The sequence below is a fragment of the Perognathus longimembris genome, chromosome 6, assembly GCF_023159225.1.
Source record: "Perognathus longimembris pacificus isolate PPM17 chromosome 6, ASM2315922v1, whole genome shotgun sequence".
Lineage (NCBI taxonomy): Eukaryota > Metazoa > Chordata > Mammalia > Rodentia > Heteromyidae > Perognathus > Perognathus longimembris.
In genome coordinates, this window is record NC_063166.1 from 63868173 (window position 1) to 63990068 (window position 121896).

Consider the following 121896-nt stretch of genomic DNA (forward strand, 5'->3'; position numbering starts at 1 on the left):
GGTACCTCATCCATTATGCCCCACTACCGCCCAGGTAAGCAAACTGAGTTCAAGGTTGTATGATCATTTAGAAGCAGAGTAGAACATGGTCTACTCGTGAGACCCTGGGAAAAGCAGTGTTGGCATCACATCCTTCAATTCCCCTTTGCTGGAACTCCATTTACTTGAACTCCAGAAGGAGTTCAAGGTCTCATGACAATTTAGATGCACAGAAAGATAATGTCTGCCCTTGGGAGCCTGTATTTTGAGACAGGAAGTCACTGTGGTTCAGAACAGAGGCTCTGAGCCAGTCTAGGTGTCAAATCTTCCTATTTTGCACTTGCTGACTTGTTGGATTTGGGCAATTCATGACCTCTTTCAAGACTTCTATTAAGTCTCTGGTTTGTGAAATGGAGACAGAAATTACACACACACACACACACACACACACACACACACACACACACACTAGTTTGGAGAATTAAATGAAAGAACATGTGGAGAGGCTTTATTTTTACCACTTGGTACAAATTTAGAGACTGATAAATACTAGCTATGATGATTACTACTGTAAGAGTCCTTTGGTTGTAAGGCTCACCATTGGTACCTAAGAGTTTCTCAGAGCATGAGGAAACATATTGCTTTCCTCTAAGCTGCAGATGTACATGTCCAACTGCCTATGAGCCTCTTAGACATCCCAAGCTTATTTCATCCAAAACAAAGTTCTTGATTTCCTTCCCTCCACTTCATCTGTCCCTTAGTTTTCCTCTTAATTCACCTGTAATTACTTTGTAGCCAAATCTTTCCCCTCCACATCCAGAATTTGCTAAAGTATAGTCATCTCCATGTCTAAAATCTGGATTTAGTCTCTTCTTTCCATCTGCACAGTCAATATTCTGTCCAAGTGGTTATTATCTTTGAATAGACATCTCCACCATAGCATCCTGACATGTGTCTTTCCTTTGACCTTTGTTGTTATCTAATCCATCTTCTAAACTCCTAAATCAGAGCATGTGCTTTCTCTGTTTCAATTCAGTCCCGCTGTTACAAAAACTGGGAATTCTTGGGCTGGGAATGTGGCTTAGCAGGAAAGTGCTTGCCTAGCATGCATGAAGCTCTGGGTTCAATTCCTCAGCACCACATAAAACAGAAAAAGTGGGAAGCAGTGCTGTGGCTCAAGTGGTAGAGTGATAGCCTTGAGCAAAAAGAAGCCAGGTACTGGGCTCAAGCCTTGAGTCCCAAGCCCCAGGACTGGCAAAAAAAAAAAAAAAAAAAAAGAGCTGGGAATTCTTTCACTAAAACTAACACAAAATTCTTACTTTCCTGGCACACACATTCTGGTTTGGTTTGGTTTTCTAGTTACAGCATTTGCTATGGACTGGCTTGTGTACCCTCCCCTCCTAGGTAGAATCTCTAACTCCTGGTGTGACTTGTTTAGGAGACAAGTCTTTTAAGAGATGATTCTGTTTAAATGAGGTCATCAGAGTAGAGCACTAATCAAACTGGTGTCCTTCTAAGAGGAAGTTACATCAGAGATCTTTGTCACATGAAGATGTGGAGAGGAGGTTACTGTCTACAAAGCAGAAAGAGAGCCCTCACCAGATCCAACCCCACGGTACCCCAGTTTTAGACTTTCAGCCTCTACCATGATGAGAAAGGAAGTTTCAGTACTTGATGTCACCTAGTCTACTATTTTGTTATGTCACCCTCGGTTGACTAACCACAGCCCTAACTGTACTGTGTAACTATGCGCCTGTTTTTGTTGTTGTTCCCCTTACTAACCTTTACCCTTTACCCATTACACTAGTAGCTCAAAAAATAAAAAATAGATCTGTGTTTACCTTTGAAACATGTGCTTGGTGTTAAGTGTGGTACCTTGCATGTGGCAAGTACCCATCCAATCATGTCAGATGAATAAACTGCATTAAATATGCACAGAACATTCTAAGTAGAGTAATCAAATGTCCTGGCTTGCCTGGGACAATACTAGTTTATATGTAGTTACTAGTTTATACTTAGTGTTCTCATGCGATAATTTTTTTTGTTTTGTTTTAGTCAGCAGTGGAGCTTGAACTCAGGGCCTGAGCGCTGTCCCCAAGCCTCATTGTACTCAAGGCTAGCGCTCTATCACTTGAGCCACAGTGCCACTTCTGCTTTTGTTGTTGTTGTTGTTTTGGGTTTTAGTTTAGTTTTTTTTTTTGAGTGGTTAATTGGAGATAAGAGTCTCATGGGGACTTTTCTGCCCAGGCTGGCTTTGAATCGTGATCCTCAGACCTCAGCCTCCTGAATAGCTAGGGTTACTGGCATGAGCCATCAACGCCCATTGTGTAATTACTTTTTTAAGAGAAGGAGCATTGGTTTTTGGCTCACCAGTGTAATTATTAATAAGCAACCCATTGTTACTCTTAAAAGTATCTGGTTTGGATTAAATGGTCATTTATTCAGATATTTGTTGCTTATTTACATATTCCAAACCTATAACACACAACTTGATTTCAGAAATACAAAAATCCTGAATAAAGTATCTGTCTTGAAAGAAAAAGAGAGAGAGATCACCAGAGCAACTGCCTCTTTTCTAACTCTGTGTCACCATTAGACTAATCTCTTCTTATCCCCTCTCCTTACTCTGTAGCCACTTTTTTTTTTTTAATTTTTGGTTAGTGTGTGTATGTGTGTGTGTGTGTGTGTGTTTTACATTCATCTTTCCATTGATGGACATGTAGTCAACTTTACCTCTTGGTGAACCTAAGGTCTCAGAAGTCAGCTTGCCAATTCTGAAAATCCCCACGCTACATCCCTACCTGTTTACAAAAACCTGTTAAGTTTCTATTTCCCCAATGCTGTCCTGTTTCCCCAGTGTGATGTACAAATTCCTCCCCCCCCCCCAATTGCAACAGTCTCATTACACTCCTTCTCAGAACCAGACTCTCCCCACAATTCCTGTAGCCCACATTACACCTCCTCCTCAGAACTATTCCCCCAAATTCCTGCAGTCCAAGTAATGTGACCCAGGTGACCGCCCATGTGACCCATGTGACTGCCCTATAAAATTTTGTTTAAATTTCACATCTGTTCACTGCTGCCGCCTCCAATCCTGCTTGGAGCAGCCCGGCAGGTCTGACCCCAATAAAGCCTTGAGCCCATGTTAGTTGCTAGCCTCTAATTTCTTACAGTGAAGTCCTGTGAATGATGATGCAGAACCTAGGATGCAGACACCTCTTTAACATACCAGGTCATCTCCTTTAACACACCAGGTCATCTCCTTTGGATATTTTAAACTCACAATTTATTTTATTTTATTTTTTTATTTTTGCCAGTCCTGGGCCTTGGACTCAGGGCCTGAGCACTGTCCCTGGCTTCTTTTTGCTCAAAGCTAGCACTCTGCCACTTAAGCCATAGCCACTTCTGGCCGTTTTCTATATATGTAGTGCTGGGGAATTGAACCCAGGGCTTCATGGATAGGAGGCAATGACTCTTGCCACTAGGCCATATTCCCAGTCCCTAAACTCATACTTTTTTAAATATCTTTCCTAACACTACCCAAAGAAAGGGCCTAAAAGCTGTGAACACTCCCCAACCCCCAATGACATTTAGCATATCTAGGTAGTAACCAGACTCTGCTTTCCAAATACCATTCTGCACTGAAAAAACCCAGAGCTCCTGGAAGAAATAGCTGCTTCCAGGAACAGAGTAAACCTAGAGCTTCTTGTTCCAGGAAGCAAGGAAGCTTCCAGATTGAACTGGGTCATGCTGAAAGGATATACCACCCAGCATAAGGGGCCCCATGGGCTAAAGCTGAGGTACTCTGAATATTAAAAAGAAAACATCAATGTTTATAACCAATTATGTATAACAGACTGAGTGCTACAGTATGCTAAATTATGTACTATATAACCATAAAGACATAATGATGTTCCCAAACCACCACTTCTATAATTGCCAACGTGATCATTGGTTCAGCTCAGGACCACAGAAAGAGGAGAAAACTAGGTAGAAGGTTAGCATGACTTGGAAATTTATTTATTAGGTGTTACAGGTGTTGAATTCAGGGCTTTACCCTTGCCTGGCAGGTGCTCTAGCACTTCATTTGTCCTGTCAGTGGCAAATTTGCAAGTTGCCAAACTAAAATCCCACAAAGAGGAAATGTGTTTTTCACCCAAGAGATCACCAGCTTCTCCATCTGATTTGAGATGGTGAACCTACCTGACAGAGTGTTCTCCTGTGCAGAATTCAATAATGTACAAGCTTTAAACATAATTTCCAGCTTACAAAAATCTCAAGGAGAAGAAGAGCAAAAAAAAAATCCTGTATCACAAGGAAACAGATTAATTCAGTTTGCAGGACAATCAACCAGCAATGACAAGGACATTAGAAAAGTTTAAGCCATCAGGGAGAAAGAAGCAAATAGATATTCTAGATCAAAAGAGATTAAAAGCCAGGTTTGGTGGCTCATCCCCTTAGTCCCAGCACTTGGGAGGCAGAGGCAAGAGAATGTCAAGTTTGAGGCCAGCTTGGGCTTAAAAATAAAAAGTGTATATTTTAATATACATACATACATACATACATACATACATACATACATACATACATACATACATATAAAATAAAGATGTAAGCCAGGTACTAGTGGCTCGTGCCTATAATCCTACTCAACAGGCTGAGATACAGATCACAGTTCAAAGCCATAATAGGAAAAAGAAAAAAAAAGTCTGTGAGACACTCCCTCTCAAATAACCAACAAAATAGCAGGGCTGGAGACATGGCTCAGGTGCTAGAGTACCAGCCACACAGGTATGAGACCCTGAGTTCAAATCCTAGTACTTACAAGGAAAGAAAAAAGGAAGGAAAGGGAAGGGAAAGATGGAGATGGAAGGAAGGGAGGGGAGGGAGGGAGGGAGAGTAAAGAAAACTGTAAATGTTAGTAATTTTGAATCTGGGCAGGAGGCATTTTGCACAGGATTCAGGCATTCTGCTTTTCTTATGGTAGAAAAATTGTCCGCCCAGGTCTGGGGAAGCCAAAACTTTCCTGCGTGGATGAGGTGAGCCAAAGCTGATCTTCAAGGGCTAGGTATGGGGTATTGGTGATTATTCTTACCATCTCCTTTTCTGTTGCTACACACACACACACACACACACACACACACACACACTTCATGTTCCTTGTGAAAGTTTCCAAAATATAGATGAAGCAGGACGTAAATGCCAATCTTCTGCCATCACAGTTCCAGGGAAACAATGCCTGCTACAAAGGTGTCACTGTGTTTATATCTGGGGCTTTTGGAGTTGTCATACAATTAGATCTCCCTGCAACCTCACAGGCTCTAGGGTATGTTTGGGGCCATAGTTACCCAGATCTTGCTGTTCTTGCAGAACCCCAGAGCTTGGAGGTACTAATGCCTGGTGCTGGCTAGATCTCAGGCAGGTTATTCCCCTGTTCTGGCCAATGCTATCTCTGAGCTCCCAAAAGTTTCCAGATAGACAGTAGTTGTGAGGCCTGGGAATGAGGGAGGGACCAGCCTCTGCTGGGGAGCCTTGGTGATTATGCCTCTGTAATAGAGCTCAAGTCACCAGGCCACACATACACAAGATCAGCTCTGCAGCAAATCCCCACTCATGAAAACACATCTCCAAGTGCATGGGAGCAAACAGCTCTGTGCAAACACATCTCTATACATACACACCTATTACATACATATGCACATACAACTCAACACTCAACAGATGCAGGCACACACACAAAGATACATGGACACACAACACACAGAGAAACAATTACCACTCATTCATTTACCTTCTTCCTCCCATAAGGAAAATGATTGGTGTCTTGCCTTCCTTCCTTTCTTTTTCTCTTTCTTTCTTTTTTTCTTTCTTTCTTCCTTTCTTTCTTTCTTTCTTTTGGTGTTGTTGGTGGTGGTGGTGATCATGGGGCTTGAACTCAGGGGCCTTGGGCACTGTCCCTGAACTTTGCAAAGCTCAAAATGAGCACTCGACCACTTGAGCCACAGTGCCACTTCCAGGTTTCTGGTGGTTAATTAGAGATAAAAAGTCTCACAGACTTTCCTACCCAAGCTGGCTTTGAACCTCAGTCCTCAGATCTCAGCCTCCTGAGTAGCTAGGATTACAGGCATGAGCCACAGGCCCCCCAGCTTCTTTTTTCTTTACTTTATTCTGTTTCTTTCTCCTCCTCTTCCTCCCTTTCCTTCTCCTCCTCCTTTTCTTCCTCCTTCTCATTCACCTCCTCTTCCTCCTCCTCTTCTTGTTCTTCAGTGGTGGTAGTGCTACTGGGGTTTGTACTCAGAGCCTTGCACTTGCTAGGCAAGCAGTCTACCACTTGAGTACTTCCTCCTCTATTCTTTTTGCTTCCGCTGTTTTTCAGATCGAATTTCATGCTTTTTCCCAGGCCAACTTTGGACCACAACCCTCCTCTCTATCCTTCCTTCATAAGTGAGATTACAGGAACATATCACCGTTCTTGGCTTATTTGTTGAGATGAGTTCTTGGGACACTGTACTTGGCGCTTCCTTTTTTTCTGTTGAGGACAAAAGAAGGCAAGACTTTTTCTTTTCCTTTTCCTTTCTCCCCTCTTGGAAGAAAAGATGTGTTGACAGTTTTATTATTATTATTATTATTATTATTATTATTATTATTATTATTATTATTTTCTAGGTTCACTGAGATGTAGCTCTGTGAGGTCTTGACAAAGAGGAAGAGCTGAAAGAAATGACTCAAACACAGCTGGAGGTCAACAGGGCTAGTGACCCAAAGCCTCCAACTTTCTAACCAGCCTGCAGAGAAAGATGCACATGCAGACATTTGCCAGGCGGGCATGCAAGCCTCAAAGCCAGCATGAATTTTATACAGTCAAACAAGTGTCTTTTATGCTTTGTCCTGGGGTTGTGGAGTTGAGTGAAGAAGACATTTTGTCTTAGTGTCCTTGAGCTCTCTGAGTAGCTCAGGGTTCTTCACTGGGTCAAGGAAAGTAGCTGACAAACTGAAACCCAATCAGGCTGAGGGCCGAGGCTGCAGGCACAGCCAGCCTGAGCAGATGTTTAGGGCCTCACGCTGAGTTTTAACACTCCCCCTCCTCCATCACCACGTGGAAATTCTTCTGGATTTTTTTTTAACAAGAAATCCTGCATTGCCAAGGCTCTGTAATCAGGAAGAAGAAGGCCCTAACTGCAATAAAATAACTTTTCCCAACACAGTCACTGGAGGAGAGCAATGTTTAAGCCCTGAAGTGTCATGCAGAGGAAGACAGCATGGTATCTGTCGTTGAGCTTGAAGTGGGAGGGAGCTCGTACACCACAGAGCTAGCCCAGTGCCTCCTGCTGGCAGGCAGGTCCTGCTCCTTGAAGCTCATGAAGCAACCCACAGAAGGCACCACAAGAAAGAGGGGAGTCCTGATAGGAATTCTGGAAGTCCTATGCCCCTTGTCTACTCTCCTAGGGCAATTTAGGGCCTCTGGTTTTACAGCCTTAGGTGCTGTGTCACCCCCAAGCCTCTGTCCTTGAACAGTCAAGACTCCCAGAGCCTAGGAAGAACCAGCGGCCTTCTCAAAAGTTAGGGAGAGGGCTGGGGATATAGCCTAGTGGCAAGAGTGCCTGCCTCGGATACACGAGGCCCTAGGTTCGATTCCCCAGCACCACATATACAGAAAAAACTGCCAGAAGCGGCGCTGTGGCTCACGTGGCAGAGTGCTAGTCTTGAGCGGGAAGAAGCCAGGGACAGTGCTCAGGCCCTGAGTCCAAGGCCCAGGACTGGCCAAAAAAAAAAAAAAAAAGTCAGGGAGAGTTGTCAGTCCCAGCTACCAAGTGTCTTCTTACTTGTCCTGCATCAGGAATCTTAGGTATCTGAAAAAGAGGTGGGCAAAGGTCAGCCTGGGGCCCCTGAAAGCAGAGGTCAGGAGTGGGAGAGCAGGGTCATCATTTGAACCAGGCTCCTTGGATATCCCAGGTCTGTCTGTATCTACTGTCCAGTATTCCTGGAATGGCCCCTCCTTGTGAAAAGATGGGTCACAGAGGTAGCAAGTTCTGGATCACCCCAACAGCACGATCTGGGGGCTTATTCTGTCCCAACAAGGCCTTTCCTACACCCTGAAGCAAGCACTAGCATCCCTCATCCCTGGCTGTACAGAAAGTGTCAGAGCAGAACCAAGGCCCAGGAGAGCGCCACATGGCCACACAGCAGGAAGTCACATTGTTAGAGGGCAGATGGGTGCAAACAGCCTCACTTACATCCATAGGGAAGGGTGCCTGGACCTGGGCCTTGTGTGTGCGTGTGTGTGTGTGTGTGTGTGTGTGTGTGTGTGTGTATTAGTACTAGCCCTTGAACTCAGGGCCTGACTGCTATTCCTTAGCTCTTTCATTCAAGGCTGGTGCTTTACCTTTTGGGCTACAGCTCTACTTCCAGCCTTTTGCTGGTTAATTAGAGGTAAGGGTCTCTCAGATTTGTCTTCCCTGGCTGGCTTCTAACCTTATTCTTCAGATCTCAGCCTCTCAAATATCTAGGGATGCAAATGTGAGCCACTGGCACCTGGATAGTTGCATGGTTTTGGCAGATATACCATAAACTCTTCACATCTTTGAAGAACAGGAGATTATTGTCAACCCAGGAAAGATTTTTTTCTCCCCTGACATAATTAATTCTTGTCACTTTTTTATTAATTGTAGAAATTCCTGGGGTTCATTACATTCTTATACGTGTGTACTATGTGCTCCTATCATATTCGCCCTCTATACTTCCCAGGGTTCAGCCTCATCCTACTTTTGTGTCTTTTTCTTTTTTAAATCTAGATTCCGGCTGGGGATATGACCTAGTGGCAAGAGAGCTTGCCTCGTATACATGAGGCCCTGGGTTCAATTCCCCAGCACCACATATACAGAAAACGGCCAGAAGTGACGCTGTGGCTCAAGTGGCAGAGTGCTAGCCTTGAACAGAGACAGTGCTCAGGCCCTGAGTTCAAGGCCCAGGACTGGCCAAAAAAAAAAAAAAATCGAGAGATAAAGGATAAAAAGACAAAACCACTTGGTGTAAATCAACTGAACAACTCTCATGGGGGGAAAGGAAAGGGGGAGGGGGGGAAATGAGGGAGGAGGTAACAAATTGTACAAGAAATGTACCCACTGCCTTACGTATGAAACTGTAACCCCTCTGTACATCACTCTGACAATAAATAAGTAATTATTTTTAAAAAAAATCTAGATTCCTCGTATGAGAGAAAGCAAACCATACTTGTCTTTCTGAGTCCAGTTCATTTTGCTTAATGAGATGATCTCCAGTTCCATCCATTTCCTACACACGACAGACTTTTGAGCTTATTTATGACTGTATAATACTCCCGGAAATCTCTTTATACATAAGGTCTTTAGATCTCTTTAATAACCCTTGAGAAAAACCTTAGTTTCTTCCACTTCATGGATGAAGAACCGAGGTTCAAAATGATGTGCCTTGCCCAAGTCATACCCAGATGGTGTGATTTCAGCCGAATTGAAATTTCAACCCAGGTTAGTCTGATTCCAGGAAAGTGGAGGAAAAAAGAATTAGTAAGATTTAACTGGCAAGGGTTACCGCCCTGCAAATGAAAGAACTGACATGCCATAGGAAGCCTCTGGAGAAGTCTGAGGCAGTAGCAAATTCTGGGGTTGAGGATTTCAAGCTAGGTGGACACAGGTGTAGGGGACTGAGAGGTAAGAAGGCAAGCCGAAAAGCAATTCTGAGTGCTTACCACCAGCCTGTGGCGGCTTTGCCATCCCGTGCTGCCCCCAAGTGGTCATTCATCAGAATTGATTTCTTTCTTTCTTTCTTTTTTTTTTTTTTTTTTTTTTTTTTGCCAGTCCTGGGCCTTGAACTCAGGGCCTGAGCACTGTCCCTGGCTTCCTTTTGCTCAAGGCTAGCACTCTACCACTTGAGCCACAGCGCCACTTCTGGCTTTTTATTTTTCCTATATATGTGGTGCTGGGGAATCGAACCCAGGGCTTCATGTATACGAGGCAAGCTCTCTTGCCACTAGGCCATATTCCCAGCCCAGAATTGATTTCTTGACTAAGGATCTATTTGGAGCTCTTTGCTTCAGCTGTGATCAAACTTGAGTTGGGGATAAGAATCACCAGCAGGGCTTTCTAACACAGAAATGCTGTGTCTCCGTGAGTCTGGTGGGCCTGAGAATTTCCTTTCCTAACCTGATCCTTGGTGAGCACATTTTGAGAACCACAGGCTGAGTTGTTCAAGGTGCCTGCAGGAAGAATTGGAAGGTTTGGCTGGCTACAGCGTCTCCTGTCCTCAGGAGCTACCAGAGAATACATTTCTGTTATTATGCAGCACACTCCCCCATTTTGGGGTAACTGGCTATCACAGCCTTGATATATGAATACAGGTGATGCTGCCAATCTGTCTCACATAAGGCAAAATTCTGTGTTCTCTCATGATTATTTCCCTAATGGCTGATGGTGTTGGGAACCGAGCAGTTTTATGTGTATTTATTTCTTACTTATAAGTCTTCTTGGCTAAAGATTAGTTCAATTTTCTCCATTTTTGTTGAGTTGCTGGTTTCCTTATTATTGAGTTTTAAGTTTAAAATCCTCGTTCAGTTACATGATATGAAAATATTCTCCAGGTTGTGGCTTAAGTTTTCATTCTCTTTACAAGGACTTTCAAAGAATAGAAATTATTAATTTTGATGAATCCCAAATTATCAAATTTTTGACTGTGCTCTGGTTGACCTTTTTCCCTGAGAAATCTTTGCCTGACACAGGTCCTAAATACTCTCACCTATTTTATAGTTTTAGGCTTAAATTTGGGTCTGTGATACCTTTAAGGGTTTTGTTTGTGGGGCTTGAACTCTGAACCTTGGAACTGTTCCTGAGCTCTTTTGCTCAATGGTAGCATTCTGCCACTTTGAGCCACAGCTCCACTTTCAGTTTTTGAGTGGCTAATTGGAGGTAAGAGTCTCATGGGGACTTTTCTGCCCCGACTGACTTCAAATCTCGATCCTCAGATCTCAAACTCCTGAGTAGCTAGGATTACAGGTGTGAGCCACCAGCATCTGGCTGAGGTTTTTTTACTATTATTATTTGGCCTTAACTATGGATCAAATTGTATTCTTTAAGTGTGGATATCTAGTTGTTCATAAATGTCAAGAAAGCCACCTTTTTCTATGAATTGCCTTTGCATATTTGTTAAAAGTCAATTAGCCATATATACATAGGTATATTTCTGAGCCCTTCTGTGCTCCATTGTTTTGATGCATGGGGGAGAAGGGACAGCTTGGTGGTAGTGGTGGTGGTAGTGGTAATGGTATTTGAACTCAGGTCCTTAAGCTTGCTAAGCAGATAAGCACTCTACCATTTGAGCCACTCTGCTAGCCCCTTTTTGTGCTGGTTATCTTTTATAGGGTCTCATTTGATAGCCAGGTTGACCTGGACTGTGATCCTCTTATTTGTACTTCCCTTTGTAACTTGTTTGACAGGCACTCACCATTACACCCAGCCATTGGTTGAAATGGACTCTCATGAGCTTTTATGCCAGAGGTGGCTTCAAACCGCAATCCCTCTGACCTCTGCCTCCTAAGTAGCTAGGTAACAAGCCACCACACAGGACTCTGTTTTTCTGCATTGATGTCAGTCTCCCACTGTCTTTTTTTTTTTTTTTTTTTTTGCCAGTCCTGGGGCTTGGATTCGGGCCTGAGTACTGTCCCTGGCTTCTTTTTGCTCAAGGCTAGCACTCTGCCACTTGAGCTACAGCGCCACTTCTGGCCATTTTCTGTATATGTGGTGCTGGGGAATTGAACCCAGGGCTTCAGGTATACGAGGCAAGCACTCTTTGCCACTAGGCCATATCCCCAGCCCCTCCCACTGTCTTAATACCAATTTCTAAGTCTTAAAGGCAAGAAGTATAAATTAATCTTTGTTCTTTTTATGAAGTAGTTTCAGCTCTTCCAAGTCTGGCTCATTTCTATGAGTTTATGAGTTTTAGCATTGGCATGTAAATTTCTATAAAAAATATTTGCTAGAATTAGACACTTTGAGAGAAATGATACATTAACACTACTGATCCTTCTGACCTATGAACATGATGTCACTCTCTTTTTATTTAGGTCTTGGTAATTTTCAGTGTTTTTCACATCTTTTGTCAGATTTTTGGCTTTTAGACGTTCATATTTCTGATACTGCCATAAATGGTGTTGCTTTTGTTCCATTTAATTTCCTGCTTTTAGTGCCAGTGTATAGAAATAAAATTTGTTTTTTTTTCAATCAATCTTGTGTGTTAAAACCTTACTAAACCCACATCTTAATTCTTTTATGCTTGTGACCTCAAATTTAAAAATGCAAAGACAGTATAGTCTAAAGCCACACGTACCCTGTCTAAAGCCAAGGTTTCCTAAGATAGAAACCACATATTCCCCATTAAAACCACTAAGCCCTTGCTTAGAAGAACAACCTTCAACTTTGCCTGCTAAAAATGATCATTCTAATACGACCTCCCATTCTCTCTCTCCCTCTCTCCCCCTCTCCCCTCTCTCCCTCTCTCCCTCCCTCCCTCCCCTCTCCCCCTCTCCCTCCCTCCCCCTCCCTCCCTCCCCCTCCCTCCCTCCCTCTCTCTCTCTCTCTCTCCCTGTCTCTCTCTCTCTGCCAGTCCTGGGCCTGAGCACTGTCCCTGGCTTCTTTTTGCTCAAGGCTAGCACTCTGCCACTTGAGCCACAGTGCCACTTCTGGCGGTTTCCTATATATGTGGTGCTGAGGAATTGAACCCAGAGCTTCATGCATATGAGGCAAGCATTGCCACTAGGCCATATTCCCAGCCCCACCTCCCAGCTTCTCTATACTGAGAGAGAAAAACTATTTAGAAATCACCAGCTTGCAGCATGTCCACGAGGGGGCAGAGGAGAGTCGGTGACTCTGAGGTGATCCTTCATCTGACTCCTAAACACCCACAGGAAGTGGAAAACAGAGCTGAGATGAGGGTTTGGGGTGGCAGTGCTTGGAGCTGAGAGAAAGTGGGGCCCACTGCCCCCTCTGCTCTATCTATTCAGAGGGCATCTTAAGACCTCTGGCACCTCACTGCTAGGCATCGACTAGAGGCTACAAGTGGGTGCACATCCTAACCTGCAAAGAGGCCCCCACTAGAAAAGGGTATTTCTTTGGAAAAGACAAGGATGGACACTGAACTATAAAAAGGACCTGGGTGTCATCAGGCCTTTGTCTGGAGTATTGCTGCCCTCTGGGTCTCTGTCCTGCTCTTTCCTGGGTGAGAACAGATGCCTTTCCTTGTGCAGACTCAGGCCCTAGAGTAGGCGGTCCCAGTGAACATGGTGTCTGCGCAGCTCCTACAACAGGGGTCCTCTGGCCCACTCCTAACCAGGTCCAGGAGAATCCTTTTCTTCCTCTCCGATTTTTGCCAACTACCAAGGCTTTTGGTTGGTGAGTGGCTTTGGGGTTGTTGTTTTTTTTTCCTGAAACAAGATCTCACTATATAACCCAAGTAAAAGAAATCGTCTAAAGTTGTCTTAAAAATGTGACCCAACTATATATTTTATAAAACTCACTTCAAATATAACAATGCAGGTGACTTGAAAGTACAAGGATGGGTAGGTTTTGTTCCACAGTCACAAATCGAAAGAAAGCAGGAGTGGTTTTACTACTACCAGATCAACAGACTTCAGAGCAAAGGAAATTATTGAGGACATCATGTAATAATTAAATTATCTGTCCAAGGAACAAAGCAATGGAGCTTCAAAGACTATGAAGCAAAAGTTATCAAGTTGAAAGAAGACTAAAGACTGCACTAATTGGACACTTCTAGGTCCCTCTGTCAACAAGAGAACAATCTAGACAGAAAGTCAACAAGGAAATGGGAATTGACAAGGCCGTCAAACAACAGGATCCAATTGACATTTCTGGAGCACTTTACCCAACAACAACAGAATCTGAATTCTTCTTTCCAAGCACCCCAGGAATATGTGCTAAAATAGATTATATGTACCAGAAAAGAAATTTCAATAAACTTAAAAAGAATACTATGTATTCTCTAACTGTTATGGAACCAGTGACAAAAAAAAAAAAAAAAAAAAAAAAAAAACAAGACAGGAAAACCTCCAAGTGCCTGGAAGTTAAACAACACACTTCAAACTAATCCATGAGTCAAAGAAGAGTGCCAAGATTTAAAAAAAAAAAAAAAAAGAAGTTTTTTAAAGATAGAATGAGGAAGCGGCACTGTAGCTCAAGTCGTAGAGCACTAGCCTTGAGCTAAAGAGTTCAGGGACAGGGCCCAGGTCAGGAGTTCAAGACCCACAACCGACAAAAAAAAAAGAGAGAGAAAAAAAGAATGAACTAACTGGGTGCTGGTGGCTTACACCTATAATCCTAGCTACTCAGGAGGCTGAGATCTGAGGATCATGGTTCAAGGCCAGCCCGGGCAGGAAAGTCCATGAGACTCTTACCTCCAATAAACTACTAAAAAGAAAAAAAAGAAGAAAAGAAAAGAAAAAAGCTGGAACTGGCACTGTGTCTCAAGTGGCAGTGCGCACAAAGAGGCTCAGGGACAGAGCGCAGGTCCTGAGTTCAAGCCCCACTACAGGTAAAAAAAAATTTTTTTAAAGAATGAACTAGATGAAAACAAAACTCAAAGAACCAAATGTATAGAACATTCTTAAAACAGTGCTAAGAGGAAGTTTGTAGTACTAGATCTTTACATTAGAAAAAAGGAAAAATGGGACAGGAAAACTGGGAGAAAGCAAAGGAAGGAGTGATGTTGTCCAAAAAAAAAAAGGAATGTACTCATTACCTGATTTATGAAATGGTAACCCCTCTGTACAACACCTTAAAATAACAATAAAATTATATTTTTAAAGAAGAGGAAAATTTCCAATCAATCATGTAGGCTTCCATCTCAAGAAAGAAGAGTCAAATTTTAAAGTAAACTCATACCTAGAAGACATCAGGAAATCACAAAGAGCAGAGCAGAAATCAGGCAACATTGCTACAGCCTTGCTAACATTAAAGGGGACACAAGAGACTCCTCCAAAGTCTATCCACATAAGTTTAACAACTAAGACATGATGAATAAATTCCTCAAAACCCACAAGCTGCTACAATTTATTCAGAATGTGGTGAGTAATATGAGAAGCCTTTTAACTATTAAGAATTAAATCTGTAATTGTAAAACTCCCCCAAAAGGAAATCTCTATTCCTCACAATTTCACTGGAGGGTTCTACCAGATGTTTAAAGGATTAACAGCAAGTCTACACAAATCTAAAAAAACAAAAACAAACAAACAAACAAAAAACAAAAAAAAAACAGATGTGAAGGAAATGTTCCCCGATTCATTTTATATAACAAGACAAAGGCAGTACAAGAAAAAAAAACTATAGATACAATAGCCTTCATGAATATAAATGAAAATACTCTAAACAAATACTAACAATATTAACCAACAGAATTCAGATATATACATATCCCCAGTCACACAGACATATATACTGCTGTGTAGCAGCGATTCAATGACAGCCCACATAAACAATGGGGATCCTATAAGATTACATTGCTTAGTGACACTGTGGCTATGTTTGTATACGCACACATTATGATGTTTGCACCATCATAATATTGCCTAACAACAGAACATGTTCCTGTTATTAAGTAACATGTGACTCTGTGAGCGCATGCGCGCACACACACACACACACACACACACACACACACAGTGAGTGTATCTCAGGTATAAAAGACTAGTTTAATATTCAAAATCAGTCAAAGTAACCCCTCATAACAAAAGGGTAGAGGAGAAAAATCATATGAATCTGTGCAGAAAAGGATCTTGATCTTAAAACCTCAAATCCATTTGTAATAATTTTTTTCAGAAAAGCTCAAAAAAATCAGAAACTGAGGGCAACTGCCTCAACTTGATAAAGACGCATTTGTGAAAAATCTACAGATATTTAAAGATATAAGCCAATAAATTAATAATTTTACTTTCATTCCCCCTCACTCCCCCTCCCCCAGCCATGGCCTGAAAGCAGCAAAGGTTTATTTCTTGCCTGTGTTCCAAAGGCATCACAGGTCAGCTGGGGACCGGAGGTGAGAGAATGTGGTTTCTCTACTTTGTGGCTTCCACATTCCAAGATCCAGCTGAAGGTAGCTCCAGCTGTAACGAATGAGCTCAGTTCCATTTCCTTCTTTCTGATCTGTATGTTTTTATTTCCTTCTCGTACCTTCTTTTGCTGGCTTTGATCTTCCAGGGCTATGTTAAATGGCAATGGTGGAAAGGGACAAGTTTGCTGTGTCCCTGGTCTTAGCAGGAAAGCACTGTTTTGAAGGAGACTTGGGAATTAACACCTGTATGTTCCAGGTGAAAGATTTAGGAGTTAATATGTGATTTTTCCCTAGGCTTTTCCTGCCTTAGCAAGCTCCACTTCTGGTTTGTGGGGAGCTTAATTGGACTTAATTGGACTTAAGAGTCTCATGAACTTTCCTGGCCTGGTTGGCTTCAAACTGTGATCCTCAGACCTCAACCTCCTGAGTAGCTAGAATTGTAGGCGTGAGCCACCAGCACCTGACTAGAAAGGGGTCATTTTTTTCAACTGGAGAAATTCAATATCCAGAGGCAAAAATATGAACCTAGACCTAAACCTCATATCTTCCACAAAAAAGTAACCCAAAATAGATCACAGATTTAAGCGCAAAACATATAATACGTTTAGAATAAAACAGAGGTGAAAACAGTTACTACTTAAAGCTTGATTAAGGGTTTATGGTAGAGCTGGGCGTCAGAGGCCTATGCCTATAATCCTAGCTACTCAGGAGGCTAAGATCTGAGAATCAAGATTCCAAGCCAGCAGAGACAGAAAAGCCTGAAAGCCCATTAACCAAAAGCTGAGCTAGAGGCATAGCTCATGACAGAACACCAGCAAGCAAGCTGGTTCAATCTCCAGCACTGCAAAATATACTATTAATAATAATGATTATCTCATTAGGAGAATAAACAGAGACATTTTGTCAAAGAGGACATACAATGATAAGTCTTTAGGGAGATGCAAATTAAAATTATAAAGAGAAATCCCTACACACCCATTAGAACAGCTAAGATGGAAAGTAATAGCCATACTAAATAGCCTAGGTTTGTGGAGAAACTGAACTCCTTGTACTTAGCTAACAGAAAGGTAAAGTGTTAAAGCCACTCAGGAACACAATTTGGTGGTTTCCTTAAAAACCAAATTACATTTACCATAAAATTCAGCAATTGCACTCCTGGGCATTTATCCCAAATAAATCAAGAGTTATACCTACCCAGAAACCTGTCCACAGTTGTTTATGGCAGCTTTATTTATACTAGCAAACAGATAAAAATTGCCAAACTGACCTAGAATAAATGGATGGCTGAACAAATTATGGTGTTTGTATACAGGCCATGTACTGTTACTTAAAACACTACTGTGGGCAGCTCTTAAAGGCCTGGTCCTAAGTGAAGGAAAAGCATAAGAGAAATTTAGGTACTGTATGCTCCCATTTGTACAGCATTTTCAGAATATGAATGAATTAATAAATAAAAACAAATACATAAAATAGAGATAGAAAGCATGTTAGTGATTCCCAGGGACTAGGGATGGTAAGAAGTGAGGTGTGATTCATGTATCTCCACAGAGATGGTGGTTATACAAATTTACACAAGTGATAACATAGCACCACATTGCATTAGTGTCACTTTTCCATATAGCAACTATAAGAAACAACCACTGAAGAAACCATTGAAAGGTGGATTTCTCTATATTACCTTTGCAACTCTGACGCTCTCTCTCTCTTTTTTTTTTTTAAACTCAGGGCCTTGGCTCTATTGCTGAGCTCTTGTATTGCTGAGCTCTTTCACTCAAGACTAGTGTTCTAACACTTTGAGCCACAGCTCCACTTCTGGTTTTCTGGTGGTTAATTGAAGATAAAGAGTTTCATGGACTTTTCTTCCCAGCCCGAACCACTATTCTTAGATCTCAGCCTCTTGAGTAACTAGTATTACAGGCATGAGCCACCAGCATCCAGCCTCAAATAAATTTTTAAATAAAAAGCTTTTTTTTGTAATAAATAAACTGAGCCTAGGGAAATCATATAGTAAGTCCTAAATCTTTCACCTGGAAGACATAGGTGTTAATTACCAAGTCCCCTTGAAAACAGTGCTTTTTTGCTTATGCTATATAATCTGCTCATGCCTATAATCTTAGCTACTACAGATCCATTCAAAGCCAGCACAGGCAGTAAAATCTATGAGACCCTATCTCCAATTAACCACCAAAAACCTCCAGACATGGAGCTGTGGCTAGAGTGGTAGAGCATTAGCCTTAAGTGAAAAAACCTCAGACTCAGTGCCCACGCCCTGAGTTCAAGCTCCATGCCCCACCCCACTCCCACACACAATCAGTATGTGAAGCTGAGCATGGTGGTTTGCACCTGGAACCCCAGTACTCAGTAAATAGGTGCAGGTGGATGAAGAAAAGTCTGAGCTACATCATGAAGCCCTGTCTCACAAACAACAACAAATCACCAGATGAAAACTTCACACTGGTGGGAGTGTGGGTTAGATGGGCTGGACTGGCAGTTGTAGAATGGAAAAGGAGTGTGTTCATGTTTCAGTATGTGGGAAAGGGAAAAGAGAAAGCAGCACTGTTCCTCTGTGGCTTGCAGACACTCCTTTCCAGTAGCAGGAAGTGCTATGCAAGTAGCAAAAACCTGGAAGCTGAAGGCTCCAGGAGGGGCAGGACTGTTCACACTGGGGCTCCTAGCCCCCAGGAGGTGCCCCTACCCACCACGGGTGTTCTCTCCAGTTAGGACACAGCTAGTCTTTCAGGCTCCTGACACACCGGAAACTGATTTGTGCCAGTCCTTGACAAGTTTCTACACCAGCTTCTCCCTTGACCAATAAGGAGCTAAGGATCAGAGAGACAGCAACTTATCCATTGTCACCCAGCTAGATTACCAAGTCAGAGTGAGAACATGAAAAAACCCTGACATCCTAGTGAAGACTGGGAAGCATTGGGGGATAGAGGGGTGAAAGGAGACAGGTTCAGGGCCACTAGAATAGTCAAGATGTCAGACCAGGACTGAGGACACAAAACATGAGAACAGAAAACTTGGAGACCAGCTGCATGGGGAGCCAGAGGATGGGGCTTTGGGGCTGACTTTGCCCTTTGGGTTTATGGAGTAGTTTGATGGTGCTGCCTTTTGGCTGTGATGTGGGTGGGGGAGGGGAGCACGGGTGAGAACTGGATTTTGAAGATGTCTGAGATCCACATCAGGCCTGCCCAGCTTCATGTCTCTGGAGGCATCTAGAAGACTTGTTGACAATACCCCAAACTTTCTGACTTTGGAGCTCTCTAGACAGAGCTCTGCATGGGGGCATTGGAATAACCTTTGGACCAGGCAAGCCCAAGAATGTTGAATTCCACCCAGAATACAATGAATAACTGAGTACAAGAGGTCAGTGAAGACAAAGGAGGAATGGCTTACAAAACTCCAAACAGATGATCAAGTCAGAAAGAGGTAGTCACCTATGGAGGATGGGGGAGAGTACAGGGAGGGGGGAAGCCACACCATCCCTGCTGTCACATTAATGGATTATAGACTGAAAACAGACCACCAAGAGTATCTTCTAATACATACACAATCCATGCAGTATTTGGCACCCAGGTCAAACTGGCGACTCTCTGCAGCCTCTTACCTCCCCAGCCAGATGGCACCCCTCACCCCAGGTCCTCTTTTACAGAAATTCTAGCGCTTTCATTCTCCTTTTCACTTTCCACAGGGAACCATGATTCAGGCTGAGCAAACTGGCCTGAAAACTCTCTAGTTCATCCAAGTCCGCAGTCCCGGGGTCCCAAGTCTGCATTTGCAGATTCATTTGCATGCAATTTGCATTGCTCGGCAAACTCTAGCTTCCCCTTTACAGGGATAATCCGTCTCTTTATCCCCATTCTCAAGAACTGTTGGCTTTGGTGATGAAAAATCAGAGAGGCTCTTTAGTTTCTGTATTCACTCAAAACCCACTTATTGAGGGGGCCAAAATCCATTTTTAGAGGCCAGGCTACCTTGAAAGCTATGGCTTGCCTCCTGTCTCCATCATCTAGCACATACCAAGTAGAGATGAAGAGGGGATACTGCCTTATACACACCCTGAAGGCCTCCCAAAATTCAAGCTGTGCTGTGGGATGAAGAGACAAGATTGGGATCAATTGATGGGTGACCCAGCCAAGGACCTAGATCCCAGGGGGAATTGCTCAGCAATCAAAACTCCTAACCCACTCAATTAGCATATGGCAGATAATAATATAAATGGAGGGTGACCTGGAAGTCAAGAGAGGTCTTTTTTTCTTTTCTTTTTTTTTTTTTTTTTTTTTGCCAGTCCTGGGCCTTGGACTAGGCCTTTGGACTCAGGGCCTGAGCACTGTCCCTGGCTTCTTTTTGCTCATGGCTACTTGAGCCACAGTGCCACTTCTGGCCATTTTCTATATATGTGGTGCTAGGGAATCAAACCCAGGGCTTCATGTATACGAGGCAAGCACTCTTGCCACTAGGCTATATTCCCTGCCCCTCAAGAGAGGTCTTGAAGAACAATTTGTCCCCAGTTTCGTGACACAGAGACAACAGATCACACACTCCCTGCCCCACCAGGGAGACTTGAGACATACCCTTATGTTCACCAAAGTGCTTCTACATCCACTTAATCTTGACATGTAGCTAAGAGGCTGACCTGAGGGTCCTGGGGATTCAGAGTATATAAAAATGAGGATCAGGCCAGACACCAGTGGCTCATCACACCTGTGATCACAATTTCCAGCCAGCCAAGGCAGAAAAGTTTCCATGAGACTCTTATTTCCAATTAGCCACCAGAAAACCAGAAATAGAGCTGTGACCCAAAGTGATAGAACATTATCCTGAGCACAAAAGCTCAGAGACAGTGCCCAGACCCTGAGTTCAAGCCCCACAACCATGGGGGGGGAAAAAGAGGACTAGGTAGCTTCTTCTTTGGAGATCTTATTGTCAGATGAGTCTGAATCGCCTGCACCAGACTACACTGCCCACTGTGCCTGGCACCTGGGTCAAGGTCATGTTCACTCTATGGGCCTGGCTCCTCTACCTAGGCTCTCCCTGAACACTATAGTCTTCATCTACCCTTGCTGCTGATGTTACAGCCCCACTGGGACCAAAACCTCTGGATAGATCCCCAGGGATACTCAGGACTAATGCACCAGAACAGCCATGTTCCAGAAGTGAGGATGGCCTGAACAGGACAGAAGAGGCATGGATGCTGTGGTCACCAGCCTTCAGTATGGTCCCTTTGATCATCTTGTTCTAGTATGAAGGACCTGGTATAGTCCCCTTCAACACTGGGTACAGCTGACCTATGTAATCAGTAGTACTATAGACAGGTCAAGGTGGGGCTGCCAAGTCTGGACCACAGAAGCCTTTGCTTCTGTGCTGCCCTCTCAGATCACTTGCTCTGGGGAAGCCAGCCGCCATGTCATACAAGCCTGGAGCAGCCCTGTGGGGAGATCCACAGGAGGAAGAGTGGAACCCACCCCTGGCCAGCATTACTTTTCCCTGAGTGAGTGAGCTGTCAAAAAAAATGGAGCTCCATCATGCCTTCTTGTGGACCAATAGCTCTGGCTGCAACTTTGTGAAAGACCTCAGCCACACACAAAAACTGTGATGATAAGAAAGTTCCTTGTCCCAGGCACTGGTGGCTCACGCCTGTAATCCTACTCAGGAGACTGAGATCTGAGGATCGCAGTTCAAACCATCCTGGGCAGGAAAGTCTGTGAGACTTTTGTCTCCAATTAACCACCAGAAAACTGGAAGGAGTGCTATGGCTCAAATGGTAGAACACTAGCCTTGAGCTGAAGAGCTCAGGATAGCACCCAGGCCCAGAGTTCAACTCCTGTAACTGACAAAGAAAAAAAAGAGAGAGAGAGAGAAGGAAGGAAGGAAAGAAGGAAGGAAGGAAGGAAGGAAGGAAGGAAGGAAGGAAGGAAGGAAGGAAGGAAGGAAGGAAGGAAGGAAGAAAACAAGTTAGTTCCTTGTTGTTTTAAGCTACTAAAACTGGGGGCGGGATAATCTACAGTGGTAGATAACCAACCTGTCAGGATTTCCTTTCCTTGGGGTAAACACCTAGCTGTCAATAGCTTAGTCAAATGATAAGTATATTTAACTTTATTACAAAAACTGCCAGTTTTCTGAGGAGGTTGTGACCTTGTCAACTTCTACCTATGCCATATGCCAGTGCCAGTTGCTTTTTTCTAAGACTCATCTCATCAATGACAAATACCTATAGGACCTATACCTTACCTATAGGACATTGGGTACAAGGTACAAGACCTAGCTGCACCAAACTATTATTCTCTCCTGCCTGACTCCACCTTCTTCATTATTTATTGATTATTAACTTACTTCTTAGTTGTATTTACTTATTCATTCAGTCATTATTTGTATTGATATGTTTATAATTCTAGTGTACTATAGAGGTGAACCACTAGAATTACAGAGGTGCACTACTATGCTCAGCTTCCCCTTCTTTTTTTAATTTTTCAAAAATTGGTATACAGGGGGGAGGGGGGTATGAGAGACAAGGTAACAAACAGTACAAGAAATGTATCCAATGCCTAACATATGAAACTGTAACCTCTCTGTACATCAGTTTGATAATAAAAATTTGGAAAAAAACCCAAAAATTGGTGTACAGTAATTGTACAAAGAAGTTTATTTTATATAAACTATATACTATTATATAATCTTATATGCTATATTATAATATACACTATATACTATGCTATATATACACTACATATACTCTAGCATAAATATAGTATATTTATAATATAGTATATTTATATTTTATAAATATAGCATATTTATATTTACAGTATAAATATATTATATTTATATATAATACATGTATTATATAAAATGTATTTTATATGGTATAAATATATTATATTTATACTATACTATGTAGTATAGTATATATACTGTGCTTTCATCAAATTTACTATTAATCTTTTACTCTTCCTTAGCATCCTTTCTCTTTTTTTTCATTATTCATTATTCTATCTTCATGCATGCATATAAAATACTTTGGTCATGTTCTCTCTTTCTCTCTCTCTCTCTCTCTCTCACACACACACACACATTCAGTGGGCTATGGCCTCAACAGTGGTGAGGCTGTGACCCTCCCACAGGTCAGGGTGTTTCCTCCTAAATAATCATATATATGGCCTCAAAAGTCATCATGCACTTCAGGGCCGACGAAGTTCTTTCTCTAACCTTCTTTCTCAGAGCTCCTCCAGGCACCACGAACCTGTGTTCATGAGAAAGCTCGTATTAACTGAAAAATATACATTTTGTGGGCTTTTGCCCCCTCTCTGCAGAGGGCAGGTCCTCCAGGATTCTGTCCCAGTTACTTCCAGAAGTTTCTAATGTGTTTCATATGAGTTTATAAGCCACTAGGGGTCAGCACCTCACAATGGCCCCTGCCAATGTCTCCTGACACCTGCTTATGGTCCTGAATTTGCAACCCCCAGACCACAGTAGGTCTATGTTTCCTACCAGATGAGGAAAGACCCTTGCAGTATATTCTGTGGGTGTCCTACCCTGATTCTCACCCCTGGGTTAGGGCCCCTCTACTAGCTACAGTAATGGCTGCCTCCGAGACTTGCCCTTGGCTGATGGGTGATCCCCTAAAATTGACTGACACATGGAGACAGCTCATACCCCAGAGCTCCCAGGAGCCCCAGCTGATGTTAGAGCCCCAGCTCTAACCACATCCCTGAAGAGCATCGTGCCCCAACCTGGCCTGCTCCAAATTCCCTCTTTCTAAGAGTACTCCCTTGGTAAGTCATTGTTCCAGAATCCACATTTCAGCCTCTTACTCTTGGGAAGAAATCACCTTTCCTCCTGGTTTTGTGCCCAGACCCTTGCCTCAGCCCCAAAAGTGTGTCGCAAAGACCCCTATGAAATCAGCCCCTGCTTCTGCCTATAACTACTTCCCACAAACCTCAGGGGCAGTTGCGGAACCAAGTGAAAGTCTGTATACCCAACCATCCTTCTCCACTCCACTCCTTCTCATAGCCATCATCTCTCCCCAAGAAGCCCACCTACTAGCCACCCCATGAGCCTTCTCCCCCATGAGAAACTGTCTCCCTGGCCCTGGAATCCCCACCAGGTATAGTGCATTCACAGAAATCCAGTACCCACAGCAACTTTTCCATTTTTGTCTTCTTTCTTTCTTTCTTTCTTCCTTTCTTCCTTTCCTTCTTTCATCCTTTCTTCCTTTCTTTCATCAGTTGTGAGGCTTGAATTTAGGGCCTGGGCACTATCCCTAAGCTCTTCTGCTCAAAGCTAGTGATCTGCCACTTTGAGCCACAGCTCCACTTCCAGTTTTCTGGTCATCAATTGGCCATAACAGTCTCACAGACTTTCCTGCCTGGGCTAGCTTCAAACCACAGTCCTCAGATCTCAGCCCCCTGAGTAGCCAAGTTACAGGAATGAGCCATCAGCATTCATCTCAACTCTTCCATTTTTCTATTGAAGAACCCAGAAGCAATTTACTTAAGATCTAATGATGTTTCAGCTCATTTGCAAGAGGCCTTTGCAAAACATGTTATTTTGTAATTACTTCTTTTATTCTTCTGCTTAAAGGGAGATCCCAAATTCTATCAACTCAGACTTCACAAAACCTACCTCTGTACTTGGAGAAACTAAGGCTCTGAATAGTGAGGCCATTTGCCCGGGATAATAGCCTGATGACCAATAGAAGCACTGGACCAGAGATTATTACCTTCCCAATTATTTTCCTGACCTCTAAATCTAGAAAACCCCAAGGGCCCACAGAAGCAATCTCCAGGATCCAATCCTTGGTTTTCCTCCACCCCCAACACATAGCCTTCCTAGTTGCCAGCTATCAGTCCCTCCCTCTATTCTGACACATTATTGTGCCAGAGTTATATTTAAATAAATACAAGGTGTCTCTATAGATATAGGGTGTCAATATAGATATCACAGAGCATTATTAGTACCTGAAATCACCTCACTCTACCCATGTCTTCATCAGCCAAGGTGGTTAGGTTCAGAGGGTATCTGGGAATACTGTAGAAATTGGATTGTGTATCAGTTAGCTTTTGATGTGAGCAGGGAGTGAGCAGGGGTTGGAACCTTTAACCCTTGGTGTCCGCCCTTGAGCACCAAGGTTCTGCTAGGCCAGTCAGGCCCAGATTCTGGTCATGCCCACCCCCAACTGGGTTTCCAAACATCCCTGAACAGGGAGGGACACCCCAGAAGGATTTGGGAGTATGTCCCCTCCTTGAGCATCCCTGAGACCTATGCTGTCTTCTGCCATTCATCTCAGAACTCAAGGGAGACTGGAGAAAGCTGTATTTCCACTGTCCCCTGCAGGGATCCAATGGGCTCTGAGAATTGCTGACAGTCTTATTCCCCTGTGTGTCCCTGAAATGTAGTTGGCACAATGGCTGAGACATACTGAGCCCAGCTTAAGTGATCCCGGAGTAAACAAATGGCTGAGTGGTTGGCCCTTGCCTGATACAGAACAAGCAAAGCCTTTTGTGCTAAGGCCTGGAATATCTGATTCCAGCTACACAAAGCATCTAAGGATATAAAGCCAGGCAAGGAGCAGGTAGCTCAGACCTGCCTTATCCCCCTCCCTTCACACATCCTCCAGTCTGCCTCTGCCCTGCTGTCTCTGCTCAGCATTTACTAGTTGACAGCAGCTGACCAGTTGACTGCCTCCTAGCTCCCAGGCTTACCTGCTCTCTGCTTACCTTCATGTCCAGGCTTCATGGCCTTGCTACCTGCTGGACTGATCACTGCAACAAGTGGGAGGCAATCAGGAACGAGAGAGACAGAGACAGAGACAGAGAGCAGGGGCAGGTAGGGATGGAGTCGGCTTATGAGACACCAAGGACAGGACTTCTCATGCCAGAAGAGCCCCCATCCCCTGGAGCAGACTAAAACATAATAGAAGACCCTAGATGTATAGGCCCCAACCTCTAGCTCCACATTTGTTACAAACCTGTCATATGACTTGGGGCTGGTAGTTTCCCCCCCATGTTGAATGGCGATAAAAGCATCTGGAATGGATTCCATAGGAGCCTCGCCCATCTCCATCTCCATCTCCATCGCCATATGACTAACTTTAAGGAGCTCTAGCTGCCTTCCAGCTTCATGGTCACACCTGAGAACCTTCTTTCCTGAGCTGCAGAAAGCTATGAGGCAGGTTCAAAGTGCAGGGAGAGGAGGGGATTAACAACCCTTGGGAGAGTCCTTTATCTATAGCTCTCTTGTCCTTTGGGCAGGGTAACCAGGGGGTATTTGAATCCCTCATGCTTCAGCTTCCCACAATGGTAATCAGTTTGGCAATATACCATGTATGGACTTCGCCCCTCCCCGGTCTCATGGAACTACTTGGACCAAGGCTTCATCTTAGAATCTGATTCTAGGAGAGTTCCAATGAAGACACCATTCCAGCCCTATCTGTGACATACTTGGTTTGGGAAACAAATGATGGCAGAGGCTACTGGCAGGTGTCTGTGCCCAGGGTTGGGTGAGAGCCTTGCTAGCTCTCATTTTTCCCCTGGCCCCAAATCCTACAGGATAGGAGATACTCAGTCCCCTCCTTCTAGAATGAACAGTGAGTGAGTCACCAATAGCTGGGAAGTCTAAATTCTCACCCAAGGTGTTGCAACCTGCTTCTCCACCAACTCTGTCTGAAGAGGAGGTGGTGGTGGACAGTGGGGCACCAAAGGGAAGGTCATTGTCCAGAATGACCAGATTTCCTTTTATTTCCTTCTACTTCCTGAACCAAGGGAAAGCAGAAGTCCCAAGCTAATCAAGGGACTATTCAGGGTGTTGGTTTGAATATCCTTCCAGACCCTGCTAGTACAGAAACTATTGCATGTCTGTCCATACTGCATTTCTCTTCTCCCCACCCAACTGTCACTCGTTGTATCCTCATCATTTCCACATCTCCAGCCTGAAGTCTTCTCTGTCTCCTCTCAGCATCTTATCCACTCTAATCCACCTTTATAACAGAGATCCTTCCGGCTGAGTGCATACATTTTGTGGTAGAGCACCTGCCTAGTATGTCCAAGGCCCTGTGTTCTATCTCAAACACCACATTAAAGCTAGGTGTAACACACCCATAGTCACTGCTACTAGGGAGAGTGAAGCAGGAGTATCATCTGGGTTTAGGAATTCAAGACTAACCTGGGCAACATAGTAAAAAAAAAAAAAATCTCAAATAAATGAAGTGGATTTTTCAAAGAGTAGTTTGACAAACTACACCTCATGGGCCAACTGCTGCTGCCCATGGCCTGTTTTTTGTGTGGCCTATGAGCCACACAATGGATCTTATATTTTATTTTATTTTATCTTGCCAGTCCTGGGGATTGGTCTCAGGGCCTGAGCACTATCCTTGGCTTCTTTTTGCTCAAGGCTAGCACTCTACCACTTGAGCTACTTCTGGCCTTTTCTGTTTTTGTGGTACTGAGGAATCAAACCCAGGGCTTCATGCATGCAAGGCAAGCACTCTACCGCTAAACCATATTCCCAGCCTTTACATTTTATTTTTTAAGCAAAGCAGAAAGGACAGAGATTCTTGCCAACCCCTGTTCTGAAACATAAATTTACCCTGCTTAGAGAATAGCCTCCCTGCCAGACTCACCCCACTATGCTCAAACCTACATACCCCAAGTCTGTGTCCAAGACACCCACCCTTCCACCTTCATATGCCTGGTCTACTGCCTATACTTCAGATCTCACTCTAGGTGTCCCTTCATGCTTAGCTTCCCTTACTCAGCCTCATCTGGTAGAAGCTGGCCCCTACAGGCTTTTGAATCAACTAGAGAAAAACTGCCTTGACCACCAGGTAGGAGATAGAAAGACAGGAAGAAGGGAGATTAATATTTCTTCCCAGGGTCATTGGCTGCAGTTGAGTCTTGCTCCAAGTCCCCGGTAGGTATACCCACCATGGTTCTAACTTCCTGACCTTCCTCTTCCTCCTAACATCTGGACTGTCTTTGGCTGACTTTCATTACTTCCATTCCTATGTAATTCCCACCCACCCCCCCCCTTTTTTTTTTAATGAGATAGGGTCTTGATAGGTAGCCCAGGCTAGCCTTGAATTCAAGATTCTCCTGTGCCCGGTGCTGGTGGCTCACACTTAAAATCCTAAGCACTCAGGAGGAAGGAAAATAGAGGGGGGGGGGGTCCTTCTTTTTCCAGGTCCCTGACAGTTACACCACCACACTCAGAAATTCACTGCATTTAATAACTTCTGTTTCAACTCTAGTTTCTGGTAGACCTCTCACTAATAAACCATCTTCTAATTCTTTGTTAACCGCCCAGCTCAGTCCCCTGCTAACTTACCTTCCCTCATCCCTTTAGCACCTGTGTGGATGCCAATGTTGTTCAAGACCGTGGATGTCTGCTAAATGAAACTCTATTGGAACACAGACACATCCATTTATTTATATATTATCTTGGGCTAGTTCCAGTTTTCGTTTTCTTTTCTTTTCTTTTTTTCTTCTGTGGTGCTAGGGCTCAAACACAGGGCCTCATTCATTCTAGGCAAGCACTCTCAGCCTTTTGGCTGAATAGCTGTACTAGAGATCCACTTGTGGCCCACTGAGCCTAGAGTATTCACTATCTGGTCCTTCACAGAAAATGCTTGCAATCTTTGCTCTAGGTCAGCCCTTGGGTTCCCAATGTAGTCTCAACTTCACCTGAAAGCTTGGAAGATGCTCCATCTCCTGCCCGACCCAAACCCACTGATTCAGAATCTGCAACAAAACAAGGTCGCAGTGACTAAAATTTGTTCAGGCTAAAATTTGAGCGTGCAGTCTCGGGAATCACTCCCTTATCACAGGGCTCATCCTGCTTGTCAATCATCATCGACTAATGAGTGGTTGGGCTTCCTTGCTAGAGGAAAGCTCAAGAGTTATTAGCATGTTGTTGTCTGTGGGGTTCCCAGCATCTGGTGAGCTGACTGGTCCAGAGAAGATATTGTAAGGATTTTTTGTAACAATAAACTGTTGAAAGTGGAGCTGTAGCTCAAGTGGCAAGTTGCTAACTTAAGCAAAACAAGCTCACAACAGCACCTAGGCCCTGAATTCAAGTCACAGGACTGGCACAGAAACAAAACAAACTGTTGATAAGAGCCACAGAGGTTCAATAAGAGCACCTACTATATTTTTAACCTATCAGGTTGACAGAGATAAAGAAACATTGTGTCTGCCCAGCGCTAGTGGCTCACCCCTATAATCCTTGCTACTTAGGAGGCTGATATCTGAGAATCTCAGTTCAAAGCCAGCCATGCCCAGGCAAGAAAGTCCATGAGGCTCTTATCTCCAATTAATCACTAAAAACTGGGGGTGGCACTATGGCCCAAAGTGATAGAGTGCTAGTCTTGAGCAAAAGAGCTCAGGGACAGTGCCCAAGCCCTGAGTTCAAGACCCATAGCTGGAATAAAGAACTTTTTAAATGAGCACAGGGTGTTAGGAGTAAGAGAGAAAGCTCTATCACAATGTTAACTCTCTGCCAAAGTCAATTTGACAGTATTCATTACAAATGTGTGTATCCTTTGACCCTGTGTTTCCACATGTAAGCTTTCATTTTCCTGATGAAATCATGCCTTGGGAAGCATGGGCTGCTAAGGTATTTATTGTACAAGAGTAAAGGATTATATACAGTTATGCCTTATAATGAAACTGAAACTTTGGAAAAGAAAGTATAGCCAGAAGCTGGTGTGGTGACAAATGGCTATAATCCCTGCACAGAAAATGGATGCAGGAGAATCACAAATTCAAAAGAGGAGGAGAGGGGAGAGGGGAGCAGAGGAAAGGGGAGGGGAGAGGAGAGGATTACTTGGGCCCAAGAGTTTGGGACCCACCTGGGTTATACAGCAAGGCCTAGCATAAAAATAAAATAAAATATAAAAGAAAGAAAGATCTAGAATGATGTCCATGAACATGTTGTTAAAAAAAAGATGATTATCAAATAGCATTTATCAGATAATCAAGAACAAGGCAAGGAAAAAGGAAGGAAACCACATATATATGGCATGTACATAAAGCCTCCCAACCAGCCTGCCATAAGAAGGGTTTCCAGGTTACTGGCAACAAAATTTCCATCTTGTTCACTTTCTATCCTTGATTACTTTGGAGGTTTTGTTTTGTTTCTGGTTACAGGTTTCTTCAACACAATAAAATCCCCTCCCACATTAATGAGGTTGCTAACCACATCCATGGACAAATCTTCCTCTAAGCTAGAATTTTGGGGGTTGCCCCCCACCCCCCCCCCCCTAGCCCTAGCCTCAGCCCCAGCTTTCAGCACCAGGAAGAAGCTCACCCTCTGTAGCCATCTCTGTTGGCTTCCTCTTGGAGTCTTGCAGGTTCTCTCCAGACCTCTGTTCCCAAGGCTGCCAGTCCCAGAATATATGCTGGTTGTGTGGCAGGTGTGATCCCAGGGTGAAGATGGATGTATTCATAGAGAGATATTGAACACCATTGTTGATAAAGTCCCTGCAGAAATGACTTTAGGTGGAATGGGGCATGGCTCAAGTGTAGAGCACCTACCTAGAAAGCACAGGTCCTGAGTTCAGAGAGACAGGAGAGAGAGAGAGAGAGAGAGAGAGAGAGAGAGAGAGAGAGAGAGAGAGAGAGACTGCTTAATAGGCAGAGATCAGGAGAATCATGGCTCAAAGCCAGCCAGGACAAAAAAAGTTAGCCAGTCAGATCTTATCTTAAATAAGTCAGGCACAGTGGTTCACATCTATAATCTCAGATACAAGGGACTTCTAAGAATCAGGTGGCTCAAGAATCAGGTGGGCAAGGCAGATGCAATACCTCTTCCACAAACAGAACTAAATAAAAGAGCTGGAGACACAGCTCAAGTGATGGAGCATCTGTCCAGTAGCAATCTCAAGGTTCTGAGTTTAAACCTCAATACTGAAATTAAAAAAAGGAAAGAAAGAAGAAGGAAGGAAGAAAGGAAGAAAGGAAGGAAGGAAGGAAGGAAAAGGAAAAGGAAGAAGGAAAGAAAGAAAGGAAATGGTAATCTAGTTCTCAGTTCTCTGGGGGCATCAACATGGTAGTGGCTGCTGGATGTAAGGCCAAGGCTAGAAAAGAGGGAAAGTACAGTGCAGGCTGTCATTCCTGTCACTAGTTGAACTAAAAGCAAACAAAACAACCAAGTAGGGTGAAATCCATGGAAAAACACAAGAAACATATATAAATGTACAGGCAATTTTAAATGTATTTTACACTGTGGCATGGAGACTTTCTACTCCAGTTCTGGCTGACACTACATAGAAATCATCTGAAAGCTTGGTAGAAATACAGCATCCCAGGCCCTACAGATAGAATCAGAATCTGCATTTTTAACAAGAGCCCTAGGAAAGCTGAGCAAGCAGGACAGCCTGTGACAGGCTGGCCCCTACCTCAGAGAAATGCCCTCAGCAGCCCCACCTGGTTTCCATGGTCTGTAGCTAATAAAACAACTGCCTTTCCCCCCTAACTGGGGCTCCATCCCCGTGAGACACCAGGGCCCAGGCTGTTCCCATTAGGGGAGGCTTTCAGCAGCTCCTCCCAGACCCAGGCTGGCCCCCTGCCCAGTGCCCTGGCGGGTCCCCAGCCAAGGAGAGACAGCTCACTTCCTCCTCCCAGAGCCATGGGGACTACTCAGAACGGAAACTTTTGAGAGTTCTGCACTCAACCAGATGTAAACTATTTCTAACATGAATAAAGATATATCTGTCTGGCTCAGATTTATTTAGTGCTAGTATTTATTTATTCATCCACCCAGGGCCTCTGGGTACCTGGTACATGGACCTAGGGGTGGAAGAGAAGTCAGGGGAGGAGCGGGGCCCCATCAGGGAAAGAGGAGGGAAGCAAGGCCAGGAGCATGGCTGCTGCCTCTACATCCTTGAGTCCCCTGGAAATGCTCCAGGCCACATCTGGAGACCACATCTGGAACCCGTGCTGCTGCTGGACTTTTCAGAGCAGCAAGGAGGAGGAGGAAGGGAGAAGGAAAGAGCTGTGCTGATGTTGGACCAGACCACCCAGGCAGGAGCTTGTAGTTAGAGAACTAAACAGAGAAATATCCCCCACTACACTCCCCCCACCCAAACTCCCAGCTCTTTGACCCCAATGTCTGAAAGGACAAAAGCAGCCAGCCCCAGCCCAATACCCATTCTGCTGCCATCCTGAGCTTTGTCTACCCCAAGCTGGAAGGACTCTGTTCAAGCCAACCACTCTTCTAGATCTTTCCACTCCCCTCTGCTGCCTGACATCAACCCTCCTCTAAACAGAGCTCTGAGGCCTCTTCCTCCTAAGTTTCTCCTCTATGTAGTTAATGTTTCTTAAGTTAAAACAAAACCAAACCATAAAACCATGAATGAATGTACACCCCTGAGAACTAACTGCCAAGGTGCTGCCTTTGTCACAGCCACCCTCAGAACCTCCTCCTTTGGTGCCTAACACCCTCAAGGTTAGAATTCCTGCTGTTGCTCAACAGGGGAAATGGCTGCATAAGATCTCTCAGCCTGTAGTAGCAGAGGTCTCAGGGCTCAGAGGCTCACTGAGCTGCCATCTGCCTCAGGCCCTCCCTGTTCAGGGCTCCCAATTACCCAGGCCATCAGACAGGTCTTTCTCCCAACAGCTACCTCCTGACATTCCTAACCCCTGGGAATGGCCCACCAGGCCTGTTTCCTCCACACCCCCTTAACTGTCCCCTACTCTAGGTCCACCCTCTCCCAATCACTACTGAGCTTGATTACAGGCTCTGGGGACTTCCAGGATCTTGGTCTCTTCTATCTCATTTCTACTAACTGCCTTCAAACCTAGATTAACTTCAAAAGTTATTCCCCTTCCTATATTCACAACCTTTGCTGTGTGACTTTGTATCTCCTCTTATAGGAATAGTCTACTTCCCTCCCCATCCTGGCCCACCCCCGTGGATTGCTTTGGCTAATTAAATATGTCAGAAGTGATGATGTGCCAAATCTGAACCTAGGCTTCAAGACGCCATCTGCATTTCTGCTTCACTTGGAAATCTATCCAACCACCCTGTGAATGAGCCCTGAATAGCCTTCTGGAGGATGGGAAACCACACAGCCTTGGGGAAAGCCAGGCTGGCATCAAGTCCTAGCCACCTTTAGCATAAGCCAACTTGGTTACCTATCTTGTACTGTCTCTCCTTCCTGTTTCACACCCCCTCCATCTGTCTCTCATACTCCCTGGAATCATAGTCCCAATAAACTATCCACCTTCTCATCAGCCTTCATCTTTGGTTCTGCTTGTGGAGATCCAAAAGTCAGAGAAGTTAATTCACTTGTTTAAGATCACACAGGTTGTTTCCAGACTGAAACCAACAGAAATGGTGAAAACTTACACCTATTGTCACATGATTGGAAAAGAAGAAAAAAGGATTCGTGGTTTTGATCTGTATGATCAAACCACAAACATATTCAATATTGTTTGATCAATAACTAAGGGCTCGTCCAATAATGTTCTGAGGACCTGAACGCAGAGGATATGAACATGTTAAGCAAATTATACTTAATTTTTAATGATCCAAGTTATGATAGAATACATTTTCCTTATCAAAATGTAAACAGAAGCCAGGCATTGGTGCTCATATCCATCATCCTAGCTACTTAATGAGGTTGAGAGTGAAGGATCATAGGTCAAAGCCAGCAAGGGCAGGAAAGTTCATGAGACTCTTATTTCTAAAGAAACACCAAAAATCTGAAAGTGGAGCTGTGGCTCAAGTGGTAGAGTAATAGCCTTGAGCCAAAAAGCTCAGAGATAATATCCAGGCCCTGAGTTCAAGCCCCAGTTCTGACAAGCACACAAAAATAGAGGGAGAGAGACAGACAGAACAGGTTGCAGATAAAGTTACAGTGTCTGTGGCTGTGTCCCTCTCTATCTTTAGTCCTTCCCCAAAGGCAACTGCTTTTCCCATGTATTTACAGGCATGCTGGGTATTGTTTTCTGATCTACAAGTGTTCATATGCTACAGTGCATTCTGAAACAGGCTTGTTGATTTGTCAATTTATCATGGAGTTATTTTTTTTTCTTTCTATTTTTTTCCCGAGAATACTGGGGTTTGAACTCCAGGTCTCATGCTTGCTAAACAAGTGCTCTACAATGTGAGCTACATTCCCTGGCCTTTTGGGGCTTTAATTATTTTTTGGACAGGGTCTCATGTTTTTGCCTGAAGCTGACAGTAGACCACAATCCTCCTACCTATGTCTCTCACATTGCTGGAGTTACAGACATGAACCATACCTGACTTTTTTTTGTTGAGATGAGATCTCACTAGCTTTTTGCCTGGACTGTATCTTCTCTAACTCTGCTCTCTAGATAGTTAATTATAGGCATGAGCTACCATGCCCAGCCTGAAGCTATTTCTATCTGCCACAGAAGGATGAACAAACAGTAGTTTAACCTTTCTCCTACTAGTAGATCCTTAGGCCCTTGCTAATCTTCTCATTTTCCATGATTCCTAACATTGATGCAGTTCTGAATTGATTTTTTTTCTTTTTTTTTTTTCTTTTTTTTGCTGGTCCTGGGGCTTGAGCTCTTAGCCTGGGCCCTGTCCCTGAGTTCCTTTTGTTCAAGGCTAGTGCTCTATCTCTTGAATCATAGCTCCACATCCAGATTTTTCTGTGATTAATTGGAGGTAACAGTCTCACAGACTTTCCTGCCTGGGCTAGCTTTGAACCACAATCTTCAGATCTCAGCTGCCTAAGCAGCTGGGATTACAGGCATGAGCCACAGGCGCCTGACTATGAACTGACATTTTTGAAACATCAGCCAACTTGCTATAAATGATTGCTATCCACTGATTTATTTGCACATCTTCATCCCTGCATGGTACAGTTAACTTTGCATGAGCAGTCACCTACAACACTGTGAACAGGAACACAGCCAAGGAGCCAGGGTAGAAACAATCAGGGTCTGGAGAGAGGAGAGGTCAAACTCCATGATGCAGCAGTATTCTCGATTTTATATGGTCTTGGGATCAAGAAAGAGAATCCCAACTACAGAATATGGGCCATGCAAGCAATAGACCAAGGCTAGAATTGGAGCTGGGAGTGGGGAACATATGTGCTCTCCTAGGCAACCTCGAGAGGTGATGCATGCATTGTCATGTCTGAACAAAGGCAGGAGGGAAGTAAAGAAGAGGAGACAATACTGGCAATATTCCAGAGGAGTGCTGATTGGTTAGGTAAGCCAAGTGGGTAGAGAGAAATTAATGCCTAACTTCTGGCTGGGTGACTGACTGCCCCTTCCGTATTCCCTGAGCACATGAGGGTTGACTGAACTCCATTAAAATTCAAAGCATGTACCCCTTTTAACCCAGCCCCATATCTAGCTATATATTCAAGAGGCACAAACAAGGTATTCACAGCAAGAATGTTTAAAACACTGAAAAAACAAAACAATCCCAAAACCTCTTTGATTAGGAGGAGTACATAAAATGAAATGTTTCCATAGCTTTGAACACTAAGCAACCTGAGAAAGAATAAGGCTGGATGCTGATGGCTCACACCTGTAATCCTAGCTACTCAGGAGGCTGAGACCTGAGGACCAGAGCTTGAAACGATTCAGAAGGAAAGTCTGTGAGACTTTTTTCACCACTTGCATTTTATTGGTATTGTAGAGTTAACATACAGAGTATACAGAGGGGTTATAGTTACATGAATCAGGTAGTGAGTAATGAGTACAATTCTTCTGAATCAAGTCTCCCCTTCTGCCATTCTTTCCCTGTCTTTCCCTCTTGTGAGATGCTTACCTCCAGTTAATCACCAGAAAACCAGAAAGTGGAGTTGTGGCTCAAGTGATAGAATGCTAGACTTAAACACAAAAGCCCAAGACCTGAGTTCAAGCCCCAGGACTGGCAGAAAGAAAGAAAGAAAGAAAGAAAGAAAGAAAGAAAGAAAGAAAGAAAGAAAGAAAGAAAGAAAGAAAGAAAGAAAGAAAGAAAGAAAGAAAGAAAGAAAGAAAGAAAGAAAGAAAGAAAGAAAGAAAGAAAGAAAGAAAGAAAGAAAGAAAGAAAGAAAGAAAGAGAGAGAGAGAAAGAAAGAAAGAAAGAAAGAAAGAAAGAAAGAAGAAAGAAAGAAAGAAAGAAAGAAAGAAAGAAAGAAAGAAAGAAAGAAAGAAAGAAAGAAAGAAAGAAAGAAAGAAAGGGAGGGAGAAGAGAAGGAGGAAGGAACGAAGGAAGGAAGGAAGGAAGGAAGGAAGGGAGAGAGGGAGGGAGGGAGAGAAAAGAGAAAGAGCAAAAACAATGAGCAATACTGAGACTTTTGCCCCTAAATCCTGGCTGGTCAGCACAGGACAGAATGGCTATGCTGACCCCCTGGGGACACCCCTTTAGTGACTATGTCTGAGGTGCTAGCCTCAAGAATCTCACCATGGTGTTGTGTCCTACGTCCTTTCTGGTTCACCTGAATTCATCATTTCCCAAAGCCCCTTCCAGTCTCCCAGCCTGCACTGGCCCACAGAGGCAAGGAGATTGGGGAGTTCTGGGAGCTAGGGACAGTTATTTAAATCTCTGGGGGTACAGAGAGCTAAGAAGATACTTTTAGCAGTCTCTTGAGGATTTGAACACCCATCCATGTCTATGCCATGACCTGTGCTTTGCTGCATACTGGGAAAGCAAGTGCAAGCTGAGCAAAGGCCATGTGCTCATTGACACCATGATGGGAGACAGATGACAAAAGGGTAATGTAGAGACTGCATTAGGTGGTAATAAGTATCCTAGAGACAAATAGAGCTGATATAGTCAACAGGCCTGAAGAAAAGGAAAGGAGGGATCTTGGAGCCAAAGCTCAGAAGAGAAAGGGATGGAGGGATCTAAGGTGAGAAGTAATGGGACAGAAATCAGATAGGGGTTACAGTCATTGTTAGTACTGTGGCTTTGGCTTAGAGTGAAGTAGGAACCATGGGTGGCTTTCAATCAGAGGAGGAACCCGAGCTCAGCCTCTAACAGATTACTCTGTATAGCATGCTCAGAATCACCCTGAAAACGGTAGATAGGGAGAGAACAAGGGGGGACACTGCAAGGTAGATACTGCAGTGGTCCAGGCACAGGTGATGGTGGCCCAGGTTGGACATGGAGATGATAAGTGGCCAGGCATTTTAAAGGCACATATGATGGACGTGCTTGATTGAAGGCTAGGAGCCTGTGCAACCCATCCAGAAACATAGGGGATGAGGAGAAGACTGCAGAAGCAGCAGGCTTAGGGACATGGCTGAGAAATTAGCTTGAGGTTGAACTGACTCATCTGACTTGCTAGCTGAGGTTGATGGTTAACTTGGGAGAGAAGTTTCATATGGGATGGAACGACCAATCAAAACTCTCTGTTAAAAAATGTGCTTGGCCACAGAAAAATGTGGCCAGGACTATTGACAGCTTTATTCCTAAGAATCCAGAATGAAGGACAACTCAGATGTCTACAAGGGAATGGATAACAAATTATAGTCTACTCGTATAATGGAAAACTACTCAACAAGGAAAAGGAACAAACTGCTTTATGGGCAACAATCTGGCTGAACCTCAGATGCATGATGCTAAGCAACAGGAGACTTACACCAAGGCATATAAGCTTTTTAGTGACGTTCAAGAGCAGGCAAAAACTAAACTCAAATCAGAAATCACTTTCTCTGGAGGGAGGATAGGTTGATTGACTGGGAAGGCCTCAATGGGCCTTTCTGGGTGGGGGCGGGGAGGGAGGAATGTTCTCTATTTTGTTGTTGTGTTTTTTTTTGCCAGTCTTGGGGCTTGAACTCAGGGCCTGGGTGTTGTCCCTGAGCTTCTTTTGCTCAGGGCTACCACTCTACCACTTGAGACACAGCTCCACTTCCAGCCTTTTCTGTATATGTGGTACTGAGAAATCGAACCCAGGGCCTCATGAATGTTAGGTAAGCACTCTACCACTAAGCCACATTCCCAGCCCCAATGTTCTCTATTTTGATCTGGGTAGTAAATATATAAACAAATTAGGACCCTGCATTGGACCCTTAAGATGTATGCATTTTACTATGGATAAACTAAACTCCAATTTCTTTTTTTTAATGGCAAAGTGATAAGAAAATGATTGTTGGGGCTAGGCTGTGCTTGGGTTACCAGCTCCTCGTAACAGAAAAACAGATGCCAAAAGGATGGAATGCAATGATTAATCTTTATCATTTGTGGGAAGATAGCTGGCTAGCATCTGAAATCTCCTCTTTGATTTGGAGAAGCCCAATATCAGGACTTGTTTTCTCCAGCAATGAGGCCCAGAACCCAGCCCAGCTTTCCCTGGTCCTGCTTCTCAGCGCACTGAGCCTGGGGTAAGGGCCACAGCAAAGCAAAGACAGCTGAGAACATAACCACAGACAGAAACAGTGATATCATCAGCCATCAGCCATATATCCCCCATGGTCAGTCCTTCTAGTCAAGCCTATGAGACCCCCGCTGGACTAACAAATCTCTCCTCTGCTTAGGCCATCAAAGCCAGTTTCTGTGGATCATGAGCAAATGTCTAAGCTAGTAAACACTTGTGTTGGAAAAACCCAGAGCTCTGTGTCACAGACATCTGGGTAAAGTCCTAAGTCACTTAGGTTTGTCAAATCCTAGATGATTAACAGGGAGCTGGTCCTGTAACTAGCAGCCACTGTCACAAGGAGAAGTCATTGGGCAGGAGGACCTTAGAAAGGCAGGCTGGGCTAACTTAGGACATATTTTAGTTCTGGATTTAGGGGGTTCCATCTCCCCATTCTTGATAGATTTAGAGGCAAGTCAAGGCAGTTTGTGAGATTAAATCAAATGCATAGAGCTGGGCCCTCACAACCTAGACTAAGAATTCCAGCAGGAAGGCTTTCAAGGAATGTGGGGTCCAGGATCCTGCCCAGAGAATGTATCTTGGTAATGAAGTACAGCCTGGGCCTCAGGGTATTCTTAGTAAGACGATGGACTCTAAGATGACATGAGGGTTAGATGCAGTAGCTCACACCTGTAATTCCATCTGCTCAGGTTGACAGGATTGAAGTTTGAGGCCAACCAAAGCAAAAGTTAGCAGGACCCTACTCCAAACCAAGAACAGCCATGTGATGGTACATTACTGTAATCTCAGTTTTGTGCTAATCTGTAGGTAGGATAATCAGTCTATGGCTCCACCTAGGCAAAAACACAAGATTCTTAATCTGAAAAATGACTAAGGCAAAAAGTGGCAAGGGGAATGGCTCAAGTGGTATAGAGTATCTACCTAGCAATCATAAGTCCCTGAGTTCAAACCTCAGTACCACCAAAGAAAAATATATGAGATATAGCTGAGCGCCAGAGGCTCATATCTGCACTCCTAGCTACTCAGGAGGCTGAGATCTAAGGATAGTTGTTTAAAGCCAGCCAGGCAGGAAAGTCTGTGAAACTCTCATTTCCTACAAACTACTTAGAAAAGGCTGAGAGGGGCACTGTGGCTCAAGTGGTAGAGCACTAGCTTTAAAAACAAAGAAGCTCAGGAACAGTGCCCAGGTCCTGAGTTCAAGCCCCAGAACTAGCAAAGAAGAGGAAGAAGGATGAGGAGGGGGAGCAGGAGATGGGGAGGAAGAAGTGAGATACAAGCTCAAGATGTGGCTCAGTAGCACAACATTTAACTAGCGTGTATGAAGCCTTGAATTCAATCCCCAGCTTTCCATCATGGGTGTGTGGGTGTGTGTGTGGGTGTGTGTGTGTGTGTGTGTGTAAAATACAGTACTAGGCCAGCCCTATCCAGAGGAAGGAATGCAAAGAAGGATCTGGCTGAGGTCAGAGGCTTCTCTGAATCTTTGGTAAGGCTGGATGCTGCTCTTATGTATTGAGCCAGACCAAGCTGGGGTGAGGGAAAGAGGTTTTATCTTTGAGGTTTATGCATATCAGTTAGCTAGTGCAGTGTGTTCCTCCAGAACATAGTGACATGAAATAATAAGCATTTATGAATCTAGGTCAGCTGGGCAGCTAGGTCACACATGTCTATGGTCAGCTATGAGTTGAGTGGGTGACTTTGCTTACCTTGGCTGTTTTCTCTGACATGTTCTAGCACCAGTGGCTGATGTGATAGGTCCTGAGCTAAAGGAGCTTGTCGCTGCTCCACAGGGTGTCTCATCCTCCAGTGTGCAAGAGACCAGGCAGAATATCATACTAAGTGAGGAAAAACTAAAACCATGTCCCCTAAAATCAGGAACAAGACAAGGATGCCCACTCTCTCCACTCCTCTTCAACATAGTTCTGGAACTCTTGGCCAGAGCAATAAGACAAGAAAAGGACATTAAAGGGATCCACATAGGGAAAGAAGAAATAAAGCTAGCCCTATTTGTAGATGACATGATCTTATGCCTGAGCAACCATAAAACTCCACTCCCAAACTCCTAGAACTAATAAACCACTTCAGCAAAGTAGCAAGAATGAATCCACAAAATGAATCCACAAACACCAGTAGCCTTTCTGTATGCCAATAATCTACAAGCAGAAAGGGAAATCAAATCATGAGGTTATTTGCAATAACCTCAAAAAGAATAAATTATCTAGGAATTAACCTAACCAAAGATGTAAAGCTCCTATTTAATGAAAACTATAAAAAAAATCTAGAGAGAAATCAAAGAGGACATCAGGAAATGGAAAGACCTTCCCTGCTCATGGATAGGTTGAGAATCGATATTGTAAAAATGGTCATACTGCCAAAAATGATATGCAAATTCAATGCAATCCCCATCAAAATCCCAATGACATTCTTCACTGAAATAAAGAAAAAATTCCAGGAATTCTTATGGAACAACAAAACACCTAGAATAGCCAAAGTAATTCTAGGCAGAAGAAGCAATGTAGGCAGAATCACAATACCAGATTTCAAGCTCTGCTACAGAGCCATAATAACAAAAACAGCTTGGTATTGGCACAAAAATAGACCTAAAGATCAATGGAATAGATTAGAAGACCCAGAAATAAAACCACATACTTACAGTCAACTGATTTTCAACAAAGGAGCCAAAGACATATAGTGGAAAAAACATAGCCTCTTCAACTATTGGTGCTGGAAAACTGAGCAGCCACATGCAGAAAACTAAAAGTGGATCTCAGCCTGTCACCATGCACTAACACCAACTCAAAATGGATTAAAGACCTCAATATCAGACCTGAAACTCTGAAACTACTGCAGGACAGAATAGGAGAGACACTAGAACTTATAGGCATAGGCAGAAACTTCTTGAATAGAGTCTCAGGTAGAGAGAGACTTGACAAATGGGACTACATTATAATAAAAGGTTTCTGCACAGCTAAAGTCATAGCTACTAAACTTGAAAGACAGCCAACCAAGAAAAGATATTTATCAGCAATGCAACAAAGACCTAATATCCATCACATACAAGGAGCCCAAGAAACTAATCCCTCCCAAATCCAATAAACTAATCATTAAATAGGCAAGGGAGCTAAAGAAAAGACTTCTCAGAAGAAGTAAAAATGGCAAAGAAACACATGAGGAAACGCTCACCATCGCTGGCAGAAAAGGAAATGCAAATAAAAACAACCCTGAAATATTACCGTACCCCAGTCAGAATGGCTGGTATTCTGAATTCAGACAACAACAAATGCTGGTGAGGATGTGGAGAAAGAGGAACCCTACCGCACTGCTGGTGGGAATGTAAACTAGTATAACCACTCTAGAAAGCAGTCTGGAGGTTCCTCAAAAACTAAACATAGGGGCTGGGGATATAGCCTAGTGGCAAGAGTGCCTGCCTCGGATACACGAGGCCCTAGGTTCGATTCCCCAGCACCACATATACAGAAAACGGCCAGAAGCAGCGCTGTGGCTCAAGTGGAAGAGTGCTAGCCTTGAGCGGGAAGAAGCCAGGGACAGTGCTCAGGCCCTGAGTCCAAGGCCCAGGACTGGCAAAAAAAAAAAAACTAAACATAGACATACCCTATGACCCAGCCATACCACTCCTAGGCATCTACCTGCAGCATCAGAAACCAGGATACAACAAGGACACCTGCACCTTCATAGCCATTGCTGCACTGTCCACAATAGCCAAGATATGGAAACAACCCAGATGCCCCTCTACAGATGAATGGATTAAAAAAATGTGGTACCTATATTCCATGGAATTTTACACAGCCGTTAGAAAGGATAAAATAATGGCATTGGCTGGGAAAAGGATTGAACTAGAATAAATCATGTTGACCAAGATAAGCCAAAACCAGAGAAACTGGGCATGGTCTCCCTGATATACAGGTGTTGGATTTAAAATGCAACAAGATATAACAAAGTAAAGAGGACTCAAGATACCAATATACAGTGAGACCAAAACAAAACAGTATAGGGAGAAAAGCACCAAATAGTAAGACCCAAGCACCTCTTCATGTGTGCATAAAATAATTTATAGACTGAAAAGAACCCCAAAGATAAAGAAACAAAGGACCTCTTCTGACATTGTTTTATTATTTTTAGATGACTATATAGTCCTTACCTCATATGTGGGGTATGCACAAGCACATCTGAGGGAAGCTGGGAGGAAGGCACAGAATGAGTAGAAAGTGGGTAAAAAAAAATACAGCACAGGGGCCCATCAGCTACATAGGACACTGATGAAAGTGAACTATGCAACTCAAGGGAGGTGATGGGAGGGAGGAAATGAGAGAGAAAGAGGGAACAGATAATACTAAACAAAAGGAAAGAACTGTACATATCACCGGATCTAGAAGAAATGGTTTTATTGTTAAAGTTCATAGAGTTTGTAAGCTCTGTAGAGTAGAACAATGATTTTCATCATTGTGAAAATTAAAATGTGTACTGTGAAATATATGTAGTTACTTAAACTCAATTAAAAAAATAATTAATTAATTAATTTTTTAAAAAGACCAGGAAAAAGCAAGTAGAGCCTTCTAAAACCTAAGCTCAAAAGAGACCCAATGTCACTTCTAGCACCTTCCACTGGTCAAAGCAAGTCACAATTCCAGATCTGATTCTAGGGGGAGGGAAACAGATTCTACCTCTCACTGGGAGAACGCAGAAGACTATATGTGCAGTGTTGAGTTATGAAGATGAGAAGAATTGAAACTACTTTTGCAATCAGTCTGCTACCCAGGGCACATGATCTGCCAAATCCCTGACCTTCCATGGTTATTTAGAGGATTGTCTTTGGCCCAACTCTCCACAGGAGAGCCTTTCCTCTCTGGAATCTAGACTAGGAAAGATCCGTAGGACCAGTTATGAGAGCCCTGGAATCCAGTCCTCATCTGATTCTGAGCACAGAGAGAAGGTGGGGCAGGAACTCCAGACAAGGAGGAACTGGATAGATCTCACATCTCACTCTCCTCCCTTCTAGCTTCTCCTAGGCACCAAGTAGGTACTAAGGCTCTGATTCAGTCCAGCCTCCCATGGGTAGACCTCCCAACTCCCAAACTACCCCCTATTTTCTTCTGATCTCTATGCTGGAGAAGATAGATGAATCCAGCAAGTTTTCTCTCTCTAACAGTCAGAGGAAGTTGGGCAATAGGTTTTATCTTTAAGTGATAAAGGTAATGGCACTAACAATTTCTATTTGTTGATTACTTGGCAGGAGATTCTCAGAGATTATTCTGGGTTGTTCCTTCTATGTTACTGGTGCTAACTGGAGCATTCATTTTTCTTGAGAGGCATTCTGTGGTTCATTAGTACCATCTTCCATGGTTAGAGGTGATTGCAGCTGGCACACCTGCTGGGCACTGTAGTTGCCCTAGGTTTGGGGCAGAACAGGGCAGGGTGGAGCAACCAGTAAGAGAACTCCAGAAAAGATGGCTTTTATTTTTAGTGGACAAAAATCACTTGAGGCTCTCAGAAGTCATGGGAGTCATATGCACAGTAGATACTGGTTTGGGCTCTTACCACTTCAGATGACTAGTACTTGTGATTTTTCTGCCCAGTGGCTTTCTTAGGCCACTTGACCCCACTGTATTCATTTTTAACCAGGAACTGACATCTGACCCAGGTCTTCTCAGCAAATGAGTGATGATGCATGGTAGGTAAGTACCTGCTAGAGTCTGAATCTAAAATGTCTGAACACCCAAGTGTTAAAAGCTTAGTCATCAGCTCAGTACTATTGGAATTGAACAGTTTTCCAACAGATGGCTAATAAATACGTGAAAAAAAGTTCAACATCCTTATCTGTAAAAGAAATGTCTGGGGCTGGGAATGTGACTTAGCAGTAGAGTGCTTGCCTAGCATGAATGAAGCCCAGAGTTTGATTCCTTAGTACCACATAAACAGAAAAGGCCAGAAGTGGCGCTGTGGCTCACTTGGTAGAGTGGTAGCCTTGAGCAAAAAGAAGTTCAAGGACAGTGCCCAGGCACTTAGTTCAAGCCCCAGGATTGGCAAAAAGAAAAAAGAAATGCCTATCATAATATCATTGAAAAATCAAACTCACCTTATTCAAAATGGTAATCACCAGGAAAACAAACCAACTGGGTGCCAGTGGTTCATACCTATAAGCCTAGCTACTGAGAAAGTTGAGATCTGAGGATCTTGTTTTAAAGCCAGCCTAGGCAGACAAATCCACAAGACTCCAATAAATCGACAAAAGCCAGAACTGGAGGCATGAGTCAAATGATAAGAGTGCCAGCTATGAGAAAGACAAAAAAAGCCAAGCAGGAAGGAAAGAAGGATGGATGGATGGATAGGTAGATAGATAGATAGAAGAAAGAAAAGAGCAAGTAAACAACAACAAATGCTGGCAGGATGTGAGAAAACATGGCCACTATACATTATTACTGGAAATATAAACTAGTGCGTCCACCAAAGAAATCAGTATGGAGGTTCCATTAAAACTAAAGATAGAGCCAGGCACTGGTGGCTCATGCCTATACTCCTAGCTACTCAGGAGGCTGAGTTCTGGGAATTATGGCTTAAAGCCACCCTGGGTAGAAAAGTCCCCATAAGACTCTTATCTCCAATTAACCACTCAAAAACCAGAAGTAGTGCTATGGCTCAAAGTGGTAGAACACTAGCCTGGAGCAAAAGAGCTCAGGGACAGCACCCAGGACCTGAATTCAAGCTCTACAACCAATTAAAACAAAAAACTAGCTAAAGATAGAACTACCATATGATCCTGGTCTACCACTCCTGGACATTTATCTGGAGGAAGATGAGTCAACTTACAGTCAAGATACTTTCACACCCATTTTTATAGCAGCACTATTCATAATAGCCAAAATATGGAATTAACCTATGCCCTCATTAACAAATAATTGGATAAAGAAAATGGAGTCTTATTCAGGCATAAAGGAGAACAAAATGATGTCATTTGCATAAACCAGAAATTGTCGTGTTAAATGAGATAAGTTAGATTGGAAAAGACAAATATCTCATGTTCTCTCTTATATGCAGAATCTGATCCTTAAAAAGAAGTAACCTTAAAACAGTTACAGAAGTAATCTTAAAACAGGATCTGTTTGGAGTGGGTGAGGAATGGAAAGGGTTGTGGGGGGTGGGTGAATATGGTAGAAATACTCTATGCAACTCAGTACAAACTTTTGTCATTGAACAAAAGCTAGCTGGAGGCTCTATACAGGCTTATTGTGCATGGTTATAACTAATAATATCGGCTTGAACTCAGAGTTGGTGAGCAATACATCTGCTACCACTGTTGAAAGCACATTAGTTCTGCCATGTGCTGGTGGCTCACGCCTGTAATCCTAGCTACTCAGGAGGCTGAGATCTGAGGACCGTGGCTCAAAGTCAGCCCAGGCAGAAAAGTCCATGAAACTTTTATCTCTGATAAACTACTCAGAAAAAGCCTTAAGTGGTGCTGTGGCTCAAGTGGTAGAGCACTAGACTTGAACAAAAGCTCAAGGACAGCACCCAAACCCTGAGTTCAAGCCCCAGGACCCACACCAAAACCAAATAAAGTATATTAGTTCCTTCACAGTGCAGTTATCTGAGTCTTTTCTTTAGCATTCCTGCCCCTACTAAGGCTGCCTCTGCCTCTGGCTGACGACTTTCTTCATCTGACCCGCTCCACCCCAGACAGCAAACCCGTGCAATGGGGCTCAGTACCTATTTTGTGACTGAGGACCCTGAGGTTCTGAGTGACTTTCCCAGCATCACAGAATGGGTAAGAACAGAACAGAGGTCTTTAGTCACACCTGTATAACACCAAAGCCTCACCTTCTCCCTCTATCCTTCTAGAAAATGCAGCATTGCAGGGCTTTAATCAAAGAGAACAGCCCCTGTGTCTTTTCATTAAGAGACAAGGCCTCTGCCAACCCATGCCCTGCATCTTTGGCTATCTTTTCCAGCCATGTGGTCTAGAAAGTTCTTTGAGAGCCATCAAGGATCCTTTCTCCACCCCATGGCCACCTCAGCAATGCCTATGACAGTTCTGATCCAGTCTCTCACCCCTACTGTGGCCCCTGGCTTTCACTTTTTCTGTCCTTGAGCAGCTGTTTCTCAGAGAGGGCTGGAGGCCACATGCAAAGCTGCAGACGAAATTTAAACTAGAGCAGGCGTGACTGAAAGACTTCCAAACCCCCAAGTTATGGAAAAACCCTGCTGAAGCCTTTCCAGGATGGTGACTCAGCTCTCCACAGGCAGAGGCTGTGAGTAGGGGCCCCAGAATGCAGCCTAGTCCTGGAGCCCACTGACCAGGCAGCCAGACTGCTTGCTTGATTGCTTGCTTGGGCTTGGCTCATGCTCTCATTAAGGGAGCAGCTCAGGACCTCAAGTACATTTTTGCCACTGTACATCTGGTCTTCTGCTCCAGAAGTGGTGGCTTCCCACTCTGAGAAGCCTGAGGGTGGGACTCACAGACTTACAGTCTTTCTCATGCACGAGGGATAGCCTTCAACTTCCCCCATCCAAGCCCAGGTAGAGGCTCCAGTTGTTTCTAGTGCTATGTTTGGTAGCAGCAAGGAGTAAAAAACCCAGAGACTTCCTGAAGGCTGGGACTCCTGCCTTCAACTCAGACATGAAGCACTCCCTCCCTCCAAGGAGGTATTCAGTCCCATCAACCTACTACCCAGCTCTGGAACATGAAGGGCTTAAGTGAGCAACTGACTTCAACACCAGCAAAGCCTGTGGTTCAATTTCGCACTAGCAGGTGTCTATTTCCTAGACTCAGAGCCTGGGGTGCTGATCTGTTGTTACCAAGGAAACAGTCTCTGGAGAGGGGCAAGGAGGAAAGCCGGGCAGGGTCAGGGAAGATGGTAAGTAGAGACGTGGCTTCAGCCTGATTCATAGGAGCTCTGGAGTATGAATGGTATACAATTGTTGCCCCTGGAGGGAAGAGGCCAAACCTCTGTGTACTTGTGTGCTCTGTCATTCATTGCCCACCCCTGGAGGCTAGGAGGCTAGGATTGGAGGAGATTTAAGTTCTTAGGTTCTGCACAAGCCCTCTTTATCATTAGGGGTGGTCTCAAGGGTAACCCTGGCAGCAGCTGAGGGAGGGCCATGCTAGCTGAGAAATGATATCCAATTGGGGCATTGATGTGCCCGTCACACACACCTGAATAGCATGTGAAATCAGAGACAGAGACTGAATTGTGCAGCTGCAAGCCAAACTCCACCAAGGAGTGCTACTGACACAGAAACTCAGAAAGAGGCATGGAAAAGACTCCACCTTAGAGCTCGGGAGAGGGCATGGCCCTGCCTACCAACACTTTGATTTGAGACTTCCAGATTTTAGAAGAGTATGAGGATAAATTTCTGCTGTTTACGACCATCCAGAGCATGGCACTTGGTTATAGCAGCCCTAAAAGAGCATCACTTTACTAGAATTTCGTAGTCACTGCCCAGCAATTTGCCCAAATGCCCTCTACTCAATTTCTGAAGGAATATGAGGGCTCATTCTGGAGATTGGTGGCCACACCCATGTACTGTCTTTCTTGGGGATCTGTCAAAACTGCCAGCTGCTCTTCCCTAGGCAAATCCTCCTAAACTACTACCTCTGCCCTGGGGTGGAAACAAAGGCTCAGAGAAGGCTAGTAACTTGCCCAAGCTCTTCCAGGTTGGCAAGACTTGAACACAAATAGACTGATTCCAAAGCCTGAGATTTTTGAGACATTTGGGCCCCAAAGAGCATCCACCTGCATCTACCCAGGGCTATAGGTTTCCCCTGTTGGCTCACCTCAGGTTTCATGCTGTGAGTCAGAGCAACGAAGACTTTATGAGCCCTCTAATGGGCCAACTACCTGATAATATGATTATGCAAAAAGCCACATGTGAAACTCCCGCCCTAATTACCACGTAATTTATAAGGAAATGAGTCTACCTACTCCCCAGTCTTTGGCCGTCTGCCCTTCACAGAGGTTCAGCAGAAATGCTCAGGGCAAAGCAGGAAAGCACCAAAGAACCTTCTCCTGAGACCAGAGAGCCTCCTCCCTATATAGGCCCCTGTACATTCCTCCTACCATCTGCCTCCAGAATCTAGGAGGAAGGAGGAGACTTGAGGTAGACTCAGCCAAGAGGAAAAGAAGAGAAGGGGGTAATGCAATTGAGATGGGCCAGTGGGACTGGGCCATTCAGCTCTGCTGCTCAGAGCTGGGGCAGAGGCAAAGCCTACCACATGAAACAGGAAGTCTGTCCTCTCTGCCCTAGGACACCAGAACCAATAGCTAAGATGGGCCCAAAGTGCCACAGTAGCCACTATTGTTCATTCCATCCTCCCCTTTAATAAGCTCTTCTGGATTTCATGATTCCAGCTCGAGTTTTGTTGCTGATCTCGGTCTCCATCTGTGCTTCTTTCTTCTTCCCTCCCCATGCATTCATTATGTACCAGAAGTCGTGGTGCCAGTGACACAGGAAGCAGTGAGGTTCACACAGTCCCTGCTTTCTGTATACTATAGCTGAGTTTTTTCAACATTTTCACACAGCTGTTAGGGCTCCCTGAGATTTAGTGTACAGTTTTTCCTATCCTATCCCTATCCCTATACCTCAATATTACGCTCCAACAATAACAATCTTCTCCTCCTCCCCCCACTCCTCTTCTTCCTCCTCCTTCTCGTCCACCTGCTCCTCTTCCTTCTCCTCCACCTCCTCCTCTTTCTTGAGGTGCTCAGGATGGGATCCAGAGCTTCCTACATGCTAGGCACTCTACCATTGAGCTATACCCCTAGCTCCTCTTCCACAAAACTCGCAAGATTTTATGTCTGTTCCACATCAACAACTCCTGTTCCCAGTGGAGCTAGCCAGTTTCTAACCATCTCTAAAGCTATCTCCTGAAAATAAATATTAACTCTGTGTGTGTGCGCGCGCGCACGCACGCGCACGCACCTATGCCAGGGCTTGAACTTGGTGCCTCACACTCAGTTTGTTACTTACTGCTGGCCTTTGAACCATGCCCTCCAGCCCAGCACTTTCTTAGTTAGTTGGAAATGATGTCTTGCAGACTTATCTGAGATGGCTTTAAACTGTAATTCTTCGGGTCTCAGCCTCTTGAGGAGGTAGGAGTAACCCATTGGTATGAGGCTTCCGTCTTCATTTATGATTTTTACTTTTAAGGGGAAAAAAGAAATTTTTACAGGTTAGTTAAATCGTTTACTATTCTCCTGAATAATGAGAATATAGCACCTGCTATGTGTTGAGCTCTGCCCCAAGGCCCTTACGTGCATTAATTCATTGAATCCTCCCACCAGCCCTAGGAGGTCAGCATTACCATGCTGGGATTTACCTTCAGTTGTTCCTTCTTCTGCCCCGCCCCACTGACTTGTGACTTGTTTGTCTAATGGAATGTGGAAACAACATGTCAGTTCTGAGCTCAAGATTTATGAAAGCATCATGTGTTTCCGCTTGCCACTCCAATGCCCGTGACCTCTGCCATATAAAGAACACACCCTGCACAGTTGCTGGTGGAAATATAAAGCAGGCCTGAACACTACCTGAAGCCTGGAGCCCAGCCCAGCAGGGCCACAGCCAATCTGTGGCTTTGCTGAACCTAAGGGTTATTTATTACACGGCATTAAGGTACCAAATTCTGACTAATACAATTGCCATTCCCGTTTGACACATAAGAAAAACGGAAGCTTGCAAGGGCTAGAGGCATAAGTCAAGTGGTAGAGTGCCCACCTAGCAAGCATCAGCCCCTGAGTTCAAACCCCAATACCATCAAAAGGAAGAGGAGGAGGAGGAAGAGGAGGAGGAACACTGAAGCCTGAAGAGGTGTGGTGACATGTATGTTTATAAAGCTTGTAAGAAAGAGACTAGGACACAAATCCAAACAATCTGGCCATAGTCCCACTATTCTGTATCAACTCTCACACTGAGAATTAGCATTTTCAAGTATACACTTATACTTTCATTATATGTGTACATATACACATATACAAACATTAGTACATCTATATAACACATTCATGCATATATACATGTGTACGTGCAAAAACATTTATGTTCATATATATAACATATATGTTATATCTGAACTCATGCCATTGTATCTTGTATTTTTAAGTTCTATACAGATGACTATATATGTATTTATATAATTCTACAGCATATTTTTATTCAACACTATGCTCACCTCATTAAAGGTAATCCTACCACAACATTTATTTTACCTGCTGTATTCCATCATTTGAATGTATCCAACTTCCTATAAGATGGACACTTCCTTTATTTCCAGTTTTTGCTATCTCAGCTTGTGCTGCAGCAAGCATTGTTGTACTTGTGTGCGTTAACTATTCTAGGGTCTGCATCTGATGGTGAAATCGCTGGATGTCTTCCACTCTATATTACAAATTTGATTGTTGTTTTGCTTTCATTTTTGTTTTGCATCTTTTTTCTTATTGATGCTAGGGATTGACTTCAGGGCCTTACGCATGCAGATTAGCCCTGAGTTAAATCTCCTTTCCAACATTTTATACCAATTTGCTCAAGTATGAGATTTACCCACAAGGTGTGTGAAGTTATCTGAGATTATTACAGAGTCTGAGATTTTCTGCTATTCCACATGCTTACTATAAAGGATAATGTTGGTGCCTCACACAGACCCCCTTAGAGGCTGGCAAACTCTAGCCTAGCTGCTAGGTGTGGCTGCTAGTGACATCTGCACAACCCTTGCTGAATAGTCACTCTTGGCCCTGAGCCTCTTTCATCCATGTGCAGGCCTACAGTAATCCTATGTTCATCTTTTCCTTTCATTCTAGGTCAAAGGGTAGAAAGAAGCAAAATAAAGAAGCCAGATCATTTTCTCTAGCCTTCTCTAAGCTCCAAGGCAAAGAAGACAAGGATTGAGGAAGAAGGCAGGAGAGAAAGGCTACCAGAAGGAGGAGAGTTGGGAATGTGTGCTTCAAAGCTTCTCCCCAGAGCAGGTACTGGGCAAGGCTCCCTTAGCAGGTGAAAAGAACATTGAGAGACCTACCTCATAGTCTGCCTTGTCTGGACAATACACTCCCTACCTTTTGATCACATCAAATTTCCAAGTTCCATTCACTCACCTCATTTGTTCACTACCAGTGTCTCCAGAGCTGAGAACATGGAGTAAATTAATAGGTGAATCTCATGTAGTACATACAGAGCATTTTAAAAAAGAAACGTGTGTGTGTGTGTGTGTGTGTGTGTGTGTGTGTGTGTGTGTGTACCATTAATGGGGCTTGGACTCAGCCTGGGTGCTGTCTCTTAGCTTTTCATTCAAGGCTAGCACACTACTTGAGCCACACCTCTATTACCAGCTTTACTCTCTAAATCAGGATCCTCAGATCTCAGCTTCCTGAATGGCTAAAGTTACAGACATAAGCCTCCCATGCCCAGCTCAAAAGGCTTTTTAGAAGCTCCACATTTATAACCCTTTCCCAACTTGTTACCCGAGCTTGCATTTATACTCATTGCCAAGTATGAAACCACAGCCCCATTTCCCATAACAAACTTCGTTTCTGTTTCTTTTCCCCTCCCTGCTCATAGAGCCCTGGCACACTCCCTCTTTCTGTTTCTCTCCTCTCTCTTCTCTCTATCTCTGTCCCGCCTCTATTTCTTTCCTCTCTCTTCCCTCTGTTTTTCTGTCTCTCCTCTCTGTCTTTGTGTCTCTGTCTCTATTCTCTCTCTCACTGTCTCTATTCTCTCTCTCCGCTCTCTCTCTCTTTCTCTCTCTCTTTCTCTTTCTCTCTCTCTCTCTCTCTGAAAACCAGACAAGCACCACCCAACCTCTGGTCTGGGCCCCATTCCCTTCCTCCCGTTTTACTTCAAGTGCACATTCTTGGCAGCCTTTAAAACTCTTCTTTGTACAACTCAAGGGTTCCACCCTCACTGGGCCTCTCTGCAGCCCCACCCACCTCTGGCGCCAGGTCTTGGGGAGACTCACCCCACCTGTCTTCTTACTGTTCCTTCCAGGATGCTGTCACCATCACCCTCATCCCATTTCCTCCACCTCCTTCCTCCTACACATTCATACATACCATAACCTCTGAAGTATGTAGATTTCTTACTTGATTTATTTCTACATGTAATCTCTTAGGCTATGATAAAACCAGCACCCCCGCCCCCTGACCCTAGCACTGGTTTCCTCTAGTCAGCCATGGCCCATTCAGAACCTTGACCACAAGTACTGTGGCAGGCAGAATAATGACCCTTCAAGATGTCCACATCCTAATCTCCAGAACCTGTGGATCTACCATACCACATGGCATTAGGGACTTTGGGATGTGATGGTAATTAAAGATCTTCAGGGTGGGAGATTATTCAATATTATTTAAGTTGGTCCCATACAATCATGGGGGCTTGTGTTAGTTAGCTTTCTGTTATTGTGACAAAATACATGAGACAATCAGTTTACAAAAGGAAAGATTTATTTTAGAGGTCTAAGTCCATAGTCATGGCACAGCAAATCATGATAAAAGCATGTGGTAGAGGAAGGATGTTTGTTTCATGGCACTCAAAAAGCAAAGAGAGAGACAGAAAGGGGCCCAGAGTCCCAAAATCGCCTTCAAGGGAATGTCCCTACTTACCTAATTTCCTCCCATTAAGCCCTACCCCTTAAAGATTACACCACTGGCAGCCAAGCCTGTAGTGCAAACCACAACAGGACCTTATAAAAAGGAAAGAGGAAGGCAAGAGAATGTGTTTGTATTGAAGACAGGAAGAGAGAGGTAAGAAAGGATGGAAGGAAGGAAGTTCACTAGAAACTAAGATAAAATGCAGTTGTAGACAACTTGTTTAGAATGTATTTGACAGCAAGCATTCATCCAGGCCTGCAATGGAATAATCCCTCTAACTAAATAATGAGGAAAGTCACATGAGAGTAGATGCAAGTGCAGAAAGAGCTCTGGATGGAGCTCAGGATGGCAGTCAGACCCTCCAATAGTGATAGCTATGTGCACATGTGACAGGTTGAAGAGCCTTGCCACAACTCCTAAGAGTCAGCAAAGCATAAAAATAACCACATGAGCTGTGTACACTTCAGAATAACTTGCCCCAGCACCCCCCCCCAAAAAAATAGAATATTCTGGATAATCAAAGTTGCTTGGGCCCATCATACCTTAGATTGTGTTGTGTATCAAGAAGGACACAGAAATCAGGTGAGAGACTGCTAGCCTATAAGGAATCTTACAAACATGGTAAAGATTGGGTCTGTGAGGTCTTGTGAGAACTGACCACCAAAGACAGAAAGAATACCTCAGCTAATGCTGATGTATCCAGCAATGATTACAGACTAAAGGCCATCTACAATGCTCTAGACCTGTGGAGACCTCCCAGAAACAGAAATAGGGCTCCGATTGGCAGTCTGAGGTAAGATCAACACAGAATGGGAGTAACAATAGAAACTGAGTCCAATTTAAGTAGTGAAAATCAGAAGGTATTTTTGGTCATTTACATCTTTTTCTGTTGAAATGTGTATCCATTACACCAATAATTTGCTAGAAGAGAGCTAAGGTTTTTGTTGGTTTTTTTCCTAAGTACGACAAACCTGTTTTAGAGAATGAAAATGCTACTGTTCACTCAGAGGGTTGACTTTAATGATGGATTAAAGAGGTGGCATGGAAGAGAGTGGGGGATTAGCTCTGTTTTTCCCTCTCAGACAGGAGAATGTTTACTCTCAGAGACCTGCCCAGCTCCAAAATGAAGCCTCACCATTCTTAGAATCCTTCCAGGGCCTAGGAATAAAGCATAGTGATAGAGTGCTTGCCTAGCATGCATGAAACCCTGGGTTCCATTGCTCAGCACCACATAAACAGAAAAAGCCAGAAGTGGCACTGTGGTTCAAGTGGTAGAATGCTAGCCTTGAGCAAAAGAAGTGCAGGGATAGTGCCCAGGCCCTGAATTCAAGTCCCAGGACTAACAAATAAAAGAAAAAGGTCATATGACCTGCACAGTCTGTAATCCCAACACCTAAGAAGTGGAGGTAGGAAAGATCTTGATTTCAGCCATGGCTACAAAGCAAATTTGACGCCAGTAAACCACAGTAGAATTCTTCCAGTGAGGCTCTGGATTCTTCTCAGGCCCCCCACAAAGGCTCTGCAACTGCTTTGTAGTATATGAGGCCTTTGCTCTTCCACTGGAAAAGCAGGAAGCAGCTGATGCAGTCAGTCCCTCGCATATCACCCTTGGTATTTACCTCTGTACATGGAAAGCTACATTGCCCTTCTACCTGAAGGCCTTCTTTTCTGGCCAGAGGAACATTGTGTGGCCTATGCACAAGGCAAACCAGAATTCTGGAGATGTGAAGGTACCAACAAATTATCTTCAACTATTTATGAACAGAAAGTCTGTAAATAAATATCCCAGCTTCACCCTTTGGGTTAAGATAACTCTGAGGTTCCCAGGTCCCCAGGAGACTGAGCTTGTTTCACCCAGTGGTAACTCACTGGCCAGCACATCTGAATGGACTTCTCTTCCCATCCATGGCTCCCTCCTTCATTCTGCTATCCTGTGCTTCCTAGGATCACCTCCCACAGAAGTCATTTGCATTTGAATTCTTGTATGAGCATCTGCTTTGGGGGAGAACTGAAAACAAGATCAGTTCTAATTGTGTTAAAGAACACAGACACAAAAGGCCCCACATTACATGATCCCATCTATATGATGCTCTAGAAAAGGTAAAACTACAGATGGCGAAGGGATCAGTAGTTGCCAGGAGTGAGGGAAAATGTCAAGAGTAGATCGCAAAGAGTATATTTTGGGGTGATAAAACTGTTCTGTCCCATGACTACAGAAGTGGTTATACGAGTATGCATTTTCAAAACTCATATACCATAGACCTGTATATTACAAAAACAGAGATATAGAGAGTCTAAAGATACATGCAATTCACTTAGCCCATCTGAACATTTACAGAAGATGAACCTAAGATTCATGGAAGGAAAATGACTTTCCCAAGTTCCATAGCTACCTCATGATAGAACTTGGAATTCAACCCTCAACAGTATTAAGACAGTGCTCTTTCAATAGTAACTGGGTATCTTGTCTTTTAGTCAATATATCCCTAAAAGTCTGCACCTCTAAGAAAAGTTGGTTATAAATAGAACATAAGAAAAGTAGTTATCTTAGTGATCAGGGTTTTCTAACATATTTATCTCTTGGAGTTTCTCTGCCTCAATAGGTTCACCTTATGTTGGCTCTCATGGAGATTCTCTATACTTCTTCCCTGTGTGTAATCCCCATTTCCTACATCCTGGATCATTCTCTTTGCTTTATACTCTTGGATTGTCAAAACACATTCTTTAGTTCCTTCCTAGAAAAGGAAGCATGAGATTGTGCATATCTAAAACTGTCTTCACTCTTTTTTTTTTGTCAATTGTGGGACTTGAACTCAGGGCTTGAGTACTGTCTCTGAGCTTTTCTTCTTAAGGCTTGCACTCTACCACTTTGAGCCATAGCTCCACTTCTAGTTTTCTTGTGGTTAATTGGAGATAAGAATCTCACAGATTCTCCTGCCTGGGCTGGCTTCAAACCAAGATCCTCAGATCTCAGCCTCCTGAGTAGTGAGGATTACAGGTGTGAGCCATCAGTGCCTAGCCATCTATTTCTTAATTGGCAATTTGATTCAGTATAGAGTTCTAGGTTGAGACAATTTTTTCCTTCAGAATTCTGAAGATATTACTCTAACAGTTTAACTTCCTTTTTTTCTGGAATATTCCCAATAATAAGAAATTTAAAGTCCTTCTGATTCTTGAGATTTGTTTATATGACTTACTTTTCTTCACTGAAGCTTGTAGAATCTTTTTATTCCCAGGATTTTGGACTTGTAATTGTATCTTGCTGGGACCTCTTTTAACTATTAAACTAGACATATCATGGACCCTTACAACTGGCAGTTTATGTTTCCCAGTTTGGGAAATTTTTCTTGAATTATCTCATTCAATGACTTCCTTCCCTTTCTGGAAGAACAATTATCAAACCAGACCAGCTGTCAAACCTTCTGGCCTATTCATCCTACATTCCTCATTTTTTCTTTCCAATTTTTCATGGTTTATCATTTGGATCTATCTTCTGTGAGATAGTCCAACCTTTCTTCCAAGTCTTTTATTGATATACTTTCATTTTTGCTACAGTGTATATACATGTGTTTACTTTAAAGCTCCTTCTATTCTCTGTCTTAAAATAGTACTTTATTCTTGCTTCACGGGTGTAATATCATCTTGACAATAGGTCTTTCTGTCTTCCAAGTTCATTTTTATTTCTGTTTACTTTTATTGTTGCTTTGTTTTGGTTTTGTTGTCATTTATTTTCTATCTTCCATGTCAACAGTCTTCTTCAGATATCTGGTAATATATACTGGATGTTGTTGGTGTCCTGCCCAAGTTGTTGTGAGTCCGGTTATCAAATGCTAGTAAATTATGTGCACCTGAATCTCCATCTTAGCCTCTGTTTCTAGGGAACTGAAGACATCAGTTCAGCTGTCTGCTGTTGATTAACAATAAAGGACTCCCTCGGTATGCTAGTGCACACTTGTAATCCCAGCTCTTATTAGTTGGAGACTGGAGGATCTAAAGTTTGAGGCTAGCCTCAGCTACATAGTAAGACCCTGTTTCAAAAACAAACAAACAAAAACAGGGATGTAGTTCAGAAATAGAATGCTTGCATAAGACTCTGGGTTCAAGACCTACTATTGCAAAATACAGAAGACAGTCAATGAATGAGACAGTCAAGAATGAGAGTCAAGCTTGTCAACACAAAGATTCACTGAAGGGAAGTCAGAGCTTGGGATGTATTAGGATCTCTAATGCTAATATCCTTAATTCTTTCCTTTTTAGCTGGTCAGAGATCTTAGAGAAGAGAAGTAGAGGGTGACTGCTAGTGATTTGGAAACTGAGCAAAGAAGAAGTTGAGGAACCTAGCATGCAGGGAGGAAATAGTGACTTAGTACCCCAATTCTCTACATGGTGCCGTGTCCTCAGCTGTGCTGGAGAACCTCTGTAAATCTCCAGTCCTCTGCTAAGCAGGAAAATGCCTACAGTACGAAGGGTGGGAGACTAAACTAAGATCTTAACTGTTTCTCCCCCCACCCAAAAAAATCCTTTCACCCAGCTATTTAGAGTTTTGGCTGTTCATCCAGAGGTATCTAAGATTACCAATCCCTCCCCCGCTTTGTTTTTCTCCTCATGAAAACCATGCTCTTCTTAGCTTTCCCTGAGTTTCAGCTTCTGTGGAGCTTCTTGGTCAATTTTCACACACCTCTATTTCCCACTTCCAAAATCGTTTTGTTTTCCTGTGTCCTCTGTCCTCAAAAGTTCATGTCTTTTCATGATAATTTAGAAGCAAAAGTGGATGCGTAGATTCAATTCACTGTCTTAACCTAGAAAATCCCAATTCTTATTAGGAAGAGCTGTCCTTCGAGATCCCTTTCCTTGAGTCCCTTGGATGACAGACAGGCAAGTGAGAAAAGCCAAGTAATAGAGCCAAAGGCATGGGATGGCAGCTGTGTCTCCCAGTGGAGGCTCTGCTCCCCTGCAGAGTCCAAGTTTTTTCCCTCAGTCACTGCCTGAGCCAATCTCTGAGTGTATAGACAGATAAGTTCCAGTTTTGATCATGTAGGATGGAAAGGCAGAAAGCCAAAGTAACCAGGGCAGCCTGCCTAGATGAAGTGCTTCAGCAGCTGAAGGAACATACCAGAAAGCTTCCTTGTCCTTTCTTTTCCTTCCTTTGTTTTGTAATAAGGTGATAGTGGTTGAAAGCTCATTGGGTAAACTGGATAGGTTGAAGTAGAAGAAGAAGACCGCTAGACTTCCTTTTTCCTAGAATGGGCTATAGACAAAGGTACCATTTCACTTCCTCTTTCAAGCTTAGACCTGAGAACCCAGCAGAGACAAGGGGGTGGCACAATGGGGTGAGCAAAATCAAGAAGGGTAGAAATTGGGGTGATGGTGGCATTTCAAAGGATGGCAGCCATGGTAGGAACTGTATAACTAATAGCTGGAGAAGAGCTGAGCTGACAGCTTGCTTGGTTTCACAGATGGAACTTGAGAGTTCCCTGATGGTCAACCCTGAGCAATGGGGAGACTGAAGTCAGTAGATAAACACTCCAACCTTCTTATGATCCAGGAAGACAAGGTTGAAGGCTGTTCCCCTAAGGTTGCTTAGTGGGTTTCCAACAAGACACCAGGTGCCCACAGCAATAACTAGCTAATCCACATACTTTAGTACTATTGGCTTCTTGCCCTTCCTTACTCAATACTATGTTTTGTTATTCTTGGGATCCTTCCCAAATAAATTACCCTCCTCCAAGTCCCCATCTCAAAGTCTGCTCTTGGAAGGCTCCAAAAACCAGTATCTTCCAATCCAAAAGTGTATCCGAGCAGGTTGTGCTGTCTATAGGAATTTGTCCCTATTCCTCATCTGCTCTGATGACTGGTTTCAGCTAGGAAGCAACCACGTAAGAGTCTGGGCACGCTTCTGTTTCAGGAACTCTTCAGTTTTGTTTGAGCGACTGGGTCTGTGCATGCACCAGAATGACAAAGTGGTTAGGGGTGGCCTGGGAAATAGAATTCCTGGCTCTCACATCCTTTGTTGGTCAAAGGTGAACATATCAAAGCCCCAAAGGACCATGCACACAGGTGCTTATGCTTCCCCCCCACTCTACTGCTCCACAGTCATGTTAACACATCCCATAGTGAGAAGCAATTCACTTCCACAGGCAATGTCTCAGCCCAGCAAGAGGCCCACATAGACTGTGAGAAGGGGGAAATTTTCAAGAAGGATAGCTTGAAATTGTTAGGATGAAGAGACTTAGAAAACACAGAACAATTCCTGCTCTCACAGAAAGGTTCCCAAACCTTAGGTGAAGAGCCCCAGCTCTTCACCTAACTAAATTTAATGGATCAAAGCGTTGTATGATAGTCCTTGAAAGGGGTCATTCAGAACTCTAAATAGTCAAGCAGCCAAGTACCTAAACAGTAGGAGGGATTTTTTTTTCCCCCTAGCACAGTTCCCACCACTCAATTTGACCAGGATAGGAGAATAGACAGAAGGGCTGTGATGTAGACAGCCTTTGATTTCTGGCTTCTGTTTCAAAGACTGGCTTTGCCTTGACAAGTGAGGCTGTCACTGAACAAACTTGTACTGAGTGCCAGATTCAAAGATGACTAAAACCTGCTCCTGTTCTCAATATAGTCACCATCAAGAAAGCTCTGTCCAAAATTAGTCCCAGTCATGTAAAATTAGATGTCTTTTCTTTCCTAGGAGGAGTCTTGAAGGACTTTTGACTACATGGGTAAAGGTAGAGTTTTCTGAGATAGGCTTGGAATGAGGAAAATGCTCTTAAGGAGATACAATATAGATAGGAGATGGGAGAGGTAGTTTCTTAGTTCTTTTTGTGCTGCTGTAACTAAGTACCTAAAATTGAATGCTTTAAAAAAATAGATCTGTTTCTTGCGACTGGGATGTCCAAAATCAAGGGATTTGACACCTGGTATGTGCTTTCTTTGCTGTGCTGAAAATGGTGGGGGGCATAAAGGCAAGATAGTACTCATTCATCACCACTTAACTCCCCACTCTTAGCACTATTACATTAGACACTGAGTTTCCAACACATGAACTTTGGGGAACACATTCAAACTATAGTAAGAGGATTGACAAAGAGGAATATCTCCTCAAGCCCTCTTCCATGAAGTCTTCCTCACCCCACCCCTGGTCATCATATGAAACAAGGGACCATGTTTAGCTAGGAAGTGGCCCTCTTCAAGACCTGGCTGTCTAAAAACCCAATAAACCCTCCAAGCAAAGAACTTTCCAGACTTCCCTCCATATATCTGCTTGTACCCTTGTACCCTTGTACCCTTGTACACTTGTACCCTTTCAGCACACCACATATATTTTAACTAGAGGAATAGGAGAGGATGGGAGTTGCAAGGGCAGTGAGTAGACCCATGGGCATCACTAAGCAAATAGGATCACAGATCAGCGGGTAAATTTCCAGCTGGAGATACCAGAAGGCCAAAACTCCACAAATTGAATAAGGAACCAAAGGGTAGCATCCTAACATTTGCTGTAGAAGCCGTGAGGCCAGTTTCCCCCTGTCCAATCCCGAAGACTTTCTCCCTGACCCCAAAAGGCAGTTGTGCTAAATGATACCTCAACAAAATTTTAGTAAAATGGGTCTTTCTGGGAAGTAGCAAAACCTTTCTGTTCCTTGTATTTGCTCTTTCTCTTTCATAGCTAATTTTCATAAGCACAAAGGATATGAAGCTAGAGCCACTCCACCCTCTCCCTATAGCCGGTTTGGACTAGTGACTACTAGCTAAGCTTTATAAACAAACAAAACAGATTTCCAAACCATAGGCCAGGGGAGGAAAGCCACAAGAAGGGAAGAGAAAGAAAAAGAACTCAACTTTTCTCTTTCCTGAGGAACCTCCCTGGGCCACCAGTGATATCACATTACATGTTCATTATGCACCAGTCACACACTTGGTCCTGAGGAGAAACAGCTCCTGGTATTGCAGCATTCGCATTTTGATAGGAGAGAAAAATATGCAAAATGGGTGGGGACTTCAAAGGGTGTCTGGTGCCAAGATGGAAGCAGGAACAGGGTACAGGTGGGGATTTCAAAGGAAACTGTGCCCACTGTGGAGGCAGGAAGGAGGACTCCATTAAAAAGTGACTTTTAAAAAATAAAAAATGTAAGAGTAGGTTTTGATTCACAGAAAACCGGAAAAGGAGGTAATAGATATGTAAGCCCTTATTCTCTGTCACCCCCAACACAATGGTTTATTCATCATAACTGACGAGCCTACACTGACATGTCTTTATCACCTAAAGTCCATAGCTTATTAAGTTAGGACTCACTCTTGTGGCTGAATGCTCTACGTTTGCACAAATGTACAATGACATGCATCCACCATCACAGTATCATACACAAGAGTACTTTCACTGCCCGAAAATACTCCTGTGAATTTTAGGAGGAAAAAGACATTGGTGTATTGCTAGGTGTTACCTTTCTAGTAGAGGGATCCACAGGAATCATGTTCATCAACGGAGCTGTTGTGGAACTGACTGGAAAAAATGCGGCTCAAGGTGTCAGAAAAAGAAAAAGGCAGAAACAGACTAGATTTGCATACCATAAGAATACATTTGCATGTGAATAGATCGAGGTGTCTGCCCAGGGGAGAGATGAGACCTGATTTAGACAGTGAAAGGTATCAGCAAACTGCAACTGAGAGTAATGAGAGACTTGGATTCCAGCTTCCTGGTTTGAGAGGCAGGAGGGACATGGGTCCACAGATCCAGTGGAAAAGCCCCACACTCTTGCTCACGCATGCCTGTGGAGGATTGGGACTGTGTCTATGACCATTGAGTAGAAGGTTACTTTTCTTGAAATGATCACTGATGTTTCCTCTTCTCCTTTTCCTTGGAGGTTTCTAGTTTGCCAAAGCAGGAGGAATGAGTAATGACTTTTGTTTTCCGAAGTGAAGCTACTGAACTATTTATTCATGGTTTACCCGAAGGATAAATAAAGGAAGGTGAACTGCAGAGAGGGACAGGGGGACTTTGGAAAAGCAGACAATCATTTCTGCAAGCCCTGAATCCCCACACTCTATAAGGGTTTGCTACAAGTTTCTAGCTCCAGCAGCGAAGGGACTGGGAACAAGAATAAACTACCAGTTGAAAACAAGAGTGACTCCACAGACCCTTAGAGCTGCTGTAGATCCTACTGCTCTGCCATTAGAGTTTGGGCCAAGACCTCCTTCCCTCCCCTCAAGTTTTGAAGTTATAATTTCGAACTTGTCTGGTGGAATGAGAGGCGGCGGAGAGAACTAGACAGATGCAATTAAATAAAGGGATGCATTGTTCCTTGCACATACTTCTGTCCACTATCTGGGCAGAGTTTGGGTCTCATCTATCACCATGGTCCTGTTGCAGAAGGAGCAGACGGAGAGGGCAGTCTCCCTATGTAAGGAGATGGTACCCTACCCTCGGGCTCATCCGTGTGTACCCGGGGATTTCTAAGGAAAGAGGTAACGATTCAACCTTCCACTGTTAGACATGTTCACAGGGCATGCAAAACAAAACACTACACAATCGAGCAGCGAGCCGAAGCCAGCCACCTTGCAGAGCAGTGAGACTACACCAGCAGGGCGGGGCACCGTACCCCGGCCCACAAGGGCTGCGCGTGCGCACTGCAGACGCTGAAGCCGGGCGCCCTCAGTGGAGTGGGCGGGGACTGCCCGGGCATCCGGGTTCCTCACCCCGCCCCCGCCGCATGAATGAGAGGCGCGGCGCCCGCCCCTCCCCCGCCGGGCCCGCCCCTCGCCGGGGGCCGCTCGCCCGCAGTCCTGTCTCTGCCACCTCAGCCTCGCGGTGTCCCCACGGGCACTCGCCGCCCGCCGTCCTCCGCACGCAACCTGCCCCTGGCTCGCGGACTGTCCCGCACGCTCGTCCGAGTAAGTGAGGGAAGGGAGAACCGAGCTGTGGAGGGTCGCCGTGCCTGGGCTGGGGCTTGAGGAACGGGGCGGGTCCGGGTCCGAGTCTGGGATGCTGAGGAGCCCGCGGGCCCGCGTCACACACACCCCTCCCCGCACCTACACTCCGGGTGTCCCCGGCAGCTGCAGCCGGGGGTGCGGAGGCGGCGGCCCCAGGCCCGGGAGGGAAGCGGAGTGGTGGTGGGGGTGGGGGTCTGGTGCATCCCGGGGGGCACAATGAGAGGCGCGGAGCTGTCACCCGGGAGGTCCCCGACGCCAGGCCGGTCGGCGGCCCCACGCTCGCGGGTCGCGTCCCCGGGGCGCAGGAGGCGACTGGGGCCGAGCGAGGAGGAGGAGGGCGAGGACGGCTGCCGCGGGGCTGGCGGCGCTGGCCGCCTTGGGGGGCGCGGCGTTGGCAGTCTTTTCCTGGTCCCTGGCGTCCCTCCTCCTTTCTTTGTGGTGCCCGCCGCCTGCCTGGTTGTCACTGTGTGCCTGGCAGTGGTCTGCGGGGAGACCTCTCGCCTTGGCTCACTCATTAATGAAAGTCATATGGGGGCCTCATCATCTGGGGGTGGGGGGGGGGAGAGGCGTGAGTGCTCCCACAAGCCAAGGAATTAAGGGACCCTTCTTTGTTTCCTGTGTGTGTGTGTGTGTGTGTGTGTGTGTGTGTGTGTGTCCTATGAACTGAGAGAATCTGGGATTGTAAAAAAAAAAAAAGGGGGGGTTATAAGGAAAAGAAAGGCGGGGGTAGGGGACGTTAAAAATAAAAGGATAACTTCACACCTTTACCTCCCTTCTCCTCCTCCTGTCTCAGGTGTTATTTCAAACAGCAGTTCCTTGTTTCTCACTGTTAAAAATCTGTGAGTTGCGTTCATTGAAAGTGCACATTGGTATTCTCACGTTTGTATATCTTTAGAACACCTTGCTTCTGGGATTTGGCTAATGGTACTAGACTCATCTGTGTACAATGGCAATTCCCCAATGTACAGGACCCTGCTTTCTGGGTTTAATTCATTGGTCATGTGTCTTTGTACTTGTGTACGTGTCTGAAGGAATACTCCAACATATCTAGGGCACACTTTTCTTAGCTTCTGAGTACAGAAAGATTGTGTTTCTTCTTGCCTCCCTGTGTTAATAAGAAGGTGGTCCAGCAGGTTCCCTCCATCTCTTTGCTTTTTTTTCTTCTTAATTCTTTGGCAAAGGATTTTATTGCTTATTATCCTGGCATGTGCCCTTGCTTTGATCTGGATTTTCCTGTGTTTTGTTGTCTGGTTGTGCAGCCCAGCTCAATGGCTCCTCTTACAGGACTACTGGAAAACAGAACACCTTTTTTCATTGTCTTCATCTCCTGAGAAAGGAGGAAGCTTTGCAGGTTCTCATAGATTTTGCTTAGTGAGATTGCCTGCCTGAATTTGTGGTTTTGGTAAGGTTATGGGGAGTTACAGTTGATGTGAACCAAATAGAAAAGAGGCTGTTAGTATAGCACCAGCTAGCTATTCCTTGCTACATTATTTTTAAACCAAATTTAAATTTTAGAAGATAGTTGTTACTTGGTTGGATGATGCTTTTCAGTTTCTTTTATACCTTTCTAATTTTGTAGAGTGTTAAGAAGTTAGCTAATGCAGTTATTAAAAACACTTTGAGGCCTGGCACAGGTGGCTCATGCCTGTAATCCTAGCTACTCAGAAGACTGAGATCTGAAAATCTTGGTTTAAAGCCAGCCTAGGCAGGAAAGTCCTTGAGACTCTTATCCCCAATTAACCACCCAAAAGCTGGAAATGGAGCTGTGGGTCAGTGTAGAACAGTAACCTTGAGCTTGTAAGAGCTCACAGACAGCACCCCAGACCCTGAGTTCAAGCCCCAACACTGACACATACACCTCCCCCACCCCCGCAAACACACTCTGTTTTCTTTTTATTCAAAATAGTGGTGGCAAAAATAAGTTATATTGAATGATATGAATAATTGAGTGGTTACATTGGTTTTTTTAAAGATTCTCTTGAAGATTATTTTTCAGCCACACGCATTTCATTCCTCATACTTTCAGGCACAAAATGAAAATGTGAACCTCCATAACATCTGCTTATGTACATTTTTTCTGTTTGAAACATTTGCTTTTAATTTGAAGGGGAAATTTTTCACTGGTGGTATTAGGATCCATTATTCTTGGCTAAATTCTTACCTTATGATACCAAGTTCAGATTCTTTTTTTTTTTTTTTTAGTTAAAATTAGTAAAAGTTAGCTGAGTGCTGGTGGCTCATGCCTTTAGTCTTAGTTACTGAGGAGGCTGAAATCTGGAGGATTTTTGGTTGAGGCCAGCCTGGGCAGAAATGTTTGCTAGACTCTTTATCTCCAAATTAACCAGCAAAAAGCTGGGCTGGAGGTATATCTCAAGTGAAAGGGCCTCCTGTTAATCAAAACCCTTATCAAACCAGAGTTTCTTATAGTAACTGAAGAAATATTCTAAAGTAATCTCATAACATTTAAATAGATTAAATTATGATAAATGTTTTAGCAGTAAATATATTATTTGCATTCATTAGAATACTATTGTTATTTTAGAGATGGTAGTAATATATGTTGATCCTTTGTTAACCAAAACTTGGTACCTTTATCCTCCAACAATGTCTGCTAAAGTAAAAAGTAAGATGTTTTTCTGTTGAGCATTCTTTATTGTAATTGTTTTTTGTTTTAAAACCAGTAGTCAAGTACTAAAAACATAATAGTTCTATATTAAAATTGTCATTTTTAAAATTGGGAAATGTTTTAAAAAATCATTCAACCTCAATCAGCCCATCAGTCATTGACAGATTCAACCCTTGTCAACTCTTAGTAGTTCTTCTGGTACTTTTAAATGTATCTTGTTTTTAATATTTATACAACTATTCCTTGGTTCTTTACCGTTGACTATCACACATGGACTTCTGTTTTGGAAGTTGAAAATTTAGGTGCAATCATCATTCATCCTTACTCATACTTTACAATTTTCAGTTAAATCAGTATTTATTATTTACAGGACTATGACAATATGCCTATTACAAATGAGACATTTAGGATATCATTTCTGCATTTCTTCTTGTACAACTTTTGTTTCTCTTGAACTAAACATATGCTGCTTTTAGTTATCTTTCATTTGCTTGTTTAGTATCAGTCACTAATTCATCCTCAAACTCTATGATAGAACTGATAATCGTCCGGTATTTTCAGCTAAGCATCTAGTTTCATTTCATTTTCCTGGGAGATGGTATGGCGGTGCTGGTCCTTCTCTCCCCTACTCCAGTATGGATTGGTTTGCTCTCTGAACTACTGCTCAGCCATCATCCTAGGACTTCCTTTCTCATCACTTGGGGAAATTTCTTTGCCATCCTCCTATATGTTGGGTCCCCTACTTCCTGGATCATGTGTCTTCCTTATTAGAAAGCTCTCTTTCTCTTTCTCCTTTCTGCTTTCCTTCCCTCCGTCCCACTCATCTCCCCACAACATCTCACTGGTACTACTTTTGGTGTTGTGGACATGCCTCCACCAAGAGGTATGAATTTTTGCCAGAATATTTTGAGTCAGGAACATAACTGGATGGTCAAGAACATACAACTGGCACTGCTTAGGTACCCAGTGCCATCAGGCCAGCATCCATTTGCCTTGTGACAGCTGTTCAGGCAATTTGAAATAAATTACCTTAAGTGCATGTGTATTCCTTGGGGAGGGTGGAAGATAGTATGTTCTTTTTTTAACTTTTAAATGGAATCATAAATGAAAATATCAGTGAACATCAGAGTTTCTTCAAATAGCAAAATGAAATCATATCTATAATCTACAAAAAGGTTATCAGGTACATTTTCAAATAATTCGCTTTTGAAAATGACAGAGCCATTCATGGCCAAAAAGAAACTATGCTTAAGCGTCATGATCAAATATGACTAAATGTAACAGATAGATTGTAAGAATCTCTGTAATGAGAAGATGGAAACAACTGGAGGTACATAGACAAAAGTTTAATTGGACATTGTCAGTGTCCTAACCTTTATCTCATGCATCTTTTTTAAATATTCATTTTTACACATAAATGTTTCCTATGTATTTATTCTATTTATTTAATGTTCATCTGGCTTTATTACCAATGAACTTGAGATTCATGACCAAAAATCTGAAATTGACACTCAACACCACCCAGAAAAGTTAGCACTGATTTGCTAATAGAAGTTTTCCCTGTATTTCAAAGCCTTTCCCCACTCAGTGAACTTCTCAGCAGCCCACCTCTTCCCAACTCAGATAAGCTGGACTCAGACTTCATTGAGGATTTAGAAGATCTCAGATACAAGCCCTTTCTCCTCTTCTCACCATCTGCCATTCCTAGGATCTATGTTTTCACTCTTCTTCATATCAGAGACCATCTCCTCTACCCTCTTTCTGTTCATCATTGTCTTGTACTCCTCATACCTCATAGTTCCTATATTTGCGCCTGCTCTTTCTTATATCATCCGCTCTCCGTGGGCCTTTCCTAGTCAGCATACCCACATGCTCTCCAGTTGAATAGCAAAATGATGAGCAACTTCCCCCCCTCTCATTCTTCCCTTCCTGTTTACCTGCATAGTGAAATGTCTCTAAGGAGAACCCTAGATTTCCTCTCTGCCTTCTATATACTGCCTATCACTAAGTGAAATTCTCTTGTTGATTGATCTTTTTATTTTTTAGCGCACTGGAACACCAGCTCCAGGAAGGCAGGGACCTCATCTATCCTGTTTATCGCTATCTTCTCTAGGACAGGTTCCTACTCACTGTATAGACAAAAAGGGCACAGTTTACATTTTGAACCTGGTAAAATAGCTCTATTTCCATGTATTTTTAAATTCCTTATGACTTTTTCTACACTTAAAATTTGAAAAAAATTATTGTATTAACTATATTAATAATTAGATTTTCCCCTATGGGAGAAAAACTTTTCCCCTAGGTTAAATTGCATTTTGTTCTTTGGTAAGAGAGATTTAATACTAGCAGTCTTGCACCTGGATTCTGGCATCAAACCTGTTGGAAGTGAATTTCATCTCTTTCATTTTTGACACATGACTGGGCTGATTTCTCTGTTTCTTCATCTGTAAGATGGAAATAAAAAATAGTATGCACTTTGTGTGTTTGTTGTATGGCCAAATGAGATGACACATAGAATACTGAACTTGATACTTGGAATGGAAGTGAACTCAATGAAAACTAATTGTTACAGCCTCTTTCACTTTATATTTGACTCTAACTTGGTCTCTTTAATTTTTTTTCAAAATGTTTTTATCTCCTAGGATATGTTGATTATGAAAATGACTCAGCTGTTTTTGTTTCTGTTTTCTGATTCCTTGCTTCTCTGTTCCCCAGATTGCCCTTTGTAATAGGTTGGTAAAGTGATCTTCAGCTGCCAAATAAGTATAGCACTCAACCAGCAGTTTGGCCATTTAATAAATCATTTTGATTTGATAAAATATTTTTATTTCAGTCCAACTCTTATTTTTTGTTTATTTGGCTTGCTCAAAGATAAAGTTCCTTCATATTAATAAATTTTCTTATTTCTTACCAAAACTTTCAACATATCCAATATGTCATCAAACATTTTTTTAAGTAGCTATAAGATACTGTTCTTTTCAGCTAGCAGCTAGCTGGGATGGTATGTATATGTAGCAATACAGATCACTCTGAGCATTCTGCCGGCCTTAAGCGATTCTTTTCTGCATGTTAAATTATTGTAGCTTGTTCCCATATTACTTGTCTCGATTTTTATTTTTGAGGTTTGCATAATAATTGTGTGACTGTCATAGATTTTAAGATAGATAATATGGGAGACTGTGAATGGGAAGGGTGAGGGCATTAAGGGGTGAATATGATCTAAGTACATTATGTACATGCATGAAAATAGAATAATGAAGCTCATTAAAATTATAAGAAAAAGAAAGAGGCAATAAAAAAGAGTAATGGAGTTAGTGAATCAAAGTACCTTGTATGTATGTTTAGAAATATCACAATGAAACTCCTTTGTGCAATTATATACCTTAACAAAATACTTTTGTTTTAAATATATACAAGCTAAAAATGAAAACAGTTCGTAATTAAATTTTTTCTTAAAGTACTTGACTGAGGTAGGTAGTGGGGACTCACAATTATCTGAGCACTTCAGACTTAGTCTACTGTTGGGTAAAGTGAAGGTTCTAAAGAATGCCAGATGGTTGGAAGGAATTGTGAGCACTCAACTAGTCTTCCTTTGAAAGCCAGCTGGCTAAGCCTCCTCTACTCGGGAGGTAAGAACTAGACACTTTGTTCCATGCCAGCTGGCCCGCTAATAGCTGGCCAGTAGCCTTACTTTTGGTTGGGCACTCTTGGGAAAGTCAACCTGGGCCCCCCAATCTGCCTTAAGGACAATCTAACACCAGGATTGCACTAAGCTTCCATAGTGTTTGCTGCAAGAAGTTTGAGCCAGCCAGCAGGGAGAGGGATCCTTGCTTAGATAATATTACAAAGGGAGCCTCATGGAAAGTTAGGAATTAGCTTTGGAAAAGTTTGATTCAACTTTAATTTTTGTGAATTTAATACTAAGTATAGTAGACTTGCTTACTAATAAAGGTAGAAGAGTTTAAAAAGGAAAAAACAACAACAACAACAACCACCACCACCACCACCTCAGGACGGAATCAATAGCCAGAGACAGCACTATACTGATAAAAATCTTCTTTCATATTAGTTAACCTTTACATATATTGTTTATTTACTCCTTACAACAACCCTCAAAACATGGATGATAAAACTAAACCTCAAAGAAGTGTTCAAGTTCACAGATCAGGAGCCAGGAGCTATCTACAAAGCTCATCACCTGTCACAAGGTTATTTAGATACTATCTTGCTCTAACACTTGTGGTGGGCTTTTGTTTCTAAAGGAAGTTCAGAGACCTTTGCAGAGAATGGCTAAAGAACTAGGAAAGACAGGAGAAGCATCTACACTTTCTTTTTCTCTTCAAATGCTTTTTGCAGAACTGCAGCAATAAATAAAAATGACTTCTTAGAATTAGAATGGGACAAAGGGGATAAATACATTTCTTAAAGTTGCCATAACACATGGTCACAAAGTTAGTGGTTTATAATAACAAAAATTTGTTCCATCACAGTTCCCCAATGGAGAAGTTGGAAATGATGGTATCAGCAAGGATGCTGAACTCCCTCCAATGAGCCTATGAGAGATCGCTTTTTCCAGATTCTGGCGACTCCACATATTCCGAACTCTGTTTCCATCTTCATGTGGCCTGTTTCTGTTTCTCTTTCTTATGAAGAAACTTATCCACCTAAATAATCCAAAAAGGGTCTTATTTCCAAATCCTTGACCTAATTATATCTGTAAAGATCCTTCATCCAAATATAGTCACATGAACAAGTATTTGAGGTTAAGATATACACACACCATTTGGGAAGTTACTTTTTAACCCACAATGGAGGACAAAATTTTCCTTGGTGATAATCTTGACTACTGTTGTACTATGAAGTCCCAAATTAGACAAGTATTCAGTAGATCAAGATACAAAGTAGGGGAAAATATTGAGAGTATAGGAAAGACAAGTGAGTGAATTCATAGGAAGGTGTATTTTCCCAGAGATGGTATTACTTGGGATAGATCATGAATGAACAGATCTTTATTAGATGGTTTGGGATAGTCTGAGGTATGCAGACAGTGAAAAACATATAGGACAGCATCTTCAGAGAACCAAAACTAACTCATTTGTGACTGAAATGTGGTATTCAGAGAAATGGTGAAGAATGAGGTTGGGAAGTCTGGGCCAAAGTCTGGGAGGTCCTTAGTGTTGAGCTGATGAATTTGTATTAGGTTTAGAGTTGCTTACCCCTGACAATGTAAGAGTTTCTAATTAAGGGCCTTAGAGCTATTATAAGACTCTGTAAAGAATATCTAGTGGGGTTTTTTTCCTAGGAGAAGATATTCAGATGATATTCTTTTTTCATCTAATTGGCATTAACTTTTTAAAAAATTGTTATCATTAAGGAACTGTACAAAGAGGTTACAATTTCATAACTCAGGTAATGATACAGTGCTTCTTAGACAATGTCACCCCTTCCTTCATTTCCCTCCATCCTCCCCATCCCTGCCAATAAGTTGCTTGGTTCTTTACATAGTATATATTGAATACCATGATTGTATTCATTCATCCTTCCTCCATTTCTGTGCCTCCCCACTCTGCCCCCCAAAAAGACAAAAAAAGAGAGAACAACAAATACAAAAACAACAATAACAAAAATAGTCTTTAAGAAAAAAGATTAAATCTGATCAAAGGAGAGCACTCATCCTAAAGTGAATTTGAGCCAGATTCCCAACCTACTTTTTCACCATACCATGATATTAGAGCACCACTGCACCTGTTACAGATGTGAGTGCATCTACTTCTAGGTCATGTATTTCCTTTGCTAATAAATTTTCTTCATCTCTTACATTTAAAAAAGGCTAAAAACCACTGTTCTAATAGGAATGGAATGTTTTGATGTATTTATAGGAGGCTATTGATTTTCTTTTTTTGCTTTGAACTACTTAGAAGATAATTTGAAAAGTGAACTCTAAGGAATTTTAGTCAGCACTGTATGAAAAACACATTGTAAATGTTGCATATTAAAAGTTAAAATATTATTTCAGAAGGGATGTGAAGGATGCTGTAGATTCTTAGCAAAGGAATCAAACGATTCAGCAAGACCTTACAGCATTCAGTTCAGAATGCAGCTGTGACTTGTTTTCTCTATTTCAATTCACTACCACCATCCATTTAGGACTCCAGAATTATAAAAGCATGACACAGTTTTGAGAGAAGGAATGGACAGCTGCATTCTTAAAGGGTTTTTAAAAGTTGGTTCTATAGAACTGCTTTGTAGTTGGTTTTTAGTTAGGTCACCTACTTCAAGAGTAAAAGAATTATTATATAGTTGTCTTACCACATTGTACAAGAAGAAAATGGATGTTTTCCATATAACTTATTCAACTTGTACATAACCAGACACCCTGTGAGTTTTTTCACTGATCCCCTATTTAGTACCTGAGATTAAGATTACTTAATGGACTTAAAGTACTGCTACTCGAACTTCGCTGCTAGTGAGGTTCTTCTCTCTAGTTTAATTTTTTTATTATGACAAATTATAAAGACACTCAAAAGTAGAGAGTACTATGGAAATGACACCCATATACCCATTGCTTAGATTCAGCAATTAACAAGTATTTTCCTTCACTTATTTCATAGATCCTTTCATCTTTTACCTGTCTTAGCTGAAATATCTTAAAGCAAATTTCAGATATCTCTAGAAACTAGGGACATTTCCTTATAAAACAAAAATGTCATTCTCATACCTAGTAAATACTAATAATTATCCCTTGGTGTCACTTTATAGCTAGACACAATTCAGCTTTGCATGATTATATCAAGAATACCTTTTGGGGGGCTGGGGATGTGGCCTAGTGGCAAGAGTGCTTGCCTTGTATACATGAGGCCCTGGGTTCAATTCCCCAGCACCACATATACAGAAAGCAGCCAGAAGTGGTGCTGTGGCTCAAGTGGCAGAGTGCTAGCCTTGAGCAAAAAGAAGCCAGGGACAGTGCTCAGGCCCTGAGTCCAAGCCCCAGGACTGGCAAAAAAAAAAAAAAAGAATACCTTTTGGCCCAGTGCCAGTGGCTCACACTTATAATCCTAGCTACCCAAGAGGCTGAGATCTGAGGATTGGGGTTTGAAGCCAGCCCGGGCAAGAAAGGCCATGAGACTCCTATCTCCAATTAACCACCAGAAAACCAGAAGTAGCCTTGTGGCTCAAAGTGGTAGAGCACTATCCTTGAACAAAAGAGCTCAGGGTCCTGAGCCTGACCCAGGTCCTGAGTTCAAGCCCTATGACCTACAGGGGGGGAAAAAGCCAGAAGTGGAGCTGTGGCTAAAGTGGTAGTGACCTGGCATTGAGCACAAAAAAAAAAGCTCAGGGACAGCAAGCCCCAGGCCTGGCACACAAAAAAATCTTTTTGTTTTGTTTTCTTCAAGTTATTGTACAACCACCAGAAAACCAGAAGTAGCACTATGGTTCAAAGTGATAGAGCGCTAGCCTTGAGCAGAAAAAGCTCAGAGTCAGTGCCCAGGCCTTGAGTTCAGCCCCCCCCCCCCGCAACAAAAACACCTCCATCACCAATTAATCAGAAAAATGCATAACTGGTGGTGTGACTCAAGTGGTAGAGCACCATCTATGAAGGATAAAGCTTATAAAAACCACACACCAGAAAAAGACCATAGACAAAAAGTATAGTATTTGTAATCAGTTGAAATAAGCATAACAGCTGATTGTTCCTCATCTTAGCCCTAACGTGATTCACAATTGCATTTTTGGCTTGTTGACTTAAATAGATGCTTCTAGAATACCTACTATGTGCAGGTCATTGCTCTAGATGATGAGCAGAACTGTCATTCTCACTATTCAGAGGAAGATACACTTACTTTCTGCAGCATCCTTCTAGGAAATTGTTTCCCTACTCTGTTACCTCCTACCCTCACCCTCTTAGAAGGCAACTGGAAGCCCACTGTACTTAGTACCCACCAGCTAGCCTTTGCTCTGTTTGTTTGCTGTGTTTGGGTTAAGGGGATCCTAGAAAGTGGTAGGTCATAACAGCTAATGGTTTGGGAGCTTTCTTGTTTGAACAAAATTTGAACATTTTACCAGGGTAGTTTTTGTCTTTTAAAAAGTAGTTCAGGGGGCTGGGGATATGGCCTAGTGGCAAGAGTGCCTGCCTCATATACATGAGGCCCTAGGTTCGATTCCCCAGCACCACATATACAGAAAATGGCCAGAAGTGGCGCTGTGGCTCAAGTGGCAGAGTGCTAGCCTTGAGCAAAAAAAGAAGCCAGGGACAGTGCTCAGACCCTGAGTCTAAGCCCCAGGACTGGCCAAAAAAAAAAAAAAGTAGTTCAGTCAGGCATGGTTTTTCATACCTAAAATCCTAGCTACTTGAGAGGTGGAAATTAGGATGGTGGACTGAGGGCCAGCCTAGGCAAAAAGTACACACACGTACACACGTACACACACACACACACACACACACACACACACAACCCCCCCCCCCCGGATAAAGTGGTATGCTCCTGTCATCACAGCTAGATAGAAAGCATAAATAGGAAGATCTTGGTCCAGCCTGGCCAGAGCATAAATGCTAGACCCTATTCAAAAAATAGTAAAAGAGGGGAGGGGTATTAAGTGGTAGAGTTCCTGCTTAGCAGGCATGGGCCCTGAGTTCACTACTACACACACACAGAAAAGAATATTTTAATTTTCATCTGGTATTCTGCTTGGATTTACTATCTTACTTTTATTCATCTCTGACTTGCCAAGTACCTTCTGTGCCAGGCATTTTCCAGTATGAATTTATAGAATTGCATATTTTCATTAGAAATACTTGATGAATACACTGTGTTTAATGAAGTTAAATTATAGTTCAATTCTGAATTTGTTAGATTTGATTTTAATACTCTTTTTCTGACATGTTTCATATGATTTGACTTTAAAATTCCTGTAAAGCTGAAGGAACCTGGCTCCTCAGGAATTTCAGTACTTTTTCCAGGCAAAGATAACTTCCCACAAATGCAGTGAAATCAGTGGAGCCTGAATTTAGATTTTATTAAGGCTAACTTCCAACCCTCTTAAAAACCTAAACATGTTTGTTTGGGTTTTTTTTGGCCAGTCCTGGGGCTTGGACTCGGGGCCTGAGCACTGTCCCTGGCTTCTTCCCACTCAAGGCTAGCACTCTGCCACTTGAGCCCCAGTGCCACTTCTGGCCGTTTTCTGTATATGTGGTTCTGGGGAATTGAACCCAGAGCCTCATAGTATACAAGGCAAGCACTCTTGCCACTAGGCCATATCCCCAGCCCCTAAACATGTATTTTTGTACAGTAAGTTCCAAGTATATTTCCATAAAGGCAGAAAGAAAGAAGGAAAGAAGGAAGGAAGGAAAAAAGAGAGAGAGAGGAAGGAAGTGAGGAGGGAAAGAAAGAAAGAAAAAGAGAGAAAGAGAAAGGAGGTAGAGTGATGTAGTAGAAAGATTTTGGGATTTGTGCAAGTTCTGGCCTGTCTACTAACTGTGGCCTAACCAACTCACTACCTCAATCTTAAATAGGTACAATTTCAGTTGAACACTTCAAAGTTATTGTAAATGTAGTTTAGCTTCAGTAATAAAGGGCTTTCCTGATGATTATTATTATGTAGGGACAGAACAATGGAGAGAGTAAATAGAAAAATAAATCATCTTCATCATGTCTCAATTCTCTCCTTTTCCCAAATATAGAGCCAGTTATGCCACCAGCTTTACCTATTGCTGAGCCATGCTTGGTCAGAGGCTCCATTCTAGTGGTTGTCAGATAATGTGAAAAATGGTTACCAAACTGCATTTCATACTTCCTTATCCCCCCACCTTATTTAGAACAGCTTTACTGAGATGTAATTCACATCCCATGCAGTTGACTCACTTCAGTATATAATTCATTTGATTTTAGTATATTTACAAAATACGCATCTACCAGTACAGTTTCTGAATACTTTCATTCCCATTCTTATTGTCCTAAGGATTTTTTCTAGCCATCACTCCCTACTCTTCCCTTCCTCCAGTTCCTAAGCAGTCAACAGTCTTTCTCTTTCTATTCTGGGCCTTTCACATAAATGGAATCATATAATTCAGTATGTGACCTTTATGACTGGCTTCTTTCACTTAGCACCATGTTCTCAAGGTTCATCTTTGTCCTCTTTGTGCAATATTAAGGTTCTTAGAGGCACACTGACCTATTCTGTAGGAAGAAAAGATTGACTTTTTTCAATAAGGAAAATTGACTTGGTCCTATGACTCATTGCCAGTCACAAATGTTGAGAAAAGCTCTCTAAGCAGTTACTGTAGCTGCAGACTAAAGAATTGTGTGTTCCAGTATAGAATGTGGAAGAGATCCAGGTCCCATCACTGTTTTAGCTGTTTTTGTGTACACAAATAATGTTATGATTGTTGTTACATCTTTCAATACAAATGATAATAATATGTAACTGTGAGACTACTGTAAGTGAAACTGTTGTACCACTGTCATCTGTATTTGCTATTTTCCTCTTGTAACAAATATTTCTACTGACTGTTCTACATAGCTCAGCTATTCATATAAATGTCTAGGTTGGTTTTCATTTTGGTTTTATCCATAATAGGACTTGAACTCAGGGCCTGGGTGCTGTCCCTAAGCTCTTTTGCTCAAGGCTAGCACTCTACCACTTTGAGCCACAGCTCCACTTCCAATTTCCTGGTGGGTAATTGGAGATAAGCGTCTCATAGACTTTCCTGACAAGGCTGGCTTTGAACCAGAATCCTCAGATTTCCTGAGTAGCTAAGGTTACAGGTGTGAGCACCAGCACCTGGCTATATAGATTTTGTTTTGTTTTGTTTTGTTTTTTGCCAGTCCTGGGGCTTGGACTCAGGGCCTGAGCACTGTCCCTGGCTTCTTTTTGCTCAAGACTAGCACTGTACCACTTGAGTCACAGTGCCACTTCCAGCTTTTTCTGTTTATGTGGTGCTGAGGAATCGAACCCAGGGCTTCATGCATGCGAGGCAAGCACTCTACCACTAGGCCATATTCCCAGCCCTGCTATATAGGTTTATATGTTACATTTAGTTAATATGTGAATTTTACGAATTTTACTTTGGGAAAACCTGTTACTGTATATTATAGACTGAACATCTCTAATGTAGAAATCTAATGTTCCAAATCTGAAACTTTTTGAATGCCAACATGATGCCAAAAGTAGAAAATTGTATATCTAACTTTATGTGGCAAGTCACAATCAAAACAACAGATACGGGGCTGGGAATATGGCCTAGTGGTAAAGTGCTCATCTCGTATACATGAAGCCCTGAGTTTGATTCCTCAGCACCACATATATAGAAAAAGCTGGAAGCAGCGCTGTAGCTCAAGTGGCAGAGTACTTGCCTTGAGCAAAAGGAAGCCAGGGACCGTGCTCAGGCCCTGAGTTCAAGCTCCAGGACTGGAAAAAAAAAAAAAAAAAGATACCTTAAGACTATTGTATAAAATTAGCTTCAGGCTGTGGATATAAAAGTACATATGAAATATAAATGACTTTCATGTTTAAGCTTGGAACCCATCCCAGAGATTATCATTATATATACACAAATACTATAAGTCATGAAAAAAATCAGAAACCCAATACAATTCAGATAAAGGATATATATTCACCCTCTATTATAGAAACAAAATATATAGACGTGCAATCCTCAGGGAATATTTCACCCAAATTTATGGATGTCATTAAAAAAATAAAATTCAGCCTTTTGACTTTGAAAACCTAACCTCTTTGTGCCTCAGTTTCTTCTTCTGTAAAGTAAAATGGTTGGACTGTGATGCATAGTTGGTGCTGAAGGTCTTAACTCTGTGGTTCTGGACAGATAATTAGTAAAAAAAAAAAAAAAAAAAATCGCTGGTGATCCCTGACTACTTCCTGTCGTATCCTGTCATATCCATAAGACTATATTATAATGTCAAATTTCCTGTGTTCTAATAGTGTTCTAAAGTAGTACCATAACAGAAAGCTAGTAGTATACATAGTCTTAACAAAAAACATACTTTTCTGAACTAAAACTATGATCTGTGGGGCTAGGAATATGGCCTAGTGGCAAGAGTGCTTGCCTCGTATACATGAAGCCCTGGGTTTGATTCCTTAGCACCACACATATAGAAAAGGCCAGAAGTGGCATTGTGGCTCAAGTGGTCGAGTGCTAACCTTGAGCAAAAAGAAGCCAGGGACAGTGCTCAGGCCCTGAGTCCAAGCGCCAGCCAGGACTGGCCAAAAAAAAAAAAAAAAAAAAAAACTATGATCTGTGATCTGGCCTCCTAAATGGTTTGTAAATAGAAAATAATTTAAAATAGTACTGACCTAGAACATCAGTGTATATAATGGGTTCAGCTGAAATAGAAATCCCAACAGTAAGTGGTTTAAAAGAAGATTTTTTCTGTTCATGTAAATTTGACACAAAGCTGGTATGCATAAGGGATCTTCTGTTTACCCCCATTTCCCTCACTCCTCTCTCTCCCTCTCCCTATCTCCCTCCCTCCCTTCCTGCCTTCCTCCTGTCTATCCTTTTCCTCCCCCCCCACCCCCCCATCTCTCTCTCCCTCCCTCCCTCCCTCCCTATTCCTGTCCTTCTCCCTCTCCCTTTCCCTCTCTCACTCTTGCAGTGCTGGAGATAGAACCTAGGGCCTTGTACATACTAAGCAAGTACTCTACCATTAACCTACACCCCCAACCTATAAGCCTCATTTTTTTTTTTCATTTTTTTTTTTTTTTTTTTTGGCCAGTCCTGGGCCTTGGACTCAGGGCCTGAGCACTGTCCCTGGCTTCTTCCCGCTCAAGGCTAGCACTCTGCCACTTGAGCCACAGCGCCCCTTCTGGCCGTTTTCTGTATATGTGGTGCTGGGGAATCGAACCTAGGGCCTCGTGTATCCGAGGCAGGCACTCTTGCCACTAGGCTATATCCCCAGCCCCTTTTTTTTTTTTTTTTTTTTTTTTTTTTTTTTTTTGATCAAGGCTAGCACTCTGCCACTTGAGCCACAGCGCCACTTCTGGCCATTTTCTGTATATGTGGTGCTGGGGAATTGAACCTAGGGCCTCATGTATACGAGGCAAGCACTCTTGCCACTAGGCCATATCCCTAGCCCTAAGACTCATTTTTATTTAATGAGATAGCATGTACATTTCAGAGAACAGTATAGAGAAAGTTATAGAGCAAAAGGCACAAAAGGCAGCTGCCATTGCTTTGTTAAGCATGATTCCAGGACACTTTTGTGTACTTCATTGCATTGGCCAGAGCTGAGACATGTTTTTAATAGCTAATATTGACTCTCTAGATGGGAGTGTCTTTTTAGAGAAGAAAGGCTAACAATTCAATAGAAACATCACTGCATAATATGTCATTCTCTTTCTGTAATTGGGTTTGTGCAAGAGAAACTTGGTAGATGTGTTCACTGGTTTGAATGGTGTATGAACTGATTATTTTATGAGTTGAATTAGTACGCATTTTTCCAGAGTCCAGTAACCCTTAAAAAAATAGGCAGGGAATAACCTAACCAAAGGTATAGTGTGCTCTTACTCTAAGAGTTCATCTGTCCTAAGCCTCTCTCATTCCTGATCTTATAGGGGGTGAACATCACTATAGTCAAACATATTCATGTATAAAATCAAATAATACTGCTTTGCATGGTGGAGATTGTAATAGTAATCTTTTCAAATGTTTTTATAAAGAAAAAAGAGCTTCTAGGACTAGTAATACTGTGACTCTTTAAGAAAACATTTAGAGAGGATTATTTACTATTCTGGGGTGGTTATAACTTTTTCAGAATTTTTCAGAATACAAAATCAGCAGAAACAGACTCACCTCCCAAAATATTGAAGTAGCATGTTTCATAGTTGTTCCATCCTATGCCTGAAATCATCTTAAGGGAGAGATTTTCCTATGTCTTTCTAAAAGAACAAAGTGATCATAGTAAACAAAAGAAAGGTTTGGAAATAGGACTGTAATATTTAGAAACGTGGTAATTGTCACCAGCATCAATGTACATAAAAATCAGCCTACATACTTTCTGGATTCAGAGCTATTTGAAAATTGCTGAGTTAGTCATGAGCATCTTTGATGCTGTTTTATAGCCATAAAATTTTCCATCTACAAAAATAAGATCCCAAATTGATAGACTTTTAATATATACAGATTAGCCATCTAGAAATTGTTGCTGAAAAAATGTCACTAAACTAATATCTATTTTCCCCAATTCCATACTCCAGAACAGTCACTTCAGAAAGCTGCCATTCCAGTAAAACAGGAAGCCTAAAATAGGTCATTCATGGTCTAGACATGCATCTATGCAGAATGGAATCCTTACTTTAAAAATAATCAGCATGGAAAAGATCTGGAGGCATGACTCAATGGTAGAGTCTCTTCCTAGCAAGGATAAGACCCTGAGTTCAAACCCCAGTAGCACCAAAAGAAAAAAGTTATTAGAAGGTATTAAATTTTCTTTCTGTATGGACTCTACTATGGTTCAAAGAGGCTTAGAAAATGTAGCTCAAGCCCAAATGATTTCTAACTCAGGAAAATTTATACTAGCCCTCAAACCAACCTTGCACCAGAAAACTAAAAGACTTTGTACTCACTGTAGGCCAGGCTCATCCATGACTTGGATGTTGTAATGATCCTCATTTTATAGATGGAAAAATAAGACACTGGTAGTCTAAGTAGGGGGAGGGGTGATGCTGCATTGTTAATGCCTATTAATGATCTTGCTTAGAACCTATGTATTTTTTTTTTTTTGCCAGTAATGGGGCTTGAACTCAGGGCCTGAGCACTGTCCCTGGCCTCTTTTTGCTCAAGGCTAGCACTCTGCCACTTGAGCCACAGCGCAACCTCTGGCTTTTTCTATATATGTGGTACTGAGGAATCGAACCCAGGGCTTCATGTATACAAGATGAGCACTTTTACCACTAGGCCATATTCCCAGCCCAGAACCTATGTATTACCATAGAGCTTTCTCTGATTTACTCCCATTTCTTGCTAATGACTTTTTTTTTTTTTTTTTTTTTTTTTTTTGCAGAATTCAAGGCCTTGAGTTTGCTAGTCACGCCCTCTACCCCTTGAGTCATACCAAAAGCCCTTTTTGTTTCAGGTTAGTTGTTAGAGTCTAGCTTTTTTCCCAGGTTTGCCTGTCCTGCCTATGAAGTACCATACTTATTTGTTCAGATAGGGTCTTTTATTTTTTTTAAAGTGATGGAAACGGATTACAATTACATAAGACAGGTGTTGAGTACATTTCTTTTTGAACAGTGTCACCCCCTGCTTCATTTTAAGATATGGTCTTAGTAGCTTTTGTCTCAGGCTAGCTTTGAACTATAATCCTGTTCCCATCTCTGCCTGCCAAGTAGAGTACCAACTGTGAGCATGTGTACCAAGAAAGCACAAGGCTGCGTTCAAGCTACAGTACATTTTTTTTGCCAGTCCTGGGGCTTGAACTCAGGGCCTGGGCACTGTCCCTGAGCTTTTGCTTAAGGTTAGCACTCTACCACTTGAGCCACAGCGCCACTTCTGGCATTTCTGTTTATATAGTACTGAGGAATCGAACCCAGGGCTTCATGCATGCTAGGCAAGCACACCACCACTAAGCCACAGCCACAGCCCAGTACCAGTGTTTTGTTTTGAGGGCGTGTGTGTGCGCGCGCGTGCGTGCGTACGTGCGTACATGCGTGTGCGTGTGTGTGTGTGTGTGTGTGTGTGTGTGTGTTTCCGGTCATGGGTCTTGAACTCTGGGCCTGGGCACTGTCCCTGATCTCTTCAGCTCAAGGCTAGTGCTCTACCACTTGAGCCACTACACCACTTCCAGCTTTCTGATGGTTAATTGGAAGTAATAGTCACACAGCCTTTCCTGCCTGGGCTGGCTTTGAACTGCAATCCTCAGATTTCAGACTCCTGAGTACCTAGAATTACAAGTGTGAGCCACCGGCACCTGGCCAGTACCAATTTAAAAAAAAAAAAGAACTGGGAGAGAGCAAGAAGGTGTAACAGTGTTTAAGAAGAAATGTATTCTTTACCTGACTCATGTAACTGTTGCTTTCTGTGTATCACCTTTATAACAATTTTAAAAATCTAAATTTAAAAAAAAAAAGAATCTACTTGTGATCTGGGAGTTTAGCTCAGTGGTACAGCAACTGCTTTTTTTTTTTTTGCCAGTCCTGGGCCTTGGACTCAGGGCCTGAGCACTGTCCCTGGCTTCTTCCCGCTCAAGGCTAGCACTCTGCCACTTGAGCCACAGCGCCGCTTCTGGCCGTTTTCTGTATATGTGGTGCTGGGGAATCGAACCTAGGGCCTCGTGTATCCGAGGCAGGCACTCTTGCCGCTAGGCTATATCCCCAGCCCCAGCAACTGCTTTTATAGAGAACTTTCTTACCATGTCTCCCAGAGTAGTTTGATGATAGAGTCTAATGACTATGAACCTCCATGGTTTAGAGTTTGAATTAGGATCACTCAAATCTCAGTAACTTTTATGCTCCCAGAGCTCTACCACCAAGCCATGCCTCCTGCCCTTTATTTTGAGCTGTTGTTTTTTTTTTTAAATAGGATTTCCACTCTGCCTGGATGTATGCCTAGACTATGATCTACCTATTTTAGGCTTCCTGTCATAGCTAGGATGACAGACACACACCACCGTATCTAGCATCTTTCCATTGAGATAGAATCCGGTGGGCTTCCCAATCTTAGCCTCCAGTGTAGCTAAGATGACAAATATGTACCACCATGCCCAGCTATGGGTTGAGGAGTGGTCCTGCAAAATTTTCTACTGAGGCTTTTCATGAACTGTGATCTTCCCAATCTTAACTTCTAATAACTTTTTGGATATTTTTATTATTTTTAAGTAGATACATAAAAGAGTTGCCATTCAGCAAAGTAGTTTATGATACAATGCCTCTTGATCAGTGTTACCCCTTTCAACATTCTCACCCACCCCTCCTAATTCATTCCCTCTCTCACTTTTCTTAATTTTTAGGGTACATATTATTTTTTGCCATTTAACAAAGCAGTTTATGTATATAGTGCATCTTGATCTGTGTCATCCCTTCAACATTTTTACCCCCCCTTCAATCCTCCCTTTCCCTTATTCTAATAGCTTTTATGTACTTGAATTTAGTTGTTAATTTACCTTGTCTGAAGACTGAACAAACCTTTTCCTTTAATTTAAAAAGTAATTAAATAAATCTCCTATGACTACTCCATTAAACAGGGTTGCAATGATTTCTGTCTGGTATCCTGTGCTTTTCCAGGAACTTATAACTGACTGTTGATTTATTTTCTTATGTACAGATTTCTTAAATACCACAGACTTATTCAAATTATCAACAATTCTCATTTAAAGAGCATCTCTTTTTTCCCCCCTTAGTGTCATCATAGCTCCTTATTTCAGTATCTTTTCTTGATTCTCACATTGATCCAACATTTCTAAAGTAGATTTTTCAGTATTCAGTGCTGTTTCCTAAAATGTCATGACATTTTCAGAATAAAATGAACATTGATTAATTTTAATTATAAAACTACAGCTCTTTGTCCATGTTGGAAGAAAGTAAAGAGATATAATGTGATATGATTTCCTGAATTAGACCTTAGAACACAAAATGAGTATTGATGGAAGAATTGATGACATTTGCTTTTCTGTCATGACTATAATTATGTAAGATTTCATTTACTGTTAGGAGAATCAAGGTGAAGAGTATAGGAATTCCTGCAACTTTTCTGTAAGCCTAAAATTTTGTGTGTGTGTGTGTGTGTGTGTGTGTGTGTGTGTGTGTGCCTGTCTGAGGGCTTGAACTCAGAGCGTAGGTACTGTATTTGAGGGTTTTTTTCCCTCACATCTAGTGTCCTACCATTTGAGCCACAGCTCCACTTCCAGCTTTTTTGGTGTTTAATTGGAGATTAAGAGTCTCATGGAATCCAATGCCTAATGTATGAAAGTATAACCTCTCTGTACCTCAGTTTGACAATAAAATTATTATTATTATTTTTTTTTTTTTTTTTTTTTGCCAGTCCTGGGCCTTTGGACTCAGGGCCTGAGCACTGTCCCTGGTTTCTTCCCGCTCAAGGCTAGCACTCTGCCACCTGAGCCACAGCGCCCCTTCTGGCTGTTTTCCATATATGTGGTGCTGGGGAATCGAACCGGGAGCTTCATGTGTTGGAGGCAAGCACTGTTGCCACTAGGCCATATTCCCAGCCCTGACAATAAAAATTTAACAACAACAAAAAAAGTCTCATGTACTTTCCTGCCATCTGACTCTCACTAGTGGTTTCAGTTTGGGCAGCCAATTTGACTTTTCCAAGTCTCCGTTTTTCATCTATAATATAGGAAAGTGTAATATTCATCCCATGGTGATTATAGACTAAACAATAAATAAGATTGATATATAAGAATCCTAGTTATAAATTGTAAAGCGCTATTTTGATCAATATTCTAAAGAATTGCTTGAAGCAAAACAGTTCTTTAGTATCATAGATTTATATGTCAGGCTGCCTTTCTTTTTTTTTTTTCTTTTCTTTTTTGGTACTGAGGATCAAACCCAGGACATTGTACTTTCTAGACAAGCACTTTGCCCCTGACCTACATCCCAGCTTCAGGCTGACTTTCTTTATGAAACTTTTTCCTAGATCAATTGTATTGCTGCACTGAGTGCATTTAAAATCCACATATGATAGCCAGGCACTGGTGGCTCATGCTTGTAATCCTAGCTACTCAGGAGGTTGATATCTGAGGAAACCAGCCCAGGCAGGAAAGTCTGTGAGATTCTTATCTCCAGTTAACCACAAAAAGCTGGCAGTAGTCAAGTGGTATAGCGCTAGCCTTGAGCACAAAAGCTCAGGAACAGTACCCAGGCTCAGAATTCAAGCCCCTAGGACTGGAGAAAAAAATCCGTAGATGATATACTTATGACTGTGTTTATGATATTTTGAATCTTTTATCACTAATTTTTAAACCTAAGCCAAACCAATATGATAACAAAAAGAAAGAGTGAGAAAGCATTCACCTGAACATTTAATGTAGGGTCTCTTTAATGTAGAGTTAAGCCAATGTCTTAACTCTTTTGCTTTGGAAAACATGACAATAGGAAGAGAATTTCAAATTTGAAACGTGAAGGCCAAGCCATCAGTGGAATCAATGGGACTATTTCAAGAGAGCACTAAAGAAGTCAAATGTCCACTCTACCAATTATATGAGATGTATAACCTTATAGTTTGTTTTCTAAAGTAAATTATTCTATAATTGAGAACAAGAAACTCAGTCAAGGGGCTGGGGTTATGGCCCAGTGGCAAGAGTGCTTGCCTTGCATACATGAAGCCCTGGGTTCGATTCCCTAGCACCACATATATAGAAAACGGCCAGAAGTGGTGCTGTGGCTCAAGTGGCAGAGTGCTAGCCTTGAGCAAAAAGAAGCTAGGGACAATGCTCAGGCCCTGAGTCCAAGGCCCAGGAATGGCCCCCCCAAAAAAAGAAGCTCAGTCAAAATGTGTAAGTAGTGCTGCCAGCTACTTGTGATAGGATATTTTTCTTATTTTACTTCTTCAGGATCTAAAGTCAACTCGTAAGTCTGTATTTCAAATAATTCATAGCTCTGACTATATGCTTGCTGAAGGGACACTATGTAGCTTAAAGCAAGGTTAATTATTCTTCCTGCTGTTTCTACTATTTGTTGACTTAGCTCCTCACTAAAACAGCCTTCCTTAGTCCAGCCAGGTCCTTTTTCAAAACTTCTAATCTAATGCCAAGACCAAAAGAGGTCAAGGAAACAAAACAGATTTTCTGGAGGATTCAGACTACGCATCAGTATTCCTTAAGTTCCCACCTCTGAATAAAAAGAAATACTACAAAGTAAGAATTTAAAAATTGAGTTGGCATCATAGGGGGAGAAGAAAAGGGAGAGCGGAGGAGGAATGAGGGAGGAGGTAACAAACAGTACAAGAAATGTACCCATGGCCTAACGTATGTAACTGTAACCCCATCACTTTGACAATAAAGAAGTAATTTTAAAAAATTGAGTTGGCAATGAGTAAAAATCTCTTTCCCTCAAGAACACATTTTCCAACTGACTAAAAACTAGGGTATTAGTATCAATAGCTGGTAGCTCCCTTAGTATGGTAAATGTGTGCATGTGTGCGTGTGTGTGTATCTCAGCTGCCCACAATTCCATTTGCTCAAGAAGTGAGTACTGTTACATTAAGGATGAGACAAGAATGTCCATCACTAACAGTTATTATCATAATTCTAGATATGAGACAACTCTGGGAAGAAGGAATTAAAATTATCTCCTTTTTTGGCAGTACTGGGGATTGAACTCAGAGCCTTGTGCTTGCTAGGCAGGTACGTCTATCCCTTGGTGCCACACTTTCTGCACCTTTTTACTTTGGCTATTTTCAAGATAGGATCTTGCTTTATGCTTAGGCTAACCTGGGCTATAATCCTCTTACATTTCCCTGTGTCACTAGGGATGGTAGGTCCTTGCTACTGTGCCCAGCCATTGATTGAGATAGAGTCTCATAAACTATGCCTGAGTTGACTTAAACTTTGAACTTCAGTCTGCCTCCCAAGTAGCTAAGATTACAGGTTTGAGCCACTGCACCTGGCTAAAATTGTAAAACAGTTACCTAGCAAGTATAAGACTCTGGATTCAATCCAGTTGAATTCAGGCAAAAGGAGGAATTGCTTCATCTAAGCAAATGCTAATCCAAGAAAGATAATTATAGAATGTTTATGAGATCTTTAGTAATCCTTGTGGCAACTTTTCATTAGATCTATCCAGAAAAGGCCAGGATTGTCAGCCAAGTCTCATTTTTAATTTTCTGTTTCAACTAGAATTAGCTTTACCCATACACTCTGTCTCAGAAAAAGACAAACCCCTGTCAGTGCTTTTTTTAAAAGTGTCTTCATTAAATTTATAGATTTGAGGAAAAATTGACATCTTTGTAATATTTTAGTGTTCACAACCAAGAAGAGGATCTATCCAGTTTTTCCTATTTTCTTCTATCTCTCATATTCTCTTATTTTGTATATTGATTAGTAAATATTCTTTTTTGTTGTTCTTTCAGTAGAATTCTTTTTTTCCCCATTTTCTGCAAATAGTGGTTATTTTAATTCCTTTTTTTGTAATCAGGTTGCTTTTCCTGAAGGGTTAGAAAAAAATCAAACACATCTCAAATAACCTTATTACCTGGCTATAAATTTTTAAAAATTTTTTTAGATTTTATACTGAAGGTTTTTTTTCATTATCCCTTTCTGTATTAATCCCAGTAACTAAAATTAATACTAAATGCCAAAAATAATACAGTTTATACTAACATCTAAGAACACTTACCAAGATTTTAAGAATTAATGCTCTTTCTATGCTTTGTATCTGTATAACAACCAGGAGCTGACAAACCATTAATATAGAATAAGATCCAGCTCCAAAGTAAGGCTCACTGGCCACCCAACAAACTGGAGAAGTTAAAAGCAAACATTACAGGTACTAGAGTATATTAAGTGGCTCTGCTCTTATGTTTTGATTTCTCTGTTGTGTTTTGATTTCTTTTGTTGTGAGGAAAACATGTTGTTCTGTTGAAGAATAAAAGTCAGATTTTTTTCTAAAATTAAGCAGCATTCTTACACTCCCAAGACTTTCTCATGTTGAAATGGACACTGCTCTTTGCTCCTGTTACTTTTCATTACCTTTGTGTAATTGCAACTATGAAGTTTAACTTGAGAGTATTTTTCTTTTTTACAACTTGTCTTCCATTCATCTTCCTTTCATCTCAGCATTACTCTCTGTGTTTTTTCCCCTTTTCTTGGTGGTGTACACTTCTACTCCCAGCACCCAGAAAGCTGAGGCAAAATGATTTCAAATTCAAGGCCAGTCTGGGCTACATAGTGAGTTTCAATAATAAGATCCTATCTCAAAAAAAGAAAAGAAGGAAAGAATCCTATGCTCAGTCAATTGCAAAACTGTGACTCAAATAGAAGCTAATAGTAAAAATTTTGTCTACAAAATTTCATAGGGGAGGGCTGGGAATGTGGCTTCAAGGTAGAGTGCTTGTCTAGCATGCATGAAGCCCTGGGTTCCATTCCACAGCACCATATACACAGAAAAAGCCAGAAGTGGCGCTGTGGCTCAAGTGGTAGAGTGCTAGCCTTGAGCAAAAGAAGCTCAGGGACAGTGCTCAGGCCCCCAGTTCAAGCCTCAGGACTGGAGAAAAAAAAAAACTGGCAAAAAAATTCATAAGGGTATTTTAATTTCTGTGTTAAAACTATCAATTTGGAGAAAATATTTTTACTGTATTGAGTCTTCACGTCCATGAACCTAATCTGTATATCTACATTCATTTAGATCTTACTTGGTTACTTTAGTCAACATTTTATACTTTCAGCATAAAAGACTTAGACGTGTCTTATTAAGTTTATTTCATATATTTCTTTTTCAACAACTGTATATGTTGTATTTTTAATTTCATCATTCATGTTATTATTAATTAACTTTGTATGTTTGTTTTTTGATCCTGAAACCTTACTAAACTCACTTATCCTAGAAGGCTTTTTTTGGCTTTTTTTGGATTCTTGGTGGTTTTGGTTTTATGTAGACAATGATGTCGGCAAATGAGGCAGTTTAATTCCTTCCTTTTTGATACGTATGACGTTTATTCCTTTTCTACCTATTGCACTGACTAGAACTCCCAGAACTATGTTGAATTAAGAGTGGTGAAAGCAGATATCCTGCCATGTTCCCGATCTTAGGGGGGTAAGTATTCAGTCTTTCACCATTGAGAATAATGTTAGCTGTCCAGCTTTTGTTGTCATTGTTTAGTTGGATTTTATTAGTTGTCTTTTGTTGATGCTTTTTTATCAAATTAAGTTCTGCCCTGGAACTAGAGATCGTCTTGTTCTGTCTTCCCAGATGCTAGGATTACAGGTCTGGGCTATTATGCCCAACTTCTGGGAATTTATTTTATTTTATTTTTGCCAGTCCTGGGCCTTGGACTCAGCCACTTGAGCCATAGTGTCACTTCTGGCAGTTTTCTATATACGTGGTGCTGGGGAATCGAACCCAGGGCTTCATGTATACGAGGCTAGCACTCTTGCCACTAGGCCATATTCCCAGCCCCCTTCTGGGAATTTTTATAAGCTGATACTGAATTTGCCAGATGCTTTTTATGCATCAGCTGATATGACCATGTGATTTTTCATCTATAGCTGTTTAATATGATTGATTACATTGATATTTAAACAAAACCAGGCTTGCATCCCTGGAATAACCCCTACAGGGTCAGAAAACACCCGAGCCTAGAGCTTTCTTCTTCTTTTTTTTTTTTTTTTTTTAACCAATCCTGGGGCTTGGACTTGGGGCCTGAGCACTGTCCCTGGCTTCTCTTCTTTTTTGCTCAAGGCTAGCACTCTGCCACTTGAGCCACAGCACCACTCCTGGCCATTTCATGTATATGTGGTGCTGGGGAATTGAACCCAGGCCTTCATGTATACAAGGCAAGCACTCTTGCCCCTAGGCCATATCTCCAGCCCCTAGAGCTTTCTTCTTATGGATTTAATTTTATGGATTTAATTTCTCTAATAGTTGTAGAGGTATTCAGATTATCTTTTATACTGGGTAAGTTGTAGTGGTTTGTGTTTCTTAGAAATTGCTCTGCTTTATTTATGTGATAAAGTTTGTATGCATATATATATATTCCTGTGTATATGTCTGTATGCATATACATCCTTTCTTTTTCTTTTTTTTTTTTTTCTGGCCAGTCCTGGGGCTTGGACTCAGGGCCTGAGCACTGTCCCTAGCTTCTTCTTGCTCAAGGCTAGCACTCTGCCACTTGAGCCACAGCGCCACTTCTGGCCATTTTCTGTATATGTGGTGCTGGGGAATCGAACCCAGGGCCTCATGTATACGAGGCAAGCACTCTTGCCACTAGGCCATATCCCCAGCCCCATATACATCCTTTGATGTCTGCAGAGTCTGTGATGATAGTATGTACTGAATTTCTGATAATTTATATCATCTCATTTTTAAAATTTCTTTTGTTCCTCTCTTATTGGTGTTTATTTGTTGGTTAATTTGTTTTTATTGCACTGTGGAGCTTGAATCCAGGGACTTCATGCATGCTAGATAAGCACTCTACTACCCCCAGTGGCTCTTTCATTTTTTTTCTTTGTCATTCTTCCTAGTGGCTGCCAATATAATTAATCTTTTCAAAGCATAACTCAGCCATTTTTGTCTCAATTGATTTTTTTCTCTATTGTTTTCATATTTTCAGTTTTACTGATTTCTGCTCTTCCTTATTCTTTAATTTTCACTACTTGACTTGCATCTATTTTGTTTTGTTTTTCTAGGTTCTTGATGTAAGATTGAATTGAGACTTTTAGTGTTAATGAATTTCCCTCCTAGTACTGCTTTAACTTTTTCCCACAAATTACAATGCATTCTATTTTCATTTCTAATCACTTCTGTGTTTGTGTTTTGTTTCACTTTGAGACTTTTTTGGCCCGTGGATTATTTAGAAGTATGTTGATTTGTTTCCAGATATTTAGCCATTTTTTCTGATTGTCTGTTACTGATTTCCAGTTTGATTTCATATAACTTCAATTTTTTAAAGTTTGTTGAAAATTTATTTTATGGTTGAAGATATGGTTTTTCTTTGACACTTGACGTGTATTCTGATATTATTAAGTGGAGTGCTGTGTAAATTTTTGCTATACCCTGGAGCTAATTGTGTTGTCCAATTTTTCTTTATCCTTGTTAGCTTTCTATGTAGTTGTTCCATCAGTTGTTGAGAGAAGTGTTTTGTTCTTTGTTTTGTTTTTGCTTTTGGGGTCAGGATCTCACTCTATGGCACACACTGGCCTTGAATTTGCAGTACCCTGTCTCTACTCCTGAGTGATGGAATATAGGCATGCCCCCACCACTCCTATAAAGATTTTTAAGTCTCCATGTTTAATTGTGAATTTGTCCATTTGTCCATCAGTACTATCAGCTTTTGCTTCACTTTTGCAGCTCTTTTGCTTTGTCCACATATATTTAGGATTTAGATGCCACCTTCCATGCATTGACTATTTTATCATTATGTAATATCCCTTTCTCAGATAATTTTATGTGCTCTGAAGTCTACTTTGTTTAAGTATATGCACTCCTGCTTTCTTTTGGTTAATGTTTTCCCTTTCAATTTTTCTGTATCATTATTTTTGAAGTGAGTTCCATATAAACAGTATTATTAGACCGTGAATTTTTTTGTTTGTGTGTATGTTCTTTTTGGCAATATTGAGGTTTGAAGTCAAGGCCTCAGGTTTGCTAATTTGTTTGCTTGGCTGACAGCCTACCACTTGAGCCACCTCTCTATCCTGGCTTCTTGATAGTTCTTCCAAAGATGAAGTCCCTTGGACTTTTCTATCTTGGCTGGCTTCAAACAACACTCTTTGGTATCTCAGCTAGGATTATAGGCATGAGCCACTAGTACCCAGCTTTGGGCCATGTTTTTCATCTACTCAACCAGTTATGGTGTTTTAGTTGACATATTTGAACTATTTTTACTTAATTATCAATATGTTAGTGTTTAAGCATATTATTCTGTTCTCTTTATTTTTGTTTCTCAATTACTTGAATAATTGCTTGTCTGATTTTTTTTGGGGGGGGGAGGGGACGGGGACTTGAGGTTGGTCATGGGGCTTGAACACAGAGCCTGGGCACTTTCCCTTAAGGTTAGCACTCTACCACTTTGAGCCACAGCTCCACTTCTGTTTTTCTGGTGGTTACTTGGAGATAAATAGTCTCACAGACTCTTACCCAGGCTGCTTCAAACCGTGATCCTCAAATCTCAGCCACCTGAGTAGCTAGCCTTACAGGTGTGTGCCATCAGTGTCCGGCTCAATTATGAGTTTTCTATAGTGTTTTGGTTGTATCTCTGTATGGTTTTCTTAGTAACTGATACAGATGCAGTATAATGCTGTAATTATTTTACTAGCTTATGTAATGAACAAAAATTATACCTCCTTTTCCTATCTCAGCTTCTTATTACAAAATACTTTTCTTAAATATATTCTCTACATATAGATTTCTTTAGATGATCTAATTTTATTTTTTTTTAGCCATCAAACAATGTAGAAAGCTGCAAAGAAGGAAAATTAATTTGCATTGACCTGTTTTTGCTTATTGTCTTTTTCCTTTCTTGATGATTCTGGATTCCTTTTCTCATCATTTCCTTCCTGTTAAGATAACTTACCTTTTTTTCCAGTGCTGGTGCTTGAACTCATTCTCATGGCTTTTTCTGCTCAAGGCTGGCACACTACTACTTGAGCCACACCTCTACTTCCCTGCTAAGATAACTTTGAGTCGTCTTTCAGAGTAGGTCTTCTGGTCACCGTTTCCTTTTGTTTTCCTTTATAGAGAACCTTGATATCTAAATATGTATGGTTCCATCATCTGTTAGGAAAAATCACAAATGCTCAGCTTAAGCACAACTAATGATGGAAGACTATCAACTAAGCTACATGATGCCCATAAGAAACTCCATCTCCAAAATAACCAGCAAAATACTGGGATCGAGGCATGGCTCAAGTGGGAGACTATCAGGTCAGCAAGTGTGAAGCCCTGAGTTCCAATCCCTATGCTGACAAGTAACAATAATAAACATAATAAGCTCACAAAAACTCAAACTTTCTGTATATATTTCACTAATTGGCTCCAGGACTTTTTTCCCCTCTATCTTTAGTTTTCCAGTTTTACTAGAATGTGCTTTGATATCAATTTCTTTGATTTTATTCTGTCTGGAATTTGTTCAGCTTCTTAAATTTATACATTTTATGAAGTTTGAGGTTTTTTTTGTCTAACCATTTCTTTGAGTGCTTTTCCAGCCCTTCCCTTTCTCCTCTCCTGGCAATCCAATGATGTGTTACATTTGTCATAGTTCCACATGCCCAAGGCTCTTTTTTTTCCTTCAGCCTGTTTTTTTCCCTTTTGTTCTTATTGTTCCATTTCATTGATGGCTTCCTTTTTCCTCCCTATTGAGTTCATCCACTAAGTTTCATTCACTTATGTTCTTAAATTATATCATTTTCACTTGTTTTCCACATGCTAAGAGTTACTATTTTCACTTACTTCAAGTACTTGTATAATTGCCTTTTGAAATATTTTATGATGGCTGTTTTAAAAGCTTTGTCAAGTAATTCTGACCTTATCAGCGTTGGCATCTATTGGCTTTTCCTATTCAGTTTGTGATCTTCCTAGTTCTTGGTTTGATGAGTAAGTTTGGTTGAAACCTGGATGTTTTGTGTACTACAGTACTCTATATTTAAAATTCTGCATTAGCTGGCTTCTTTACACCACTCTGACAGTTTTTTTTAAGTGGAGGCTTAATACTGTTTTTTCTTAATATGTTATGTTTGGACATCTTCCCTCCTAGACAAAACATGTATAAAATACAGATGAATAACAGGAACATAGATGCTACAGCATGTACATCATACAGGTAATGTTAGAAATATTAAAGGTGTTTTAAATGAAGAATACTTCAGAGAAGTGAGGCCAAGAATTAAGAGCATGAAGTTCTAAGAAAGCAGGAAATATCACCGAACATGAAAATGGAGGATGCAGGACTGAGTAAAGTGGCCCATACTTGTCATCCCACCTGCTCTGGAGGTGGAGATCTGGAAGATAGTGGCTTGAGGCCAGCAAGGGCAAAAAGTAAGACCCAAGTAGCTGGTTGCAATGGTACACATCAGTCATCCCAGCTACCCTGAGGCTGTATAGGAGGGTAGCCTGAGGTTGGCCCCTGGCAAGAAGTACTGGGCCCTACCTGAGAAATAACAAAAGCAAAAAAGTGCTTGGGGAATGTTGCTCAGGTAATGTAGTGCCTTCTTAGAAACATGAATCTCTGAATTCAAATCCCACTACTCTCGCCCCAAAATGGAAGATGAGTTGACAATTCTCAGAATATGCTTGAGGAAAATTTTTTGTGTGTTTGTACTGCTACTGGAGCTTGAATGCAGGGCCTGATGCTCTTGCTTGTACTCTACTAGTTAAGCTGCACATCCACTTCTGGCCTTTTGGTGTTTAATTGGAGATAAGAGGCTCTCAGATTTATCTTTCTGGGCTAGCTTTGAACTTTAATCCTTTAAGACTGCAGCCCCTGAGTAGTTAGTATTATAAGTGTGAGCCACCAGCACAACTTAGGGAAAACTTTTTTTTAATTAGGAAAAAAAAAGAAAGCAAAAGAGCAGGGCTGGGAATATGGCCTAGTGGTAGAGTGCTTGCCTTGCATACATGAGGCCCTGGGTTCGATTCCTCAGTACCACATATACAGAAAAAGCCAGAAGTGGCACTGTGGCTCAAGTGTTAGAGTGAGCAGAAAGAAGCCAGGGACAGTGATCAGGCCCTGAGTTAAAGCCCCAAGACTGTCCAAGAAAAAAAAAAGGGCGGGCGGGGGGGCGGGGGGGCGGGGGGGCGGGGGGGGGGGGGAGAAACAGGTGTGTTCAAACAATTCCAGGCATTGACCATCTTATGTACCTTTTAGTTATATATGTTTAACAACCAACAAATAAATAACACCATAGATGCTGAGGTTTTCCCCTGGCATTCTGGAACAAAGGGTAAATATAACCAAAGGAGAGAGACTATGAATAGAAGGAGGTTGTTATGTATTCATTTTATTTGTTTTACCACCTGGCTTTGTATAGAAGCTTACCTAAGGGAAGATTTGAGCTAGGACTTTTGTTCTCTGGCTGAGGAAATTTGGCCCTATCAGCAGATGCTCTCACATAACTTCTTATATCAGACACAGTAGTACACACGTGCAATCCCTCACGCTGGAGGCTGTGGCCATTTGTGGCAAGTCTAGATTGCATAATGAGATGCTGGGCGTTTTTGTTTTTGTGTTGTGCCAAGTCGCGAAACAACCAAGAAGGCCACCAAGACTCAGACGTTCCAAAATGCAAAAGCAAAGCAAGGCTTTATTCAAGCAAGCTGCAACTCGGGCCTCGTCCTACCCACCGACACAGCGGAGGTTAGGAGGGAGCCTCGAGCTGCGATTACACAGGGCTTATAAAGGCAAAAACAAAGTTAGTAATCAGGTGTTCAAGCAAGCAAGATTAGGACACAGGTACAAATCTGATTGGCTCAGGGCTCGAGGCATTCTGGGGGCAGTTAGAGTTAAGCATTCCCAGCAGTTAGAGTTCTTGACCGACTGGGCCCTAATAAGCTTGCCCTGGGTCTGCTCACAGGGCCTGCTTATCTCAGGTTCATGTGGTAAAGTGGGGTTCGCATGGTAAAGTGGGGCCTGACTTCAAAGTCTGGCACTTCATTTCCCCTTTTTTTCTTTGGTACCTTGGGAGCCAATCATGGCTCCATTCTGTCCATTTCAATGGCTTGCATGTCTAGGGGATGATATAGAGATAAGGCATGGGCCAATACTAACAGTCTTGAACATGTTCACACTCACACATGCACACACATACATATTCAAAAGATCTTAAAGCGCGCAAAATAAACATCAGCCGTACATTTTCCAGTGGCAAGAGATTTTTGCCAATCTTACTCCTGCAACACACAAATTTTAAGACAAAACCTTTAATATATGATTTTAGCATTCTCCAGCCTCATTTTCCAGGGCTTGATAGTCTTAGTAAAACATTTTTACACTCATACTGAATGTGAGCTGTTGTCTGTACATCTTTCCAATGAGCTATGCAGGTTTGACACAAAAGAGTGTCAGACTTACACAGAGACAACAGCGCTGCGTGGTGCGGTCACTCCCTACCACCTGAGGATGGCTTGGGCTGGCCCTGTGTCTGCCCCTGTCGGCGGCTACAGGTCAGGACTGGGCGGGCCCCTCCAGAGCAGAGGGCACAGCTGAAACGTTTTCCTCAGAGTCCTCTTGTAACTGGGGTGGGGAGTATGGAGGAGGAAATATTTCCTCCTCCACGCTTCCTCCCTGGAGGACAGGTGGGCACAATTTCTTCTCTTCCCTCTTGGTTTCTCTCTTGTCACCCCGTGAATATTGGGGTAGGGGAAGGAGTGGAGGAGGGAGTCCGTAAGAAAGGCCAAACCCAAGCTGGAGTGTCCCTGTCAACTAGTTCCCTCCAGGTGTCTATATAAGGAATCTGGTCTAGATATCCTGAACGAGGGGCGTCAATTAGGCTTTGTAAAGTCCTGATCTTAACTACGTCAAGGCTCCTCAGGTGGCCAATTAGCTCTCAAGGATGGGCCATTCTGTCTTGCACAGGGTGATTTTCCTCCTTACGGGCCACACCTCGGTTCTGAGCTATCTCCTTGACCTCCCTCCAGTGAGCTAGGGTCAAATCTAGGGGGCTAGATGGAGGTCCCCAAGATAGAACATTACCCATAGATCTGATCAGATGTTTAGTTCAAAAGGCTACAAAAAAAACAATGCAACACACAGGCCTGAGAATAAGAAAAGCTATGAGTTGGAGATCTCCTAGGTTGGCCCACAAGCCTCCTCCTGCAAGCTAGAAGCAGCAGGAGCAGACCTAAGTTGGCCCACAACCTCCCGCAAGGGTGCAGGAGGAGTGGACCCAAGTGGACTCAGGTAACCCCTTTAAGAAATAAGCAAAAGCAAAACAGACAGACAGACAAATTACAGGACAAGACAAATGAACAGAGCTGTTTCCTTACCTTCGGAGTCTGGGGTCTCGGGGGTCTCTGGGGCCATCCCGGGCGAAACCCCAAATGTTGTGCCAAGTCGCGAGACGACCACCAAGAAGGCCACTGAGACTCAGACGTTCTGAAATGCAAAAGCAAAGCAAGGCTTTATTCAAGCAAGCTGCAACTCGGGCCTCGTCCTACCCACTGACACAGTGGAGGTTAGGAGGAAGCCCCGAGCTGCGCTTACACAGGGCTTATAAAGGCAAAAAACAAAGTTACAACAATCAGGTGTTCAAGCAAGCAAGATTAGGACACAGGTACAAATCTGATTGGCTCAGGGCTCGAGGCATTCTGGGGGCAGTTAGAGTTAAGCATTCCCAGCAGTTAGAGTTCTTGACCGACTGGGCCCTAATAAGCTTGTCCTGGGTTTGCTCACAGGGCCTGCTTATCTCAGGTTCATGTGGTAAAGTGGGGTTTGCGTGGTAAAGTGGGGCCTGACTTCAAAGTCTGGCACCTCATTTGTTTTTGTTTTTGTGGGTCCTGGGGCTTGAACTCAAGGCTTGGGCTCTATCCCTAACCTTTTTGCTCAAGGTCTAGCACTACCACTTGAGCTACAGTTCTACTTCTGGCTTTTTGGATAGTTTAGTGTAGATAAGAGTCTTCACAGACTTTCCTGGCTGGGCTGGCTTTGAACTGCAATTCTCAGATCTCAGGCTCCAGAATAGCTAGGGTTATAGGCATGAATTTATATAGTGAGACATTGTTTCTGGTGGTTCATGCCTGTAACCCTAGCTACTCTGGAGCCTGAGATCTGAGGACTGCAGTTCAAAGCCAGCCCAGCCAGGAAAGTCAATGAGACTGTTATCTCCAGTTAACCACCAAAAAGCCAGAGTGGAGCTGACTCAAGTGGTAGAACATTAGCCTTGAGCACAAAAGCTCAGGGCCAGTGCTCAGGCCATGAATTCAAGCCTCAGGACCCAAATAAATAAATAAAGTCAATCAATCAAAGGTTGATTCCCCCCCACCCCCCACCCGAGTTTGGGCATTGAACCTAGAGCATTTTACAAGTGCTTGATCACTTTAGAAATGTCCTCAGCCTGTAAAGAAGGTATTCTTTTCTTTTTATTTTTCTTTTGTGGTAAACTCTTGTGCTTGCTAAACAGATTCTCTACCATTTAAGCCATGAACCCAGCCCTTCTTTTTTCCTTTCAATATCTTTCACATAAGGTCTCACATTTGTACCCCAGCTATCCTGGGCCCTTTTCCTCATATTTACACTTTCCATGTAGCTGAGATGTATACCCACCTCCTATTAGTTGAAATGGGTTTCAGGGACCTTTTCTTTAGGCTGACCTCAAACCACAAACATTTAAGTCTCTGCTTTCCAAGTAGATAGGATTACAGAAATGAGCTACCACACCTCACTTGATGATGTGATATTGTTCAGGGAACAGGAACTAACCTAAGAAGAATGTGACTGCCAAACATGTTTTGAGAAATACTGCTTACACCCTTTAGCTATGGTAGATTAAAGTCTGACTCTCTAAGGGTCTGTTCCTCCTGCACCTTCTTGGTGAGAAAGTGCTGTAGCTGATACAGTGCTCTGATTTTAGGGTCTTTGTTTTTGTTTCGTTTTATAATCAACTACTGATTTGAAATTTGAGTCAAAGCTAAAGATTTTGGAACCTTTGGATTACATAAGGGGAAACATGGTTTTCATGTCAAAATATTTTTAGTTTGGAGGCTATTGTGAGTGGAGCTGTTTTCCTGATTTCTTTCTCATCCTGTTCATTCTTAGTATATAGAAAAGCTACTGATTTTTTAGTGTTGATTTTATATCCCACTGGGTTTCCAAAAGTGTTTATCAGATCTAGGAACTTTTTGGTGGAGTCTCTAGAGTTTAAGATCATATCATCTACGAATAGGGATAGTTTGACTTCTTCCTTCCCTATTTGAACCCTTTATTTCTTTCTACTGCTTTATTGTTCTGACTAGAAATTCTACTACTATATTGAGGAAGAGTAGAGAGAGGGATACCTTTGTCTCATTCTTCCTTTAGGGAAAATAATTTCAGTTTTTTCCTATTTAATGTGATGCAAGCTATATGCTATACATAGTCTTTATCAAGTTCAGGTACATTCATTCTATTCATAGTTTCTTCAGAGTTTTTATTATAAAAATGGGTGTTGAATTTTGTCAAAAAGCCTTTACTGTATCAATTGAGATAGTTACGTGATTTTTGTTTCCCTGTTTATGTAATGTATTACATTTATTGATTTATATATATTGAGCCATCCTTAAATCCCTGGAATGAAACCAACATAAGCATAGCTTATGACATTTTTAATTTGTTGTTGAATTGTGTTTGCAAGAATTTTATTAACAATTTTTTCATAATGTTCATCAAGGTGATTGGCCTTATTGTCTATAACCTGTCTCTTCTCCTTTTTAGCTTTCATTATTCTTTTTTCTCTATACTTAGTATTTTAACAATAATGTATCTAGGGCTGTTTATTCTCCAATCTTTCATGTTTGGCATCTGTAAGCCTGGTTCATGTGGAGGACCCTTTTCAGGTTGGGCAAGTTTTCTGCTATTGTTCCATTGAATAGGTTCTCAATTACTTCAGTTGTATCTCTTCTTTTTATAAGGTTCACCAGAAAGAAAACCCACCACATGGTTCAGGCAGAAAGGAGTTTATTGGGGGGAAAGCAAACTGCCAGCCAACACAAGATGGAGGCATGGGAAGACAGAGGGGAAAAGGGAGAAAAGAGCAAGAGAGAGTAAGAGAGAAAAGGAAAGAGAGTGAGGACTGTGTTGAGCCAGATTAAATAAGAAAAGGTGGGAGACATGGCCAGGTGGATTGGATGTGACCTCAGAGACAGAGGTAACTGCCTCCAGGTGTGCCAGTTACCTAGGTAATTTAAGTACTGGGTGCGGACTTAAACAGGTGGGGGGCATCTGCATGGAGCCCTCCCAAGGGTGGACCTTATACTTTTCATATTCATGATTCATAGGTTTGGTCTTTCGATGAGATCCAAGAGATCTTACAAATTCCATTCATTTTTTTCAGTGTTTTTTCAATGTCTTTGATTGTTTGATCTAGTTCTTCTGCTTTATCTTCAACCCCTGATATTCTGTTTCGAACCTGTTCTGTTATCAGCTAGGCTAGGCCTTCAATTGAGTTATTTGGCAGTTGAGCACTTCATATTTCTGTTTGATTTTTGTTTCTGTATCTTTATCTATATCTTTATCTATCTATCTTCTATATATTTATTGAATTCCTCTTTCATATTCTGCATTGTCCTCTTTATTTCCCTTAGCTGTTTGTTTGAATTCTCTAATTGTGTTCTCTTCGAACTCCTTCAGCTATTTATACTTCTCTTCCTATATTTCATTGATCATCCTTGTTTTATTGAATTCATTTTTTACCTTTCTTCCTCTTCATTATCACTTAAGTCATTTATTGTGGAGTTGTTGGCTTTTGAGGGAGACATGTTTCCTTTTTCCTAAATTTAGTGATTTTTCACTGGGATTTACCTATGTGGAGCCAAGTTTATTAGAGATTTCGATCTCCTAGTTCCTTTCAGTTGGTGATTTCTCAGTTTACTTAAGACTGGATAATGGCTGGGTTATGGTGTGTTTTCCTGTTACTAAATTGCAGGGATGTGGCTTATCAAATACTCGAAACCAGTTTCATGTGCACTGCATGAAGAACTCTTTTCCACACAGGGTAAGGAAGCTTAGCTGAGGGTTGGCCTAGTGGCAAGAGTGCTTGCCTCGTTTACATGAAGCCCTGGGTTTGATTCCTCAGCACCACATATATAGAAAACGGCCAGAAGTGGTGCTGTGGCTCAAGTGGCAGAGTGGCTAGCCTTGAGCAAAAAGAAGCCAGGGACAGTGCTCAGGCCCTGACTTCATGGCCCAGGACTAGCCAAAAAAAGAAAAATAAGCTATTGCAGTTGATAAACCACAACCTTCTGTTTATGGCAGTCTGTAATGAAGACTAGTCACTACTATTGCTCCAGTATCTTTAGATGAATGTAGTAGCAACGGTGTTATCTTCATGCTCTAGGAACACCTTAGTGTGAACCAAGGTATTCATAGGAAGGAGACAGTGAGGATAACACTAATGAATAATATTGGACATTTGGTTATATAGGGAATTTGGTTATAAGAGGTGAGAGCTGAACTTTACTAGAAAAGGCTAATGAGGAAGTGGGGTCAGATAAGTAGAAAAAATCTAGTTAATGTGTTGGGATAGGGAGCAGAAGGCAAAATGAAGAGAATTGAGTGGATAAACACTTTAAAAAACAACAACAACAACAAACAGCAACAACTACCAAAACAAATCCTCCAAATAAGTAACAGGAAACAAAAGCAGAAAAACTGAATGATGTTTAGCCAGCTGAGTTACCTTGTAAGAGTATAGGTAATAAGGAAGGACTGAGGAACAGAGGCAAAAGAAAAGCAAAGGAGTAGTTATGCTTGTAGACAGAAGGAAAATGTAAATGGGGAATGACTATAGAAAGAAGATGAAAATATGATTTAAAAATTGAAGTCATCAGATATGATGACTTCAGAGACAAGGGAGGGAAAAACAGAACTAAAAAAGCAAATGAGAAGGGTAAATTGACTATAACTAAAAAGTAAAAACTAAAAATTAAATGTCCTAGATCAGATAAAAAGAAAAAAATCCATATAATTGAATGAATTTTAAAAAATCAAAACAACCAAACCAAAATGCAACAAAGATTAAATAAATAGGAATTTCGAAGAGTGTGTGTTGTGTGTGTCCGTCCATGTGTCCCAGCTGCTTCTAATGGCAACCTCTTTAGTATTCTAAGTCACTACTGCAGTACTCCTTTGGTAAAAACAGTGGTCAACCAGACCATGTCTCTGCTGTGACTCAGAAGGGAATCTCAAGCCTTTGTCACCCAGTTGCCAGACTTCCCAAGCCTCTAGCATCTAAGCTGTGAGTGTCTTCACACTTTCCCCTCCTTAGCCACCTCTTATGACTAACTTATATGCAAATTCTATGGCAGGGTGTTCTGTGAGTCATTGAGCCATGATGGCTCCCAATTCACAGATGCTCATGGTAATTCAGAGCTGACACCAGGCTTGTTTTCAAGATGGCAGCTGACTCTCTCACACAAGTTTAGTGGAGCCCACACAATGTCTTTCTTCACCAAAGCTGGCCTCCTGCAAATCCCACAGAGCCTTAAAGTTAAGGCTTATGGATTGTGAAGGTTATTTCCATAGCTAGAATGTTTTACCTTTTATTGCAGTCTTGGATTTTCCTTCCCCTAACCAGGGAACCAGGAACTGGCCTAAACTCCTTGCAGTGTTTCTCCTGCCAGGATAGTTCCTCCATATTTTGCTGCTTTCCTGCCACCTCCTTTGTAGTTTCTGGTTCCTTTCTTCTCTTCAGAATCTAATCTTTTCTGTGACACCAAATTATTCTCATTCATGGAATGAAAATGACAGACTTCCAATCCACCATCTTGCCCCATCTCTAATAACAAAGAATTCTTATTAGTGAGTTGATGAATATATGGTTCTATTTTTTTAAGAATATCTTATTAGGGGCTGGGGATATGGCCTAGTGGCTAGAGTGCCTGCCTCGTATTCGTGAGACCCTGGGTTCAATTCCCCAGCACCACATATACAGAAAATGGCCAGAAGTGGCGCTGTGGCTCAAGTGGCAGAGTGCTGGCCTTGAGCAAAAAGAAGCCAGGGACAGTGCTCAGGCCGTGAGTCCAAGCCCCAGGACTGGCCAAAAAAAAAAAGAATATCTTATTAGCTGGATGTTGGTAGTGCATGCCTATAATCCCAGCACTCGGGAGGCTAAGGCAAGACTGGGATACATAGTGACACCTTGCCTCAAAACAATTTTTAATTTAAATTTTATTGTCAAAGTGATGTACAGAGGGGTTACAGTTACATAAGTCAGGTAATGAGTTCCTTTCTTTTTGATCAATGTTACCCCCTCCCTCATTTTCTCCTACATTTCCCCCCCTCCCACAAGTTGTTTTCATGCTGGAAAGCATATGGTGAAATGTATAAAAACTAAGGTATTTCTAGGCCAGAATTAATATCTTAGAATAACCTACCATCTCCTGAGACTGTTGACCCAGCATATTAATTGTAACTACATCATTCTGCTTACCAAAGATATAAGAAAAATTCCTCAGCTATATTCTGCATCCACATAGCCTCTGCCAGGTGGTAATGACTCATCAAAGGAGGACTCTGCACATCGGCCCCTAGGAGCACTTCCCTTTGACACAAAACCCCTCAAATGTTTTGCATGTCTGACTGTCTGCCTTGAATTCTTCAAGAGTACCCCGGTGGCATCACCCAGTGCAAGGACACCTGCTGGTCAGTGTTGTTACAGGCCTGTAGTGACCTTATGCCTAAATTGTCCCATATTGATGGATGCCTCTGACCAGGACATGGGTTTTCAATTTCAAGTTTTGTTTGCTTGGTAAAGTTTCCTTTTGATTTGATTTTGGGAGTAGCTATCATTTAATTACATTATCAATCTTTGGTCTCAATAAACAGTACTGACAGCAGCTCTTGATTTCATAAGAAATCAAAATGCCAAGGAAAGTTCAACTGGGAAGGTGGGTTACTTTATCACTAAAGCCCATCATGTTTTAAGTAAAACATTCCTAGAATTTTACCCATACTGACCAATAAGGATTACAAGCAAATGGACAGAAGTAGTTCCTCTTTTAATGCAAAATTTGCTGTTTTCTGATGCTAAAGTAACATGAGGAAAGTGAAGGCTCCTACAGGCTGGAAGCAGCAGAGCTTTAGAATTAGAGGAGCTGTGGCTCATAGACAGACTTTGTATGCCATGGTTGTGAGACCAAAACTCTCTCAACTACAGGTTCCTTATCTAGAAAACAGAAGTTTGATATGAGGACTAAATAAAATTATGCCAGTAAAATTCTTAAAACAGAGCCTAACTTAATAAAAGAGGTTTTAGGGGCTGGGGATATGGCCTAGTGGCTAAAGAGCTTGCCTCGTATACGTAAGGCCCTGGGTTGATTCCCCAGCACCACATATACAGAAAACGGCCAGAAGTGGTGCTGTGGCTCAAGTGGCAGAGTGCTAGCCTTGAGCAAAAAGGAAGCCAGGGACAAGCCCTGAGTCCAAGGCCCAGGACTGGCCAAAATAAATAAATAAATAAATAAATAAAATAAAAGAGGTTGTTTTTTTTTTTAAAAAAAAAAAGGAGGAAAATCCAAATAATTAGTACATCACAAGCCACAGTTTTGTTTTGTTTTGGCAGAACTAGACTTTGAACTTGGGCCCTTATGCTTTCTAGGCAAGCACTTCTACACCCTCAGCCCTTTTCACTTGTTATTTTTTTCCCCGTAGTCTCACATTTATGCCTAGGCTGGGCTGCACTAGGATCCTCCTATTTATACTTCCCAAATAGCTGGGATTATATTCCCATCATTTGTGTGTGTGTGTTCAAGCCAATACTGGGGCTTGAATTCAGGGCCTAGGCACTCTCCCTGGTCTTTTTTGCTCAAGGCACAATTTTTTGCTTGAGCCACAGCTTCACTTTTGGCTTTTAGTGGTTAATTGGAGATAAAAGTCTTACAAAGTTTCCTCACCAGGCTATATTCTCATATCTCAGATTCCTAAGTAGCAAGGATTACAGACATGAGCTACCAGCACCAGGCTAGCTACACATGCTTTTTTTATTTTTATTTTTTCTGGTAGTGGGGCTTAGCTGTCTCTTAGCTTTTTCCACTCAAAGCTTGCACTCTACCACTTAAGCCACTTCTGTTTTGGTTTTTTTGCGGGGAGGGGAGGGGGCTTGGTGGATAATTAGAGATGAGTCTTTCCTGTCCTGGCTGGCTTCAAAGTGCAAGCCTCAGATCATAGTGTTCTGAATAACTACAATTACAGGTGTGAACCACCAGTGCCTGGCAGCATCTTGAAATTATAAATATTGCTTCTTTGAGGCTTGTGTTATTAAAAGTTAAAAAGTATGAAAGCTGGGTGTTGTGGTGCATGTCTGTAAGCCCAGTTACTTTGGTGATGATAGGAGTGGAGGCTCACTGTTAAGGCTAGCCTGGACAAATGTTTACAAAAGTGTCTCAAAAATGAGATTGGCTTGGTGGTGCAGGCTTATAATACCAGCTACTCAGGAGGTAGAGAGAGGAAGATTGTAGTCCAAGGCTGGCCTGGGCAAAAATGAGAGACCCTCTCTGAAAAGCAAATTAAAAGCAAAAGGGATGGATGTATGGCTTAAGTGGTAAAGTGCTTTGCCTAGCAAGTGGGAACCTGAGTTCAATTCCCAGTACTGTTAAAGGGAGGAAGGGAGGGAAGGAAACAGGAAGGGAGGGAGACAAGCAGGGAAGGAGGAAGGGAGGGAGGGAAGGAGAGAGGGAGAGAGGGAGGGAAGAAGGAAGGAAGGAAGGAAAGAAGGAAGGAAGGAAGGAAGGAAGGAAGGAAGGAAGGAAGGAAGGAAGGAAGGAAAGAAGGAAGGAAGGAAGGAAGGAAGGAAGGAAATTACAGTTTAAAAAATCTTGACTTTTTTTTCTTTTTCTCGTGAGACTAAGGGTTACTGGCATTTGTGGTAATGCCACATGTAGGAAAAACAGTGAGTTTTGATCGGTGTTTGAATACTTAGCCAATTTACTGTTTCAGATGGGTTTAACCATTAGAAAACTTTTGCGTGGGGCTGGGAATATGGCCTAGTGGCAAGAGTGCTTGCCTCGTATACATGAGGCCCTGGGTTCGATTCCTCAGCACCACATATACAGAAAATGGCCAGAAGTGGCACTATGGCTCAAGTGGCAGAGTGCTAGCCTTGAGCAAAAAAGAAGCCAGGGACAGTGCTCAGCCCCTGAGTTCACGGCCTAGGACTGGCAAAAAAAAAAAAAAAAAAAACTTTTGCTTGTATGCATATATAATGCTATTTAGGTTCCTAGTGTTTATATCTAATTATTTTCTCTTTTCTTCCCCTACAGTTCATCCATGAGCTCAGATTTCCCACACTACAACTTCAGGATGCCTAATATCGGGTTCCAGAATCTGCCTCTCAACATATACATTGTGGTTTTTGGCACTGCTATATTTGTCTTCATCCTTAGTTTACTCTTCTGTTGCTACTTGATTAGGTAATCTATGTGTATTGTGTTAATGTGATAAATATGTTAAACCAGATTAAGAAAACTTTTTCTGTGTGATAATTGGCAAATCCTCTACATTAATGTAGGTTACAGCTTTCCTCTTGGGTAAGCTAGTAATCAGTAATGCATCTCATGCAGTCTTCAATGCTGTCTGATGAGGAGATATTGGGCTCTACAGGAGAAAGTTGTCTCCTTTAATTTTTCCACCATATATGCACCTTGTCCAGATACATTGTCACAGTTGGTCTGCAGCATTTAATCTGTTTTCACAGGGATTTCCAAGGAGGGCAAACGTAGTGTCTAAGACAAAATCTGTCTTTAAAAAACTTCTTGTGGTCTGTCAAGATCTTTGACTCCCAATTGTTATCCAGCTAGCTGGTGTTTAAGTAGTTGTGTGCACTAAACACTTAAGTATTCTACCTTACCAGCTGCACATGCAGAGGCAAGTGACAAAGGTAACCTCACTTGAGTGGTTAGATCTGACCACTGAAGATTCATGGTTGTAATTATATCTAAGCATTTTAAGTTTTTAAATAGGGCCCAGTTTTTTTTGTTTTTTTTTTTGTTTTGTTTTGTTTTTGCCAGTCCTGGGCCTTGGACTCAGGGCCTGAGCACTGTCCCTGGCTTCTTCCCGCTCAAGGCTAGCACTCTGCCGCTTGAGCCACAGCACCGCTTCTGGCGGTTTTCTGTATATGTGGTGCTGGGGAATCGAACCTAGGGCCTCGTGTATCCAAGGCAGGCACTCTTGCCACTAGGCCATATCCCCAGCCCAAATAGGGCCCAGTTTTTAAAGCTCAAAAAAAGTCTCTTCAATGAGGTTTTTTGAGTAAAAGAGTAGAAAGCTAAATTTTTAAGCAGCTATATGTCTAGTAGTTCTTACTGTTCATATAATATGTGATTATGGTTAAGTCTTGAATGGTTTTGTTTTGTCTTGGTATTGGGCATTGAAAACCAGGGCTTGTACTTGCTAGGAAGGGCTTTCTCACTTGAGCCATGCCCCTAAGCCATGAATGTGGTTAAGATAAACATCACCATCTGATATCTTTTTTACAATGAGTTGTTATTACTGTCAGTGTCTGGGGCATTCTTACTGACTAGTGGTCAGAACTGAATGAAGTTAGTGTATGAAGTTAGTGTATGAAGTTAGTGTATGAAGTTAGTAGTGAATGAAGTTTCTGATACTCTGACAGGTGATATTGCCTTCTTTATACAGCCTTTTCTGGAACTTCTCATTAAAAAGGTAAGTATACCTTAAAGATAGAAATAGGGGGCTGGGGATATAGCCTAGTGGCAAGAGTGCCTGCCTCGGATACACGAGGCCCTAGGTTCGATTCCCCAGCACCACATATACAGAAAATGGCCAGAAGCGGCGCTGTGGCTCAAGTGGCAGAGTGCTAGCCTTGAGCGGGAAGAAGCCAGGGACAGTGCTCAGGCCCTGAGTCCAAGGCCCAGGACTGGCCAAAAAAAAAAAAAAAAGAAATAGGTAGGTAGGTAGGTAGATAGATAATGTTAGCTGCATGTATATTTTTAGATCTTTCTCACAGCAATAGTTACATGTTTGAAATTAATAAAATTATACTCTTTAGAAAAGAACTTTTTGAAAATGTGCTCATTTCTAGAAATACTCCTTTTTCAAAAATATCTGTAATAGTTCGATGAGTGCTATATAAAATTCAGCAGCTTATAAATGTTCAATATCAGCATTTTTTAATTAGAGAAATAACCACAGCCCAGACAGCAACTCATAGCATCAAAATACCTTTCATTTTCTGAGACTTAATAGATTTTGTCGGGGGGGGGGTGTGAGTAAAAAAAAAATAATGACTTCAAACTCATGAGTCTCCTGCCTCACCCTCCTAAATGCTGAGATTACAGGCATATACCACTAAGTCTGACTCATATTCTTTTTTCACTTTTGTGTCCATACTGTGGCTTGAACTCAGGGTCTTACAATCTTGCTCTACTTGGTTGCTCACAGCTGGTGCCCTACCATTTGAGCCATGCCTCCAGCCTGGCTTTTGATGGTTGTTTTGCAAATGGAGTTTCATGGACTTTTTTGCCTAGGCTGGCTTTGAGTCTCGATCTTTGGAATCTCATCCACAATAGCAAGGATTACATAGTAAACTCAAGACCAGCCTAGGCTATATAGCAAAACCCTGTCTCAACAGAGAACAGAAAACTATATGTGAACACTACTTTTCATGCTTTTTCTGTAAGTATAAAAGTATTTCAAGGGCTGGAAATGTGGCTTAGTGGTAGAGTGCTTGTCTAGCATGCATGAAGCCCTGAGTTCAATTCCTCAGCACCTCGTAAACAGAAAAAGCTGGAAGTGGCACTGTGGCTCAAGAGGTAGAGTGCTATCCTTGAGCAAAAAGAAGCCAGGGACAGTGCTTAGGCCCTGAGTCCAAGCCCCAGGACTGGCAAAATAAATAAGTAAATAAAGTAAAATAAAAGTATTTCAAGGGGCTGGGAATATGGCCTAGTGGCAAGAGTGCTTGCCTCATATACATGAAGCCCTGGGTTCGATTCCCTAGCTCCACATATATAGAAAACAGCCAGAAGTGGCGCTGTGGCTCAAGTGGCAGAGTGAAAAAGCTGGAAGTGGCACTGTGGCTCAAGAGGTAGAGTGCGGGCTGGGAATATGGCCTAGTGGCAAGAGCGCTTGCCTCCTACACATGAAGCTCTCAGTTCGATTCCCCAGCACCACATATATGGAAAACGGCCAGAAGGGGCACTGTGGCTCAGGTGGCAGCGTACTAGCCTTGAGTGGGAAAAAGCCAGGGACGGTGCTCAAGCCCTGAGTCCAAGACCCAGGACTGGCCAAAAAAAAGAGGTAGAGTGCTAGCCTTGAGCAAAAAGAAGCCAGGGACAGTGCTAAGGCCCTGAGTTCAAGCCCCAGGATTGGCAAAAAAAAAAATTCAAAATAAGGCTTTTGGGGGGGATGTTTGTTTCGCAGGACTGAAAGGGCCTCCCCTTGCTAGGCAAGCACTACCAGTTAAGCCAAGTCCCAGTAAAAGTGGACTGGTTTTTTTTTTGTTTTTTTTTTTGCCAGTCCTGGGCCTTGGACTCAGGGCCTGAGCACTGTCCCTGGCTTCTTCCCGCTCAAGGCTAGCACTCTGCCACTTGAGCCACAGCGCCGCTTCTGGCCATTTTCTGTATATGTGGTGCTGGGGAATCGAACCTAGGGCCTCGTGTATCCGAGGCAGGCACTCTTGCCACTAGGCTATATCCCCAGCCCCTGGACTGTTGTTTTTTAATAGCATGCTATCAATACAGGTCTATTAGTTTCACAGGGCTGTAAAAACATACCCCAAAGGTGACTTAAAACAACAGGAATTTCATCTCTCACAGTTATGAAAGTGGGAAGATCAAAGTGTTGGCCCTTCTGAAGGGTCTAGGAGAGCCTTCTTTGCCTCTTCCTAGCTCTGGTGATTACTGGCAATCCTTGGCGTCACTTGGCTCATGGTTGCTCATTCACTCTCCACCTCTCTCATCATTAGCCTCTCGGTCCTATATCTTATCCTCTTCACCTGAGGGTACCAGTTACCTTGAATTTAGAGTCTAGCCTATCCAATATGACTTAATTTTCACTCATTAATAATGTGAAATTGCCGTTTCCAAATAAGTTACACTTCAGAATTCTAGTTGGCAATGCATTTTTTTTGGGGGGGCGGGGGGGGAGGTGGTCAGTCAAGGGGCTTGAACTCTGGGCCTGGGTGCTGTCCATGAGCTCTTCAGTTCAAGGCTAGCACTCTACCATTTGAGCCACAGCACCACCTCCAGTTTTCTGGTGGTTAATTGGAGATAAGAGTCTCATGGACTTCCCTCAAATCCTCAGATCTCAGCCTCCTGAGTAGCTAGGATTACAGGCATGAGCCACCAGTGCCCGGCAGCTATGCATTTTCTGAGACACTATTCTAACCAGTATGCAAGGACTGGCAAATAAAGTAATGGAACAAAATGGTCTAGGTCACATACTGGGAACACCTAATTTATTGCAATATGATGGAGAAAGGTGAAGATGATGGTGAGGCAGGTGAAGATGTGGAAGGGGAAGAAGGAATCTAGACCTTACCTCACAGCATTCAGATGGACCCCACTCCAGTATGTGATGCACAAAAATAACATGTTACTTTCACAACATACTCACAGAAAATACCTTGATAATCTTGGGCTAGCCAGAGGTTTCTTTAACTGGATACAAAACTAACCTAATTAAAGAAAGTTGATAAATTAGAGTATACTTAAAAGAGTTTTGTTGGTTGTTGTTGTTTTTAACTGGACCTACCAAGCAGGGGCAAAGTGTTAAACTAGAATATTCATGAACTATGCATAGGAGTAGAAATTGGTACAAACACTTTGAACCAGTTTCTTCCTCAAAAGAAATGAATCTGTGTGTCCACCAAAAAGAAATGTAGAAGAGTTTCTGTAGCAGCTTTATTCAATAATCAAATGGATAAACTGTATTATACTCACCAAGTAAAATACTATGTCAGTCAAAAAGGCTAAACTGCTGCAACTTGGATGAATCTCGGGAAGGATTGTAGTCTGAAAGAAGACAACCCCAAAGGACTGTTACAGACAATGACCCATTTGTGATGTCCAGAAACTGCTTATTTATAATTTAGAATTCTTCTACAGTGCTGACTCATACCTGTAATCCTAGCTACTCAGAAGGCTGATATTTGAGGGTTGTGGTTCGGAGCCAGTCTGGGCAAAAAAGTCTCCATGAGACTCTTATCTCCAGTTAACCACTCAAAAACAAGAAGTGGCACTGTGGCTCAAAGTGGTAGACTGCTAGCCTTGAACAAAAAGAGCTCAGAGACAGTGCCCAGGCCCTGAGTTCAAGCCCCAGAACTGACAAAAAAGAAAGAAAACGAATGATTCTACAGTACTAGGGGTCCACATAGGGAGAGGGCAGATATTGAATGAGGAGTCAGTTCACAGGCTTCAGGGGTGTTGGAAATGTTCTGTATTTTGCTACCTGTGGTAATTATACTAGAACACACATTTTAAAAATATTTGACCTGTATACTTAGGGATGTTTTTTGTTTTGTTTTTTACAGTAACAGGATTTGGACTCAGGGCCTCAAACTTGCTTGGCTTACTTGCTTGGCTGGCACTCTACCACTTGAGCTAGGCATCCAGCCCTGTTTCTTGCTGGTGATTTTAGAAATGGAGTTTTGAGGACATTTCTACCCATGCTGACTTTGAACGTCTACCTTCCAGATGTCAGCCTCCTGAGTAGTTGATTATAGATATAGCTATCAGTATCCAGCTTTAATATTTATTGCTTTGAGACCTTTTTATGAGATTTCTCTAGACCTTCCATTGGATAACATAACATTCACATCTCACTGATACTTTTTCTCAACGTGGTTAAGAGAGATGTCATTTGGGAAATCTCAGTATCACATTGTTCCTTTCTGTCTTTTAGGCTAAGACATCAAGCACACAAAGAATTTTATGCCTACAAACAGGTGAGAAATTTAATTCTGATTGATTTTGATCATATTCCCCCCCCAAAAAAGTAATCTTTGAGAACTGAGATTTCCACTTGTGTTAAACTGGAACTAGATTTCCTTGTGTTCATTTTAACGTTCCACCTGTCAGTTTTGCCATACAAAATACATCAGCTTCATTCTCTCACATTTTCTTTTCTTTCATTAGTATTAGCCAAAGCTACAGAAATAATAGATATAATAATATATATATAACCACTATAAATAGCAAGAGAACTTGAGCCAACACTTTGCTGAAAGCATTGCTGTAGTTTGTAGTCCATGAAGTGACCATCTATTCCTAGAGTTCAGAGACTCTGCTAAGTGAATTTTTCCTCCTCCACTAAAGACATAGCTGTTCACTGGAGGCAGCCAGCTGTGGTACAGTAATCTCATCTGCCTTTCCTGAGTTTGCCCCCATTGTACTGCATGTTAGCTCAGGTCCTACAGAGAAGTCTGCTACCCTGGGTCATGGAGTGCAACCTTCACCCACTGCCACTCCTCTCTTCTTTATTTTTTTTTTTATTTGTTTTGCTTTTTGTTGCCAGTCCTGGGGCGTGGACTCAGGGCCTGAGCACTGTCCTTGGCTTCTTTTTGCTCAAGGCTAGCACTCTACCTCTTGAGCCACAGCGCCACTTCCAGCTTTTTTCTATAAACATGGTGCTGAGGAATTGAACCCAGGGCTTCATGTATACGAGGCGAGCACTTTACCACTAGGTCATATTCCCAGCCCCTCCTCTCTTCTTTAGCCAACAGTTTTCTTGAAAGTAGTTTTTTCTTGAGTGTTGTTCTTTCTTCTATATATTATCCATTGACATTTTATCCCTGATACCAAACAGCAGCCCTAGATTTTGCCTAATTTTCTTTTTACCCTAAGAAGGGCATTTTTACTGTCCTGAGCTCCTCCTTCCCTGCCTCCCCCACCCCACCCCACCCCCACCGGGTAGAAAGGGAAGCAGCTTTAGCTTATTTCATCTTTTGCCTTGTTAATAAAGATGTTACAGGACCATATTCTTCATTTTAGGATTGTGTATGTTTCTGTTCATCTTTTGGTTGTGCATCTGGTCTCTGGCATGTTGCCTAGATGACACACTGAGCTCCTTGATTATCCCCCACTCTGCCCCAAACCTTTCATTGATACTTGTATTGCTGGACATTTTAGTGTCTAAATGAATGTGTCTTATTATCTCACTTCTACCACAATCTTGACACCCCTCAAACTGCTTTCATGTAGGCTGGCAGGAATTAAAATTGGCCTCAGTGCTCAGCTTCATCAGTGAAGCTGATAGAGCTGAGCAGGTTAAATCAGACTATAAACTTGAGCTTTATGCACAAGCACATTAGTACACCCCTATGGAGCTGCTTCTACTTGGTATTTCTGAACGGTGGTTTGCCTGTTGAATCAAAATCAGTTTTGACTCAAGAGTGTAAGACACATAAAATTTATACTTCTTCCATTTTTATTTGCCTATTTTTTTTCAACTTTAAGATAAAATATAATGCTTAACCTTATTCTCAAAAGAAACGTTAATAGAATTCTGCCTTCTTAGTACGTCACATTTATTTTAACTCTTAACCTGGTCACCACAGACTCAAGCTAAAGACAAGCCTGCATGATTTTTAGCCCATTAACATAACTGAGGGTAGAGTTAAAGTTTACTGGCGACTTCCAAAATTAAGATTGACTTTACATTTTAACCTTTCATAAGTTACTAATCAGTATCATCGCCCAGTGAGGACTTGCTAAATTATATGGCAGTCGATCTCCACTATTCTTTTCTCTTAGTCTAGATGGGCATGTATTAATATTTTCTCGAGATTTAATCTACTCTCAGATTTTTTTTTGATTTTTTTTTTTTTTGCCAGTCCTGGGCTTTGGACTCAGGGCCTGAGCACTGTCCCTGGCTTCTTTTTGCTCAAGGCTAGCACTCTGCCACTTGAGCCACAGTGCCACTTCTGGCCATTTTCTGTATACGTGGTGCTGGGGAATCGAACCCAGGGCTTCAAGTATACAAGGCAAGCACGCTTGCCACTAGGCCATATCCCTAGCCCCTACTCTCAGATTTTAAAAGTTCCTGCAGAATATCTGCTTTTGCAAATAAAAAATAAACAAACGTTAAATGGTATTGAGCATGAGGAAAACCGTATACCTTGTGAGTAGTGAGAAATGTTTCAGATTTAAAAGGGAATTTTAAAGTTGCAGTTTAACATGGCATAAGAGCATTGTGTGTGTGCACACACACGCTGCTACTAGGGCTTGGACTTTTTTAGCTCATGTCTGGTGCTCTACCACTTGATCCATGCCTTCAGTCCTGCAGATCTCAGCCTCCTAGGATTATAGGCCTGAGCCACCAGCACCCAGCTTAAGTGCATTCTTTTTATTTTACAGGTTATATTAAAAGAGAAAGTAAAAGAACTGAATTTACATGAGGTAAGTTTTTTCCAAGTATTTTCATGTTTTAGGGGGTCATTCTCTAATCAAAAATTCTCTACTGCCAGAAGTTGAAGATAGCCTTATTTTGATCAGCTTCATAGACTCTTTGTCATAAGGGCACATAAAAACCAGCTGACACCAGCAACATACCACATTTTCAGTAGGGCTAGTGCCCATGTAAAGTTTCCTAGTAGCACGGATCCTGTTTGCTAATATGCTGTATCACAAGAAGCCAGAAATAAATTCATTTTCCTGCTCCTGATGAAATTGAACTAATTTTTTTTTGTGGGGGGGGCCAGTCCTGGGCCTTGGACTCAGGGTCTGAGCACTGTCCCTGGCTTCCTTTTGCTCAAGGCTAGCACTCTGCCACTTGAGCCACAGCGCCACTTCTGGCCATTTTCTATATATGTGGTACTGGGGAATCGAACCCAGGGCTTCATGTATATGAGGCGAGCACTCTTGCCACTAGGCCATATCCCCAGCCCAGAATTTGAACTAATTTTAATCTGTGAAAATGTTCTCAATGTTCCCCTCTCCTCGGTGGCACATAAAAGGCAGGTATTATTTCCTGGGTGGGGGTTGGAGCAATGAGGCCAAGATGGAACCAGGAAGGACACAGTAGAGGCTGGAACCTAAGGAATGGTCCAGCTCCAAAGTCATGGGATGTGCAAGGGGCTCAGCTCACGGATGTTACTCTAAGTAAGTAAACCTATACACTATACTTTAAGACATGTGGTCTGTAAGAAGTTTTTAACGTTTTTGTTTTTCCTCTGACTACAAATGTCCAGAATTTGTTTTGGGTGTTTTGGGGGATTGGTTGGTTGGTTGTTTTTTGTGACTATACAAGGACTTGAAATCAGGGCTTAACTTTTTGGCTCCAGGCTGGCCCTCTACCACTTCAGCCACAGCTCCACTCCCAGGGTTGTAGGGGTATTTTTGGTGATTAATTGGATATAAGAGTTCCTGATCTGGCTGATGTAGAACTGCAATCCTCAGATCTCAGCTTCCTGAGCAGCTAGAATTCCAGGCGTGAACTACCAGTGCCAAGCCAGAATCTGTATTTCTTTTTTTATTTTATTTAAGTGAACTTTTCATATGAACAAGACAGATACTGACAGAAAGACAATGCCAGAATGGGAGGCTCAGGAACTATTAATAGCATGTTTCTGCAAGATGGTCATAACTAGAGCGAGGACTGTGCAGGTGTAAGTTGGTCCCGCAGTGAATGCTAGGAGCCAGAGGCTGCACTGGGCCTCCAGAGTATCCCAGAGGAAGTAAGTTCATGCATGTGGCAGGGGAAGCCTTGTGTGTTTGTTTTTTGTCTGTCATGGGGCTTGAACTTGGGGCTTGGGGGCTATCCCTGAACTCTTTTGCTCAAGGCTAGCACGCGACCACTTTGAGCCACACCACCACTTCCAGGTATCTGGTGATTAATTGGCGATGAGTCTCGTGCACTTTCCTGCCTGGGCTGGCTTTGAACCATAATCCTCAGATCTCAGCCTCCTCGGTAGCTAAGATTATAGGCATGAGCCACAAGCACCTGGCTGAGAAGAAATTTTGTGAGTGACCTGGCACACTCCTTAGGATACATTGCAGAAAAAGAAGTTCTGCTTATTTTCTCTTTCCTTCTGCCCACCCCATTCAAGATGTGCAATAGGAAGCACAATGAGACTTTTTCTTCAGAGGCCTTGTCCTGGCCAGCCGGTTCCCCTCACTTAAGGTTTAGGACACTGTAAGTCCTTCAAAGAGCTAGGCCTCAGAAGTCTGTCCACTTTGTGACCTGGGCAAATACCTACCAGATGTGTGCTTCCATTTCTAACTCACCTTTCAGCTGTGTGCAGTGTGTCTGGAAGACTTCAAGCCTCGCGATGAGCTGGGGATCTGTCCGTGTAAACATGCCTTCCACAGAAAGTGAGTATTCGTAGGGAATATTTTAGGGAGGGTGGTTTTCTGAGAGAAGGTCTAAGTAAACGTTTCTTAGGGTGATACTAGGATTTGAATTCAAACCCTTGTCCTTGCTAATCAGGTTCTGTACCACTTGAGCCACATCCTGAGCACTACTGGCCTTGAACTCTTGAATCTTCTGCCTCAGCCTCCCCAGTGCTGGGCTTATAGGCCTGAACTACCACACTTGGCTTGGTAAAGAATTATTCAATATAACCCAACTTTGAATCACATCAGCCAACTGACTGTGGGCTTTGAGGCAATGCCCAACAAGTTTGATGGCTTCACAATTGGCCTGTGATGCCGAAAGCTGATTGCATCCCACGAGGTGGGGGTGGGGGGCTGTACATGACCTTAGGAGGGACCAGGAAGGTAGAAGGTGACACCACACAGACCCAGGCACAGAGCCAGCCAAACCCACACCTCTTTGGAGCCAGGCTGTAAACATTTCTTTAGATGGAACTTTCCAATGTCAGCTCCCATCTCCTAAAAATGTACTTTAGTCAAAACCATAGATATTTTAAATTAAAATAAAGTCTGGATATAAATGGTAGCATGGGGTGCCTCCCTCCCTTCCTGAAGGCATATTAGTATCCCCCTTCTTTTGTAACTTGCTGGTTTATATTGGTAATTTTTATTCTTCGTTCCTCGGTGTGCTCAGTTCTTCTTTGGAAAGTTGTGGGCAGGTATGGTAGTGTCCCCATGTAGAAGACAGAGGCCCTGGCTCCCCACAGGGTCACGTGCATTCTCCACCTCTGGCGGGCCTCCCTGGGCCAAGTACCAGACTCCTCAAGCTGTGGCTCGGGTAACAGAGGGGAGATCAAGGCATGGCCTGCCACCTGCCTGGGATTGACATCTACCTCCTGGGCATCTCATTTTCGCAGGTGCCTTATTAAGTGGCTGGAGGTTCGGAAAGTGTGCCCCCTGTGCAACATGCCAGTTCTGCAGCTGGCCCAATTGCACAGTAAGCAGGACCGTGGGCCCCCCCAGGGGCCCCTCCCCGGGGCGGAGAACATTGTATAGCTCACTGCAAGGATGAGATTGTTGGTGGATGCATCTGCATGGAGCCAGGAAGAACACAAGAGCAGGCTCCATCCTGGCTGCTCTCTGCCTCAGGCACCAGCTGCCACTTCCTTTGCCTCCTGAACTCTTGGGCCAGCCAAGCTGGGAATTTTGGCATCTGGGTCTTGTGACAACCAAAGCACCAACCCTACTCCCATGCCAAGAAAAGAGAAGTGGATGAGCCTGCAGGTTTGGTTCCAGAAACTTCCATGAGCATCTCTTGCTAACTCCATTACACTATCTCCCAGACACTTACCTCCATTTCAAGGCAAATCATTATCAAACAAAAGGGAAGATAAACACAGATGTCAGAGCAGGGGCTTGCGGGCAGGTTTCTGCAGCCAGAGCCCCTGTGGATAGTTAAGCAGCCATGCAAATCTTCATGCCTTTGTAGCCACAAACCCACCCAGTGGCCCTGAGCCAAGTGAGACCAGCAGTTCTGTCAGCTGCCAGTAGTTGATGAGACAATGCCCACAAGGCTTTTCATTTATTAGGCCATCTTGGACCCCCAAGGGCTCTGGGTACAAAAGTAGCAGCATCCCCACACTACTCCCCCACCTCCAGATTTACAGCACTTGCTATGGAGTCATCTAAGCTGACAACATTCAATCCACTTGGAGAGGCTTGGTCAGGAGCTATTTCCTCTTTTATCCATTTCCCCTCTTTTTAAAACACCAGTTAAACCCATGAGGAGCCCCAGTAGGGGCTTGTCCTGAGCCCACAATGTCCCTGTCACTCCCTTGTAGCTTCTGGCCTCAGCCCACTGGTGGGGTAGGAGGGGGAGGAGTTGCCATGCACCCCTCCCTCCGGTGGCCCCAAGAAGCATCTCTCTGAGATAAGCCAGGCCCCACTGGCCCAGCTGGATGAAGAGGATGCTAACCCCTTTGCCTTTCTTCCTCTGTTGTTCTTTCCTCTCTTGCCGTTTCCACTTGGGGAAAAAAAGAAAGGCCTGTCATTAACTTTTTAACAATTTATCCCAGATAAGACCGCTACGTAATTTTGAAGCCTGAAGTTGGTAACCCACTAGTTGTAAATAGTTTCAGGAAGTTCCTGCAGGGCTGTCCGGCCATTGTGTGTGCCTCAGTACTTGGACATGAGATAACTAACAAAGTGTCTTTATAGGAGAGAAATGCATGCTGCTCTTTGGTTTCTTCTGTCCAACTTTTCTAGAAATACTCAAGTCCATTAGGATCTATGAACACTGTGTAAATTAGCAGTGGGTGAGACAGAACATTCTTCTCCCCGCCTGTTCTCCCCATCCCTTGTCACAAGAGAGCTGCCAAACCACTTTGCTCCACCCTAGCTCCACCTGCAAGCGTGAGTAGAGAAGAACCTGTGTGACGTGGAGGCAGGAGGTGGAGAGGGGCTTTGCTGCCTTGTTCATAGGATGCCTCCAGGAATCTTTTCTGGAACTCAGACTCTACCATTTTAGAACAAAGAGAGAACTTGCCCTTGTCTTGGGTATCTGGGGTCAGATGAGAAAATTTCCCACTTGCCTAAAAAGTGTGGGAGAAGCCAGCGTTAGGGGTACATGCCTGTCATCCCAACGTTCTGGAGGCCAACAGGAAGATCACGAATTTGAGGCCAGCCTGGGCTACAGTGAGATCCTGTCTCAAAGAAAGAAAAGTGCTGAGCAGAATCCAGTTTGGAAAATTACAAATCCAGTTGGTCAGAAATGGCCATTTCCTATGGGCGACCTATCTGTGACATGCCAATTGGACTGCTTCCTACACAGAGCAAGAGAATTGTTACTGACATCATATGAACACCTTAGTCTGGCCCTCACTGGAACTCTGAACACTGGTAAATGCTTGTACTTCCTTCCCTTGTGTTCTGTATAGAGCATGATCCAGCTGAATGCTGCAACACCAAGTTTACTGTTAAGTGGTTCGGTGACCGTCAGATGTGGGCTTGCTTCTGTCCTCACAGCATTAATGGAGCATCCACCATTCCCATGGCATGGTCCTTTCTGTTATAGGGCTCCCCTAGCAAAGTTGTTTTTCCCCTTCAAAGGTGGAATTCCATATCATCCATACTGCAAATTATTGCCACCCACAGCTTTTGTAAGATCCTGACCCTACCCTGTAGCCCTTTTCTGTCCCTGTCCTCAATACTAAAACAGCCCCAGCAACACCTTGTATTTGTATGAAGGCAAAGTAACTCATCTCACTGAAAGTTCCAGGCAGGTTGAGATAGATGCTATGTACCCTGCATAATCAGGGCCAGTGGAGGAAAGCACAGGAATTTTCTGCACTCTGTTCTGGGTCTGCTGTGCCCAGACAAGGGGCCACTGACCTGGTGGTGTTCTCAGCCCTTGCAAATGAAAGTGTCTTAAAAGGTATTACTTGTGCTAGAAGAGTATTCTTCCTGCTCTGTCATCTCTGGACCAGGGAGGGGGTCTCCTGCTACAGCAGGCCCAGCACCACTCTGGGTAGTTCTGGCAACTCAGCCACATGACCCAAACATCTTTGCTCCTGACCTCTGGGATGAGTTAGGGACCCCTTTACATATCCTTGGCGCAGGCCCATCCCACAGGGAGGCTACCCCTTTCTGCATCCATCTCCATGAGCTGCTGACCTGTTGTCAGTGTGTACCTAACATGGAGATTCTGCTCTTAGATCACTGGCTGGTAAATTTGTGTGTCTTAAGGAGCTCAAAGATTAGCTGCCACTGTGTGAATTAATGGAGCATAACTCAGTATAGCTAGACTCTGGTTATAGGGGAGACAACTGAATTTAATTGGCTGTAGAAACAGAATGAACCCGAATGATCTGATTCCACCTTGGGTCAGCGTAAGGCAAGAGAAGCTGCTAGCTGCTGGCCTTCTCTGGGAAGAGAAAGCAGATTTGGTTAGTCCTGTCTCAGACAAGGAAAGCCCTCGTGGTTATGCTCGCCCAGCCAGGGAACAAGACAAAAAAATGACCCAGTGGGGACCGGTGGTCTCTGAGGAAGGTTCAGATGTAAGAAATATAGGAGACCTCCCACCACTGCCAAGTAAGTACTGTTTCTGTCAAATGAAGATCCTTTCAAAGCCCCATTCCAAAACATGTCATCTGCATGGCTTGGCTCCACTTGGAACTACTTTGACTATAGTAATCCTATTCACTAAGCAGCGTTCTGGGAGGTATGAAGCGTGCAGGGCAGACAGCCCAGAACTCTAGGCACAAGTGCACCAAGCAAGTGGAATGGCTCCCTCACCATGCACTCACTCCTTGTGCTTTCTGCAGCCCAGCTCATCAGAGGCTCTTTTTGTATGTGAAAGGCATAGAAAGCTCATTAGTAAAGCAATATACTGAGTAGACTGAAAACAGAACATCTCTAGGGTGAGAGTTACAGTAATTTTTACCTGGCACAAGTCTTCACTGAAATGAGAACCTTTTCTTACCTTATCCACCACTTGGGGATTACAGTAAGTGTCCTTATCACCTCTTGGAATGATAATCCAATCAACAGCCTGGTAGGCACCAGTACTAGGGGTGCGGATACCATGTGTAACAGCTGGGTGATGCAGGTCAGGGACTTAAGAGCCTCAGAGCTGCGGGCTTTTCTGGGGCTCCCATGAACCTCCATCTTGTTTTCCTTGGCCACATCCACTTGCCTTTGCCCGCAGTGCAAATAAAGTCAGCTGCTCTTGAGTTTATTTTAAATAGATAATCCCTTCACATGGCTCACAAATCACAAAATAACTCAATCTTCCTTGCACTCCTCCCCACAGGAGCACTCACTGTTTTCCTGTGTATATTTCCAGGGCTTATTTATGTATATTCACATACATACATCTGTGTGTTTTATGTAATCTTTCTCCATTTTACTCACATAATGCAGCCAGGTATATTTAATGAACATTCCTATTTGTGTGGCTCTTGCCACACAATTATTTAAATACCTATATAAGGTATGTCCAGAATTATGGGACATTTTAACAATCACATTCCCTTGGACTAAAGCATGCCTTGATTGCAATGTATCAGAATTCTACAAACACGGCAATCTCTTCCTTATCCCCAAATGTCCAGCTGATCCAAGACCACCACCAGTCCTGATGTGTGCCAAGGCCCTCCTAGCAGGCTCTTTAGCAAGATCAACTCCTGTGGGTACCCAGAGAACTGCCCTCCTCTACATCAGCTGCTCCATGAGACCAGTGATGTCCAATGGGAGTGGACAGCTGCCCCAGGTATACACCAGTGGTTTTTGAGGTCATTTGAGCCTCAGCAGCTTGTTGTGTGGCTCAACTGCCCCATCAACAGTGTAGCTCTGCAGAAGTATCCACAGCTCTCCCCTATTTATGAGCACTTTCAGAAGCAAATGCTTCCTACAGAATTTTCCCGTCCTAACTTTCTTTCCAAGTAACAAAACACGATGCACTAGTAACTTTTTACAGTTTCACTTTTGCCCTCTAAAGAACTGAAAGCTGAAGCCCCTTCTCCAGGCAGTCCTGGGGAACGGCAGGCTCATGCCTCCCTCTCTCATGCCACCCAGTGCCTCTGCCCTCACTTGCCTCCCTGCCACCTAGGCAAACCTTGAAACCTCCACAGTTCTGTGAACTCCTCCCTCCAGACTCCTAGGGAATCTGACACGGGGTGGTGTCTTTCCCTGGAATTCCCTAAGTAGATATAAAGTCAAGTCATGGTGTAACTCCTCACATTCACAATAGCTGGAAAACACCAGGCCACGGCTTTTTAGTAAGATCAACAAAGGATGCCATGTGTCGCGGAGCATGGTTCCACGAGTAAGGTCAAGAGAAAAGCAAAGCTCGTCCAATAAACTCATTTCTCACACTCAACTTTAGAACCCAAATTTTAAGATACAAATTATTTTATTCCACTTTCAGACTAAGCATCAGCATTCTTGGCTAACAACCCAATTCCTCACTTCTGCAGCTATGAGCCAGTGAGGAAATCCTCGCTACTTCAGATATGTAACCCAGAGCAGGGGCCCAAGTGTCAAGAGAGCTGACTCCAATGAAGCTCCTTGGCCCATTGCCACCATCACAGGTCTGGGTTTCAGGCCTGCTGCGTGCTCTCCCTCCATCCACACCCCTCCGTCCCAGGCCCTGCGAGTGCTGGAGGGGCAGGGTGGCCAGTGCCCTCTGCCAACAGTCTGGTCTTCCAATAGTCCCCCTGGTAACTGGGTCCCTGGACCTCCTGGTCATGGCTGAAAGGAGGGGAGGCAGGGGCACATGCAGTTTAGCCCTTTGGGGCTTATTCATTAGATATTGCATAACGCCTCAAAAAAAGGTTTATGAAATGCTGAGCCTCAGGTTTCATAGACATGTTTGTACACTAAGAATTCTGCAGCAGAATATTTTTAAACATTCACAGTTTTTGTAAGCTATATTTTTGTATATTTAATTGCTATTTTAAGATTTTAATGCATTTTTGCTAATCACTTGTTTAAAAATAAAACATGCATGTAATTGACTGGAACACATGTAAATAAAGATTTTGAAAATACTTGACTAAGTACACTTAAGCACACATAGCACAACACTTGGAAACTCAAGGTGAGAGGTTATGATCAAAGAGCAGGTTACTGGCGGGGAAGCCTCTGGCCTAAACCCCTCCAGTGGTGTGGGGTGCACATGGAGAAGAGCCAACAGGGGGAGGGAGCAAACAGGCTCAAATGCAAGCTCCAGAGGTGGCACCCTAGCAACTCCGAAGGCACAGGTGGACACGAGCCAGCTCTCAGGGCAACTTTTAGTAGGCTGAGCTCCACCTCTCCAATGCCACTCCCCCTGCTCC

At 42.6% G+C, this 121896-nt stretch overlaps 1 protein-coding gene and 1 long non-coding RNA gene across 3 annotated transcripts; one reads left to right on the forward strand and one right to left on the reverse strand.

Annotated features, from left to right (window-relative positions):
* Positions 1 to 60741: 60741 nt before the first annotated feature.
* On the reverse strand, positions 60742 to 87349 carry LOC125353295. The gene is made up of 3 exons (XR_007211305.1): positions 86744 to 87349; positions 74180 to 74182; positions 60742 to 60762 (listed from the first exon to the last, which is right to left on the reverse strand). It is a non-coding gene; the product is annotated as an uncharacterized LOC125353295 (long non-coding RNA).
* Rnf24 (ring finger protein 24) lies at positions 62684 to 121608 on the forward strand. Of its 2 annotated transcripts, none has more exons than XM_048348857.1 (6): positions 62684 to 62817; positions 105053 to 105202; positions 110652 to 110694; positions 113105 to 113146; positions 114981 to 115060; positions 115978 to 121608. In XM_048348857.1, exons 2-6 carry the CDS (start codon positions 105060 to 105062, stop codon positions 116114 to 116116), a joined length of 447 nt encoding a protein of 148 aa, XP_048204814.1. In that variant the 5' UTR covers positions 62684 to 62817; positions 105053 to 105059; the 3' UTR covers positions 116117 to 121608. The 2 variants fall into 2 exon arrangements, with proteins under 2 accessions (XP_048204814.1, XP_048204813.1); XM_048348856.1 differs by lacking the exon at positions 62684 to 62817 and adding an exon at positions 88028 to 88207.
* The last annotated feature ends 288 nt before the right edge of the window (positions 121609 to 121896 follow it).

Bases quoted from the DNA above. Each gene is read 5' to 3' on its own strand.
- Rnf24 (XM_048348856.1), top strand. From the start codon at position 88,188: ATGTTCCCGATCTTAGGGGG. The intron at 88,208-105,052 runs GTAAGTATTCAG...CTTCCCCTACAG, and splicing joins ATGTTCCCGATCTTAGGGGG to TTCATCCATGAGCTCAGATT. The intron at 105,203-110,651 runs GTAATCTATGTG...TCTGTCTTTTAG, and splicing joins TTCTGTTGCTACTTGATTAG to GCTAAGACATCAAGCACACA.